Raw genomic sequence first — 139,870 nt, 5'->3', positions numbered from 1 at the left:
ACTTGGCAGGATGGGGGTGAAGAACTTACATACTGATTGGTGGGTCAAGGTGGTGCCAGCTTCCACGAGGGACGTGACTACCCAAACTCAGATATGTGTGGGGGTCTGTTAGCCTGAATCCTTGTCTCACTCCAGACCCTGTTTGTTCCTCTTGTTGTAAAACAGGGACATGACAGGAGGCAGTTAAAGTTGGGGCAGTCGCCCGAAGTTATTTACAGGCTCTTTCTGTAAACATTATGGGATCCCTAATAAAACAGATGATGACCAGAGGTAGGCAATTAACCAAAAATTTCTGTGGGCTTTTTATTTGGGCGCTGTGGACCCCCTCCCACCCACCAACCAGACCTTGTAATTAACACAGTTTCAAAGGCTTTCTTTCCCAGACAGTGGAAACGATACATAGAACTTCAAGGTCTCTCTCTTCCTGTGCTACCACGGTGTTTTTTGTGATGTTCCGAACACCTGGCACTATTATCAGATCAGGCTCAGGACGGCTGAGTCCGTGGGAGAGACATGTCTCCCTCCTCCTCCTGGTCTGGGTTTGCTCTCTATCCTACCCAACAGGACAAGGCTCCAACCAACTAAGACACATTGGCCAGGGCTCAGCAAAAATTTTTAAAGTAAAACAAGCTCAATTTAAGTTTATCCGTGAAAATAAGGAAGAATTAAAAGGTGTGTTGTATTATGAAGCTGCAGTAAGTACAACAGTGGATTTATGCTTTATGAATAGACAGATGGATGGAAAAGAATACAGGGTCCATTAATACATACAGATCCACATAGAAATTGTGTTTTGTTTAGTTTTTTAAATTTATTGATTTATTTTTCACTCGGAACATCTATCCTTTGCCTCTCACAGGCTCCCAACTGGCAACCTGGCCCACAACCTGTCACAGGTGGGCACAGGTAACCAGGTTCTTAATGATCACAAACAAAGAATTGAGCAGAACACAGAGAGTTTATAGCAGACAGACAGACAGAAGATTTATTAAGTGATAGTACACTCCACAGACCATGGGAGCAGGCTGACTCTGAGCAGAGATTGATCTCAGGGGCTGGAGGGATTCTATACTTACAGGGCAATATTTCTTGACTAGTTTTGGCAGGGTTTTATTGCTCATGTACAAGTAGTTCTATTACTTTAAAGCTACTGTGCATGTGGTTTCACATGATCTTCCTTAATTGACCACCAGGGAAGGGGGTCCCACAAGGCTGATTTATTATAATGCTATTATAATGAAGCAGAGGTCATGTAGCATCTTCTGTGCAGGTGCAGTCATGATTCACCACGATTCAGTGCTTTTCCAGAAAGCAGGAACAACTGGTCTTAGAACAGGGTCTCTGTCCTGTATGGATGTCCTTTCTCTTAGCCCTGGAGCACCTCCATAGTTTCCTCCTGACTGTCTGCTGCCTCAAACTCAGGCATGTGCTCTGACTGGGAATGGAACTGGTGACCTTTCGGTTGCAGGCAGATGTCCAGCCCCAGTCGGAGCCACACTAGTCAGAGCCATTGCTTGAGTCTTGCATGTGGCTTGACCAGGGGTCAACCTGCAGCCTTGTTTACCCCCACCCGTCCCCCCAAAACCCTGTAGAGATCCAAAAAACTTCGCATGAGTGGATCAACAGACTGATCACAGACTTGCCAACCAAACGGTCGTGGTTGGATTCCCAGTCAGGGCACATGCCTGGGTTGCAGGCCAGATTCTCAGTTTGGGGTGTGTGAGAGGCAACCAATCCATGTATCTCTTACACACATCAACACATTAATGTTTTTCTTCCTCTCTTTCTCCCTCTCCTAATCCCCTCTGTAAAAATAAATAAATAAAATCTTTAAAAAATAAACTTAGCATGAGCAGCAAAATTGGATTCAACATTTAGGGATGACCCACTCTACCCAACGTTGCCTCCTGATCTGCACCAAGGTGTTTTCCCAACGTGAACACCAGATGGCAGAAGAGAGGTGCACTGGGAACATTTTTTCAGTGATCATACTGTACTGTAAAGCAAGTTTCAACAAACTTCAAAAAGTTGAAATTATGTAAAGCATATTGCTGACACTAACTGTGGACAATCTAGAAATCAGTGACAAAAGGCTACTAAAATGTCCTCATTTTAAAAACTGGTGAAATGCACGTCTAAAAAACATTGGATTCTACCTTCCTAGATTATATACTATACCCACTTTTCCTGCGTACCAGCAATAAGTTGTCATTCCCAAAAATTACCACGAGATGGCAGCAGAGACTGACAGATGCAACACATATCCTACTAAGGGCCTAAAAGGTTCCTTCACTTTTCACCCTGAGATGCAATGACAGGCACACTTTTCATTGACCCCCCCATTCCCCTATAACTGCATAATGCCCTCACCAGTTTCTTATTAATGTAACCAGGCTGGTGCACATGATTTTTAAAGCCTGATTAAGATACTTTGAACATGTTGCCTGTCTCCCGCCTGCCATGATCAGTCCTTGGTGAACATCTGCCCTCGAGGGCTCTCCGCTGCCCCTGGTCTGCCTTCCTGTGGGAGAAATCTCCAGCATCAAACTTCGCAATCCGCTTCTGACACATTCAGTCAGTCACAGCATCGTCTCCACACACACCACAGATCTTTTCTTGCCTTACAGTTGCCCTTGTACCTTTCCTGAAATGACAAAGCCAAAGAGACCGAAAATGCTGCTTATGTTCATGCATCTTCACTGTGAATATGGCCAAACATACACTCACCACTTTTGGTGAGATTTTTTTATCATGCGCTGATAGTACACCTGTCACAATACAGTCTAACACAATGGTTTCAAATGAAGTTAAAGACAAGTCATGGCATCAGCCACAACTGCAACCCCTAATCCTAACCCCGAACCATGCCACGCACCAGACACCGGACTGGGTGTCCAAAGCCTGTCCCTGACTCCAGATGCCTGACTCTGGACATCATACCACAGAGAACAGTCTTTCCTCCTATCTAAACATGTAAATCCTTGAAATGTAATCATCTCATGTCTAAAACCATAAAGCAGGTTTCTGTGAAACAAGTCATATTAAATCAAGCAAATTAAATAATGCAATGATGACATACATAGTATGGGTTACATAAGACCTGAAATGCATGAGGCTACTGCTTCTATATCAAGGCATACCCTTCCAAAGCAAAACTGATTGAAGTAAATGAGTAAATGTGGTGTCCTCCTGATTAAAAAATTCTGGGCAGCAGGAGAAGCTATTCACGGCATAAGAAGATCACCCACGGAATTGAAGAAAATGGTTGCACATCATACTTTCGATCAGACTCTTTCTTCCACAACAAAGAACTTTATGACTCATCCATGAAGAGACAGCTATATTATTTTAAACATTGTATTTATTTATTTTTGTAAAGGGGGAGGGAGAAAGACAGGGATAGAAACATCAGTGTGTGGTTGCCTCCCACTCATCGCCTACCGGGGCATAGCCGGCAAACCAGGCATGTGCCCTGATTGGGAATTGAACCAGAGACCCCTTTGGTTTACAGGCCAGTGCTCAATCCACTGAGCCACACCACTCAGGCAGACATCTATATTTTTTAAAAACTTGAATAGTCCCTTCTAGTGAGAAGACATTCATAGAGGTGGTAAAAAAAAAAAACAGAGATGTTCAATGGGTACATCCCAGCACAATACCCCTTCTCAAACACTACAAGAGCTATAATGAGAAAGCAAACCTGAGAAATGTTTATGATCACAAACAAAAATTAGAACAATTGACCATTTCTTTCATAAATGTAAAATATTGCAGATGTTGTATAAAATGGTTTGACAGTTCCTCAAAAAAATTTCCCTACTGTGTTCAATAACTCCACTTTGAAGTACAAACCTGAGAAATTAAAAACAGATGTTTTAACACACTTACACATGATTATTTATAACAGCACTGTTAACAACAACTGAAAGGTAGAAAGTATTCAAATATCCATCCATAGGTAAACGAATACACAAAATTTGGTTCTTCTGTCACTGAAAAGGGACTGGACCCAAGGCAGGTTTGCCCTGGCAAGGACTCATGTGTGTAGATTCTTGACTTCGTGCAGTAGAAAGTTCACAACACTAAGCTAGGAAATTCTGAGAGTTTGTACATGACATGTAAGGGCAGTGAAACACAGAAATGGCTTCACAGAGAAGAGGGGAAATCTCAGCAACAAGAGTGAGCACAGGCGGAGCTGCTTCTGGGGCACACCTGTGCAGAACACTCAGCTCTCCAGGGGGGTCGCTGATGTGCTGATGCAACAAAGCGAGCACACAGAGCGCTCAGGGTCCTGCTCTGGGGACCTTCTCCTTCAGAAAAGTCACAGAGAAGGGCTGGGACTGAGGGGGGTCGTCCCCTGCGTGGACTGGAATGTCTCAACCATTTGCTCTCCAACGTCCTTGGTCAGGGAAGATGAGATCAGACTTTTATGGGCTGTACGTCGTTGTCCCAATGGAGCTATCAAGCTCACTTTTCCCATTCGACTTGCCAAGGAATTTTCTTAATTTTTTTTTTTACTAATCTGCCTCAACTCCATACACTTGGGGACTCACATTGGCACTGAATTTAACCCAATGATCATCTGTTGACAGACACCGGAGCCAAACTCAGGATCCTGGACACAGACCTTTGACTCTAAAAGCTAAACCCTGAAGTGGACCCAAACCAAAACCGGGACTGCAGGCCCAAAGCCGCAAACCCAAAGCCATGTGCTCTCACCCGAGCCAGACCATGCGGTCCAAAGGCCAAACACCAGATGCCAGGACTGACATCAGACTTTTATAATGCCAGATTCCATTCACCAGAACCAAAAGCTTCATCTGCACGTGGACCTCGCATGAGAACCCAGGACACAAAGCCACATCCTAAGAGGTGCAGGACTGCAGACACACAACCGAATACATTTTGACTCTGAAGCACAGGCCCTGGACACAGGACGCAGATCCTTAACCAGGAGGCCATGGCGAGAATTTGGAGTGGGGGCCAGACACTGAGCCCCTATTGCCAGAGGCCAGAGGCAGGAGCTGAACCGAATCCTCCCATTGTAAACAAACCTGGGATCCAATAAGATAAAACCCTTGTCTCTCCAAATGCAAACTTCAAAATTTTACCAAATCCAGCAGAAATAGGCCAAAAGACAGAGTTAAGAAAAAGGATGCTGCCCTGGCTGGTGTAGTTCAGTGGATTGAGCATGGGCCTGCGAACCACACGATCCTGGTTCGATTCCCAGTCAGGGCACATGCCTGGGTTTCAGGCCAGTTCCCAGTGGGGGACAAGTGAAAGGCAACCACACATTGATATTTCACCCCCTCTCTCCTTCCCTTCCCTTCTCTCTGAAATAAATAAATAAAATATTTTAAAAAACAAAAAGAAAAAGGGTGCTGACCGTGAAGGGCAGACGTCCATGATCTCTCAGCTGCAACAGGCTCAGGAGTTGGCACTGTCTCACCATTCATTCCACACTGCTGGTTTTTCAAAACTGTGGAGAACTAAAAAGGGATTATTTTCTTTTTTAAAAATATTTTAATGATTATGCCATTACAGTTGTTCTATTCCCCCCTTCACTCCCCTCCACCCTGCACACCCCCTCACCCACCATTCCCCCCCCTTTAGTTCATGTCCACGTGTCTCAAGTTCTTTAGATTCTATATTTTCCCCACTATTCTTGCCCTCCCCCCGTCTATTTTCTACCTACCGTCTATGCTACTTATTTTCTGTACCTTCTCCCCCCTTCTCCTCCTCCCACTCCCCTGTTGCTAACCCTCCATGTGTTCTTCATTTCTATGGTTCCACTCCTGATCTAGCTGTCCTCTTGGTTTGCTTTTGTTTTAGGTGTGGTTGTTAATAACTGTGAGTTTGCTGTCCTTTCACTGTTCATATTTTTCATCTTCTTTTTCTTATATAAGTCCCTTTAGCATTTCATATAATAAGGGCTTGGTGATGATGAACTCCTTGAACTTGACCTTATCTGAGAAGCACTTTATCTGTCCTTCCATTCTAAATGAAAGTTTTGCTGGATAAAGCAATCTTGGCTGTAGGTCTTTGGATTTCATGACTTGGAATACTTCTTTCCAGCCCCTTCTTGCCTGTAAGGTCTCTTTTGAGAAATCCGCTGACAGTCTGATGGGTACTCCTTTGTAGGTGACTGTCCCCTTATCTCTTGCTGCTTCTAGGATTCTCTCCTTCATTTTAGTCTTGGCTAATGTAATTATGATGTGCCTTGGTGTGTTCCTTCTTGGGTCCAACTTCTTTGGGACTCTCTGAGCTTCCTGGATTTCCTGGAAGTCTATTTCCTTTGCCAGACTGGGGAAGTTCTCCTTTATTATTTGTTCAAATAAGTTTTCCACCCATGGCTGTTTCTTTCCCCCTTCTGGTACCCCTATAATTCGGATTATAATTTGGAATGTTTAAAGATGTCCTGGAGGTTCCTAAGCCTCTCCTCATTTTTTGAATTCTTGTTTCTTCCTTCTTTTCCGTTTGGTTGTTTCTTTCTTCCTTCTGGTCTACTCCCTTGATTTGAGTCCCAGTTTCCTTTCCATCACTATTGGTTTCCTGTGCATTTTCCTTCATTTTAATCAGTTTAGCCTCCATATATGTTCCTCTAATTTATGACTATAATCAACCAATTCTGTGAGCATCCTGACCACCAGTATTTTGAACTGTGCATCTGAAAGGCTGGCTATTTCTTGGTCACTTAGAATTATAGGCTCTGGGGCTTTGAGCTGTTCTTGAGTCATAACATTTGGTCTATTCGCACCTGTTATGTTTGAGGGGTGGAGCCCTAGGTGTTCACCAGAGCAGGGCAACTCAGGCACTGGGTTGTGACGCTGTGTGTGGGGGCGGGGTCAGAGAGGGAAAAAAATGGCGCTCTGCTCCGCTCCGCTCTCTCTCAGATTTCTGTCCCCTCTGCAGCTTCCCACAAGGAAATTGGGCCCCTCTGGTGCTGGTTCCTGGGTGTGTGGGCCCCATGTGGGCCCGTGTACTCTCCAGGACCCTGTGGGTCTCCCCAACGAACTCTCTGTGGGCCTGGGAGCCTCTCCCGGCCCCTTGTCCCCGAGAAAGTCTTTCCGGTTGGTGCTTTCAGGCTCTAATTCCCGTCACTGGGGCCCTAGCCTGCAGGGTCTATCTCACTGTTCGCTGCTTCGCTTGGTTTTTCTGCGCACGAATATGTGACCACAGTCAGCCAGCCACCCTGTGCCCTCACTGGGTCCGCCCGTTGCCACCCCACGCCTGGGATCCACCAATGGCCTCTGCCTCCCCTCCTGGGTTGGTTGGACCAAATGATCTTTCCAGCCCGACCCTGCTCCGCCGCTGACTCCGCCCCTCTTACTGGTCTGGCAGAGTGGATGGTTGTTGTCGGACTTCCCTACAGTTCAATTTTCACCGTTTTGGCTGCATCTTTGTTTCTCAAACTTAGCTGTCTTTAAATTTAGTTGTGGGAGGGGGCACAGTGTTTCCACCTATGCCTCCATCTTGGCCGGAAGCCTAGGGATTATTTTCCACAAACTTTGTCGGTTCTAACACCTGTGGGATAAAAATTACAATAACATTATCAGATCAATACAAGATATTCAACATCTAACGTATGCATGAGTACAGATGAATATGAGACAATGAGGTGAATCAGGTGTACAGGACCTTTGGGAGTGTGGGGACACAGGGTTCTATACCAGTGAAATGGGTGGTGGGACAATTTATGAAAAGTGTGGCCTTCCTGGAAAGTTACTTGTAGGTAGGCAATCCCACAAACTACAGGACACAACTAATCAACTCTTCCAAATTTCATTAACATAATCACTCAGTTGAAAATAGGTTGCTTTGCTAAAATTGTTAAATCTTGGGGCAACACTTCCGCCAAGATGGAGGCGTAGGTGGAAACACTGTGCCTTCTCCCACAACCAAGTTTAAACACAACAAAGGTTTGGAGAACAAAGACACAGCCAAAGAACAGAAAATTTAATTATATGGAAGTCCGACTACATCTAACCGTGCAACCGGGACGGTAAGAGGGGCGGAGCCAGCAGGGGAGCAGGGTCGGGCAGGACAGATCCCCCGACCTAGGTGCGCAAGTGGCCCAGACCCAGTCAGGGTGTGGGGCAGACTGACCGTGGTCACACATTCGCACACAGTGAGACAGACCACGCAGGCTCCAGGGGGCGAGGGCTGACGGCGGTGGCACACTCGCATGCAGTGGGATGAAACGCATGGGCCCGGTGACGGTGGCAGCTGTGGCATCTGTAGCTGTGGCAGTGGGAGGCAGCAGGCGGCAGCCGGGACACCATTGTTCCTCTTTGACCCCGCCCCCACATACAGTGTCACAACCCAGTGACTTAGTTGCCCTGCTCTGGTGAACACCTAGGGCTCCGATCCTGCTATGTAACAGGCACAAACAGCCCAAAAGATGGCACAAGAAGAACTCAAAGTCCCAGAGCCAATAACTCTCAGTGACCGAGAAATTGCCAGCCTCTCAGAAGCATAGTTCAAGACACTGTTTATCAGGATGCTCACAGAACTGGTTGATTTTAGTCACAAGTTAGAGGAACATATGAAGGCTTAACTAATTGAAATGAAGGGAGATGTCCAGGAAACCAATAGTGATGGAAAGGAAACTGGGACTCAAATCAATGGAATGGACCAGAAGGAAGAACAAAACATCCAACCAGAAAAGAATGAAGAAATGAGAATTCAAAAAAATGAGGAGAGGCTTAGGAACCTCCAGGACATCTTTAAACATTCCAACAGCCGAATTATAGGGGTACCAGAAGGGGGAAAGAAACAGCCATGGGTGGAAAACTTATTTGAACAAATAATAAAGGAGAACTTCCCCAGTCTGGCAAAGGAAATAGACTTCCAGGAAATCCAGGAAGCTCAGAGAGTCCCAAAGAAGTTGGACCCAAGAAGGAACACACCAAGGCACATCATAATTACATTAGCCAAGATTAAAATGAAGGAGAGAATTCTAGAAGCAGCAAGAGATAAGGGGACAGTCACCTACAAAGGAGTACCCATCAGACTGTCAGCGGATTTCTCCAAAGAGACCTTACAGGCAAGAAGGGGCTGGAAAGAAGTATTCCAAGTCATGAAATCCAAAGACCTACAGCCAAGATTGCTTTATCCAGCAAAACCATCATTTAGAATGGAAGGACAGATAAGTGCTTCTCAGATAAGGTCAAGTTCAAGGAGTTCATCATTACCAAGCCCTTATTATATGAAATGCTAAAGGGACTTATATAAGAAAAAGAAGATAAAAAATATGAACAGTGAAAGGAGAGCAAACTCACAGTTATTAACACCACACCTAAAACAAAAGCAAACCAAGAGGACAGCTAGATCAGGAGTGGAACCATAGAAATGAAGAACACATGGAGGGTTAGCAACAGGGGAGTGGGAGGAGGAGAAGGGGGGAGAAGGCACAGAAAATAACATAGACAGTAGGTAGAAAATAGATAGGGGGGAGGGCAAGAATAGTGGGGGAAATATAGAATCTAAAGAACTTGAGACACGTGGTTATAAACTAAGGGGGGAGAATGGTGGGGGAGGGAGTGTGCGGGTGGAGGGGAATGAAGGGGGGTGAATAGAACAACTGTAATGGTATAATCAATAAAATATATTTTAAAAAATCTTGGGGCAACAGCAGCAGACACAGCCTGGGAGAGCGACCAGCTGCCAGGATGTCCCTGCATTGCTCCCAGGGGGTCAAAGGTCTGAGCATCGCTGTCCAGTGCAGAGTGGAGACATAATACATAATTCACTAGAGCCAATGACTTTTCCTGCTGGCCTGCACGAAGCTGTTATTCCCAAGTGACACAGGACATGGCAGCAGAGGCCACACTTGGGACATTTCTCTAAGGGACCATCCTCTGCTAAGGCAAGTTTGAACAAATTTCAAAGGACTGAAATTATATACACTATGTTTCTTTCTGTCATTGCTGTTAATATAGAAATCAAGAACAAAAGGTAACTAGTAAGTCCTGATATCTAAAACTTACTAAACGCACGTCTAAATGACGTTGCAATCAATAGTCTTTGATATTCTACTGCATTCAACCACTTTTCCTGGTGACCGGCCACTAACATGTTATTCCCAAAAGGCCCATGAAATGGCAGCAGAGATGCACACCTGGAACATTTTATCATCTGGCCAAAAGGTTCATTTGGTTTTTAGGTAAAGACACAATAAAAGAGATGTTATTCATTTTCACCATTAATTTCACTGAAGAACACCTTCATTTTGTCCCACTGCTCTCTTCTGTCTTTCAGGCATCTTCATAACTCCATCTTCCCAAAAGTTCTTATCTTTTGGCCAAGCCAACAAAAAGATTGCAGCATTGAAATCATATACATTTCTCTAAGTGCACCTACTGCACTGAAGCTAAAATTCACTGAGTGACGGGACAGTCCTTACATTTGGTAGTTATGTAATACACTTCTAAATAACCTCAAGAATAAAACAGTTTGAATTATAAAATAAAATGGTGATAAAAATACTACATACCAAAACTTATGAAAAACATTTTCACCCTTAAATTCACAGTATCAAAAATAAAAGCTGAAGATATACAAGTTTTGTGCCCATACTTATAACCTAAAATAGTAGATGAAATCCAGAGAAAGTAGACAGAAACATGCACACTGACATATCTCCATGTGTATATACATAAAATGACAGCAGTTCTTTTCAACTCTTGGGGTAGAATTTTGAGTAACTGTTTTCTCATTGTTTAAGTAAGCAGCAACAAAGTAAATTAAAATGCTTTTCAAGCACACTTGGAACTTTTAAAAAAATGACTATATTTAGCTAAAAACAGGTTTCCACAAATGTCTCAAAAATTATGTTTGTTGCTCTCTTTGCCATTAATCTCAAAACCAATCACAAGGTGACTAGAAAGTCCCTATATTTAGATGTTTTAAAATACACTTCTAAATACCTTCCCAAAATAAATCAGTCAGAGTGGAAAGTAATTTACATAGAAAAATAATAAAAACACTGCATGCCAGACCAAGATCCTTCTGACTTCAAAAATGAAAGAAGCCTCAAACTGTTTCTCAACCAACGGTGAGTTTTGCCCCCAAGGGAACTTCAGGCAATGTACTGAGCCATTTCAGATTGTCCTGAGGAGGAAAGGAAGTGAGGGTGTTGGCGGTGAATAGAGGTATTGGATGCTAACAGGCACCTACAATGCAGAGGACAATCCCCCAGGAGAATGAATTCTCTGGCCCCAAATGCCCTGGTGCTGAGAATAAAAACCCCTGCTCTGTATCATGAAGACTCCATTAAAATACAAATAGCATGTCCCTTCGCATCCTAGATCTGAAATGCTGCCTTTCTTGGAACAGGAAGCCTGAAGCTGAAACTTAAAGAACAAAAAATGCCAGCCATCCTGCCAACATTGGGGAGAAGTGTCCTGGGCAATAGGTCAGGAGGCAAAGGAAGATCTGTCCACTCAGGAGACCAGATCACACTGTGATTACACAGAGTAGTCATCTGAGGATCCCTGCTTCTTTCCATTGCTCATACATCACTTTAGTAACTGATTCATGGTGTCACTTAGAACAAAGAATCTTACTCTGTTAGAATCCACACTTGACCATCTGAAGTTTTCCTCTTTGAAATTGTGGACATTTGTTACCTTCTGGGTTCCTCAGATGAACTACCTGGGGCACACTGCCTGTTCCAAAATACTTCTGATTTCTGGAACGCCATGCTTCCAGGCCCTAAACTCATTTAAAATGCTAAGAAGGATGTTACTTTTTTTATTTACTCATTAATATAGTCATGACTAGCAAAGAATTTTTCTAGATTACTTCACTTCTTCCTGTTTTCATTCAAGCTTTAACTATTTCTAGGTCACCTACAGCTACAATCATATAATGATCATTATTGCATGAGAGCATATTTACCCTTGTAACTCATGAGAATCAAAGGAAAAGTGTCACAAACAGAATTTAGTGCCGCAGCCCGCTGCAGCAAGCGTGGTCACGAGGTGAGGCGAGGGACTTGAAAAATGGAGAGGACCATAAGCTCTGATGGCATTATGGCGAATTTATTCAAGCAACAGCTGTCTTAAATACAAACTGTTAATGCCCAAAGCAAGACTGCAGGGAACTAGAAACAATGTTGTTTTTCAAAGTTCGTGCACTCCCTTAAGCTATCAAAAGGGCAAGAAGTTCTCATAACCATCTGGGAACATGACACCTGCGCCAGAGTCTTGTTGTGTCCTTCAAGGCTGGGAACTAGAAGGTTAGGAAAGTGTCAAGGTACCCGCCGGCTCCAGGGACCAGAAACCAAGTTCATCCACCATTCTCACAGTGGAGAACTCTGTCCTTGGTCCCATTATGGCCTGGCGGGCCCCCACAATTTAGTACAATGACAGGGAAGTAACATGCAAAAATAAATATTTAGAAATAGTAATTGAAGGCCCTGGCTGGTGTAGCTCAGTGGATTGAGCCCGCGAACCAGAGGATCGCGGTTTGATTCCCAGTCAGGGCACATGCCTGGGTTGCAGGCAGGCCAACTCCCAGCAGGGGACGCACGAAAGGCAACCATACACTGATGTTTCTCTCGCTCTCTCCTTCCCCTCTAAAGGTAAATAAATAAAATCTTTTTTTAAAAAAGAAAGAAATAGTAAATTAAATATATATATTTTAAAAACTCTGCCCTGAGCTGGTGTAGCTCAGTGGATTGAGTGCAGGCTATGAACCAAAGGGTCGTCAGTTTGATTCCCGGTCAGGGCACATGCCTGGGTTGCAGGCCAGGTCCCCCAGTGGGGGCCACGTGAGAGGCAACCACATATTGATGTTTCTCTACCTCTTTTTCTCCCTCCCTTCCTCTCTCTCTAAAAAATAAATTAATTAAATTAAAATAAAATAAACTCAAGAGCAACACAACAGGTAACAAAACAAACACAAAACCTAGGAATATGGGCCTGTGAACCAGAAGATCTCAGTTTGATTCCCCGTCAGGGCACATGCCTGGGTTGCAGGCCAGTTCCCAGCAGGGGCTGCACCAAAAAGCAACCATACATTGATATTTCTCTCCTTCCCTTCCCTTCTAAAGATAAATAAATTTTAAAAATTTAAAAAAACATTTAAAAAAATCTAGGAAGAAACTTAACAATGTACAGGATCTGTATGAACAAAATTCGAAATTCTGCTACACAATAACAGAAACTTGAACAAATGAAAAAATATCCTGCTTTGGTGTTAAAATGGCTCTTTGTGTATCCATTTATCAAAGTGATCTGTACCTGAAATAGCTAGATAAATATAGAAAAGTGGTCCCACAGGAAGTAGTCAGTTAAATTGGGATGGGAGACATGTGCCCCAGAAACAGTCTGGGCCCCCTTTTCTGCTCCCCACAGGGTGGCTGTATCTGCTCCCCCACACACACCTCCTGCCCCTGGATTGCTCTGCTCACATCATGTTAGGCTACGAGCATCCCCTCGTGACCACGGAGCCCGGCAGCGGGCAGCACCCAGCCTCCAGTCCGCCTCACCTCTGTTTGCCTCTCGCCCAGCCTCACCCACGTCTGCAGCCCTCTCTCACCTCCAGCCTATTCCTGCACCTGACAGGAAGCCCCGCCCCTCACTTGTAGGTTTGATTTTTACTGGTCCATCTACACAAACCACACAGCAGGAATCAGGTATATTTGTGGACATGCAGTCTAATGAAGAAATACATGAATAACATACACTTAATAAAATGGAAGAATGGGAGAAGACACACAGGATGGTGCAATGGTAGCTTTACAGTTGTTCAAATGGAATAATATCATAATTATTAAATAATCAGACAACAATAAACTTTTTCTCATATTCACAACTCTAAACCTACTTTTGCCTCACCCTATATTGTGCAAACAGAAACCAAATGGAAATTACATACTAACATGCAGTGGACTTCAAGGTAACAAGCATGACTAGAGATGAACAGCACTTCATGTCAATGAGTTTAATTTACCAGGAAGATCGATATTCACCATGTACTTAATGTCATAAACTTAAATTATATAGAACAGAGACAGAAAAATATTTATAATCATAATAGATTCAACAAACCTCTCTCATCAGGAACAGCTCTTTCAGAAACAAACCTCTCTCATTCAACACCTCTTTCAGAAACAAGAATCCACGTTAAAAAAATTCAGTGAGGATATAAGAAACACCATGAGCAGCAAATTGGTTTCAACATTCACAGATGTAACCGACTATGCACAACTTTTCCTGCTGACCGGCCCCGAGGTGTTATCCCAAAAATGACCACGAGATGGCAGCAGAGATGCATGCTTGGAACTTTTTTTACATTGACCGGTATCCTGAAGCAAGTTTCAAAAAAATTCAAAGGATTCAAATTCTATAAAGTATGTTTCCTCCTCTCATTGTAGGAGGAAATCTAGAAATCAGTCATAAAAGTTAACAAGAGGCTGGCTGCTGTAGCTCGGTGGATTGAGCATGGGCCTGTGAACCAAAGGGTCATAGTTCAATTCCCAGTCAGGGCACAGGCCTGGGTTGCAGGTCAAGGCCCCAGCAGGGAGCACATGAGAGGCAACCACACACTGATGTTTCTTTCCCTCTCTTTCTCCTTCCCTTCCCCATCTCTAAAAATAAATACATAAAATATTTTTTTAAAATAAAATAAAATCACACGTTAGTAATATCCTTTTAAAAAGCTAACAAGAAAGTTTACATGAAAGGGTTATGAAATATACTTCTAAATAACAATCAAAATAAATTACAATTGGAGTTAAAAATAATAGGAACTAAGTAATAATAAAAATAATACATCAAAAACCTATGGGAAAATATAGTGACAAATCTGCATATTAGGGGAAAACAGTTGAAAATTCACATGTTTTGCATTCATGTTACAAGCCCAGAAAAATAAGTTAAATCCTGGAAAGTATAAAAATGGAAATAGGCAAGGAAAGATGTCTGGAAGGGTATATATTTAAAGCAATAGCAGCTATTACCTGTTTGGGTGGGATTTTGATTTGATTTTCATTTTTCTGTATAATTTAAGTAAACTACCACACAAAAAAGCATTCTCAGTTTGGGTAATAAAACAGTACCAGAGGAAAACATGGCATCATTTAAGAACAATAATAACTGGACTGTTGTGGTAACAACACCAGAGGATTTTTCTCTGCCCACCCATCCTGATCTCCTCAATCAGACGGGCCCCTTTTCCAAAGTGCACTTCTTTGCATGCAAATGCCACAGTGCACAGAGGAAATGACAGGGCCAGACCAGAATGAGCACAGCGGTGCTGAACAGCACAGCCTGAGGGGGAACGTGCCCCAGGGCTGCCTCACTTCTGGGCCCCCTCACAGCCAAGACTCTTCAGAACTAAGCAGCAGCACTGGGCTGACCCACACAGGTGCTGCTTCATGATTCACCTAGAACAACACGGGGCTTCCTAACAGCCACGCTGCACTCACACCCATTAGTACCAAAACACAGCTATTTGCACTAAACACAGTTTCTTTCTTCCCCACACCCCAACTCTGGAACTCCTCCTGGCATTGACTTGGACCCAATGACCATCAGTTCACAGACACCAGATGCCACAGACAGACTCAGGACCAGACACAGGCCCTAGATTCCAGAACCTGGGCCTCAGAGCAGACCCAGAACCAAAAGCTGAACCCTAGACCCCAGCCCCAATCCCAAAACTGTCCCCACAACCTAGGTCAGACCATCAACCCTGAATGCCAGACACTCAACACCCAAGACTGACAGAGAACCCTGGAAACCAGGTTCTGTACATCAGACAGCCAGGGCTGTACATGAACCCTACACACCCACCCAGGAAACAAAGCTGCACCCAAAGAGACTCCAGATCCCAGACACACAGACACAGATTGAACCCCAGACCACAGACCCAGGAGACAGAACCCAGATCTGGAACCAGGACCCCACAGCCAGACTCCACAGCTGCAGCTGGACAATGGAGCCTAGTTGCCACCTGCAGGAGTGGAACCGAGTCCTCACGATGCAAACAGAGCCAGGAGCTGATAAAGTCCAAGCAGCTGGCCTCAGAAATAGTTCTTCATCCCAATGAAAATGTACAGGGAAGAAAATAACTTCCAGCAGTACTCAATTACACCAAGCCCTGCAGAGAGAGACCAAAAAGGCTGACAGAGCAAAAAATAATAATAATGCTTACTCTTGCCGGGAGAAGTCCATGATCTCTCAGAGGCTGTACTTTCCATAAGTTAGTGTCCCGGCCATGAACTTCACACGGCCAGTCCACCAACACTATAGGGTGTCTTACCTTCTAAATTCTAACAGCTGGGATAACAATCAAATTTATATAATCTGATTAACAGGAGGAATTCAACATCTACTACATGGGCAAGGGGAATTCATGTTAAAATTAATACCAAACATAATGAGGTAATATTGAGTACATGTGGTATTTTGGTAAACTGAACAACAGATTCTCAGATTTCAACAGTGAAATGGGGAACATGCAGGTAATTTAGATAAAAGGTAGCTTACCTGGCACATTAAATTCTGTTGGGCAACTCCCACAACTTTAAGACACAGGAAGTAAGGTAAAAGGGTCAACAAGCTCTTGCTAGGGGTATTACTGTCTGAAGCTGTGCTGAAGCTCTTCCTAAACCCTGGCAACTACATCTCTCAGGAATACATGAGACGACAATCCTCAGTAATTTCCCAGTCTTCCTTTTCCTAACAGCCAGTTTAAAGTAACGTGCCAAGTGCAAAATATTGGCTCTCTTCATTACCACCTCTGAAACTACATAGAAGTTCTATATCAGCAAGCTAAATTACTACATTGCTCCATATTTCATTGAGATAGTCATTCAGTTTTGAGAATAAGTTACTTCAGTTAAATTATTAAACCTTACTTAAGTAAATGGTACAAACATGTACTCCCCACATCCACCTCCTATTAAATATCTGACTGTTTGCTTATGTGGTGGAGAAACAATCCTTCCTGCAACCTCAAGAATCTGTGGGCTGGTCTAATAATGCCACAGGTATGACACAGATTACCAAATGAAAACCACTAAGTTTGAAAAGTCCATAAGCATGGGAACCTCACTCACATGACAGAGGCAGGAACCCCACATGCAGAAGAGCGTCAGGGATAGAATGGAAACAGGGCCACACAAAATGTACTGAGGCCGTGATGGTGGGAGGTGCCATGGGGCTTCAAAGGGACCTTTGCAAAAGGATAGGAGCAGCTGCACAGCCACTCAAGGCGGGTGGTGAGCAGGGCGCCCCAGGGAGGTTCGGGGTCGGAGCTCATTCCCGCCTCCCGGCTCGCCAGCCGGGATCTTGCAGTCCGCAATGACCAGTCCCAAGGGAGCAAGCGGAGGGCTCCGCCAGCCTCTGTGCAGCTGGCATCTGTGGGTCTGAAGAGCCTGTCTGCGCCTCCTGGCCTTCGGGAGAGACCCCCTGGCACCCAAGGCCGGCGTCTTAATGCCCGCGCCGCCTGCGCGGTCCCCAGGAGCCAGTGAATGACCCTGAGGGACCCCACCGTCCACCACTGCAGCGCCTTACGGTGGGGGGTGGGGGGGCGGCCCCAGGTAACATCCTCTTCCGCTCCCAGGTGCGGAGAGCTGGGCACAGCCGGTGGGGAAGGGCAGCCTCTCTGCAAAGCCGGGGACTCGTCTCCCAGGTGGTGGGGCAGGCCAGCCCTGGGCTGCGGCGATACCCTCCTCCTGACGCCCCACGTGTGCGAGCGGGCACTGGAGAAACGCTGCGCTCGCGGTTCTGCGTCAGGTTTGCGAGTCCGAGTCCGCTGTGGTGTTACGCTCCCTCGCGTCTCCATCTCCCCAGGAAGAAGCCCCCTCCTCCAGGCGCTAGGTAAGTGGTGGGCCGTTCACCCTGTCCCAGGATTCCGCTCCTGCACCGTCTAGGCGCTGTCTCCGCAGAACGCGGCGACCACGTCCCAGGGGCCTGGAAGACGCTGAGGCAGGGGCCCCAGGAGGCGGTCACACGGGCAGACAGAGCGCAGGACGGCGGGTCCCACGGGGTCCGGGTGGTCGGAGCGGAGGGGCAAGGCCGCAGCTCGCCGCAGACACTGGACTCTGGCCACCTTGTTTGGTTTGGGGGTTGGGGCGGAAAAAGACTACTCGGAGCATCACAGGTTGATTTCTTGGGTGCCAGTGGGTGGTCCTGGTCCCGTGGGCGGGACTTTGGAAGCTCAGGAGACGGAAGAGTTAAAGAGTCCACGGAGGGGCCAAACGTGTTCTCCCAGATTCCCCCTTCGGTGCTGGTTTTCAGATCGCACAAGGAGCAGACGCTCAATATAAAAACTTCACAATAGGCTAAACAAGGAGAAAGGACTGCTGACCACCTTGCTGTCTCCCGGGACCGTAACCGACGCACTGTTTGCGGACCTTCGCTGCTGAAACCCTCACAAACCCGTTGAAGTCAAGGTGGGTGGGTGCGCGCTGCTTTTTAAAAACCTTCTCAGACCAGACGATCGCGGTTCGATTCCCAGTCAGGGCACATGCCTGGGTTGCAGGCCAGTTCCCAGCAGGGGACGCTCGAAAGGCAACCATACATTGATGTTTCTCTTCCTCTCTCCTTCCCTTCCCCTCTAAAGATAAATAAATAAAATATTTAAACTAAATAAATAAATAAAAACCATCTCAGACGCGGAGGTTTCTGGGATCAGCCACCAGGAGGAGGCGTCCCTGTCCCTGTCTGTAACGCAGTCTTGTGGAGCCAGCCGAACACGCGACACCCGCTGAGCTGCCCTCCCCACGTCCGGATGTGGAGCGGAGGGATGCGCGCCCGCAAGACGTGCCTGCCGGGCCGACCGTCTCCGGGCCATGCGGGGCGGAAGGCGGGTCTTCGTTCCCAGCACCGAAATGACGCCCAGCCATTTCGTGCCGCAGCTGGGCACCAAACCCATAGAAGAGAGAGCGGCAAGAGTCACCTGGGCACGCCCCCCTCCAGTCGCACCGCAGGACGCCACCCCCAGAGGGTCCCCAGTTTGGCTGAGAAGCGACTGAAAAGCATGCTCTGTCCGAGGGGAATGTGACTTTGCTGATGACTCTTCCCACCCAGATTTCTGATGAAAAGGCCTCGGTGAGAAGCGGGCGACAGTCGCCCGTCCACCTGCCTTCAGGTGTCTTCTTGCTGGGCCTCCGCTAGCTCTCCACTCCACTTAGCTGCTGTTTCTCACCGGGGAGTGCCGGGGGCTGCGCGGGGGCTGCTGGTCTTGGCTTTGTTTCTGCTCGGTTTCAATGATCATCTTCTTTTGGGAGGTTTCTGCCCAGACGCCCACCAAGGGCGGGGCCACGTCCACCTTTGGCGTCGGTGCTCAGCGGGGCCTTGGTTTAACGGACTTCAGGCTGCGGCAGACCATAGGCACCGCCTTCATTCGGAGAACCCGGGGCCTCACGCTCCGGACAATGGTACCTGGTCCTCCGGGTGCCTCTTCCAAGGGCGCAGAGCGCATCTGTGCAGGCCTGGGGCAGGATCTGGGGCGGGTGCACACGGGACCGAAGAGGTGCAGACCGCGGCCCCAGGGCGCCCACTGCGGCGTTATGGGGACAAGGTACTGCAAAAGGTGGGTGGGAGCGGCTCCTTAGTCACAGCCGGCCTCGTCCCCAGGTCTGTGCTGGGAGACCACTGGTGCCTGATCGCAAGGTCCTTTCTGTGTCGGGGAACTGGCTGGACGCGAATCCCTGTCCACCTCACTTCACCACATTCTGCCAAACGTGCGGCTGAGGGTTCAGCGAGCCCGACACAGCCCAGCGTTCGGGGCTGAGCCGGCGCCCTTACTGTCAAGTGCTGGCGCTCCTGCATTCTCAGAACGCAGCACGAACACCTGCGTCCTGGTCGATTTTCCCTCTCCCAGGAGGTGAGTGCACGCTGCACTGTGCAGCGCACAGGACGAGTGGCCCCCAAGGCGGAAGGGCTGACGGTGTTCTGGGGGAAGGAGGTCGAGCCGCACACACGCGCAGCAACTGCGGTGCGAGGACTGGGAACGCCCGGGACAGGCGGGCACGCGGGCGGCGGCTGCGGGGCTACCACGGTTGACCCCGCGCGGCTCGGTCGGTGCTCAGGCAATCAGCCCCCTGCCCCCTAACAAAAATGGGTCATGCCCAGACTTCATGTCCCAGGAGGAGACCCCCCACTGGAAAAACAGCCCACGTAAACTTAGGGTCTAATCCCAGCACTAAGTAAATGGAGAGAGGAACACCCCAGGGTGTCCTGCCCTCGGGCAGGCGGGTAGGGCAGAGTGGGGTGGACGGGCCTCAGGCCGTCCGCCCACCCCAGTCTGAGGAGACCCCAGGCTGGAGATTCTCCCACCAGCGCGGCTCCAGGCCTTCCCCGGTGGCAGTAGGGTTGCCGCGGCCGTGACCGCCGCTCTCCTCGGCACAAACTTTTCTTGGGCAGTGGCTTCATGGGCCCATCATGCTGTGTGGTTTTGTCTTCTTAACTTTAATCTATTGGGGCGTGATGCATACAAGCGCCTGGACACGCGGGGACACCTGGGGAACGACCGCAGGGGGCCGTCCTGGGACCACTGCAGGGTCAGGTGAACAGAGAGGCACAGCCCGGGCTGGTGGCTCAGTGGGTGAGGCATCACCGCGTGGAGCTGGGGGTCGCCAGCTCCATCCCCGCCGGCGCAGACCCGTGATGAGGCTGGTCGCTGTGAGGGGCACGGTCCCTGGTTGGGGCTCGTATGAGAGGCAGCTGACCCCGGCTTCTCTCACACATCTCCCCCACTTTCTCCGTCACTTCCCCACGCTCTAAAAACAAATAAAATTCTTTTTTTAACTGTTACATAAATTAACCCATTCATTATTGGCTAGGAATGTTTCAAATTGTGGAGTTTCTACTGATCTTTTGGTTCCTTCGGTCTTCGACGGCGGACTTGACTGTGACGCGGACGGGGCGCTGGGCGTCCAGGCGCTCCCGGCGACCGTTCTCATACGGGAGCCACGGAGCCGATCCCCGCCGCTCGCCTCTTCATCTTGGTTTTGCCACAGAAGGAGCAAGTGTACTCGATGCGCTGGCTGATCTCAATGTTCTTGGCCATTTTCTTGAGGGAGGAGCCATAATGGGTGCCGTATTCACCGACGTTTCCGACTTTCTCGGGCATTTAGCCATTTTGCCACAAAGGAGGTCGGACCCCAAGAGCCAAATAAATAAATCTCGTACGGAGCGCAAACACAGAAGTAAGAGGCTCAGGCAGCTGCTGGGCAGCACCGGGAGACTTCAGCTTGGGGGCGGGCGGCGCTTTGCTCGGTGCCCCGGCAGCCCTGCGGGACCGAGGGGTGCGGTGAGGACCCCGAAGGGAACACGCGCAGACGGGGGCTGTCGGGCCGGACGTGCGCAGGCGCATTAATCGTCCAGAGGATGCGGCAGTCCGGGACCGCCCAGATCCGGGCCTCTTCGTGGGGTTAAGAACGTGATCAGCGCCAGGTGTCTTCCTCCTCCTCCGAGAGGTCCTCCTCCTGGTGGGACGGAAGCCTCGGCGCCCACCGCACACGCCCCGGGTCTCGCTATGCTGAAGACGGAGAGGGTAGTAGACGCACCTGGCTCACGGAGGCAGGGCCGCCGGTCGTTACTGCCCTCTGCCCACCCTTGCTGGTTGTGGACCAAAGGGAAGGTCGTGAGCCGAGGTCCGGGAAGGAGTCTGGTCCTGGATGGCGTTGGCGAAGGTTGAGCGGGAGCCAGTGGAGCCCTCACCCCTGTGCGTGAGGCCCCAGATGCAGGACCTGGGCGGGAATGGCCTCTCCCGTGGGCCGCAGCTGCTCGCCCAAAGCTGAAGGGACAGCTCTGGGCTCAGCACAAAGGAGACACTTAAACCCAGGCCGCTTGCAAGGTAGTGAGCTCCCCATCACCAGAGCAGGGAGGAGCCTCTAACAGCCTAGCCCCACATTTTGTAAGTGAGATGGGGCAGATACTGAGACACAGACAGGTGCTTGAGATGCCCACCCCTCCCTGGGCGCATCTGGAGGCATGTCCGGAACAGCCTACCTACGGAGAGCCTGAGCAGAGGCACTGCCGGGTTCCGCTGGGGGCCTGCCACTCCCTAGCTGTGTGACCTTCTGAGCCCCTGGTAGCAGCGCTCCACCAAGGACAGAAGGACACTGGGGGACAACACCCTGACTCTCCAGCGTTGCAGAGGCGCCTCCAGGCCCGTGCTGTGAGTGGGTTTCCAGAGCTCCATGGGATTCCGCAGATGTTGTCCACACTGGCTCTCAGCTTGAGAACAGGCTCTCCCCAGTTGCATCCCAAACCCACCACCTACACTTGAATCCCTACCTGCAGAGAGACAGCAAGTTACTTCTTGGGTTTCAGCCCGTCTGGATGGGAGAATTCAGAGTTCACAGAAAATGCTCACAAGGAACTATACCCGCAGTATCTTTGTTTAATGAAAACCAGGGAGATAGAGAACCTATATTCATAGAAAACCACCTGCTCAGCAAACACAAACACCAGGTCAAAAACGATCTCTGCAGCACAAAGCAGTGTCACTTCCCTGAGGTCCAAGCCAGTGTTCGGGCTCAGTGTGCCCATGTCAGTGTCCACCACCTCCACTCGGCTGGATCACAGAAGTGAGCAGGTCCCTCTGGGGCTGCGTGCAACGTTGTCCAGATGAGGCAGGCTTCATACCACTGCGGAGACGGCCGAGCCCCACACACTGGAGGGCTGTTCCTGTTGCGTCCACCACCCGCAAGAACAAACATTGGAGACTTTCAGGGTTTATGACCTTACGTTATTGGCCAAGTTTAACCTGCACAGGGGTGAACTCTCAAGATGTCCAAGGATGTAATACCCACAAGGGCTACAAACGAGAGTCGTGCCTAGCGCTTACAGCTAAGTCCTTATATAGGGGCGAGCAAGCAAGCGTTACATAGAAGCAGACATGGCAGTTAGCTGTTGGCTTACAGAGCCCGGGCGCGGGAAGAGGGTGAGGTCTAAGTGGAAAATTATAAAATAAGTCCTTCTATACATTATAATTGACCTAGTTTGCCCAAGGGAGAACATTTGCACTGTGCCGGTGGTTGTTCAACTCCATCCTGTTCTCAGTGTTCTTCTCTAGTTCCCCGTGGCCTCAGCACACTACTAGTTCTCAATTTCCTTGTTCCCAACATTCCCCCATTTTCCTTGTGGGTATGTCAAACCCTTGACTCTCCCATCATTTGGGATGATGGTATAAGGTTGGGAGAGTACCATTAACTTGACTACTTCTACCCTCTCTTTGATAAAGGCAAGGACTCTATTTAGGATGATAGGCCCTATGGTGACCGCTAGCAGGAGCAGTAGAAGGGGACCAGCAATAGCAGATATAAGGGTAGTTAACCAAGGCGATGTTTTGAACATGGAGGCATACCAACTGGAACTTTCCTCCTCTTTATCTCTACCCTTTAATCTTTTGGTGAGGGTCCTGATATTTTCTCTAATTACTCCAGAGTGGTTAGCATAAAAACAACATTCCTCCCCTAATGTAGCACATAACCCACCTTGCTGGAGGAAGAGGAGCTCTAATCCTCTCCTATTTTGTAAGGCTACTCCAGCAAGGGAGTCTACTTGGCGCTCTAAATGCATTACCTGATCTTGGAGGAGGGAGATATCTTTTGAAAAGGTTTGAGATAGCTGCCTAAGGTTGGCCTCCCCTTGAATGAGTGATGCCGCTCCTACAGTGGCACAACCTACATTCCTATGGTAGCCAGGATAGGGATGAGGAGTGGGGTCCACTTAGCCTGCATGAGGAAGCAACTAGGAATTCAGGGTTTCCTCCATACAAATATACTTGAGGAATGATACAAGCGCTCCCTCAAAGCTCAGGATGGGTGGGGACTATGCACTTAGAAATGCCCTGAGTGCATGCAAACCATAGTCCCTCAGGAGCCTGTGTTACTGCTGGGCTCTCTAGGGTGTCTGTCAGGCAGGGTTTCCTGGTTAAGGCAATAATCACTATAATTGGATGTATCCAAGGTGACGTTTGCTAGAAGGTAGCAAGTTCCCTTCCCCGGAACTCTGCTGGGGTGAGGGATCCTTCAGAAATACAATTGTTTATCTGATTCTGATCTTGGTTTTGAATACCCGTGAGGGTGACTGTGGTGGGAGCCAGTTCCCCTCCTCTCGAGGTGTTGGCCCCCAGCCCTACATAGAAAGGAGGTCTGGGACTTAGGCACAGCAGGACTCTGTAATACCTGCCTGTGTGCTATTAAAGAATGGAAATACCTTATCTAGTAATTCTAGGGCATAAATCCCTTGGTGGTGTGGCCTTTCTAGTAAAAGGGTAATTTATGGTTTTGCTCTTCTGGCTCCAACGGGAATGAGTCAGCAGTGGGAGTTGCAGTGGCTCCGCTCTGGTCTGGGTCTGTCTCATTGCCCAGGCGCTTAGGCGATGCCGGGGAGCTGACAGGGGGCCTAGGTGGCCTGGGTGGCAGCCCGCTTCCCACTCCTCTAAGGAGTGGCCTGTTTTTAGTAGGAAGTTTTCTGACGGTGAAGAAGGTTCCAGGGTCAGTCCCGGACACGTAAAGTCTAACCCCCCATGTACGACCTTTGATCCATTCGGGGTCTCCTGGGTTTAGGACTGTTACCGTGGTTGGATTGCATTTGTCTAACATACAGTCTTTATTACTTGGTTTTCCGCTGCGATCGCGGAAAAGGGATATATGTTTATCGTTCCTACCTCCGGGGTTCCAGTCTATGGCCAGGGTCTCACAACCCCATTGCCTACAGTAGAAATCCTTGTAGGTTCCACAAGGGTAAACCTTTTCCTGAGGTGGTTCCGGGCATCCATAATGAGCAGCGTACCTAAGGGCGTAGTTCTTGACCGTGTTATCACATGGAGTGAATGGGATTGAGAGGCGTTGCCAATCAGAAAGGGAGTTTACAACATCTACGGCTGCGGGAGACTCGCAAAATTTATCACCAAAGAATTTAGAGAAGTCAGCCTTTAGGGTTATTGGAGTATTTCCCCCCCAAGTATAGTTGGAAGCAATTACTGTGCCACCAGCAGTTCTAATTAAGACCCATTCTTGCTGTTCTAACCCGCTACTAGGCAAACAGCAGGAAGCTATCAGTCCTAAGCAGTGGAGAAAGTAAGCTTTAGGGGTTCCTCTGGTTTCCGTTTGACTTGCCATTTTCGAGGTAGGTCGTCTGGTGGCTGGGCCGGTTTCACGTGGGAGAGGTGGATCCAGTAGGGTTTCTCAGCTACCCTAACAGCCGTGGGTGTGCTTATTAGGAGCACCTGGAACGGTCCATTCCATCGTGGCTCCAGGCTGCCCCGCCTGTGATTGAGAATCCATACCCACTGTCCAGGTTCTGGTGCTTCTGGTACTTTGGTGCCGTCAACCTCATCCGACTGGATTGACCGTTGGAGGGCCCGTACTTCACTCCGAATGTGTTGCAAACCCTGTAGGGACTTGAGGAAATTGTGGTTAGAAATCTCTAATTCCTCGGTGGTCAACCCGGGTATAAGGGGTATTGGTCGCCCAAATAGAATTTCATAGGGAGCCCATTTCTTAAGGTAAGGAGTACATCTTGTCCTAAAAAGGGCAAAAGGGAGTAGCTCAACCCAGTTTTCTCCGGTCTACTAAAGTTGGTAGGTTTTCTCACAGCTGCCTTGAGCCCCCTCAGCAGAGCCTGGCGATACTGGAGGAGCGAGTCCCTTCCCCTGGTAGTATTAGTCGCAGGCCGGGGGCTGAGAAGGGAGAATGTCTTCTACCTCCCTCCTCCCGGCCATAGTCTCTCCCTCCTCCCCCAATACCGCCTTTGCGGCTTCCTGCATTATCCTCTCTCTCTCCTCAGAAGTGAAGAGAGTTTGCAGAATCTGTTGACAGTCATTCCAGGTGGGCTGGTGAGTTCTGAATATGGTTTCCAGGAGGGAGATTAGCCCTTGGGGTTTCTCAGAGAACGGGGGATTCTGAGGTTTCCAATTATATGAGTCACTGGTGGAAAAGGGCACATAAACTATACGGGAAGGCGCCTGCGGAGGAGCATCTGGAGCCGGTGGCGCCTCCCGCCGGCGGCAAAATTCCCTCCCGGTAAAGTACTGCTCCCTGGGTGTGTGACGGGCTCACAAACCCGCCGATGTCCCGGCGTGAGGAATCCGGTTCCTCTCTATGCGGGTGTGGAGGGGGTGCATTTACAGGGTCTAGACGATCCTCCGGCGGTTCTGGCAAAACTGGGTAGAGCATGGGCTGATTTCGGGGTGCCTTTGGGGCAGTGACCCTGCTACTGCATCCCTTTTCTCTTGCCTTATTTTTGCCCGTGGCTAGGCAGATCGCCCGTTTGCCTCGCTGGTTCCCTTTTAGACATTTCCTAATGTACCCAGGCCTCTCTGTTGCAATATCTACCCAGATATCTCTGTACAGATATTGGTCGGGGTGGGGGACCCTGTATACCGTGGCTCGCACTGAGAACAAAGTGGAGAGGTCAAAAGTGCCCTCTGTGGGCCACCCTACATTAAAGGTGGGCCACTCTAATTGGCTCAAGGTTCGTAGGAACTCAGGGTCCAGTGGCGGCCCGCCGTAGTCTCAGGCCCACCGCTGGAAATCAGAAAAGTTCTTTAAGAGACAGTCAAGTGGGGAACCGGGCACCGATTCCTGTTGTCCCATCTTGAAAAGACTGGGGATTTCGAAGGAAAAGAAACAGACCACACAGACAAACAACCAAACAAATGACACGGTTCCACGAAAACACGAATTGTCTGACGTGCCTGGCATACAAATGGGAAATATCCGCAGCTCGACACGGCGTGCGGGGGAGGAAAACCTAACGTGACCGGTCACAACCCAAACTACCAAAACCAAATTCCAGAGGGTGGCATCCCGCCTCTGAAAGTCCCTGGGTAGGTCACAGGCAGCATCCCACCTACTACCTCAGGGTTATTTGCTCCGGAGCACAGAAATCAAAAGAGGATCCTCGGTAAATACTTACTCAGCTCGAGCTGCCCACTCGGTCTCCGAACCGAAACTCCTCCGAGGGAGATCTCGCTGGGGCCTCCAAATGTTGCATCCACCACCTGCAAGAACAAATGTCAGAGACTTTCAGGGTTTATGATCTTACTCTATTGGCCAAGTTTAACCTGCACAGGGGTGAACTCTCAAGATGTCCAAGGACGTAATACCCACAAGGGCTGCAAACGTGAGTCGCGCTCAGTGCTTACAGCTAAGTCCTTATATAGGGGCGAGCAAGCAAGTGTCACACAGAAGCAGATGTGGCAGTTAGCTGTTTGCTTACAGAGCCCGGGCGCGGGAACAGGGTGGGGTCTGAGTGGAAAATTATAAAATAAGTCCTTCTACAGATTATAATCGACCTAGTTTGCCGAAGGGAGAACATTTGCACTGTGCCGGGTGGTTGCTCAAGTCCACCCTGTTCTCAGTGTTCTTCTCTAGTTCCCCATGGCCTCAGCACACCACTAGTTCTCAATTTCCTTGTTCCCGACATTGCACGTCACGCTGGGCTCCCTGGGCATCGGCAGCTGAAGGCTCCGCCCTGCTGGACCCAGGACTTCACCAGCCCTGCCGCCCACCTTGCTCCGGACTCCCTTGCCCAGCGTGCTGTCTCCCGGACCCACAGACTGAGACTCTGGGACTCGGTTCCTTATCCCCCACTGCTGTGTGCGCGTGTTCTTAGACGGTTACAGCGCGAGCACGATATTCATGGGTGCGGGATGTCTACTTGAAGGGAACCCGCATTCGGTAACAGCTAAGTGAGCGTTAACCCGTGTGACTCTCATCTAGTCCGTGGTGCTCCGCAGGAAGCGCGCCCAGCCGTTTCCCCGCTGACTTACAGGAAAGCCCGTACCCGGAGTACACGCGCTACACGCCCCTAGCTCTAAACCCTAACCTTTACCCTTTAACCCTAGGCCCTGTTCCTTAACACCCTCCGTAACCCTCCCCTAGCATCCGCAAGCTTTCGCTCCTACCCAGCTCGAACCGCGCAAAGGAGCGCGGCCCAGAGCGGGAGGAATGTGTGCGTGAACCCCACAGCTCTCAGAGCCGGCCCGCGACTCTAACGACTCGAACCGCCCACCGCAGGCCGCGCCCCGCCCCGCCCAGTCACGAGACCAGCAGTTCGTCCAATCGCTTCAGGTCCTCACGCGCCGAAGACTTCCGCCTTCCGGCCGGGGGTGGGGGTGGGGACAGCGTCCGGTCGGCACTCCGCGTGCAATGGCCGCAGAGCTGGGCTTCGTGGAGGAGGCGCCGGCGTGGCGGCTGCGTAGCGAGCAGTTCCCCAGCAAGGTGGGCGGGCGGCCGGCGTGGCTGGGCGAAGCCGGGCTGCCCGGGCCCGCGGAGCTGGCGTGCGCACGCTGCGGCCGCCCGCTGGCCTTCCTGATGCAGCTGTACGCGCCCCTGCCCGGCCGCGCGGACGCCTTCCACCGCGGCCTGTTCCTCTTCTGCTGCCGCGCGCCGCCCTGCTGCGCAGGCCTGCGGGGTGAGCGCGGGGGCGGGGCGCGCCCCGGGCGGCGGGTGGGAGGGGCTTCCGGGGCGGCTTCGCGGGCGTCCGCGTCCCCGCCCCCGCGCGTTCCTGCCCCGGCCTTTTTAAAGCTGGCGCTCAGGTCGCGTGGCCGTCAGTGTTCAGAATGCTGGGTTCCCTTAGCTTTTCCGGAGTTTTACCATCTGTTATTCTCCCTATGAACGTAACTTGAGCAAGCTTCAGAGACTTGAAGACTTTCTTGTTCTTTTCCACCTTTTTTTTGTCTTCTCTCCTTTCAGAAAATAAGCTCCCGGAAGGCAAAACTGCCTTCTGTTTGTAAGAGACGAGTGTCTTGTCTGAGTGGAATGGGGGTTCATGTATTTGAATTGACATATTGTTTATTTAAAATATTATGTTTTCCCCAGTTTTTAGAAATCAGCTACCCCGGGAAAATGACTTTTACTCACAAGAGCCACCTGTTGAGCAACCCCCGCCAGAGACCGGAGAACCCGTGCGCCTCCAGCTCAGGTCTGGGCCGCGGCTCTGCAGGGTGTGCGGCTGCTTGGGCCCCAAGACCTGCTCCGGATGCCACCGCGCGCACTACTGTGGCAGGGACCACCAGACGCTAGACTGGAAAGCCGGGCACAGGCAGGCCTGTGGACAGGCAGGTGAGCCCCGCTTCGGATGCCTGAACTTTAGCTTGGTTTCATGCCATCTCTCCACCTAGACTTCTGCATCTCGTGGAGACAAGTTAAAATTAGAGAAGCTCTAACACTTTTCCCCAAGTCTGGTAGCGACACCTGTGTGATAGAAGAGCCGGGACGTCTGGGACCCAGTTTTAACCTGTAACCTGGACCGCTGGCGCCGGGGCATCAGTTACTAGGGAAACTGTTACTATGTGAAATGTGCTGTAGACGTAGGACAGTCAACCATCTTCAAAACCGAATCACCTGTAATAGCGCCGGTTACCTGTTGTGTTTCAGGTAATTCGGACAATACAGTTCCAGACCACAACTTCCTTTTTCCTGAATTTGAAATCGTCATAGAAACAGAAGATGAGATTACACCTGAAGTTTTGGAGAGGGAAGATGAGTTGGAGGTTGCAGGGACCATGGGTAAGATTGAGAACTTGATGTAGCAGGTGATTAAACATGATGCTAGAAACAGAGGGTTCAGTGTGTCAAGAAGAGGTACTAAGAGGAAAAGTCAGCTCATTTTAGAGGCTGCAATGTAGAATTCTCAGATATCGTCTCTTTTGACAGCACCTCCCTGTGCCTCCTACCTTGGTGCATGTCAGGTGCGTTGTGGTTTCATGAAAACAGGAGTGAGTGGCCTGCTGGTCCCTGGGTGGGACTGCACGAGATGCCGGAAAATCAGTGAGGTCATTGGGCCCCAGATCTGCTCCTCGGGTTGAAGTGCTGGTGGCAGGGTGCTTCCAAACTGAGTTTCTTTCTTTTCTTAATTTTTTAAAAAATACTTTATTTTTTTTTTTACGGGAGAGAGAGAGGGAGAAGAACACTGATGTGCTTCTTCCACCCCCACCCCCACCCCCGCCAACCAGGGACCTGGCCCACAGCCCAGCCATGAGTCCTCACAGGAATTAAACCAGCAACCTTTTAGTTCACAGGCTGATGCTCAATCCAGTGAGCCACACCAGCCAGGGCCGAAGTGGGTTTCTCTTTTATCTGGCCAGTTTTAGACACTCGATTTGGTCAGTTCTCTAGAGCTGATCATACCCGAGTGCCTCTGCTGATCACATACCCAAGAGACCGATTGGCAGCCAGCATTTACTTCTTCACTGTGCACCAAGGACTTTCGTGCAGGGTCCCATGAAAATCACAATAAATTAGCAGCTGCTCCCCATGTGTGTGGCCATGTAACTGACCCCAGTTGTTCAGTTTCACAGCTGGAGTTTGAGCTCATGTCTCACTGACCATAGAACTCGCACTCTTAACTGCTACAAGCTTAGACTTCAGAGTAGAGTGTCAACTTACAGGTCTGTAGTTCATATTAAAGACATCAGAAATGTGCTTCAGTAATTGTCACAAAAACTGACTCCTGCTGAGGCAGCAGTGGTACAGGGACCTGGGTCCCAGGAGCTGAGAGTGCAGAGGAAGCAGCTGGCAGGTCCCCAGTTAGTGTGACAGGTGAGTGTGTAGACTAGCTGGGGCGAGAAATGCGAGAAGATTGGAAGGAAGAGTCCAGGTGGCTTAAGGGCAGCAGCGATGATAAGGACTCACAGTTGCTGAGTGTCCTGTCATGGGCTAGGCCCAGCCATCCTGAGCCCAGGACTTGGGTCTGTTGTTTCTTTATTTTCTTGTTTTTAAATTGTATTTTATTGTTTATGCTCACAGTTATTCCAAGTTTTCCCCTTAGTCACCCTCCCACACCTCAGGCCCCACACCATTGTTCTTGGGTCATGCGTGTAAGTTCTTTCATTATTTTTTCAAATGAGTTTTCAATTTTTTGCTCTTTCTTTTTCTCCTGGTACACCTATGATGCGAGTATTGGAAAACTTGAAGTTGTCTCACGGGCTGCTTACACTATCCTCTCTTTTTTTTCTTTTTCTTTTTTCTTCTTGTTCTGATGGATTGTTTTTTGCTTCCTATGTTCCAAGTCATTGATTTGATTCTTGGCTTCATCCACTCTACCATTACTTCCCTGTAAATTGTTCTTTATTTCAATTTAGTGTCTTCTTCATTTCTGACTGGGTCTCTTTTATGCTGCTGAGGTCTTCACTAATAAGTTCCTTGAGCATCCTTGTAACCAGTGTTTTGAACTCTGCCTCTGATAGATTGCTTATCCCCATTTCATTTGGCTCTTTTTCTGGAATTGTGATCTGTTCTTTCATTTGGGCCGTGTTTCTTTGTCTCCTTGTTTTGGCAGCCTCCCTGTGTTTGCTTTCTATGTATTAGGTAGAGCTGCTTTGACTCTGTGTCTTGGTAGTGTGGCCTAATGCAGTGGGTGTCCTCTAGGGTCCAGTGGCACAGCCTCCCCATCACCCAAGCTGGGCCCTTGAGGTATGGGCTGAGTATTCTCCTGTTGTACTTGAGCCTTGATTTCTGATGGCAAGTCCAGGGTCAGCTGCCGCCTGTGTTCTGTCCAGGGTAACACAGCAAAAGCTACAAAGTGATCTGCAGGGGCTGCTACTTGTGCTGGGCTTGCAGATACCCAAATGAGGCCACATTGTGAACCAAGGCCACTGCTCCTGCTGCTGGGCCTGGGGTAACTGAAGGAGAGGAGTGGGGTACACTAAAGCCAGTTGCCGCTTGAGAGAATTTAGGAAAATCTGAAGCAGGGGCCAAGACAAGCCATTCATCTGGAAAAGCCACTGGAAACAGCTTGGGTGGGCCTGAAACTTGGGTGGTGCCCACAGTGTGAGCTGGGTTGATGGAGTCTCATCTCTAGCCCCTGCCTGCTGGCCCTGTGGCTCCGTGTGGCTCAGAAAAGGAACGGCAGCCTCTGACAGCACCTATGTCTAGGAGAAAGCTGCCCCCCTCCCCGCAGGGCAGCTCAGTTCCACCCTGTGTGTCCCTGATACCTTTCCATTTGCTACCCCAGTGCTGGAGCTCAGAGGGCATGAGTCCGAGTAAGTCCATGTGTGGGTTCTTTCAGGGAAACTGCTTGGGACTCCAGAGATTTCTGTCTTCCACAGCCTCAATCCCTGCTGGGTTTTGCAGTCAGAAGTTAGGGAGATTTCTCTTCCTGGCACTAGAACCCTGGGCTGTGGCGGGGCCTGGTGTGGGGCCAGGACCCCCTGCTCCCGAGATAGCCTCGATTTTTATCCCCAGTTTACCAGCCCATTCCAGGCCTGCGCCCCTCCTGCCAGTCACAGCACGGTTTCTTCTCTAGTTCGGTAGCTGTAGCCTTCTGTCAGTTTCTGACAGTTTCGAATGATGGTTTTTGGTAGTTCAGCTGCAGTTGTGATGTGGTCGTGCAAGGAGGCAAGCCATGTTTACCTACGCCACCATCTCAACTGGACTTAGATCTGCTTTTAAATCTGAAGCTTTACTGAAGAGCAGCGCTCACTAGGAGCCTGCACAGTAGTGACTCACGGTTCACAGAGACCTGGAGATTCAGCCGGTCTCGCAGCTCCGACAGGAAGAAGTCCCACCTGTCTGGTTCAGCCCTTGGCTGGTAGTTTGACACTTGGCCTGTTTGGGCAGTCAGGGCATGGGGTGGTGTCTGTTGGCCTAACAGTCATGCTGGCGGTTTTTCAGCTGAAGCCCTGGAGGAAGAACTGGATTCCATGGCAAAACACGAATCCACGGAAGATAAGATTTTCCAGAAGTTTAAAACTAAAATAGCCCTGGAACCAGAACAGGTGAAGTGGAGCACCTTGCTCGCCCTTGTGTTCTTGGGAGGGGTTCTCTCAGGCGCAGTCCCCAGAGCGGTCCCATCACCACAGCCTCTGGCGTGGAGGGCAGATGTCTGCTGGGCTGCTTTCGTCCCGGGTGCCGAGTAAGTGGCCGTCAGGCCGTGTGCCACACAGGGTGGGGTGTTGCGTGCGACATGGTTTAGGCACCGAAAACAGGAGGTAAAGGTACTCTTCCCAGTTTCCCATCAGGCCCTTTGGCTTGTGAAACCAGCATGAGACATGAACACTGAGACACTGGTTTTGTGGACAGAGCCCCGGATCCTGGTGTCACATTGTGACCTGCTGCTGAGGTCACAGCGACAGAGAGAGGAACCGGGGTGGCGGTGGGTTCAGGGAGGTGCACGTTCCCCTTGCTCATCTCTGTGGTTCCCCTTCCTGCCCTCCCTGGGAACAGTAGTCATGGCAGGACACTTGGCCAGATTCCCATAAGCCAGTCGCTGGGTCCAGCCCCCACACGGGGGTCTGAGAAGAGTGGCTCTGGGCCGGGGACACTGACGAGGTGATCTGGAATGCTGGGAGCTCGTGGCAGAGTTCGGGCCCCACTTGGGCCATTGTGTGAGATCTACTGTAATGTTTCCTGAAACACCACCTTTCATGTGATATTGGTCCCTTTGACAGTGTTGGCTGGAGTTCCGTGTATCTGTGTGACCACAGACTGCGTTTGGATTCAGAACCTGTTAATGGGCACACACAAAATAGTTGTAGGTTGATATTCGAACCCTGTCATCAGCCAAGAAATGTACTTCTCTGCCCTGCATTACATAAGCTGAAATGCTGCCTCTGGTGACGAGGAGGAGGCGTTCACTTTGACAAGGGGCTGGGTGGGGCAGGGGAGAGTACCCCACCTTTCAGAGGAGTGTCCACCAAATGTGGGAGCAAATGGGGTGTCTCAGGCGAGAGGTGGGAGGTTGGAACATGACCCTAATCGGTTCCAGGTTCTCAGATACGGCAGGGGGATCGCCCCCATCTGGATCTCCGGTGACAGGATCCCCCGAGAAGAGGATATTCCCAATTGCCCCTGTGGTGCCAAGAGAATATTTGAGTTCCAGGTATGACTTTCAACAGGGGCTGTTTTACTCTGTAGACATTGCTGTGTGGTTTTACCATTGCAGAATTTGTCCAAAGTCACCTGTGCGTGGAATCTGTATGCTGTTATGGAAGTTGTCTTGCTGTGAAATTCAGTAGTTTCCTGCCCTCCTCAGGGCTTAAAATTGGTCTTTTACTGCTTTATCTGGTAATTATTTCCATCCCTAAATGATAGTGTTTCTGGTATTTGTCAGGGTACTCGTTTTCAGACACCACGGCCTTCCACAGTAGTGAGGGTCCTTTACCAGGCCTCTGGCCCCGCCCACCTCCCAGTGCAGGCTCAGAGCTATTTTTAATGCCTCTGTTGTTAGCTTTGTGGTTTCAAACAGTACACCTCCTTCCATCAGTCAGGGTCTGTCTAGTTCTGTGCTTTGGGAGAGGAGTGTTTTAGAACCTAACTCTGTTTAGTCTTGTTTGTGGATTCATTAAGAAAACAAATGGATGTGAGCATAATTGTTTTGTCTAAAGAAATTGTTAGCATCACAGTCATTTTGCTGTTGGGTGGAAGCCTTTAAATGTGGACTCACTAACCCTACAGAGTACACAGGTGATATGTGTTCTTTGGGGTGAAAAAGGGAAACCGAGCGCCAACAGGTTCTTAGTCCCGAAGCCTGTGATGCAAGGAGAGGGCCAGTGCTTGTGCGCAGGGTTTCACATCGTGGGCAGCTCCTCGCCATTGTGTCTGGGAAGTGACAGCCCAGGGTCCTACAGGGGCCAGGGGGCCTGGGAGACCAATGGCGCTGCTCACCCGAGGCAGCTCCCTGACTGTGTCGTCCCTCGCAGGTCATGCCTCAGCTGCTCAACCACCTCAAGGCCGACAGGCTGGGCAGGAGCGTGGACTGGGGCGTCCTGGCCGTCTTCACCTGTGCTGAGAGCTGCAGCCTGGGCGTGGGCTACACGGAGGAGTTTGTGTGGAGGCAAGACCTGACAGCTGCGCCCTGAAACTAGGTCACAGCCTTCAGGACGCACATGACCTTTCAGACCCTGCATGTCCACTCTTAGGACCGCATCCCAAGGAAGTGTCGTGAGCCAGAGAGATGAAAAGAGGTTTTAGGGATTGTTGACCAAGTCTAAACATTAGTGACATGAAGACGTCCAGTGACGGGGTGACCCGAAGTTTTGGTGGGTCATCCCAGGGGAGGCTGTGTGGTTTCGCTGATGCAGACCTGTGTGCACAGCACATGAGGTGCAGGTCACACGGGCACCTCGAATCGAGGTGCTGGTACGGATGGCGTTCCTGGTAGGGCTTTTAGAAAATGTTTAAGAAAATGCTTGTGTGTGTGTGTGTGTGTGCATGGAAGTAAATCTGGAAAGGTACACAGTAGGTGTGAAGGTTACCAGAATGGTGCACTGTGAGGTGGACTGTTTACTTGTATGTATTTTTCTTCAATAAAAGTGGGTTGTATGCCTAGTTAAGTCAAAACATCACTCAGATTATTTTCCCCTAGAATTTAGAATAAAAGAGAAAAATACTTGAGTAAACTTCAAAAGGCATGTCTGATGATCAGGCGGTTGTCACAGGCTCTCGTGCACACGGAAGCCCAGAGCGTGAGGGAACACTTGGGCCTGTGAGCACAGTGGGTGGGATGCCCAGTGTTCTCAGGTGGCGGCAGAGGTGGCAGGTGAAGGAATGGCTCTGTAATCAGACGGCCCGACTGGAGAGAAGCCCTGCCTCGACCTCGCTCAGCCAGCGGCCCTGCGCGCACACGAGACCAGCAGGCAGGGCACTAGTTGGCCTTGCATGTCCCCCACCACTGTGCTGGGGAAGGAACCAGGTGGGGATGCAGGCAGTGCCATGGACGTGGCCCTGGGTCAGCCCCAGGGTGGTCCCATCGAGCTCAGGAGGTCGCCTTTCAGGTGCATCTGTTCACACAGGCCTCTGCTGAGCCTGTGCTGTCAACCACTCCAAGGCTCCTGCCAGCCCCGAGTGGTTTACAAGGATCCTGTGCTCCCTCGCAGCCCTGAGGCAAACCTGGAGGCACTGCCCCGGCTGATGCTTGCAAACCAGCAGTGACTGCCTCCTCTCATGGTCACTTCAGTTTGCCCTGGGTCGCGTTCTCCCACACTTGGCCTTGCTGGGCCTCAGGTGCACTGACGGCCTCCAGAAATGAGTCCTTGTGGAGCCGCACCATCTGCTCCTGATGCCACTAGGCTGTTTCACTATATTTATGTCGGAAAGTCCACATCCTGTGTGAAAGTGCATGTAACTCACGGAAGTGTGTGCCTAAACACGGTCAAACAGCACCATGTGGAAAGCTAGTATGGACTTCCCACAGGGAGACTGTCCAACACAATTTTGAAAGAGGGGCAAAGGTTTTGAGGCTGGGGGAGGGGCACTAAATCTGAGAGTCACTCCCAAGTGGTGGGAGAGACCATGGATACAGGAGGACACACTGAAAGTTCTCATCAACTGGTGACAAGAGTCACACACATGGTAAAAATCTCAGTGGCTTCTGGAACACGGGATGAGTGGGGCCTCATACCCCAAAATTAAGATAATTCTTAGAGTCATGACAGCATCCTGACTGCTAAGGGTTTTTTCAGCAAATTCATCAAGGTCTGCCTATGTGGACAGCCCTGGCTGGAGTGGCTCAGTGGCCTGCAAACCGAAGAGTCACGGGTTCAATTTCCAGTTGGCACATGCCTGGGTTACAGGCTGGGTCCCCAGTAGGGGGCGCTTGAGAGGCAACCACACATCGATGTTTCCCTCTTTCTCGCCCTTCCCTTCTAAAATCAAATAAATACAATCTTAAAAAAAAAAGATGGGGACATTCTCAAAGGCACATTGGTAGGAACCAGCCAGGCTGTGTGTTAGTTGTGTATCCCCACCACAGTGGAGGTGACAGCGAGCACACACAGGGCATTCACAGGGTCTCCCACTGGGGGGCAGACTAGTCCGAGTCTAGACTAGACCAGAAATAAAACACACTGACCTCCAACCATGTTCAAAGGTAGCAACTGTCAACAAATTTCCTGAAAAGGAAATAAATCGGTCACATTTATAATAGAATGAAAAACAAAACACTCAGGGATAAGTATAACTGAGAGGAAAGATCTCCGAAAACTGTAAGACACTGATGAAGTAAAGAAGACACAAACAAATGAAAAAACAAACATTGTGTTCATGGATTTTGAAAGAATACTGTTAAAGTGTTGCTACCCACCTCGACCAGCGTGGATCAGTGCTGGGTGTCGTTCTGCAAACCAAGAGGTCGCCAGTTGATTCCTGGTCGGGGTATAGGCCTGGGTCGGGTGCTCCTGCAAGAGGCAACCAGTCAGTGTTTTTGTCTTGCACATGAAAGTTTCTCTCCCTCTCTTTTTCTCTCCCTTGCCCCAACTCTAAAAATAAAATCTTAAAAAAGGTTACCACCCAAAGCCATCTATAGCTTCAGTGCCATCCCTAGCAATATTCCAATGGCATTTTTTTACAGGAGAAAAACTCCTCAAATTTATGTGGGTCCACAAAAGACCCTCAATAGCCAAAGCAATCCTGAGAAAGAACGGCGCAGGGCTATCTCACTTTGCTTTCAAGCTGCGCTCCAGATTAACTGCCATCAAACAGCATGGCCTTGGCATAAAAACAGACACTGAGTTCAATGGCACAGAAGTGAAAGCCCAGAAATGAACCCGAACATACATGGTCAAGTACGTGGCAAGGGCTCCAGGGAGACTCGATAGACAAAACAGTCTTTTCAACACGTGGTGCTGGGAGCACTGGATGTTCAGGCGTGAACGACTGAAACCACCACAAACATGAACTCCCAGTAGGTTACAGGCTTGCATGTACCACCTGAAACCATGTAACTCCTAGCGGAAAAAGGGATAAAGGCTCCTTGAAGTGGGTGCTGGTGATGCATTTTCTGACAAGACCCCTGAAGCACAAGCAACAAAATAAAAAAAAAAACAAGTGAGATTACACAAAACTAAAAAGCTCTGTACAGAAAAAAAAAAAGGCAACCTATAGAACAGGAAAATTACTTGCAAACCAAGTGTCTGATAAGGGGTTAATACCCCACTATATAAAAGACTCATACAACACAGTAGCAAAAAAACAGTATTAGCACTGTTGAAAATTGATGAACTCAATCAAGATCATCCTCAAAGACAACGCAAAAACGTGTCTGACAGCTTGTGGAGGTCATCGGGCGCTGGGCAGCCAGAGGCAGATGGAGAGACCGTTTCCTGCAAATTATTATTATTTTTTAATTAATTAATTAATTTATTTATCTTTAGATGGGAAGGAGAGGGAGAGAAACATCAATGTATGGTTGCCTCTCGTGTGTCCCCTGCTGGGAGTTGGCCTGCAACCCAGGCATGTGCCCTGACTGGGAATCGAACTGCGATCCTCTGGTTCGCAGGCCTGCGCTCAATCCACTGAGCTACACCAGCCAGGGCTGCAAATTATTAATTCCACACAAAAGGGACACCTGGTTATAACCCCACGTGGAGAATCCTTCCTGTCACTTGCAGAGTTTTGAAATATCTTTTCCAAATTCACTCCAAGACCATGTTTCCATTTTGAGGGTTTGAGGGTATTACTTGCCCTTTAGAACCTATTTTTGAAGCAAAGGAACTTTTACAGAGATGCCCTGTGGGGGCCCTTTAGAGGCACCGGTTCTGGCGTGGGGACGGTCTGTTTGCAAACGGAAGCACTGGGCGGTGCAGGCGCAGACGCTCCCCTGCGACTAGCACATCGGGGCTGCAGTGCAGAGAGGAGGGGCGTCGCCGGTGTCCCGCGAGTGCTCGGTCACAAGGCCTCCAGTCAGGCGAGTGGAGGGCAGGACGCAGAAGACACGGCGTTTGTCCTCCCCGCGTGTGTGTGCACACGCACACTTCCCTGCTCAGCCTCTCCCTCCAGCTGGTGTCAAAAACCCAGTTGTCCTGAGGCCAGATACCCTGAATGCACCGACCCTGCCTCACGAAGCTGCTGCTTCACAAGTGAGCCCAGCTGCCCTCGGGTGGCTCTGCCCGTCCAAGGACGAAACCCTAACCCGTCATCCAAGTGCTAGCGAGATCACACAACTCGTGCCATCCGCCTGGTATGGCTGCCGTCTGGGGGTTCCTCCCAGGTCTGAGAAAAGTTTTGGATGGGGTTCAGAGCCGAATTTGCGGTGCCTCATTGAAGACACAGGCATTCTAAACAACTCAACTTACATGGCGACACACGTTTCAAACAGCCGTGGCCACCCCTCCCCGCCAGCCCCGCAGCAGCGTGGGCTGTGAACACACAGAGGGCTGCAAGCTGTTCCCCTCCCGCTGCAGCGAGGTGAATGCAGGGGCTGCGAGTGATTGTTACCCGGAAGGGTGACTTCATGTCGGCATAATCTCAGAGTTAAAAAGTCAACTAGTGTGGTGCGCATGCTTATTTCCTTTGTATAATTGTTTGTTTAACTGGCTTCACAAGTGTACTGGCCTGGGATGGCATAAAAATTAGAAAAGACAAACGGGTCTTTTGTGAGGTTTGACAGGTGCTGATCCACAGGATCACCTGCAAGGTGAGCCATGTCCCGACCCCATCACCCCCTGGTGCTCCCCTGCCCCCCAGGACACCGTGGGCTTTCAAAACTGTGGGCGCTGTTCTCCCCAACACTGCCCCTCCTGCCTGCACATCCATCCAGCCCAGCCTGATTCAGGACCCTTGGCTGCAAATGACACAACTCTAATCTAGTCACTTAAGCAGCAAGGGACTGAGACACGAGGAGCTGGCTCGGACTCCGCAGGCTCCAGGGACTGGGTGACGCTGGAGCGTGCTCCCTCTGCACCCTGCACCCCTCCTTTCTCTGGTCAGACTCACGTACTGCTTCGGCCACCTCCACACAGCTGCCCAGCCAGCCGAACACAAGACAGACGCCTCCCTCAGCTTCCAGAGGGAATTGCCCCAGAAAGGGGTCTCCTCGTTCTCAGTTGGACCAATTATGAGGCCTCTGCTGCCCACCTCCCTCCCTTCCCCTCGGTAAAGTCTGAAGTGAAACCTCCGTGCCCGTCTCCTGGTCTTTAGGACCCCACCTTCCCTTCCAACCTGCAGGAAAAGAAGTCCCTCAGCAGGCCCAGCATGGCCACTACTTCACTGCTGGAGGGAGAGGCGAGCCCGTTCCCTGCAGGGCCTTTTTCAGTTGAGCTTCCCGGGCGGCACTGGTTAATAAGGTTACACAGGTGTGCAATTCTACACACTGTCTATGCTGAATTGTGTGTTCACCAGCCTAAGCCACGTTTCCTTCCGTCACCATTCATCCATCCCCCGTCACCTCCCCTGCTTCCCCCACCCCCTCTCCCTGGTCACCACCACACTGCAGTCTGTGTCTATGAGGGTTTTTTCTTTAATCCCGTTACCTCTTCGCCCAGGCCCTGATCTTCCCCTCTGACACCTGTCAGTCTGGGCTCCAGTCCCTGCAGGTTGGAGGGCCCCTCCTTCCAACAGCCTGGGAGTGACTCCCTGAGCATCTCCTATAATAAACTGAGGTTTAAAAATAGCAACTACATCAAAAATATATAATGTGAAATACTACCTCATGCAACTTAGTTACCTCTAGGCACGGCAAGACATTTAGAAACACTGTAACTGTTCCTCCTCCAGTTCCTGCTTCTGAGACCTTTGCTTGGCGGCTCCGCCCAGACAGCACAGCCACTCACTGCGCTCCAGCTGGCCCTGGGTTCTGGTCTCAGCACCTTCCGACAGTTTAGAAAGCACAGCAAGAAAAATACATTGTAACACTTTTGATCATCAGTTGGTGGTAGCATTGTTACTCTATGAATGCTGTGTGTGTAACATGAGAAAATATATTATGGAACATTTTAACTCAGTGACTGTTTTTTTAAATTAATAATTCCTGTGTAAAAGATAGCACTTAACATGGAATTGGTTAAACAGAACCCCCGTAGTCCTCGATTTGAATTGGGTGGTATGAACTCAGGGGGTTTTTTATCTTGCAAACTTTTGAAGTGTATCACTTTATAAAATTATTCCAATGAATGTAAGAAAAAGTGAAATGATTAGACTTTCATCACTTGCAACCCCCTAACAAATTAGTGATTGGTCAAAGGGAAGAAAGTCAACTGAACGTTTGATTCCCAACGAAAGGTCACACCATTGAGTCGTGACAAAGGGACGGGGATCTCTGTGGGAGGGGCAGACATTACGCCGGCTGCTGGGTCCGGCCAGTCACAGGCCATGTCTCTGGGGATAGGAGGAGCTCAGTACGTGGAACACGATCAACACACGAGGTCTGAAGAGCAGCCTCCCGTTTTCAGATGGTTCTTCCACTTTCATTGCAACGTACAATGAAATGTTGATCGAAACAAAACACAGGCACACACAGAAGTGATTTCAGGCATTATATCTAAAATACAACTTTTCAACAGTGTGATCACAGAAATCTTACAAGGCATCATCTGTAACGTCAACCCAACACTCTTACAGACAGCATGTACTGCACAGAGCGCTGAGAGGAGGGTGTGCACAGGCACTCACCCCCGTCAGCCCACCTGCTCTGCCCGAAACACTGGAGGGCGGAATGTGTCTGGCACTAAAGAAACCCTAGGCGTTACAAATTAGAAAACAACACTTTTAAAAAACATTTTTACTTTCTGGTAGAAATATAAAAACTGTGGTTCATGGGGAAGAAAGTGAACAAAATGAAAAGCCCAGTCAACTGCAGAGGAGGCTTCCACACTGAAGTTTTCTCCCTCAAACCCACTTGTCGGCAGCAGGAAGTGTTTAAAACTCTAAATCCAGGTTATGAGGGTGCATGGCACCACCATGACAGTGCCGCCCGGCGCGAGTGCAGGCCACCACCCACACCACCACCACCGAAATGTACCAGAACGGGTTTGTTTTCAAAACCAAGCGGGCGGGGAGGGCGGGAGGGCCGCAGCTGTTACGTGGTCTTCCTGAAGCCCTTGAGGATCGGGTAGATGTTTTCAAAGGCTTCGTAAATCTCTGCTCTGACCTTAGCACCTGTGAAGGCAAGCGGAGGGAGCAGCTGTGAGGGTCTGAGACGGCACTGTCCCGCCTGTGAAGAGGCAGAATCACATCACAACAAAACCACTGGCACAATCCTCTCCTTACAGCTAGACCAGCAGACACAGGCATTAAAACATGAGTGATGGACCCCTTGTCATCATCCTGTTTTTGTCTTAAAGCAGTATTTTCGTAAGAGGGCTTTCCGACCAGGTGACTCAGCCCCCCTCTCTACAGCTGTGGCCGAGCTGGCCCCTGCGCCAGGTTGCAGGCACAGGTGCAGCGACAGTGGCTGAATCATCCTCTCTGGTTGCCACCTCCCACCAAGCACCTCCAAATCTCCCTTTGTTGTCTTGAAATGACGCAGGGCGAATGTGAAGGCTTTATTGGCAATTTCCCACCCAAAACTGCATCTCACAGCTAACGTCAGGCTCAGCTTCTGCCTTCCCCACCAGGCCAAGCCTGGGCTGGAGCCCCAGCAGGGATGGGGTCCGGTTTCCCTCAAGGTGGGAGGGGGTTGCTGCTGGCCAGCATCTTGGGATGGGAGGACAAGAAAAAGCCTCTTTACCAGTCATTACCAGCTGTCCCGAGTCCACATCATTACTCCTCGGCATTGAGAGAGCGCCATTCTGAAATTTTCAAACCTTCAGATATGACTCCCTATTACAACTTACCTGTTAGTACAACTTTTCCAGAAACAAAAATAAGGAGAACAATTCTGGGTTTGATCATTCTGTAGATTAAACCGGGAAACAATTCTGGCTCATAACTAAAAAAAATGGCAAAAACAATGTGTAGGTTAAAAGTTGCCCATACTTTCAGAGAGAATACCTGTGTGAGCAAGAATGGACAAACGGCCCACTGTGAGGAGGCAAAGCTCCCCAAGTCCCACCCCTGGGAGAGGGAACAGAAGGCCTGTGCAGCCAGCCAGCACTGGCACGGGAGGACTCGGCGCCTCTGCTCTTAATGAACCCGGATTCTGGGTGGAGCGGGAGAGCTCCGCGCTAATGCTCCGCAGGCTCTCCGACTTGACCTGGTCCCATTCCGGACCAGTTTGGGGATAACACTTCTTTCTCAGATCTGGCCGTAGCAGTATTTTCTAATCACCCCCACCTCGTCTCCTTAAATTGAAATATTCTCTGGCTACCGTGCCAGTCAGGCGATCTAACCCAGGCGACAGGAAACAGGCTGGGTGGAGAATGGACCTGCCCTCGCTCCACCAACCAAACGCTCTGCTTCGGTGCCTCACTCTGGCCCTGCAACATCGTGTCATCACTCAGAGGTCGGACACAGTTAGGGGGTATGTGTAACCTAGCGGGAAGTTCAGGGAGATGTCTCTGAGGAAGAGATGCTCAGTTGGGTATGAGAGGCCTGGGCACCCTGAAGCCATGGCGAACCCGAGGGGCCTCACACTGAAAAAGGCTGCAGAGGGGCTGCCCACCAGGGGGTCTCAGCGGGAATAAGCAGAAAGGGCACTAGTGCTGCTGACGGATCTGGTAACGCTGAGCACACCGGAGACCGAAACAACGGGGGGAGAAGTCGATGCCCAAGGTGGTGGGTTTAATTCACGCGTTTGAAACGTATTCGCTAAGGAACTAATGGTGGAGTACAGAAAGGGAATCGACTCCACCCATAAAGGGGGGTTCACACCACCGCGTGCAGCGGAAAGGAGGCCGGCAAGAACCAGACGCCCCACAGCTGTCGGAGACACTCCACAGCGAATGCAGCGGAGCGCGAGTTTGTTCCTACGAGCTGATCGCTCTCAAAGACGGGTTACCACGCACGTCTGAACCGAGCTGCGAGGTGCAGCCCCGCCCACGCGGGACTCACCTGCTGAACTGCTGGTGGGTCAGCACAAGGCCTTCCAGCCGGATGGGGAACTTCACATCGCAGCTGCCCACCATGTTCTGGATCTTGAAGTCCAGAAACTTGGCTGGGAAGCCCAGCTTCTGCACGACTCGGGCGTACTTCCTTGCTGCGAGGCGGGACTGCTCTTCACTAGAGAGAGGGGAGAGGGCGCTGTGTGCCACGAGGCCCGCTCAAGGGCTCACCCCTTCCCAACAGGAGTGAAGATCAGCAGACACGAACAACTTGACTGCGAAGTCATCCTACGTCCTTGGCAGGAAACCAGGCTACCGAAACGGCCACCCTTCCAATGCACAAAACCCCAGACAGCCCATAACTTACAGGTGTGAGACATGTGGCCGTCACCATTAGCACGGCTGTTACTGTGTCAACCCACAAACCCTCTGGAGCCCTGTGACTGGGGACGTGCACCCTGGTTCTGCCCAGTCCTGAGACCCTTCTGGGACCCATGTGCGGGACACGACTGTGACGGGGAATGTGAAACACAGTGAGAGAACACCCAGGCCGCCATAAACAACAGGCTCTCAGGTGTAGGTCAGGGATGAAAACACCACACACAGTGCTTTTTTCCAGGAGAGTAAGTTCATTTTCGGTTTCTTTTAAAACAAACTGTTCACCCAAACAGGTACACACTGTTCAGTCTGAGCAAGCGCTCTGGGCAGCGGTGGCAAAGTCAACACAAATTGCCTCCTGGGAAGGGAGCAGCGCAGAGCCACCCCAGCAAGCCCCAGGCTCCTGGAGCTGTACCCGAGGCCAGCACACAGCAGGCCCCTGAGGAAGAGGGGCATGAAGCCAGGGCAGACCCTGTCCTGCCTCCTGAAAACACTCTGAGACCAGAGCCAGAAAGTCCACACCAACGGCCTTCGCTTGGTCAAAAGATAAATTCAAAGTTCAGAATAAGCAAAGGCATCCACAGCCTGCTCTAGGGCTCAACACCTCCAAGTGCATTTTAATCATCTCTTATTCTAAGCGTTTAATGTACTTCACTTGTGACTAGTCTCCTGCCAAGTCTGGGGCTGTGAGACCAGGTAGCCTAGTTAAGCCCCTGAATGCTGTGTGACCTTGACAGACAGCAGCATCTGACCTGGCGCACAACTCAGACCCTTGGGGCGAATGCCACTCAGCAAAAGGGCAGCAGCACCTGTGGCCCTGTGACCTCACGCCCCACTGCCAGAGCCAAGGAGGCCTGTGGCACGCTCCTTATTCCTAACCATTTTTCTCCTTGCAGAGGAATCTGTGTTATGTATACAATTTTTTATGTAAAGGGAACCTTCTTAGTTGTTCTGATGTAACGTATTATCAAACACACATAAAACGCAACTGAACTGCACGGACACGAGCAACAATAACATATGTCCAAAACTCCTGGCTTCTTTGGAGAAAACAAAATTACTGCTAACTGCAGTGATCAGAACCAACCACATTTCATCACAGTGCCGGCCTTCCCGAGAACCCCCGCCACACAGACAGCGGCCGCCCGCACCCACCTCTTGGCGCCCGTGCACACCATCTTCCCGGAACTGAAGATCAGGGCCGTCGTCCGGGGCTCCCGGATCCTCATGATCACAGCAGCGAAGCGCTGCAGTGGCCGGAGAGGGGGGGGGTTAGGGAGCCCCACAGCGACCGAGAAGGGCACCTGAGCCCAGCACCCTCCCCAGACCCCTGCCCACGCTGGCCCCACCCCGTGAACGGTGCACAGGGAGCAGCCCCGTGAGGACTGAGCTGGACCGCAGCCGGTGAGTTCTTCCCTACACCCCTGTGAGATCAGCGGCGTCTGCAGCTTTCCCCTCAACTCACTGCACCCTCAGTAAACTCCAGGGCCTCTGCCCTCCTTGCGTGTGCTGCTCCTCGTGACTGGCTTCTGCAGCTGTCACCTCCTGCTGGACAAAACCTTCCCCTCCTAAGGGGACGGACACTTCGACTCCAAGCACATCCATGCGCACTGAAGTGACCCCCGTTCCCCACTGGCTTTTGGAAAGAGTAGGGATGTCCTGCCACAGCGTAGCCTCTTTCATCCTGGAGCCTCCAGAAGTAATTCCTGTCGTCTGGTGTGAAACACATTAAACTGGTCTCACCTTGGGATTATATTCAGCATTTCGGGCACGAAGTGCGATGGTCTTCAGGTCAAGTTTACAACCAAGATTCACGGTGGACACAATATTTCTGTGAAAAAAATTGAAAGGAAAACACAATTTACTCACTTTTACAGGATGAGTTGTTAGATGATTGTCTAGAAACCTATTTCTTCCACAAGAACTAATTTAACTTCATTAAATTCTTTTAACTTTAAGATAACTTTTTAAAATTCTAGTAAGTTGTTGACATTTATGAAGTGTTTCACAGGTACCAAATACCATGGTGAGCACTGTACTGTACGTGTTACTGCTTCACACTCACTTTGCATTGTGGAGTCATAACTATTTCAGATGAAGATGCTGAGGCTTAAACAGGGTGACCTACTCAGAACACACTGGCCCCTCAGTGCCAGGGCACGGGTCACCTGCCCAGAGCCCCAGCCTCCCACTGAAGCTGGCACAGCTCTGCCCTGCGCTCTGAACTACCACCATTTCCAACCCTGAAACTGCTCTTTGCAAAGAAAGATGCAGGATGACTTTCTCCATCCTCTCAAAGTAAGTATCTTTTGGAAGAACAGGAACTTGATATCTTGGCCCTGGCTGGTGTGGCTTGGTGGACTGAGCACCAGCCTGCAAACCATAAGATCACCAGTTGGATTCCCAGTCATTTGGATTTCTTCTGATTAACCCTTGGGTATTATCAATGAATGCCCCCATTTTTAGTATCCTTATATATTTTATAAATTGCTTACAAAAGAATATGTAGTGAAAAACAACTTTATCAGAAGTTTTAATAAAATTTCAACCCTAAAAGCAAAAGTAAGTTCTTCTGCACTTTCCTGCTTTGACAGCACAGATCCCTGTGTGCAAAGGAGCACCTGTGACTGAAGCTGTCTGTCCTGTGAACCTCAAGGCCAGACCGCGGATCCATGGCCCATGGGTTCCCACTCACTGCCCCTTCTGGTTCCTTTTGTCAGAACGCCACACTTTTGCAGACTTGGTGGCTCACACTCCGCCTGTCTGCATGAGGGCACAACTGGAAGACCACCATGGGTGACCCGGGTGGCGAGTGCCTTCATCTCCATGTCACCCGTGTCCTTCCAGTCAGCCCCCCACGCACGTGCCTACAGCATTGGCCCACTGACGAAGGGCACCTAGTCACCTCTGGGGCACCTCTCACAAACTTAGCAAGCAGCTGACACTCACACCCTTATTCTTCTCTCTAAAGAGCTGTCTCTGACTACAAGACAAAGCACAGCTTCTTCCCCCGTCTCAGGCGCACAGTGCAGTGGCGGTCACAGGCTCCCAGGACTGTGTAGCCGTCACCACCATCCACCCCTGCGACTCTGCAACCACTGAATACTCTGTCCCCACCCCCCTGACTCTGCCACACACAGGCCCCGCCTCACTGAGGCAGGAAAGTCCATTCAGGGCAAGAACAACCGTCCTTAGCTGGTGAGAAAGCCACAGCTCAGCAAACATGTGTGGGCAGCCCTCCTGACACTTGATGCCGAAAAATGAGGACCGCTGTGAACTGGGCTGCTCTACGCGTGAGGAACGGTCTCCCGGGAGAACACCCCAGGGGAAGGGGACTGCGTCTGGCTCGGCGGAGTGTGTTGGCTCCAAGGAAGGGCTGGAGTAATCACGATGAAGTGCAGCTGGGGTTTCCCTGGTCCAAGTGTGCAAACACGGGCTAGTGATCTCTAAACACGTCAAGAGTGCTTCCTACTGAGGTGGCTTTGCATCCCTTGTCCCATAAGACAGCGAGCCAGCGGGGTCCAGGACACCACCAGCACCACACCGTTGAACCTGCAAGGCCCCTGAAAACAAGATGGGCGGCACAGCCCCCAGGGACCCCCAGGGCAGCCAGAGACACAATGCCAGTACTCACTGCAGCTGTGGCACGATCCCAGAGCTCTCCGAGGCCGGCGTGGCAGGCGTGATGGGGGTCATGGGGGTCATGGGCGAGGGGTACAGGGGTGTGGTGCCCGGCAAGGGTGCCGTCGTAAGAGTCTGTGAGTGGTAGAGCTGTGGTGTCTGTCCTGAGGGCCCCTGAGTCGCCTGCTGGGTCGCTGACTGCTGAACCGTGGCCGTCACTGTGGTCACTGTTGCTGGCTGAGGAGGTGGCTGTGGCGGCGGCGGCTGCTGCTGCTGCTGCTGCTGCTGCTGCCTCTGCTGCTCCTCCAGGATGGACAGACTGTTGCTGTTCTGAATGGGCTGTGGAGTCAGCCCTGTGCCGTACGGCATCATCGGACTGAAGATGGGGATCCCGGGAGTCATGGCGCCCTGTGGAAAGTCAAGGAAATGGAGGATTGGGCTGGCTGGCGCCGAGCGTGTGCGGGACCTGCCTGGTGACAGAACAGATGAGGTGTGGGAAGATGGGCACCTTTTGGAATAAATGGGTCATCAGGCACAAGGAGGGAGGAACTTACTGTTCTTAAACACATCCCTTTCTTTGTTGCCAGCACACAGTAGGTAAGAGCTCAGAGTTTGGAATTGAACTTGGGTGTGAAATCCCACTCTTTCACTACCACGCGAGTCTAAGGAAGTTGCTTAACTTCAGGCCTATCTGGGGGATAATAATGCCCTAAGATTATGAGAGAGAATCGGGGAGTGCACCGGAGTGACCACACGTCCTTGTTCACACTCTGATCCTACATACTGTGTGGGGAGCACCCCACCTCTAGCTGGGATAAATTTCTTGGTTCCCAGAGAGATCTGCACACAGTGCCTGACACAGTGACAGGCATGCAGGAAACACTGAAGCGTTAGTGCTGATTATCTGAATACTATCCAAAAGGTCAACCACTGCTCCCCAAATCCAATGCGTTTATGAAAACAGCACCGCTTTACTTGTCTACACTGCTTCTAAACGGTGCAGACAGGGGGACACTCACTAACCCCCGAGTCTCACCGAAGCCCTCTGGGAAAGGGAGAGGACACCGGCCTCTCCCTGCGAGCAGCCCAGAAGCGCCGACCTGGAGGACAGGCGGCTGCACTGCCCATCTCAGTCAAGGTCGCCAGCCCAGTCCTCCCCAGACACTGAGACCCACAGGGACAGCGGGGGCTGCAGTTTGTTACAGCTGTGAGCCTCCTAATGTCAAACCCAAACAGGCGCAAGATGTATATGTCTCACTGTCTCCCTGGCACCGTGGCAGAAAGGAGAGGAAGGACACCTCATGCACTGTGGCCCTGGTCTGGGCATCACTCCACTGCCCCTCCCTCTAACTTCTGCAAAAGTCCTGGCTAGAAAAAAACATAGGTTACACCAAGTGCCTTTCTTGATGCTGTACGTGACAACGAATGACAGACACACCGAAAAGCTAGGACTATGAGGAGCAACACCTACGACTTCAAGTGGGTGAAGATTTCCTGACAGGACACAGAAACACAAACCATGAAGCAACAGTGACAGCAGAAGAGATGAACTTCTACTCTCCAAAAGGCACCATCGAGATGATTAAACAGTAAGCCACAGATGGGCAGAACGCCTGCAGGACGCGTCCTGGGGGGAGGGGAGGGGGGAATTCAGCACTGCTGTCCCTGGACCCCCACTTCTGCTTCCTGTGGGTTCAGTTCCCCAGGGCCCAAACATATTCATGGGAAACTCAAGAAACCAACAACCCAGGTTACGCTGCGCAGCTCTGAGGAGCGTGATGGGAGCTCGCACCCTGCTCCATCCCAGACAGGGGCGGGGGCGGCCAACAGGAGTCCTCTGCCCAGCCTCTCCATGCGGAAGGGCAGCACAATGAGAATTGTTCTGTGGTCTGAGAACAACCAGAATCTCATAACTTCTCTTACAGCACTCGGTCACAATCATTCCATTTCATTATTAGTTACTGTTGTTCATCTCTTCCTGTACCTAATTTATAAGCTTATATGCAGGGGGTTACACATACACTTAAAATGGGTGTTTTTACTGAGAATAAATTACATCTCAACAGAGATCGTTTAAAACTTTAAAAGTTAGAGAAGTTATCTGGGACTTTACACATAAAAGGGAAAAGATGAAACTACAAAATAATTGGTGAGAGTCACTTTCGAAATCAAAGAGCCTATCATTCACGTGAACACCATTGTGTCTGGCAAAAATCTCTTACACACAAACACCTATTTCCGCCTCCAAGTGCACTCCCCAACTCCCCACCATCAGACCCACTCAAAGCCTGGTGGCCCTTCTCAACAACACACTGGAGGCTTGACACACACAGAGCAGCGTTCACCAGCAGGCGCTCCTTACCTGGGGGGAGGCCAGGCCCTGCGCGTAGGGCGGCAGGCTGCTGTTCTGATCCATGGCGCCGCGCACTTCCCGGCAAATCAGGCTTCGCTAAGGAGCCGCTCAGCACCCAGTCTTCCCCCGGGGCATCCCCACGGGACTCCACGCCACTTCCTCAGCCTTCCGGTCGTCCTCTGCCAGGAAAGAGATGCTGCTCTGAAGTCTGCAGTTTAATGTGAGAATACGACAGCCACGCAGTCTGATAACTAGAGTCATGGCTACACGCACCCCCCAAACCCAAGAACAGCGCTGCAGCGGACACGCTCCCTTTTTTTTTTTGTCTGCGCTGCCGGAATCGCATTCATTCCGCGTGTCCTGTGACGGCGCAAACTGCAACTGGACCAGCTTGTTTTGGTACGCATTCCATTTAAATTCTCGGGATGTTCCAAATGCAGGTGCCACAGTCAGCACTGAAGACTCAGGGGGAAAAGTTCCCAGAGAAGACAAACCCCCGAGTGAACTTCATGCCTGAGCAGAAACAGTACGTGCGGCACGCACGGCGCTACGAGGCGGGCTTCGGGCTCCAGCTAGGCGGATCCGTGCTGCACCCGCTGCACCCGCGCCGGTCTCGGGCGTTCCGTTCAACAAGCGTTCCAGTGGCTCCCATCCACTTCCATGTGCTCGTTTGTGGAGCTGCCGTTTAGTAAGACGCTGGGAGAAAAGCTGTCTGGACACCAGGTTTTCACTCCCGGGACAGCTTCGCCTTCTCAGAGCACGGAAACACCACGAGACCGCGCCCCTGGCTTTCCTGAAGTCACTGCTTCCATCTCGGCCACTCGTCCCAAATAACTGTCAGACAGAAGAACCAAGCGCCTCCGCGAGAAGAGCGTGTGTCCAGTCGGAGCCGCGCACTGGAGGTGCCGGGAACATCGCGTGGGCACCCGCAGTCACACAGGACGCGGAGCGCTGCTCCCACCCGACTTCGGCGTAGACACCGCCCCCCACCCGGACGGTCTCCCTCGGCCTTGCCGGTGTTAGTCACAAGTTAAAAGTCGAAACCCGCGCGCGCTTCCAACTTCGATCCCGCGGCGCGGGACACTGCCTAAGGAACGAGGGCGCCGACCCCCGCCTAGAGGACAAAGGGCTGCAGAGGCGACACATCACGGCACACACCGCCGCAACACCGGCGACAGAGAAAAATGAGAGCGCTGCTCCAGGAAGGGTCGAAAGTGTGTGGAAAGTTACTTTTGGAACGTTGCTGCACTCAAACCACAGAAGTGCTGCAAATGCAAGACCGCCGAGAAGGAGACGGCGGTAGGACGGGGGTCCTGGCCTCGGGCACGCGGCCGCCCGGCCCGGCCCCCGCGGCCCCTAGCCTGACGGTCGGGATTCGCTTCCAGCGCAACGGAGGCCGGGCGGGGCGGCTGGGACGGCGGAGAGCGTCTGCGCGCGGCCTGCCCTTCCCCGGCCTCCACCCATCCTTTCCCCCGACCTCGCCGCTCAGAGAAGAAAAAAAGCAACAACGGCTGTTACCTGGAGCCACGGCCGCCGGCGATTCCCACCCGCGAAAAACAACTCAAACGGCAGGCAGCCCCGGCGCCCGCCACCGCGACCCTCCGCGACCCCTCTTGAACTCCTGGCGCGCGTTTATAGTGTCACTTCCGCCAGTGCGGAGCTCGGCTTCAGGGAGGGTCCAGGCTGCAGCGGCGACCGTGATAAGTGCGCGCATCCGTCACTTCCTGTGTTGCCTCGGGTAATCCGTGTAGGGGAACGCGGAGTTTGGCGGGGCGATTCAGGAGTTCCGGGGCGGGGCCGCCTGGTGAGAGAGTTTCTGATTGGCCGTTTCCGGGTAGGCCAGATTTTGTTGTCTAAAGCAACAATCTTTGTGACCTTTGCAAGTTACCTGTTTTTCCGCCTGAGTTTCTTCGTCCGTATTAAAAATAACTTTAAAAAAATTTTAAAATATGATATTCACGTAAGGAAATTCATACAGACATGTACAGATTAACACATTGTTATAAATCGAGAAACAGGCCTTTCCTACTCAGTCTTCCTAAATTATGCTGTGTGTGTTCTGAGCTAAGACCCATCCATAGCGGACGTCAGCTGATGTTCCTCACTGCGACATATCTCAGCGTATGAATATTTGCTCATTTCCAGATTGGGGTTATTAGGAACAACTTTGTGTAAACATTCTTGGACATGCCTTCCGGTGGAGGGCATACCTGGAGGTTAACTGCTGAGGACTCAGGTGTGCACCTCTTCAACGAAGGCAGGGGATGCCGGTGCTCTTTCCAAATACGGCTGCAACAGTTTACACTCCGATAGACGATTCGACTTTCCCTTGCTCCATAGTGTTGCCAGTTTTTTGTGTGGTTAGATTTAAAAATTCTGTCCATTAAGAGTGGGTTCGAATGTTTTCTTAAGGAAGAAAACCGTGACATCCCCGTCGGCTTTAGAGTAGGGGGGCCGGACCTCTGCCTCGCGGACCTCCGGGAGCCAGGCCTGGGTGCACAGCGGAGTGACGGGAAGGGGCGCCGCCAGGCAGCCGAACGTGGCGCAACTTCCGACTTCCGGTTGGACCGCCATCTCGCCGTGAGACAGCAGTGGAATCGGCGATGTCGTCCTGTGCAGCCGTGTCTTGGGGCCCCGGCCGGAACCCGGTGATGGAGCCGCACAGCGCCGGCCCGGTGCAGCTGCGCTTTTCGCCTTACGCTTTCAACGGAGGGTGAGGTCCCGGCAGCCGCGCCCCGTCCTGTCCCTGCCCACTCCCGCGGGGGTCGCAGCGGCCTCTGTCTCCGCTGGGGCTCGGCCCGCCGCGGTCTTCGGCGGCGCCTTCCTGGCGGGTCGCTGGCATCGCGGTGTGGACAGCCAGGCTTGCGGTGAGGCCGCAGGTGGGCACGGAAGCCCGGCTTCCGCTTCAGCCGCGGCGAGGGCAGGATCCTTTGGGGAGTGAGAGTGGGGGTGGATTGGTCCACGTTGTTAGATGCGAGGTTATGTGTGTACCTAAAAGGCCTAATCAGACAGTCGTTTTTGTTGTTTTAGGTGGAAGGCAGGATTAATTGGCCCGACTTAAGTTCAGGGGGGGAAATACTCAGAAGGGGGCCTTTTAAAATGTTCTTGCATATTACAGTCAAGTTCTTCGTGAAAAAACACCAGCTGTCTCTGAAGTGGTACATTTTCTTGATGTCCACTGAAAGGATTGGTGTTGTAAGGAAACAGGAAGAGCCGGCACTCCTGCTGCCTGTCACCTCCCAGACCCAATAGGCAGAGACAGGGATTGAATCTCGGTGGTCGCTTTCTTCAGATGGCGGTGATCTGAGAAGATGTGGGGTTGGCACCCTAACAGACCTTCTCAACATTCTATCACAAACCCACCCTTTTTATAAGAAGAAAAGTGTGGGTAAGGGGATTGGAATTCAAGGGAAAAGTTAATCAGGTAAAAAACTGTAGCATTCTTTCATCTTTGCCCTGGGTCGTTGTCTTTAGCAGTGTCCTGGGTGTGGGCATTTCACCGTGGAGCACAGTGGCTCAGATACGACCTTAATGCCATGCAGTCCTCCTGAGGCACAAAGGTGGAACTGCTTATGGTCTCCTGGAGTCACGGTGGGTCACACCTTCAGTTCCAGGAACAATAGTTTTGACGTGCATTGATTACTGAGTTTATTAACTATTACTTAAATTAAAACTTTTCAAACATTTGAGTTCCCCATTAATAGGAAGATGACTTTTTATTGGGTTGGCCAAAAAGTCCATTTAGTTTTTTACACATTTTTCATTTTCACTAATAACTTCATTGATTTGGATATTTTGAGTATGTTGGCTCTCTCCCACTATTGGCTGCTGGTGGGCAGAGGCCAGGGTGCTGCTGAACATCTTCCAATGCATTGGACAGCCCCACAGCAAAGGGTTATTTGGCCAGATTGTCAATAGTGCCAATAAATTTCGCAAACCACTTTTGACACGTTCGATCAGTCATAGCACCTTCTCCATACCCTGCATAGATCTTTTTTTGTGTTTCAGTTACGCTTTTACCTTTCTTGGAATAATAAAGCGTAATACACCAAAAATGTTGCATATTTCCGTCCATCTTCAATTTTAAAATGGATGCACAAAAATTCGCCAGTTTGGTTTTTTTTTTTTTAGTGCACATTGATACAGCGTCTGTCACAATACAATCTAAAAAATTGGTTCAGATGGAGTTAGATAACTAAGCACGAGTAGAGCCATCGTCAGAAAAAACGTAACAGACTTTTGCCAAGCCCATAGGAGTCTGGGCAGCTGTACACTGGGGCAGTGGTTACATTTACTGACCGGACTGTGCTGACAATGTCCACGCCTGGCGGGAGCACACTGGTGGTGAACGACCAGGTCGTTCCCTCGACATGAGGGTCTGAAACCCTGATGTCGGTGTTGGAAGCACTGGGAGGAAGGTGGAAGGCTCCGTTTCGGCCACCTCTCTGTGGCCAAGGGCAGACTTTTTGAATGCAGATGCCCTGCTCTTCCTCAGCTCCTGGGGGGGGGGGCGGGGCAGGGAGAATCCAGCATTTGTAAATTTGAGAAGTTACCTTTTTTTCTCTTGGTAACAGTGGAGCACCTGGGGCCCTAGTGTGGGGAGGGCAAGACTCAGACCCTTAGCTCTGTGCCCCTGAGTGGTGCTTTCGCTTTCCCTTTCCCTTCCAGCACTTTCTGTGACAACTAAGACATAGTAATACGAGTCATTAGACCCATTTCGTAGGTCCAGGTGAAGTCTTTATACTGTTGTTCACAGTGTGGGGTCCTTGGATTCATTACTCACTTTCTAACCCCTTGTAATCCAGTTTAAGCCATCACTGCCCTAAAAGTTGCTTAGGACTTTCTGATTATTAAATTAAGTTCGCTTTCCTCAGTTTTTGTTCTTTTTCCACTGTATTTGTTGCTCTTGGGCAGCCTTTGCTTCTACTTCTATATCTTTTTAACACTTTAGCTCTTAAAACGTGATTGGACTCCTAGCCCTCAGCCCCGTGTTGGCCACACATTTCATTCCTGGACGGAAATCCCCAAATCTGCTGCTCCAGTTTCACCTCTCAGAAGACTCTCACTCTGGCTTCTTAGGTAAAACATTCCTGCTGGGAGGCTCTGCTCTCACCATACCTCGGGGCATTAAAACAGACCGCAAGCTCACGATCCCTCAGTCCCTCCTTTGCACTCCCTGTAATCAGGCATCGGGCTGCTCACCCAGGTTTAAAGTCTGGGATCTCGTGAATGGCTCTTCCAGCTTCTAGCACATTTTGGTAGTTACGAAAACTTGTACATTTTGAGTGTTTGTTGGTTTGAATTTACCCACTTCCTCACCACTGCCCTCCTATTGCTTCAGTCCTACCGGAAGTGTTTCTGTCCTGATTCCCAGGTTGTGTGAGTGTCGCAGTAACCTTCTTAAAACTCCACTTTGTAAAGGGGGCCCTTTTTGTTCTTGCTCCTGTAGCCTTGATGGTTTCTCACTGAAATGCTCAAGTCTGGTGTGGCACTCGGGTTGGTTTAGAGTCGGGGCCCTGTGCATCACACACACTCTGCGTCCCTGCACCTGCTCTCACACAAAGGGACACCTCAGTAAGCTGCTGCAGGGTTTACATGAACTTTTACCCATCTCCTTTCATTGACGGTCCAAATTGCCTGGGCTGCCACCTCTTCGTGCCTCACCTGTGTGCACTTCCCGCCTCCTTGGAAACGGTGGCTGGTGTTTCCTGAGCACTTCTGTTCTTAGACACTGTCCCGGGCGCTTGATGTGAGTTGTGTCAGCTCTTGAGGTCACCTTGTGACACAGATACTTGAACTTGAATAATTTGTCCAAGCTCACGGAGCTCTGTGAGGGGCAAGGCCAGCTCTCAGAAAAGTGCAGAGCCCAGGTGCTCGGGCAGCACGGTGCTGCCTCCCCCACCTGTGACCAGAGCTACTCTGGGAACCAGCTCTGTTTTAGGCACCGCGATGATCAACTCCTTCGATCTTGTCACACCCTAAAGGGCAGCTATTGCGTGATCTCTGGTGTACGCGTGAGGACATTAAGGCCCTGAGAAGTCAAGCATCTCAGATCTGCAAACGGGGAGAGTTGAACTGAGATTGTGTACAGTCTGCTTTTGGAGTTCATGCTCTAGGCCTCTTCAGTAAACTGTCATCACAAATTGTACCACCACAAAGCAGAAGCTTCGTTCTTTCTTCATTCATTCTTCAGCAGGTGCTGGGGTGTCTGCTGAGCACTAGACACGCAGCACCCCAACCTCTTCTCTGAGCTTGGGGAGTGGGTGTCGCACCTCTGTCTCCTCTGGGCCCCACAGGCAGGGCCGTGGCCTTTGGCTCTTACGGAAGATCAGTGCCTCACACAAAGTAAGGGTTTACTTTTTTAAAGATCCTATTTTTTGCTTATTTTTTTTTGAGAGAAGAGAAAGGGAGAGAAACATTGATCGATTGTCCCTCGCGCGCCCCCCCCTCTAGAGACCTGGCCCACATCCCAGGCATTCCCTGACTGGAAATTGAGCTGGTGACTTTTTAGTTCGCAGGCCCGCTCTCTATTCACTGAACCATTTTTTTTTTTAAAGATTTTGTGTATCTTTAGAGGGTGAGAGAGAGAGAGAGAGAGAGAAACATCAGTGTATGGTTGCCTCTCGAGCGTCCCCTGCTGGGAACTGGCCTGCAGCCCAGGCATGTGCCCTGACTGGGAATCGAACCGTGATCCTCTGGTTCGAAGGCCTGCACTCAGTCCACTGAGCTACACCAGCCAGGGCCAATTTTCTGATAATAATGATAACTCAGCGGCTTTCCCGTTCCGTCCTGCTAGGGACCCTTCTGTGATGTAGGCAGTGTTTTTGGTGAGCTCTGGATGTGTTCCCAGATGGCATGTGGCCAGGGCCTCTTCCCGACCTTCCTCTCTGTCCGACTCCTGCTCTTCCTCCGTCTGCTGGTTTTGGTGCCAGTGCAGACACACCTCCTGTCATTGTCCTTGCTCTGCTCGCAGACACCCGCTTTTTCTCTTTACAAAGGGAACGCCTGTGGCAACCCTGCCTGGAGCAAGTCAGTGGGGGCTGTTTTTCCCACAGGCTCAGGGGATGGTTAGCGTTTCTAGCAGTGACATTTCTTAATTAACATGGGTATCTTTTTAAGTAGGTAACGTATTGCACACTGACGATAGGAGCGTGTGAACATGACTCTCTGCACTTGCTCCGGATGTTTGCCTCCCTGCCCTGGCTGGGGATGGAGCTGCACTCCCCCGCTGGTGCAGGCTTCTTCACCACCCGGAAGAACTCATTCATTTTCTTTGTTTTTTTCCTCAGTACGATATTGGCAATTGCTGGAGAAGATTTTTCCATTGTTGCTTCTGATACTCGATTGAGTGAGGGCTTTTCCATCCACAGCCGCAACAGCCCCAAATGTTATAAATTGTAAGTAAATATTTCTAATGATACATCTCCCTAGTACCTTGTGATTCTTCAGTGCTCTTAAGATATTTAACTTCTAAACAATGTATTTTCATGAGTTTCTAGTTTGTCTGTTTTGGAGCTTACTTTGCATTTTTGTTAGGAAACAGTCTTCTAGGTTAACATTTCCTAGTAATTGACGATGCTGTCTTCATATTTGCTGTATTTGGGGTTACTAAGTTTTGATAAACTAAATATTTTTATCAACATTTTACCCTGAAAAATTTCAAATATACAACAAAAATAAAACTTGGTAATGAGCTGCCATCAAGATCTTACTCACATTTTACATAATTACTGTGCCACATCTTTTTGTCCTTCTGTCCAAGCATTAACCCATTATAATCTGCCCCAGTTTCTTTTTGACCTGAAACATTTAGCCATGTCCTAAGTGGTCGTACCCATGGCTCACAGTTTTAATGGGCTGGCTACATTTATTTCTAAAACACGAAAGTAAAGTCCTATGTGCAGAAAGAAAATAACTGTTTGCATAAGTCACCTAAATGCATTTCTCAGAGTGGCAGTGGTTTGTGTTTAAGATTCTTGGGAACAGTTAAAGTGGCGGTTAATTCCCAGGCTGGTCCCAAGAGCCTGTTAACCTGGAACTGCAGCAGGGAAGGACCGATGAGGTTCCATCTGCTGGGGCTGCAAGGAGTCGGTAGACAAGGGAGCTCTGTCTGTCCTGGTTCAGGGCTGGCCCCCGTCCTCCCCAAGAGCCCTGGAGTGATAGTGGCATGCTTTTGGACTCTCACTGGACTCTGCCAGGGCCCTTCTCCAAGGCAAGACCAACGTGTCCTTCCCCTGCCCCTGAGACAGCCACTCTCCGCAGGTGGCAGTGTCAGGCGGTGTGATGGGCTGGAAGGCACGAAACCACGTCCTGTTGAGATTTGCCTTTCTCAGTGACATGGAAGCTCTTTTCACATGTTCATGGTGACTTGTGTTTCATTGAACGTGACCTTTACCCCCTTTCACCATCGCAGTGTCCGGGAGCTGTGTCATGACTCCATCGTGTGTGTTGGACACAGTGTGGGACCCCAGCTGATCTGGTGGGAACCTGTCCGTGCACCTGGTTGCACAAGGATTTTTCCTGTGAGAACTTTCAGGGTCTCTCCTAGCATCCTTCACACGTGCAAGCCAGGGCAGCGCCCAGGCTGCTTGTGACAGCCCCATGGGCCCTTGCGATGCTCACGTCTTTCCCAGCAGGGGGCGCCAGTTGCAGACAAAGGCAGAGTCTGACATTGGCTGTGTGGACTACGGATGTGTTTTCTTAGTTTTTCCTTTTAAACTTTGTATTTTTCTCTCTAGCAGTTTTGTTTTTTATGTAGTTAAGTACGTGAACCTTTTCTGTGTGGGCATTGGGTTGTAGCGTATTTAAATCACCTGCCCTCGACCGTGGATTATTGCTCTTTAAAAATCACCCTGGTTTTCCGTAGTCCATTCCTAGTTTCACCATTTCTTTAAGTTTTTGGTTCTTTTGTAATGTATTTGGTGTCAGAAAGTAGGTATCAGATTACAGACTGTCCTCCCTGTCAGTGAATACTGGCAGTAGGAGTTTTAGATTTAAAATTGCCCAGCGGATGTCTGGGCTTTACTATCTAACCATTTCCGTTTCCTGAAATGTGCTCTTCACAGAACAGATAAAACGGTCATTGGATGCAGTGGTTTCCATGGAGACTGTCTTACCCTGACGAAGATTATCGAAGCCAGACTAAAGGTAGGTCCCTTTTATGTGGGTGTTGGAAGTTGGTAACTCATTAGACCCTTGAGCACGCAGCGCAGCTGCCACTCAGAGCAGCCGGAGAAGCACTAGGTGAGTCCCGGACACTGGCCTGTTCCTCCTTCAAGTCCAGGACGAAAACTGGCGAACCCGCAGGTCCAAGTCCCCACTAGAAAGGTTCTGCAGGAAAGGGGTTCTCCTGAAGACTCTCTTCCCTGAAAAACAAACCCACCGATTTCTCTCGAGAAGACAGGTTTCTGACAGGAGCCTGGTAGGGACCCTGTTGGCTGGTGTGCACCCTACAGACAGGACACGTGCTCAGGAATCGGGCCAGCCAGGGCTGTCATTTCCCCTGTCACAGGCTTTGGCTGGCAGGAGGCAGGCAGGCTGGGGGAGAGGGCTGGGTGTCAGAAAGAAGGGACTGAGCAGGAGGTCTGACCCTGGTGCTGCCTGAGGCCCCTGGAGCTGGGGGCCTGCTCTGTGTGAACCTGGGCGAGTCTGACTGGGTTTGTGGCCTCTGTTCAGTAGGCAAGTTTGCTGCTTATGATTCCCAGAGTCAGCCGGGATTGTGTGGACTGTGTGAGGTGTTTGCAGTAACCAGGAAGGACACCCTGGCCCGGGAGGGGTGGGGCCCCAGCCACTGTCATTGGCGTCCAGAGTGGCAGCGTTTCTCCAGCAGTGCAGCCTTGGGGGGCTCGCCAGGGCTGGTGGGGAAACCTGCAGTCCCGGCCCCACGGCCCTCAGTCCTCCTGTGTCGCCTTGTAGGCTGTGTGTCCCAGTTTATGAGTGGTGGGTGAGTCCGTCCAGAACCTGGGAAAAGCACGGCAGTGGCCACGGTGGTTCGCCTGCTGCTGAGGAGCAGGAGCACCTGGAGCGTCCATGCTGGTGCCAGTCACTGGGCTGGGGGGTGGTGCCCTTCCCGACATCTGCTTTATGAACATGTAGAAACAGTTTTGTTCTGTGTTCATCAGCTGTTAATATTTAAAAATTTTACTGACATTGAAAGCATCAGTGACTGACATGTATTGACCTGTGTTTGTGGTTTCTGGTACGTATTTTACAAATGGAACTCAGGCCAAAAATAGACACGGCAGGGAGAGTGTTTGTTAAATCAAACAAGAACTACTCAGTTCGACTTAGTGCCCCATCTTTCCTGGAGGAGGTGTTTGCTGCATCGCTGGCAAAACGGGGAACTGAATTCCCTTTTCTGTTTGCTGTTCCTGGGTGTCCCTTGGTCTGTTAGTGAGTCAGGGGTCCTGATGCAGGGTTAGAAATGGTTGATGAAGGCCCTGGTTTGGAGACTTCTGTCCTCTGCTGCAGGTGTGCCCAGGAGCAAGGCCACCGCCCTGACCTGGAGTCCTTTTGCAGCGTGAGGCTGTGGCCCTGCTCTGCTGTGGGAAGAGAGGCCCTGTCCTGGGTCAGGTCAGGTCGGGTCGGGCCAGCAGACTCCGTGAAGACCCTGACAGGAAATGTGTTTCACTTTGCAGGCTACTTGGTCTCTGTGGCGACCACTCGGCTCTGCTGTTGCCAAAGCAGGCAGGGACATGTGTGATGAGTGAGAGGGGCGGCCCAGCCACACTTGGCATACAGATACAGCCGGTGGGCTGACGGTGGGCTCAGAGCCTCTGCCCCGTGAGCGTGCGTCCGAGCCTGGGGGCAGGGTGGCATGGAAATGGTCTGTAATGCGGGAGGGCAGGCGAAGCGTCCCCCCCACACATCGTCACAGACCCCAGAGTGACAGGGGGCTGAGAATTGTTGCTTTATCTCAGCGATGTCAGTTTGGTCAAGAAGGAAATAGGCACCTTTGTTCCCGACGCATGCACTTCCTCCTCACGGGGCTACCCGTTGCTCTGGCCTGCAGCGCGCTGCGCCTCTCACGCCTGTTTCTGTTGGAAATCGCAGATGTACGAGCACTCCAACAACAAGGCCATGACCACGGGGGCCATCGCCGCGATGCTGTCCACGATCCTCTACTCGCGGCGCTTCTTCCCCTACTACGTCTACAACATCATCGGGGGTCTGGACGAGGAAGGTGGGTGCTCCGTGGGAAGGAGGGGCTGGTGCTTGCGCAAGGCGGGCGTGTCTGTGCAGAGGTCAGAGCCCTGGAGACCGGCCCGCCCAGCTTGCCCTTTCTGGCCAGGACAGGGACTAGGACACTGGAGCTGCAGGGGGGTGGTGGTGTGTGGTGGAGCCCTCGTGGTGGCCGTCAGGCAGCCAGGCAGTCCTCTCTCCTCGGGGTCGTGCGTGAGCTCAGAGGTTGGCAGTCACCGCTTTGATTGCAGACAAACCGACTGCTCAGCCTGATCGCAACAGCTCGTTAACAAACCTCTTTGGTGTCAAAAAGTCTCACACGGTGGCACCTTAGAAGGATTGCATGTGTTTCCACCAGTGTCTTCGGAACATTCTTGAAACTCCCCTGATTTGGGGGCTGAGTCAGAGCAGGAACTTCTCTCCTGCTGCTGTTAGTGCACTGGTTGGTGCTTCTCCCAGGTCAGACTTGTATGGACTTGGTTGCTTCCAAAGACCAGAGGTGACCTCCCAGGACAGGCCTGCTCCACTCTTTCGAGTGGTTGGTAGTAGAGAGGAGTCTCCACAGCGTCTGGGTGAGGATGTCATGAAAAGAGTCTGACCTTGAGGGAACAGTGCAGGGCAGGAGGAGGCCAGGCTCCCTCATTCCCCCTGCTCCAGGCCGGCGTCCTTCTGTCCCTCAGGCATTCTTTCTGCTGCCCCCTTGGGCTCTGGGAGCTCTGCTCTCTTACCTGCCACAGCTCGTGCGTGCAGTGTCTTCGGAGGCTGTCAGCCTCTGGTGAGAACTGAGAGGAAATGCCAGGAGAGAAATCGGCCAGTAGAGATCAGTCACCCTTGACTTGGGTTGTTACACTCAGCCACCTTTTTGACTTAAACTAGGTCTGATTTGAATGCCGGACCAATAAATTCAGGTGTTGGCCACACTGGTGACAGCTGCTGTTGAACTGAGTGGGGCAGGTCAGGGTGGCAGGTCCTGAGAGGCAGGGAGGCTGGGGGCACCCGAGCGCCAGCGCCCCTCTCTGCAGGTCAGCTGGGCTGCAGCCCAGTCAGTGGCGCATTCCGTGTCACACCGCGACTGGGTTGATTTGCGCTGCGTTGTGGGATCCGGGTTGGGGTGCAGCCTCATAGACACTGTTTTCCCCGTTTCCCCTTCCCAGGGAAGGGGGCCGTGTACAGTTTCGACCCAGTGGGGTCCTACCAGAGGGACTCCTTCAAGGCCGGAGGGTCAGCAAGCGCCATGCTGCAGCCCCTGCTTGACAACCAGGTAAGGGCCCCACCCCAGGGGTGGGGATGTCCTACTCACTCTCTCGAGTCCCCTCCATCAGCTGGTGGGGGAGGGGGGCACCGTCTGCTGAGTGGCCCACTCTGACCTCCCGGGCTCTTAGCCTCATTGTGCCTGTGTCGTCAGGGCCATGGGTCTCTGCTATCTCACCTCCTTCACCTGAGTTCTGTGAAAACACCTTTCTCCCGACATCGTTTCTGTGTCGCCTTCTGAAGTCCAACCCCAACAATACTTTTTAACCCACCCCTTGCCCATTTCTGCTGGCCCTGTCAGATCTGCTCAGCATCTGGCAGGGGTGTTGTGTCATGTCTTAAAGTTTACCCTGGGCACCCTCCTGGCCTCTCAGAAATGGGTCACAGCAGGCCCTGCAGTGGTCATGGCACACCTGCCCCCTCTCCTCTTGGCCCTCACGCCACGTCCTGGGAGCACGGTGCCTGTCCCGTCTCTACACCCTAACCTGCCACAGTCTCACCCCATTCACGTGTCTCCTTCAGCCTGACTTGAATGTCCTTCCTTCTGGTGGGTTTGGTCGTGGCCCCCCGGGCCCCCTGGCGCCTCTTCCTCCCCAGCTGCGGCGCACCCTGTAGCCATGCCTCCCCAGGGCGTGTGCTGCTCAGGAGCCAGGGCTCCGTCTCCACAACCCCTGGTCGGGGGAGACTGGGCTCTTCCTGGGCTCTCAGACACCTGGGGGCGTGGGGCTCGGCCGTCTGCCCGCTGTCATGTGATGCCTCGCCTGCACCCCCCACCCCAGGTTGGCTTCAAGAACATGCAGAACGTGGAGCACGTCCCGCTGACCTTGGACAGAGCCATGCGGCTCGTGAAGGACGTCTTCATTTCTGCTGCCGAGAGGGACGTGTACACGGGGGACATGCTCAAGGTCTGCATCGTGACCAAGGACGGCATCCGGGAGGAGACCGTGCCCCTGCGGAGGGACTGATGCCCGAGCAGCCGCACTGCCGCCTGTGGCCCGAAGTGACCCAGCGCCTGTTTTGTTGTGGCTTGGCTTTTCTCAGCAGGCAGAGCCGGGAAGTTGGATTTCTTTCTCCTTTCACGTCCTCATTCTTCCCACAGTTTTCTATCTTTCAGACCATTTTTGCGTTTTTAAGAATGAAATAACCCAGCAGCCCGTGTCTGTTTTTCCGTATGTTTATGAGCAGGAAACTGAAGTGGAAACGCTTCCTTTTCGATCAGTGCAGGTGGCGTGTCTCCGAAGAGGGCGCTCACGCCGTCCGATTTGACCTGTAGTCCGTCTTGGTTGTATTAAGACATTAAATGGACATAAATAAAATACCTTAAGTTTTGCCCTGATTGGTGTGGCCCAGGGGGTTATGTTGTCCTGCAAACCAAAAGGTCACTGGTTCAATTCCTGGTCACAGCACATGCCTGGGTTGTGGGCCAGGTCCCCGGTTGGGGCGTGCGAGGGGCAACTGATTGATCTTTCCCCCTCTCCCTTCCTCCCCTTTCCTCTCTAAAAATAAGTACTTTTTAAAAAAATGTAGAGGCTGTTTTGTAGACACATCTTCAAATCATCAAAATAGAAGCAAATTGTAAAAGCAAACTAGCCCTTCAAATGGTCTTTTGCCAGAAATCTGGGATAATTTTCCCAAACACTTTAGAAATGTTGAAATTGAGACCTAAATATTTTGATAAAGCTAAGGTAGTTTTTTTAGATGTATTACATACATTTTAATTCCACTGCATACAATGTTGGACTAGTTTTCTTGGTGTTGAGCAAGTCATCATATAATGTAACCTAGGGATTAGGATTTGCTTTGTGGCCTAACAGATTTTACTGTTGACCTCATTAAGAACCAATTAAAATTGCCCTGGCTGGGGTGGTTCAGTGGGTTGAGCGCTGGCCTGCGAACCAAGGGTCGCCTGTTCAATTCCCAACCAGGCATGTGCCTGGGTTGTGGGTCAGGTCCCGAGTAGGGGGCCTGTAGGAGGCAACCACACATTGATGTTCCCTTTCTCCTTCCCTTCCCCTCTAAAGAAAACCAATTTGAATTTTTAAAGCCACCAGTGGGCATCTGTTGAAATTTGTTCTACAAACATCTGTTGGGTCCTTAGTCACAGACATTGCACTCAATAGTGAGGCCTCCCCCACGTTGCTCCCGTAAGGTCAGCGGGAGCCGCAGACTGTCCGTGTTCACTGCACCGGTGTTCTCTGGAGCTGCGGAACTGGCAGTACAGACACGTTTGCGCTGAGGAATTGACTCTGGATGGTGAGCTGCCGTCTGCAAGCCGGAGACCAGGGAGCTGCAGGTGGAGTGTGAGGCTGTGACCCGGGGCAGCTGCCATGGGGGGCCCTGTGTCCGAGGACCAGGGGACCGCTGTCCCTGCTCAGATGCTCCCTCCACTCGGGCTCCTCCTGGCCCCCAACGGGTTGGGTGAGGCCCTGCCGCCCTCCACCGGCTCCACTCAGCTTTCGGATCACTGAGTGCGCATGTACAAATCACAAGACACCCAGCGATGACACATGGGAGCCTGGGCCCCTTGTGATCCCGTCAAGCTGACACAAAATTAGCTGTTCCAGCTGTATAAACGAGGAGTACTTTTTCAAAGGCTTTCTTGTTGAATTGGGGATTCAGTTTTCCACTATTTGAAGTGATACAAATTTGTGTGTATCTGGAATTTTCTATGAGGTCCTCACCTCTCAAGTTTCCCAGGGAAGTTCTCCAGATTTGTGATGTCTTTCCCCAGTTTCAGCTATACATTCTTGCACCTGGTTTTCCTCCAGGACTTGAACCCTGTCTCATTTGAAGGCCTGTGTCTGAGGGAGGCTGGCCGGTGGTCCTGCTGCTGCCGACTCGGGCTCTGGTTGCTTGGGCAGCTTTTCTAGGTGACCCAGCCCCCTCTCCTTACCTGGAGAAGCACTTGGACAGATCTGAGGGACACTCACTGCCAGCCAGCCCTTGGTGCTGGTGGGAAAGCTGCAGTTCCGTCCAGAGTTAGTTCCTGCTTCCCGCACAGGATGACAGCATCGAAACGACCCGATGGTCTGAGACGGCTGCAGGGCACAGCTGGCTCTTCCGAGGCTTGGCTGCATCTGGACCCGCACACTGGACTGGAGTGCTGTTGGACCTTTGCCCTCAGGGGAGGCAGTTCTCCGAGTCTGCCGCTCGGGCCACCCAGGGCGGCGCTGGTCCCGCCAGGCCTGTGTGACCTGCAGCCGCCAGTCTGATTTGCAAGCAGAGAAACTGTCCCATGAGACCGATTTTGCAAGCCTGACATCCTTGGGGGACCACTCCGTCTGTTGATGGTCCCCAGTGTCAGGATTATGCAGAGCACTTGTCATAGGCGAGCTCCGGGGCCCATCCCAGACATACACACCGTGTTGAGGGGCTGGGATGTGAAAACCTGCAGTTTAGCCCATCAAACACTCTGATACACAGTAGAAAGCTTGCTTAGCTTCTCTGCAGAGTTTCAATCAGGAACAGGCCTGGGAGACGTGTAAGGGATTAATTATAGGGTTTAACTCTGCACAGTTAAGAGGAGCTAGTTACACAGTCTCTGTGGGCCACACAGAGCCGGATGCTGGGCGGGGAGGGACATGAGGTTGGGAGCTGGGGCTGTGTGTGCGGCCCCGCTGGCCTCTACCCCCAGACCTCCAACTCAGTGCTGGCACACCTACCTCTGGGGAGAGGCTGGGGGGCCTGCAGGGCTGGAGACACAGCCCTGCGACTGCCCCTGCTTCCCCTGCCAGCTGCAGTCCCCTCTGAAGCATGGGAAGGTGCTCCCAGAGGAGGTGGCCGCTCTGTCCTTGGACCAGTCGGGCTGTTGGAGGAGCCAGAAGGCCAGGAGCACAGGGGAGCTACAACGTCACCCTTGGGCTGTGTTGCTTGGACGTCTTCCACCTTGGGAAGAGAGGCATTCCACAGAGGATGCCTGCTGGCCAGCACCTTGGGGTGAGGTTTCTGGGACAGGGGGCTCCCCGTGGCCTGTGCGTGTGCATTGTGAATGTGACTGGACACATCCCACAGAGACAGAGGCCCGGCCCCCTGGCCACGATCCCCGTCTCTCTCCTGAGGTGCTTCTCAGACGCCTACCTTCTGGCCTTCACCCTTGTCTTGGTGGCTCCTGGGAGCTCCTCGTGTCTGGAAAGAGTTTTTCTACGAGGGAGAGACCTGCATTCAGAGCAGCATGTGGTGGGTGGACACCGCCCGCGGTGCTGAGCTGGCTTGGGCAGGCGACCCAGTGCCTGACCTTGCCACAGTGCCCTGCGGCTGCCCTGCGGCTGCACCTTCTCTGCTCCCGGGCGCCACTGGGGAGCGGGGTCTGTGCTGCTGGAGGGGTTAGCCGGGCCCCTGGAAAGGGACAGACTCCTTCACCTGGCAGGTCCGCACTCCGCTGACCAGAGACCACCAGGTGGCAGTGTCGGGCCGCCCAGTGTGGCTGCTCAGTGCAGACCTGTGTCTAAGGAAGCCCATAGCAGGCCGAGGTCCCCAGTGCCTGTGTCGCCCTTGCCATGCTGCCCTAGTTCCCGGAGCCTAACCTGGGAGGAGGGACGCCTGGCTGACTGACACTGTGGGTCTCAGCTCGTGTTGACGTCCTGGTGGAAAGGGCAGGAGACAAATACAGCAAAATCGGTCACTAACCCGACTGCAGGTGGAAAGTGGAAAGTTTGTAGGTAACAGTTTTTGTGGAGGTCCGGGGCGAGGGAGGGGAGGGCGGGGAGAGGAAGAGAGAAGGGATGCAGGAGGGGCTGCTCAGGGCTCCAAAAATCAAAGCAGAACTTGCTTGAAAACAGGACTCACGTGGTTTGGCCGCTGGCAGAACTGAGTTCGACACTCCGAATTCTACAGGCCTCTCTCTCACTCTTCTCTGTTTCCTGCTCCCTGTAGTTTCTTGTACTTGGGTAATTCCTTTCAAATAAACCTTAATGTTCAGATCATCTAAGCACCTGGGTGGAGGGTTTCATGTGGGTACCAGTAGGGGGAGCTACCCCCAGAGTCGTGTGGCCCCGCCTGGGAGGGATGAAAGAAATGCTAAGTCCCAGCAAGCAGGCCCAGCTGCGGCCCGAGGAACAGCGACAGCGGACTAGCTCTCTGCACGTGGCCGATGCCCGAGAGGACGGAGAGGACTTGGTCTGGACCGCTTCTCCTGGCCGCTGAGAGGGGCCCGTGGGTTTCCTTGTGGATCAGAGACAGTGTTGCCTTTTGTCTCTGCACAGACGAAAAATCAAGCAAGTCCAAGGCAGACCTGCTCCAGCTGGAGACAAAAGAAAATTCTGTAGGGACAGTGACCACATTTTTAAGCCAAGGGTTGAAACGTGCTGCGATATTTAATCTGACCAAATATTTGAATTCTAGGCTCTGTGAAATATTAACATTGGTAATAGACAGAAATTCCCTTTATTTTTAAAAATATTTTATTTATTTATTTATTTATTTAGAGAGGGAAAGGGAAGGAGAGAGGGAGAGAAACATCAGTGTGTGGTTGCCTCTCCCATGGCCCCCCACTGGGGATCTGGCCCACAACCCAGGCGTGTGCCCTGACTGGGAATTGAACCAGTGACCCTTTGGTTCACAGCCTGAGCTCAGTCCACTGAGCTACACCAGCCGGGGCCCTTTAATTTATTTTAAAATATTTATTTTTAACTATTTCAAAAGCTGTAGGTTGTCTTTTCTTTTGCATCTTTGCCTCTCCCGTGCAGGAGTTCTCATTCGCTCTCAGAGCTGACCTCGGGGGCCAGTGAGTGGCCTGGATGGCGGGGACGATGCTGCTGCTTCTCTCCGTTTCATATGCTCATCACACTCCTCTCCAGGCTTCTGGGTGCTCGTTAGAGTCTCTTCCCGTGTCCCGGGGTTTGCTGGCACCTTCCCTTGCTCAGGGAATTCCTCCAGAATGTTTCAGGCCCCTGGCATGCCCGTCATGCTTTCGCCGAGAAGCTCTCCACAACGAGCACCCTGAGCAGCGGGTGTGGGTCGAGAGGAGGGGACAGGGGGTGACGGCAAGGGGCCTGGCCAGGAGCCCCTGTGGTTCCTGAGGGTCCCCCTGTGGGCCCCGAAGAGCAGGAGCCGGCACGGCTGCCACGTCACGAGAGGGGGATTTCCAAGAGAGCAGAAGTTGCTTCATGTTGTTTCTTCAGAGGTGAGGTAAAGACGGTCGCTCAGATGCCCATCGTGCTTGACGAACAGTCTTTTTCTCTAAAAATTGTTATTTGCTTATTTTTAGACGGAGGGGAAAAGGAGGGAGAAAGGGAGAGAAACATCCATGTGTGGCTGCCTTTCATGCACCCTCTGCCGGGGACTTGGCCTGCAACCCAGGCGCGTGCCCTGACTGGGCATCGAACTGGCGACCCTTTGGTTCCCAGGCTGGTGTTCAATCCATGGAGACACACCAGCCTGGTCTGTTCTTTCACTATGAGCTTTCCAGGCCCCACTGGGTGCCACACTGGGGCACAGCTGTGAATGGGGAGCACGCCCTGCTCCCCTGAGGAACCCAGACCCGCCAACCAGCCAGCATCGGAGGGTGAGGCGGGAACCCCATGTGGGAAGGAGCGGATTGGGCAGGCGTCTGCTCCAGAGAGGAGGTTACGGAGAAGGTGGCACGGGAGCCAAGACCTGCCGACTGGGAAACGGCAGGGGCTGAGGGACAGAGACTTCCCCCCACTTCCGGCCAGGCCCCACCGTCCCTGCTGCCCTGGGCTGCGGCTGAACAGAAGGAGCCCTTCATCTCCGAGGAGCTTGTGCTCCCAGGGTGGGGGCAGCAGGTGGCAGCACCGTTGCAGGTGCTTCCTGGACAGGAGCCAGTAACAGGGATTCTTGCGTCTGAAACGCTGATGCTGCAATTACTTACGGGAGTTTTAACTTCTTGTTTTGCCATTTTCACGGCTCCCTCTGGCAAGTGTGGGGGACATGCTGGGGACGCGTGCCTTAGCCGGAGCCACTGCGGGTGGGGCCCGGTGTGGCCGAGTGCCCAGAGCAGCCTGTCCAGGAGTGGAGCCTCGGGCTCAGTCTCTTTGACGTGCCCAGCTGGGCCGCGGTTCAGCAGTGGACGGAGTACGACCTGGGATGCTGTGCGGCCGTGGTGTCCTGTGGAGTGTGAGTGTCGGGGCCGAACGCGGACCTGTGTGCGTGGCAGATTGGGTGGCAGCGCCTCTGCTCCCTGCTCTGCGCCGCTCACGGGACACCACGCGCTTTCTCAGGTAACAGACTCCGCAGACTGTCTGGTGCACTCACCAGGCGGGGGCAGGGGGCTTGCTCGCAGGCTAACGCCTGTGTGCGCCATTGCTTCTTATGCTGGATTTTGGTTCACACACTTATTTATATACTGTGTCTATCTGTTCCATGTGTCATTGATATGTTTCCTATTATTTATCCCCATTCCTAAGGAAACAGTAACAAATTGCTACCCGTCTCATCGTCCCTGTGCTGTCCCCTTTCCCGTTTCTGGGCTGCAGCTATTTTGGGAGCGTGCCCGGGCGACAGCTGTGGGCCGCATTTAACCTGCCAGCTGGAGTGTCTCACAGGTGCCCTGCCCATCCTGCTCTGCGGACGGCCACAAATGGCCGCGGGGTCAGTGTGGCTGCTACCTCTTCTGGGAGGCTCAGGTAGCCCAGATTCCCTTTTAGAAACTTTCCACAGGGCTGACACCTCACCCCTGAGGCTCAGATGCCTGACAGCAAAGGAGAGGCTGGCGCCCGGGGGCCTGGCCTCAGGGAGCCTGGGACCTGAGCTTCCCGTGACCGCCATGAGCCGTCAGTCTACTGGGAGCCTCTGCAAACCAATTCATCTGCGCCGAGGTGGGCCGACCTGTGTCGGTGCTGTGGGGTGGGGTTCTCTGTCACCGCCCCCTGCAGCTGGTGACACAGGAGGAACCATATAGCCCCCCAGCCGCACCTGTTTCTGGGTGAAACTAAATGTCTTGCCTTTGTGGGCAGAGGGTACCTCACAGACTTGTCCAGAAAACGCAGGCGAGTTCATCAGCTTCTCTGTGACTCTTCCAAGCTGAGCTTCTGCTGGACACGTGGCCACCGCAGTGTGGCCACGGGCCTGGCTGGGCCAGCCAGTCTCGGCCCTGCACGCGGCCAGGAGGGGGAACGAGGAGGCAAAGTTGAGGAGGCTCTCGCAGCAGAGAGGCTGGGTGTGAATGAGCCCTGGTGAGCCCCGGGACAGTGTTCTGGGAATTCTGACACACGTGGGTGTTGGTGTAAAACAAGGCCTGAGGACGAAGGAGCCCCCACTTCTTCCTGCCCCGTGGGGGCCTCTCCAGGCTCCCTGTGGTTGTCTGCCTTTGCCAGCACAGCAGGCAGGGCTCACCTCTCTCCAGAGAGCCCCCAGCTCACCTCGCCCCTACCTGCCTGGAAACTTCCATTTACCCTGTGCGTTCTTCAAATTCTGGCCCAGACCCACTCTGCCCCATCCCCCCATCCCACACATACCCCCCACCGCCTCCCCCACCTCTTCTTCCTCCTCTTCCTCCTCACCCAGGGTCCTCGCTGTTCTTGTACAGATCCCTGCACAGAGGGATTCTTCACTTGTGGCAACTTCCACCTATGACCCCAGTGGGCGGAGACCTGGCTCCACATTCCTGTCGACCATTTTCACTCAATAAATGTTTTTTTTAAGTAATGAATTCAGTGGTTGCCTGAATAAAACGTGGCCTGGCAGCTGTACCTGTCTCTGATTTATGGAGAATTCATTGTTCCTAAATGCAGTTTTGCAGGAAAAACCTCTGCAGCACAGGGTGGGCAGTGGGGGCAGGAGAAGGTTTGTGGAGCCAGAACCCCTGAGCCGGCCCCTCGTCCTGCCCCGGGGGGAGCTCCGTCTCGGCAGATGAAGCGCGTGCTTCCCCAGCTCAGGAGGCACAGCTGCCACAGAGGTTGGGATTCGCGGCTCTGCAGCTGACCAGGCTCCCCCTGCCACGGGCTTTCCCCCGCCTGGCCCGCTGCCCAGGCTGGCCCCCAGCCCTCAGACACTCCCTGAGGTCCCTTTGGGCCACTCTGCTGCAAATAGCCCTGAGATTTGGGACTGACCCCTCAGGCTCCTGCCTCTGTGTTGCCGCAGATTTCGGACAGGGACCATCTAAAGACACAGAACGGGAAATAGGGCTGGAAGTGAAAAGCGTGGAGAGAAACGAGGGCAAGGCTTTGTGAACGGCCCGGCGGACACGGCGGCTTCCCATTCTGGCGCTGAGACCGAGCCCCAGAGCAAGGGCTCATTTCTGACCCACGAGCTGGCTTCTGCGTGACGCCTACGACGTCGCTGGCACTGAGTCGTGTCTCTGATGTGGCACCTGGTTCAGGTTCAGAACTACTTCGGACCATCCAGACACAGTGGCCACACGGAGAAGTCAGGTCTGCGTTTTTCGCCTCGGACTCTCCCACTGGTGAACACGCACAGTTCTTCTGACTGACGACTCCCGATCACTGTGACATTTCAGACGCGAGGTAAAAACAGCATGTCTGGTCTGACTGACTTCCGTAAGAAAATAAAGCCCTCAGAGGCCGGCTGCACACACAGAGAAAACAGACGGGGAAAACGCGGAAAATGTTGAGAGTGGTGGGATTATTTTTTTCCTTTTGCTAATCTGTACTAGTTTCTACACACGGAAATTAACAATAGCAGATTCACCTCACTGTGAATGAAGGGCTGGAGGGGGAGGGAGGTTCCGGACACGCTGGCGTGGTTCCGGCTGGTCCCGCACCTGCGGCAAGGCCACCAGACTCTCGTTTCCTCGAGCCTTTTCCTTCTGGGCTCTCCTCCACGTCCTGCTTCTCGGGACGTTCTCTGTCCACAACCCACTGCACAAGCTGGTGCCTCCCACCTGCCCCTCCAGGTTCTCCTCCTGGGGCTCTGACCGCCTGCCGTCTGCGACCTTGCCTGTGACCTGGCCTGTATGCACCCGGGACACCCGCTTTCAAAAGTTCACTCAATCCTACTCAGCTTTTTCCTGAAATACCTACATTAGGACCTGTTTTCACACACAGGGAGAAGTCAGAAGAGAATCTTCAATTTGAGAAAAGGAGACAAAGAGCAGAAATGGTGTTCAGCGGTTGTCGCCACTGGCCAGTGAGGCCGCGCCGCAGGCCTCGCTCCCGCTCGGGGTCGACCTTGTCTCCCTGCCTGCTACATGGGTGTCAGCTCAGGCTTCGTGGGTGACTGGTGGGTTGTCTTTGGGTCTGGGGACGCTCACTTTTGGGTAGCTGGGAAACCTGCCTTGTTTTGCGGGAGGAACTCCTCCTTGTCACCTGCCTTCCTCCGGAACAGAAGCGGGGACCCTGGGGTGGGACATCCAGGGGATGCCCCTTGCCTGTCTTAGGCCCTGCTCCCCACGCAGATCCCAGTCGGAGCTCCTCTCTGCAGAGCGGACGGAATGGGCAGTGAGGGAGGCTGAGTCCAGCCATCGTTCCCTTTTCCACCCAGCCCCAGTCCCCCACCACTTGAGTTGTCACCAAGGATTCCAATGAAAACACCATTTTAAATTGGTGTTTAGTCTCCTTGCACTGGGACCGAAGTTATGAAACTCTAACCCTAGGTTCTGGCCCCTCGCTGTCATAAAACCAGCCTTCCAAGCACAGGGCTTCCCCGGTGCCATTCACCACCCACCAGGCCAGGGGAGGGGATGCATATGCTCACGCCCTGCGCAGAGAAAACCCGCTTTTGTGGAGACTGTGGAGACGGCACTCATCTCCCCAGGCCCTGCCCTGGCGCAGCGTGAGGATGACCTACTGAAACTGTCCCCACTGCTCCTGGGCTCTGCGTTCAGCCCCGGCCGGCCCACACCCGTCGCTGCCGGCCCTCTGGTCCCAGTCGGCGGTCGCCTGGCCTGCGCACCTTGGCCACCACAGAGCTGTGGCGACCTGCCGGACACGCAGATCTGAAGGCCCACTTCCCTCCTCACCATTTTCATCTTCGTTTGGACAAGCAGTCACACAAGTAGTTACACACACAGAATTAACTCTTTCGGGTGCAATTCTCTGCTGTGGCACGTGCGTTCCGTGGCACCTCCCACGCCGCAGCCCTGACATGGAGCTGTGGCTTCACACCACACGGTCAGGCTGCCTGTCCTGGGCCCCACCCTCTGCCACCTCTTGGCCACCCCCATCTGCTTGCCGGGCCTTTAATTTCGCCTCTTCCAGGACGTCCCGTGAGCAGAGTCGCACAGGGTGCAGCCTGCGAAGGGTGAAACCTGTTCTTTCAGCGGAGAGAATGGCAGATCAGCGCGCACGGCAGCGGACAGAAACGGCGCCGCTCTCCCCCAGCAGGCACACCGCAGCCGGGGCGTCGACGTCCACGGGTGCGGGGCCCACGGGGACGCGAGACTCTTCTCCACAAACCCTGGTGCTCCGTCCCCTCTGCAGCCCAGCCTCCCCCGTGTCCCCTCCCGCTCTCCTCTGGCTGCTCTCCCGCTTCCTTCCGGCTCTGGTGGATTCCGTCCCACAGCGTCCTGGTCCTAGACCCTCCTTTTTCTTTTGGTCGTGTCTTCGCCAAGACCAGGCTTTCAAGGAAAACCGGAGGTCGCCTATACTAGGGCGCTTCCGGCCAAGATGGAGGCGTAGGCAGACACACCGAGCCTCCTCGCACAACCAGAAGGAGGTCAACGACCGGTTTAAAAACAGAAACGACCAGAACTGATAGGAAATTGAACTGTATGGCAACCAAGGAGTTAAAAAGTAACACTCACTCAGACCGATGGGCCGGGAGGAGCGGGCAGCTGGGCAGACGGCACTCACGGCGCCACATTCGCGAGCAGATAAACAGGGAGGGACACCTGGGGAGCGAGACAGGCCCACAACCCAGGGCTCCAGCGGGGAAACAACGCCTCAAACCTCTGACTGGAAACACCTGCACGGGTGGAGGCGGCAGCGGGAGAAACTCCCAGCTTCACAGGAAAGTTCACTGGAGAGACCCACAGGGTCCTAGAACGTACACAAACCCACCCACCCGGGAATCAGCACCAGAAGGGCCCAATTGGATTGTGGGCAGCAGGGAAGTGACTGAAAGCAGCCAAGAGCTAAGCAAGTAGCAACGTTCTTTTTTAGACCCTTCCCCCAAAAGACAGCGTCACAAGGAAGTGATGTGAGTTGCCCCGCCCTGGTGAACACCTAAGGCTCCGCCCCTTACTACTTCACAGGTGAACCCAGAGAAAAAAATGGCCCAAATGAAAGAACAGCTCAAAGCTCCAGAAAAAATACAACTAAGTGATGAAGAGATAGCTAACCTATCAGATGCACAGTTCAAAACACTGGTTATCAGGATGCTCACAGAAATGGTTGAGTATGGTCGCAAATTAGAGGAAAAAGTGAAGGTTATGAAAAGTGAAATGAAGGAAAATGCACAAGGAACCAACGGTGACAGGAAGAAACCGGGACTCAGATCAATGGTGTGGATCAAAAGGAAGAAAGAAACATTCAACCAGAACAGAATGAAGAAACAAGAAGTCAAAACAATGAGGAGAGGCGTAGGAACCTCTGGGACAACTTTGAACGTTCCAACATCTGAATCATAGGGGTGCCAGAAGGAGAAGAACAAGAGCAAGAAACTGAGAAGTTCTTTGAACAAATAATGAAGGAGAGCTTCCCCAATCTGGCCAAGAAAATAGACTTTCAGGAAGTCCAGGAATCTCAGAGAGTCCCAAAGAAGCTGGACCCAGGGAGGAACACACCAAGGCACATCATAATTTCATTATCCAAGATAAAAATGAAGGAGACAATTCTAGAATCAGCAGGAGATAAGGGGACAGTCACCTGCAAAGGAGTTCCCTTCCGACTGTCAGCGGATTTCTCAAAAGAGACCTTACAGGCAAGAAGGGGCTGGAAAGAAGTATTCCAAGTCATGAAAGGCAAGGACCTACATCCAAGATTGCTTTATCCATTTAGGACCTACATTTAGATTGCTCTAAAGCTTTCATTTAGAATGGAAAGACAGATAAAGTGCTTCTCAGAGAAGATCAAGTTAAAGGAGTTCATCATCACCAAGCCCTTATTATATGAAATGTTAAAGGGACTTACCTAGGAAAAAAGAAGATAAAAAATATGAAGAGTAAAATGATAACAAACTTCCAATTATTAACAACCAAACCTAAAAAAAACAAACAAACAAAAATAAACTAGGCAAACAGCTAGAACAGGAACAGAACCACAGAAATGGAGATCACGGGGAGGGTTATCAGTGGGGGCAGGGAGGAGGAGAAGGGGGAAAAAGGTACAGGGAGTAGGAAGCACAGATGGTGGGTAGAAAACAGGGGGAGGGTAAGAATGGTACAGGAAATGGAGACACGAAAGGACTTACATGTAGGACCCATGGACATGAACTAAAGGGAGGAGATGCGGGGGGTGGGGGGTGCAGGGCACAGGGGGGTGAGGGGGGAACGGACAACTGTAATAGCATAATCCATAAAATATATTTAAAAAGAAAACAGAATAAAACGAAACCACATTGTGGGAATAGAACCACACGGCATGCAACCCTTTGGGGCTTTCTCTCCCTCGGCACAGTCCTCTGGGGGCGCCTCCCGGAAGGTGCTCCACGCGGCAGGGCAGGACGGCGCACTCGGCAGGACGGCGCACGCTGCTCTCCCTCCCCCCCCCCCCCGCCCCCGCCCTCATTGCCAGTGAGCAACGGACGATCAGTATCGGCTAATGGCCTCGCCGCGCGGCGGGGGCTCCCGGGCAGAGTGAGTGCGGGTGGGGGGCACGCCTTCACCCGTACACCCTCTGTGCACGCGAGGGGCAAAGCCCTGCCAGGGAGGGGAGCGGGGCTCCAGGTCTTGTAGGGAAGGACAGCAGACAGTGCATGGACAGACCGTGCAGTCCCTGTGCGGGTGTGTCTGAACTCGATGGGCAGAGGCGTGGCCCCCAAAGCCCTCGAGCCATGGCTCCGCGTCCCACGTCTCGTGATGCCAGTGGGCTCGCAGCTCGGTGAGACTTGGCTGCGCGCCAGCTGTGGGGCTTCGGGCTAATGACTGAGCTGCTTTGCGATCCGTCGCCTGGGGACACTGGTGGCTGCCACACTCCCAACCCCAGGGGACACCTGTGCCTGGCCCAGGGACACCAGCTGAATGCCCCTGGGCCATCTCTGAGCTCTGCCCTCCAAGACCCACCACGGCCCCTCCACTTCCTGCTTCCCTGACCTCAGGCCTCAGGACAGATGGACGGGGTTGGCGCCTCACCCACTGCACGGGTGCATTCTTCCGGGACGAGGGTCTCATGCACAGGCAGAGCAGTCCGTGGACGTTCTGACCCTTCACTCCAAGCCCGTGGGGGCTCTGGCCTTAAGACAGCGTGGGGCTGCCTGGGCCTCCCGCTGTGCTGCGCTCTCCCTCCCCCAGAGGCACGCCCTCCAGGAAGGTCCCGCACCTGAGGGTCGGAGGAGCCTGGGAACTGGAGTGAGAAAAGCCCGTCCCTTTGTCCCTCCCCGTGGCTCTTTGTCTGCCTGACAGACGCCTGGTACCCGGCACCCCTGGGTCTGCTCCCAGATCTGCTGCCCTTGCCACGGGCCTCCGAGGCCCGGCCCCCAGGCTTCCCCTGGACGCCCCTCCCTTTCCCCATGAACCCCAAACAGGGAGCTGTGGCTGGAAGACAGTGGGGTTTGCCCTGCCCCTCTGTCCGGGAGAGGGACGGCTCTCTGAGGGTTATTCAGCTCCCCCCTCGGGGACAGGCAGCTGTTCGGCGACCCACGTCACCACAGGTGTGACTCTGAGCAGGGGTGGGCATTCAGAAGCTCCCCTGAGCAAAGACCCAGCGTGATTTCCGAGTGGAGGGAGGGGTGTGGATGATGATATTCTTGCTGCGGACGAGGGGTGAGGGGCTGCTTGATAAACCCTCTCTGGCTTGTTCCAGATGGAAAGCCGAGGAGGAGGGAGTGCTGTGCAGCGGGGTCCGTCTGCCCAACGCTGGTGCCCGCCCTCCCAAGGTGCCTGCACCCCAGCCTCCTTTCTGGAGAGCCCAGGGCTGGCAGGTACCTGGAGGCCCTGGCCGACCGGGCCCCACAGGGTGAGGCCAGGGAAGAGAACAGAAAGCCTGGACGTGGTTCAGGCTGACCTCTCACCTGAGGCTGCTGCGGGTGCGGGGGGGTGGGGGGTGGGGAGGTTCAGAGAGGGATGCAGCGGGGGTGGGGCGGCACCCCCAGCGCCGGGCAGCCACCTCGTGCCGGCACCGAGGCCTGGTGCCACTGCCTGCTCTCTGCAGGCCTTTGGCCCTCGCTGCCGCCAGCTGCTCAGCTCTTTCTGTCTGGCTCGTGTCCCAGCTCCTGCCGGGAAGCTGGCCGTCCCCTTAGTCCCCATCAGCCCCCTGGGCCTTCCACCTCCTGGGCCAAGGGCTCAGTCAAAGGCAGTCTGCCCTTGACCAGGAATGGCTTCAGGGGGCCGTGGGCACCGCAGGGCCATCGCCAGGGCGTGCCTATGCCCCTCTGCCCTGTGCTCCAAACAGAGACAGACGGCGATGGAGACAGGAAGACAGAAGGACAGAGAGAGACCCCCAGCTGGGGGAGGTGGGAAGCAGAGGCCCAGGAAGGAGGGGGTGTTTGCCGGAGGGAACACCCCTGTCAGCCTCGAGGGGTCACTGCCCCCTGAAGTCCAAGCCCCACATCAGTGGACCAGACACGGGCTCAGGGAGTGTCAGGAGCGTGTCTGGTTTGCTCAGTTTGTCTGACTCCAAACCTCCGAATCTCCTCATTCCTGAAACAGTTGTGAGGAAATTTAAAAGGCAGAGGGCGAGCCTGCAAAATCCCCCCCAGGTTTGCGCTGCGACAGAGGTCAGTGCGCTGAGCACGGAGGCCGGGGCCCTCACAGGCAGAGGCAGGGGCTGCAGGTTCAGAGTCAGCGAGAAGTCGGCCCATAAACTGCAGGGGCCTTGAGGCGAGAGAGCCCTCTGCAGGGAGGGGGCAGCAGCCTGGTGGGGAGGGTCGGGGGAGAAGGGGTGTCTGTGCTAAGCAAGTCCTGCTGCAGGGGCTGGGCAGGCTGGCCAGCTCTCGGCTCCTCACTTGTGAGGAAGCCACCCCTGAGCCCTCCGCAGAGGCCGGCTGGGGACCCAGCCCAAGCAGCCTCAGCAGCTGGCTGAGCCAGGGAACTTGAACACGCACTCAGGGAATGGGTGGCCAGGAGGAGGCAGAGATGGAGGCTCAGAAACGGCTCTCGAGGCTCAGCACCTTCCGGGGTCACCCCACCTGATGCCACAGTACCCACCGAGTGGGTCAGGGTCCCCTCCACGCTCCGTGTCTGTGAGTGAGGGTAGGAGTGGAGCGAGAACCGGGGCCCAGGGAGGCACTGGCCAGAGTGCGACCTCTGTGACCAGAGCTGCACGGTGGCCTGAGCTCGGGAGGGAGGATGGCAGACCCAGCAAGCAGCCGGTGGCTGAACCAAGGGGCACACTCAGCGCCTTGTGTGGCTGTGGGGCGTGTGGGGCCGGGTGCCGCGGCTTCCTGTCCCCATCCCCATCCAGGTTCCGGTTCTGCTAAGAGGTGTTCTGTGTGATGGGTCACAGGGCCTGGGAGGCGGGGTGGGAGGGAAGGTGAACTTGGGGTGAAGGCCTCGGGGTCGGCCTCCGTGCTGGGAGCCAGCTGGTGGATCCCCTGTGCCACTGCTGTCCCGACCCCCCCCCCGCCCGCCCCCCAAGGGAGGCTCAGGTCTCTTTCAAAAGGGGCACCAAGGATCACAGGGGTGACACAACTTGTCTGAGGCCACTCCTGCTCATGCCAGGGTCCTCTACGAAGGGCTGGAGCGACGGGGGTGTGAGGAATGGGCAGCAACCTGAGGTCAGAACCCAGGACGCTCATCTCGGCCCTTCTCTCCCGGCTGCAGGGCCGGAACACGCCCCCCTGAACTACTGCCCCTGTCTGGGGCTGACTGGTCAGACGGCTCTGGTGCTGGGTGGGCAGCGGGCGACCTCTTTCTGGCCGTCTGACCAACATCAGCCTCCCCTGGGCTTTCGTGGGAGGACTGGGTACACCAGGCCACGCTCAGGCGGTGCTGGTCTTCCCGCAGGGGAGGAGGCGTGTGTGAAGGGAGGAAGGAGGCAGCTCCCCACCAGAGCGCAGAGCACGGGCCTCCCCAGAGAAGGGAAGGGAAACTGGATAGGGGACTTTTTAACCTGCACAGACCACCTGTTGGAATCTGGTTCGCTGGGCACAGGGACCAAAGGCTCGGCCGCCTGACAGCTGTTGGGGAGGGACACAGGGGAGGAGGAGGGGGGGCCTCGTGTTGGTACGAGGGACAGCTGTGTCTTGGTCAAGGCCCACTCTCTCAGCGGCACCTCTGCTGATGGAATCAGCCCAGGGCCCAGGGCAGCTGCCTCACGCCATTAACCCTTCCCTCACGTGCTGCACGAACAGCCCGCCAGCACCTACTGTGAGCACCCAACGTCTCTTGCCGGGACAGCTTGGCGTGTCCTGGGCTTGGGGCAGGGGCTGTGGGACACGCCAGCCGGCCTGAGGCACAGTAGGTCCAGGCCCGGGCTCACGCCGCAGCAGGGCCATTCTGCACGAGGTGCACATCCCGCTCACGGCAGACGCAGCAGAAAGCTCTGTTGCTGTGGCTGGCGACCCCCTAGGACGGCCCTGACGAGCCGGGTGGACCACGGGGGATGCGGCCCTGAGTCCGGCCGCAGCCCCACTGTTAGGAGCCCGAGTCCTCTGGACACACATCTCGCGCTGGCAGACTCTGGACAGAAAAGTGTGTGTCTCAGGGAAGGTTTCTGTTGACAGCCACCTCGATGTGTCAGCACACTCCCGAGACAGCTCCTGGGGACAAATGTCCAGCTGCTCCTGGAAGGGCATCTTCACAGGACTAGAGCCAAGCAGCCAGGCCCTGACCCATCGAGGGACAGAGGCAGGCGTCTCAAGGGGCTGGAGTCCCAGCCACTCAGCTGTCCCTGCAACATGCTGCCTGAGGTTGGCAGGAGGCACCAGACACTGTCTCAATGGCTTCAGGTGAGTCGCTGTCCCCCACCGAGGCTGCCCCACCCACACCATCCGGCATCTGAGCCCGCCTGTGCGTGGCTGCTGGACCCACCCTGGTGAGCCCAGGCGGCCGGCCCCTTAGGCACTGGGCTCTCGTTTCACTTAGGCCAGGGGCCTCGGGGACATGCAAGGGGACAGTGTCGTTGCTCCAGTTGAAACAAAGCCAGCTGAGCAGGAAGAGTTCAGGAAATGGTCATGCACAGAAGCCCTTGTGTTTACCTGTCCAGGGAGCCTCCTTCCCCACATTCTCCCCACACTTTCATTTTTCCAGTTCTGGCTCCTTCTGGCCTATGCTGAGGCCCTCGGAACCCCCAGAGCAGTCTGCTCCAGCTCCTGGGCCTGTCTGGGGGACCCCTTCAGAGCAGGGGGGGGGCCGTGAAGCAAGGACCTGCTGGGATGCAAATTCCACAAACCTCTGTAGTGCAGGGCGGTGCCACCCCTGGGGGCCACCTTCTGAAAGTTCACACTCAGCCACCTTCACAGGCGGCCTCTCCCCACTCAGTGGCCCACACCTGGAGGGCTGTGAATTCCTGCCCTGGGGTGACTTCAGACTGGTGGGAGGGCCCCGGATGCTTTGATCTCGGCCTCTCGGGGCATTTGTGGCTGAGGGAGGGAGAAGGTGAGAACCTCCTTTTCTCAGCCAAGTGTTGATGGCTCAGCTTATTGCTCGGCTCACGGGGGCAGATGGACCAGCCTGCAGGGCACCTGCGAGCGAGCAGGGACAGATGGCCTCTGGAGACTGCCGCCCCTCAGAAGAGGGCAGACGCGGCAGAGGGGGGCGCGGTGGGGGCGGGGCTCGGCAGAGCTATCAGAGAAGGTCTGCCGGCCTCCTGCAGGGCTCGGAAAGGACCCGTTCACCTTTGAAAGGGGCCTCTTCCCCTCCAGCCCTGAAAACTGACCCCAGAGGTGGCCCAGGAGGGGCTTCCCTGGGGCTATGCCGAGGGTCCTCAGCACACCTGCTGGCTGTCACCTCCCCATTTGTGCTTTCCCGGGAGCCCCTGCAGCTGGCCCTCTCCCTCTGGGGTCACGGGAAAGGGTGGGGGTGGGGGGTGTCTGCACGTAGGCCATGCTGGTCCACTAGGGCCACTGGTCACTGGGGCTGAGTTTGTCCTTCGGCCAGAAAAAGCCCACACGCAGATGTCATCCTGTCAGGAGGCAGGGAAAGCAGGTTGCTGACCCTAAGTGACCCCGTTCGCATCCTCAGAAGCAGCCTGGCTGCCACCTAGACCACGTGGTTTCCGGGCCCAACGTATGGACCCTAGTCCTTCTCCCAGTCCCAGCAGGGAGGGAGCCTGTCCGCCGGCGGCGCGGAGGAGGGAGAGCAGGTCCCTGGCCAGCTGTGGTGCCGTGGTGGGGTGGCCCCTGCCCAGCCGCCCTTCAGGCCTTGGTGAGGATGCGGTCTCGTCACCCCCACCCCCGCCCAGCACCGCGGACACCGACCTCGCACTCACGTAGCGTGGATGCTCACGTGACGTGGGTGCAGAAGCATCAGCCACAGGGACACAGTGGGGTGTCAGGAGGCACGGACCCGGGGGATCTGATTGGGGCACTCCACAGCCTCTCTCAGCCTCTGCACTGGCAGCCAGGGCCACCAGCCAGTGCTGGGCTGGGGGAGCGCTCAGAAGGAGGGGCGGGTGGAAGGGGGTGACGGCACAAGGCAGTCTGGGAGGACACGCTCCTCGGGCGGGGCACCAGAGGACGGGAATCCTCATTCGAAGGGCAGGGGTGGCTTTGGGGTGCACGGAACAGCTCAGAAGTCACCCCTGTAGGGGGTGTTTGAGGGGCTGATCGCTCACATAGTGAATACACCTGAGCCCTGGCTGGTGTGGATTTAGTGCTCGCCTGTGAACCAAAAGGTCACTGGTTTGATTCCTAGTCAGGCAGGGCACAGGCCTGGGCTGCAGGCTGGGTCCTCAGTAGGGGGCATGTGAGAGACAACTAATCAATGTTTATCTCCCTCTCTTTCTCCTTTCCCCTCTCTCTAAAAATAAATAAGTAAAATCTTAAAAAGAAAATACACCTGAGACTGGGAAGTGGACCCAGTGAGCAGCTGCCCAGAGGAGCCTGTTCTAGACCTGACCCCGGAGAGCATCTGTCCTGGGCATCCCTCCCTGCTGGACAGAGGGCCATGTTCTCAGCTCTCCCCATCCCTCCAATACACAGAGCAACAGGCCAGCAGCCACTCAGACCAGGGAAGCCTGGTCTGACCACCGACCACAGGGCAGCCACAGCAGCCACTTCGATCCACCGGAAACGCCAGGGGTTTCCAGGGAGGAACAATGAAGATGCAGAGGCCGGTCTCAGAAATTCTGCAAAGAGAAGAAATCCCAATGGCACATTTAGACGTCACAGAGAATTTTGACACGAGCTTTTAAAACGTTTAGTAACAAGTCCTGGAATTTTAATGTCGTCTGAGGACTGAAGCTGAACCTGCAGCCAGAGCCATAGCAGGACAGGTGTGGCGCAGGGACAACACTCTCACAAAGAAGCCAGAGCCTGAGCTTTGCTCTCAGGGTACTTTGTTGCACCCTTTGAGATGCCCTTCACGGCGGTGTGACCACACGGTCGGGTGCACAGTTCTGCGTGGTTTTCATTTGATGCCAGGGTCCCCGTCTTGGGGACACAGGATGTTTTCGGCACCCCAGGAGCCTGGCCACGATTTTTACAAAATATGTAGAAAACCCTAAATGAGCCAAGAAAGCGCCTCTCCAAGGCATGAGAGTTTCAAATGCCCTACGTGTGCAGTGTCACCAGCAAATCCCATGGGAAGCTGCCGTGGTGCCACCGGAAGGTGGGGAGGCAGACACAGCTCAGAGACTCAGTCACAAACTCCACCTCTGGGGCGTGTGGTCCCAAAGTCCCCCCAGGCAAGACGGACACATGCGCACGCATTTGCATGCACGCACACATGCCCACAGCCACACACTCCGCTTCCCCCGGGGTGGGGGCTGCTCTGGCCGCTGGAGCAGAACGAGCCGGCAGGCACAGCCTGGAAGCAGAGCAGGGGGCCAGGACGCTCAGCCCCTCAGCTGCTGCCCCCGCGCCCTCATCAGCACCCCCCACCCAGCTTGTGCTGCTGAGGGTTGGAACTCCAGGGCGTGGGTTTGTGTGTCAACTGGGCAACTTGCAGAAAGGCAGTGGGCTTGGCACTCCCTGCAGGGGAGTGCCACTCCCATACGAACACGGGCAACTACAGGGGCGACTTCTGAGCTGTTCCGTGCACCCCAAAGCCACCCCTGCCCTTCGAATGAGGATTCCCGTCCTCTGGTGCCCCGCCCGAGGAGCGTGTCCTCCCAGACTGCCTTGTGCCGTCACCCCCTTCCACCCACCCCTCCTTCTGAGCGCGCCCCCAGCCCAGCACTGGCTGGTGGCCCTGGCTGCCAGTGCAGAGGCTGAGAGAGGCTGTGGAGTGCCCCAATCAGATCCCCCGGGTCCGTGCCTCCTGACACCCCACTGTGTCCCTGTGGCTGATGCTTCTGCACCCACGTCACGTGAGCAGGCACTGCTGGATGGGAACAGTGGCAGGAACACAGGGTCAGGAAAGGCCAGGGCCTCTCGAGTTTTGGCTGGTGTCACTGTGAATTCCAGATTTCTGTGATTACATAATGATACAAGTTACCCCAGAATGCAAATGTTCTATCACTAGCCCGATCTTTCAGCACGTGTTCGTTAGGTGCCTTCTGTGTGCCAGGTACTTGCGAATGTTGTGTCATGCATCGTCCCTCAGAACATGACTCAGCATTTCCAGGCTGTGTCTGAACGTGGCTGCTCCTGAGCCGCCAGGCAGGACGCTCACACTTCCGCTTCAGGCCCCGCCCACCTCCCCCCGCCCCCCGCCCCCCCTCCGNCCCCCCCCCCCCCCCCCCCCCCCCCCCCCCCCCCCCCCCCCCCCCCCCGGCATTCGGCAGGCCCAAGCCCGCAGCTCTGGGCCCCTCCCTCACCTGGTTCTCGCAGCTGGATGGCAGCCTCCCATGTGCATGAATTCATGCACGTTTCATAGATTCAATTCTGCAGCAAGTTGTCAGCTTCCCATCATTGCTTGCCATTTGGTAGGAGAGATTTGTATGTATTTAACAGTTTCATAACTTTAATAGCTACTTGGCTAAGAAGCTTAGCATAACAGCACTGCCGGCCACAGGTCCTGGGTGCCTGGGATGAGGAGCAGCTTCTACCCGCCCTGGATCTGCAGACTCTGGATGCCCACCTCTGCCTCTGGGCCCAGCGGGTGGGCTGGACAGTGTTTGGGGTCCCTCAGTCTCTCTATGCTCACACGTTCACTTTTGCAGAAGCAAGAAAGGAGGAAAGGGAACTTCCACAGCAGACTGTCAGCACCCCTGGGGGCAAAGGGAGGGTGGTCTGGGCCGGGCCAGCCCCACGCAGCAGGCAGGGTGGTGCCCGGGCCCCTGTGCACTTGGGGCTCCCGCCATTCGGTCCAGTTGGAGTCAGGATAACAGGAGACACGTGGCCATGGGCTCCTCTGTCTGTCTCCCCTTCTCCCGGCACTGTGTGCCTCAGAACCAGCTCTTCCTCTCCGCCTGCACCGAGGCTCACATTTTCCAGAAGCCGGCCTCCAGCCCTGTCACTCCCAAGGGATACACTGCCTGGGGCTGCTCTCTACCCCGGCCCTCTTGCCACTCCCTCCCCGGCCTCCTGCCTTGGACATGAGACTCCCAGGGGCTGGGACAATCCCCACGCACACAGCTCCAGGCCACCAGCCAGCGCCCTGCTACAGCACGAGGCCCAGAGGGAAACGCGGAGAAGGCTGCCTTCTCCTCTGCTAGTGACACAGGGAGCGGACACCTCTGTCCCCACAGCCGTGCGCAGTGGGTGCTTGGGTGCCCCCCACAGCAGGTCCACAGCCCTCCACAGGGCGGACCTGAGGCAGGAGGAGAGTTTCAAGTCCAGGTCAGAAGCTCTGTGTGCCCTGAGCTCCACACGGCCCTCCTCAGGCCTGACCCAGGGGGCGTGGTGTCCCCGGGGTCCCGTCGGACGTGCGTGTCCCGGTGAGACTCCCATGTCCGCTGGTTTGAAGAGGGGTGAGAGGGGTGGGGCGAGCTCTGGGATAGCTGACCGCAGGTCCAGATTGGCCAGTGATAGGAGTGGCCTCTGGAAGCAACCTTTCCTTCGCCCACTTGTTCAGCTGCTTGTGGTGACTCAAGATCCATGTCCATGTTGTTCGCTTTAGGCACATGGTTCAGACGTGCTCAGTTCAACTCTTTCCGTCCCAGCGTTGTCGCCCACCCGGCTGGCATGGCACCTGGCACCCCATCTCCCCTGCTCCCCGGGTGGATCCACGCAGATCCTATCCACCAAAGGAACGGGCTTGGGTGGGCTCACGGGGGTCGGAGAAAACTGCTCCTCCCCTCTGGACCTTCCTTTGCTGATTCCTCCCAGTGGACGCTTTCACACATCTTTCCCGCTTGGTTTGGGGGGCTCACATGAACGTGTGACTGCTGGGGCTGCTACAGCCATGCTGTGACTGAGAGGACAGATGCTCGCCCACGTCCTATCGCCAGTGAGTGCAGACGTCCCCCGGAGCTCCGTGCCTCACGACTTCCTGTTCTGTGGGGAGACCCGCCCACTTGCTGAGGTCCTCTAGGACCTGGTTACTATGGTTGACGCCGGCAGATCGGGCTGCACCAAGGAGGCCATTCCAGGCACAACAGAGAGGCGGACCAAGGGCCAGACACTACTTTATGTGGGTGGGATGGCGGAAAGACCCACAGGGACGTGTTGGTCATGAAAACAGGAACTGAACTTGTGGCCAAGAGGCAGGAGCTCACCGGTGCTCACCAGGCCCTCCCCACGTGCCAGGCAGCTGGGCCACCCGTCCCTCGTGCAGACGGCAGTTGGACGTCGCCCCCTGCTCTGACGGCCCATCTGTGATGCGGTGATGACCCTCGGGGAGGTGGGCAGGGTGGGCGTGGAGTCTCCTCAGCTGGGAATGGATTTGTGACAGTGACGTGGTGCCGACTGTGCTCCCAGAACCAGAACCAGAACCAGAGCTGGTACCCAGGGACGTGGCAGGTACAGCCTGTGGGAGAATGGGCCCGGCGGCTCCCTTACCTGCCCGTCGGGGGGTTGCCCTGGTGCATCCGGAACAAGTGGCAGCAGCAGGGACAGGAGCAGCACCTCGTGCTCAGGGTGTCTGCAGAGCCCGGCCCCCCTGTCCTGATTTTCACCAATGTGGGAAGGCAGACTCCGGAAGCAGCTTGTTTGCCCAGAGGCCACAGGGCAGGAACAAGCCCCAGAGAGGGTGGGGACCTGAAGGCCACCAAGCAGCTGCTGACGCTGGGCCGGGTCCCTGATCAGGGAGGAAGGGCTTCCGAGGTGTTCAGCTGTGTCGTCCACACACTTGCAAAGGTGGGGACCGAGTGGGCAGGCGCTGGCCTCCGGGACCAGGGCTCCGGGCGAGGCACACTCCTGTGCCCATGGGCACACACGCACACGCACAGGTCTGAGCAGCTGGTCTGCCCTGTGATGTGTGCCTTCTGCCCTCAGGGCTGTCACGGGGCTGAGGTGGCCCTAGATCTTCCACCAGCTCTCAGGTGCCACAGAGCAGCACCCACATATGTCCTGGGTCCCTGGAGCCTGGTCCCCGGCCACAGCACCAGTGACTCCTTGGAACTTGCTGCAAGGCAGATTCTCAGGCCCACCTGCCTGAGGTCTGGGTGGGACCCAGGTCTGCCGTCCTGGGCAGCCTGAGACTGGCTGACGAGGTGCTGAGGGTTGCAGCTGGACCTGACAACAGAGCTTGAGGACATTCGGCCAGAGCGGGCAGAGCGGGGGCTTCGAGAGGCCCTCTGGCCCACGCCGGCCCATCCCAGGCAGAGGACACGGACCGGGTCGGGCTGGAAGGAAGCAAGGCTGCGCAGGGCGGTGAGTGTGGCGTATCCCCGACGTCCCCTGCTCCCCAAGGTGCTGGGCTGCAGGGCCCAAGAGGTCACTGCCTGGGATGGTGCAGTTGGTTTCTAAGTTGCCAGAAGCTTTTTTAGAAACAGAATGGGTGTCGCGTCGTGGACAGCCTGTGGCAGAACCTGTAAGGGTGAGCGTGCCGTTTTTATCTTGTGCTCTGTTAGGTGCAATTTCCACGGACGCACCTACTATCGGGCCATTTCACCATGAACAAAGAAGAACTCGGTCATGGCACACAGCCCTGCGGGCCTGTGTGGGCCCCGCCTGCCGGCGACTGAGGCAGAGTCAGCTAGCAGCTGGTCTGGTGTTGGGTTGGTTGATGGCCTTCTCTCTGCCTGTCTCTGAGTGGCCGTGACATTGGTGCTCTCTGGGGTGACTCCGACACCCCCTTGGGATGGGACGTGAGCAGCAGTTCCCACCCTCCACCCAAGCAGCAGGAGACGCGCTCTTCCAGCGCGCCTGTCGGGAGGAGGGCGCAGACGAGGGCTGGGGAGGGAGCCAGCTGGACCCTCAGCACCCGGCCGGCAGGAGGTTTGCGGTGGGTGAGACCTGGCGTCCGCTCGGTGACCGTGAGCACACACTCGAAGGCGGTCTGGAGGCGGATTTCAGTCTCCCTCACACAGCACTGCCGAAGGACGCAGGGCGCTGTCAGGCCCAAAGCCCCTGCTCCATTATGCTTGGCGTCCTACCAGAGGCAGAGGGGCCTCGGGAGGGTGGAGACTGCCGTGGCGGCACCCCGCGGCCTGGGGAGGCCACTTTCTGAAGCGCAGACGGGCTAGTAAAGTGAATGGGGTGGATTCTGGGGACCGGTGCCCCCCACTAGCGCCGAGCGTGGGCCAGCTGGCCTTCCCTAGGGCCTGCGGGACAGGCTGTGGGCAGTGCGATGTGTTGGGGAGCCAGCAGGGCATGGCCCAGGGACCCCGGCTTCCCAGTGGCTGTGGAACACGGCAGGTGCCCAGGTGGCTGGAGTCGTCCACTCTGCCCAGGCCCGGGCATGGCCTCATGGAGGCTGAAGGGCCCAGGCAGACCCTGGACGCAGGCGTGCCCAGCCCCACAGACAGTGCGCAGCACAGCTGGTGCCCTTCTTTCTGGGAGGGGACCGTCACACCATGTCCCTGTGTACACAGCTCTGGGCCCCACAGGCCTCGGTGTGCAGGGACGAGTCTCCCCAGAGCCATCAGCAGAGCCTCAGACAGCGTCCCTCCCGCAGCCACAGCCCCTCCCCCACCCTGGCTACCAGATGGACAATTAGTGGGATGAACAGAATCCAGACTTTGAGTCACTCAATTTAGGGCTCAACCCCCCCCCGCCCCCAATAACAAAGGCTCAGTTTTGCCCCAGATGCACAGAGGGTCGGCCTCTGCCACCTGTGCCGGCAGCACAGCTCACAGGACTCGCTCTGTCTCCTTTGGGGACAGCTAGGGACACCCCGACGCCCTTCAGGCCCCTCGAGCTGCAGACACAGCCTCCGGGGGCTGCACAGCCAGGGAGCCTCCTGGAGGCCCTGGGATGGGCACCCCTGTCAGGGCCCAGACAGCTCCCACAACAGCATGGGGGCACAGAGGGTCCCAGGACAGAGGCTCAGCCGCAGACACCAGCCTGGAATTCTGGGAGGTTCCCCTGTAGTCATGAGTCGGCAGACAAAAACAAGCGCCCACCCAGTGCTCCGATTTGTCTGAGAGACTCCCTCCTCTGCCTGGTCAGGGAGGCAGAACGGGGAGCGGAAGAGGTGGAAGGAGGCTGCCCCCACCCGTGCCCCTGCCCCACACGCCCCTCCCCCTGCCCCACAGGCCCCTCCCCAGCCCCATTCCAGAGCACAGATAAAAGTGAAACCTGAGGAGGGAATGTTTGTGGTTCTGCCGCCAATCAGGGGCTCTGTCACCACGGTAACAGGGACACTTCATCAGCTCCGAAACAGATGGTCAGTGAGCAACAGGCAGCATATGCTCCGTGAGCCCAGGGTGGGCACAGATGGAGGGTGGGCAGCACGCAGGCCCGCTCAGCGCCTGCCCAGGCAGAATCAGGCCGCTCGGGGCTCTGTGGGACCGAGGGGGACTTGTAGGAGCACAAAGCCAGGCAGAGGGCATTTCCTCAAGGACCCTGACTACCTGGGGGAGAAGTCAGACTTTCCTTAATGAGCCACGGCAGTCCCTGGGCCTCCTCAGTGTCCTGCTGGGGTGGGGCAGAGACGCAGTCCGATGGGCAGGTCCCTGGCGCGCGTGGCCCGACATCCCGCCTCGGGGCTGCAGCCGACTCGTTGTGTGCATTCTCTAAACTGTGCGCAGCCCCTTGAGATAAGGCTCAAACGTGGGCGTCGCAGGGCTGCCCTGGGCCACCTCTGCTCTGTCACTATGGCTGGGCCCCAGGCCCCGATGCCACACCCAGCTCAGGAGGCAGGTGCTGCCACAGCTGGCCGTGTCCTGGGCTTCCCACAGACAGTGCAGCACATGGATGTGCAGTTGTGCCCTGCGGGGCCACGCAGGTGGGCACTGGGAGAGCTGAACACACCCACCCTCAGTCCTCGTCCTCAACCCATTGTCCTGGCTCCCTGGCCCATGAACTCACCAGACCCTGTTCTCACACCGTGCACACCCCACCCCTCTGGGAACTTCCCCGTTCTGCTGGGGCTGCCGGTCCTGAGGGCCTGCCCGGAGCCCAGGAGGTGCCCTGCAGGCCGGACCCACAGCAGTGACCGACCAGGCAGAGGCTCGGTCACGTCTTTTTCACGGGGTACGGGGTGGAGGCACAGAAGGGCAGCGTGCAGGGACTAGAGGAACACATGGGCCAGCTGAGGGGGCCCCAGGGGTCTGTGCTTTCCCTCAGGTTACTCGTGGGCCCACGTCCACCTCATCAGTCTCAGCTGAGCCAGGACCCAGACGCTGTCCCAGCTCCCCGAACCACAGCCGTGCTCAGGGAACAAAGCCAAGCGTCCCCATCCGCCTGCTAGGGTCTCCCGGGAAACGGTGTGCAAGGCTGTGCACCCTCCAGACAGAAGCTGTGGGGAGGGTGGCGGTCCAGGGCCTGCAGTCCACCCTGTGTGTCCCCAATGTTGGCTAGGGCCTGAGTGGGTCAGATCCCAGGGTGCAGAACGAGTGGACAGTGCCTGAGGGAGCCCCTCCTGTGCCGGAGCCCCTCCTGTGCCGTAACCCCGGGGAGGGCTGTCACCCCCGCTGGCTCCTCAGGCACCCATGGCCACACGCATCACTATTGAGCTGGGGTCCCATTGCGCCTGCAAGGCTGCACCCAGGGGGCAAACCAAACTTCTCTGAGCTTTGGAAAACCCAGTGCCCAGACCTTGGTGGTCCCACCTGTGTTTAACCTGGAGTCACCTGTGTTTGGGGCTGATCTGTTTTCTAAGGCTGCGGGAAGAATATGGGAAGATCTAACAATTCCATGATGTGTGTGGACGATGATTTTCTCCCCCCTTTTTTTTTTTTACCAGGCTCTGTCTTCCTGGCCGGGTGGGGCCTGTTGCGTGGAGGGACATGGCCTCATGGGTCATCACAACTACGCTGCTGCGGTTGCTGTGGGGCCTCGGAAAGGCCCTCCACCCCACAGCTGAGCATCCCAAACGCCAAGCGGCCGTAGCCCTGCAAACTGCAACACCTCCACCCGGGAGCCTCCAGCAGGGGAGCACCGGGGCTCAGTCACCCCAGGGGTGACGGGTCGGCCACGCATGCCTCTGCCCGGCCTGGGTCCTGCTCACCCTGCTGATGGCATCTGGCCCGGTGCTGTGAGGACACAGGACCCCGGCGTCTGCTGCTCTACCAGGGAGTGGAGGAGAATGTTGCAGGCCTGCTCCTGCTTGTTAAGGAATGACCCAATGAAGGCAGGAAGTGCCGACCGTCTCCCATCGATGCTGCTGGTGGGCACTGCACGTCGGCTGCTGCTCCGAACCCAATACCTTTGTGTGAGCACCTTTCCTTCCTAGACTTTGGGGCTCCTGGTAACAGTGAGGGCAGACGCTGTCACAGACGTAGGTGTGAGAGGAGGGCACTGCCTGGTGTACACGAGGTGCTCAGTGATCATGGACCGGACAAATGCCCTTGAACGTGACGCGCACAGTAAGACCTGGCTGAAAGCGCTGGCTCCCGCATCTCCTGCCCACTGGGCAACGGCTGACGCGCTGGCCCCCACATGCTTTCGGGCCCACGAGACTCAGCTCTGGGGTGCGTCCTGACTTGGGCCCGGGCCTCTGCATGTTCTGGACACACTGTGCAGAGCGGGGCCGGGCACTGTCATTCCTGGTCACCTCAGCACTTGGCACACACGAGTTGTTTGGTTAACATGAATGAGCCCAGAGAGGACTGAAGAGGTTCCGGACACCATGTAGTGGCTGAAGGTGTTTTTGCTCGAAAAACTGAGCTTTAGGCTGGGTTAAAAAACCGGGGTAAGACTTGTGTGGACACATTAATGAAGGATGACATTAAAATGAAAACAGGCATCACCCAAGAAACGTTGTGTGGCCTCAGCAACGCTCAGAGAGCGGGCATGGGGACAGACAGGCAGGCTTGCTGGGTGCTCCGGTCAGAGCTGCCGAGGTGAGCAGGGGCATGAGCCTCTTCCCGCAGAAAGCGCCCCCTTCGAGTCTGCTGGGGATTGTGAGGGGTCCCCACCAGGGGTCGGCCTGGAGGCAGCCCCATCTGCGGCAGCATGCCGGCACAGGCCCCTTGCACTGGCTCCGCCCGCCTCCTGCCGATGTCCCTGTTGCCCTAGCAGCTCAGTGGCTGGTGCCACCAGAGGGGAGGCCTGAACAGGGCTGGGTCCAGGAACACAGACGCTCCAGGAGGCCTGGTGACCTGGGTCCCCACTGTCCCCTTGGAGCTGAGCCCTGAGTGTCATGGACTCACTGACTCGGGGCTCTTTCCAAATTTCCACAGCTGAGCCAGGTGCGGTGCTGAGTTCTGGGCCTGTCCCCCTCAGGTGATGTCTGAGGAGGGGCCCTGTGAAGAGGGGCCACGGTGCCCCCATCTGCCTTTGGAACATGTGATGTTTACTTGGCAGACGATGGAGGTCCCAGCTGTGGTGTTGCCAGGCCAGCCAGCGTGAGCAGGTGCTGACCAGGGGGCTGCTGCTGTGGGGTCAGATGCAAGGACCTGGGTGCAGGGGGCAGCAGCAGCGAGCTCCGCGCAGGCAGACAGGGAGGGGCCTGGGCCAGGGGCTGCTGAGAGGGTGGCCCGGCCCGAGTGTCCTGCAGCCCACATGCCTCTGGCCATTGGGTGTGCTGCACGGAGGGGGCTGCTGTGGCTGGGAGGCCCTCTCAAGCCCAGCTCTGTCCCGTGGCCAGATGGTTCGAGGTAGACCCGCCGGTGCCCTCACTGCCTTTGGCAGGCCTGGGTGCCACACCCGAGGAGCCACACATAGAACATGCCCCTCACGTGGTGGCTGGGGCGCCAGGCCCCAGGGGGTGTGGATTGGACGTGGAGGCACCCTGCTCCCCACGCGGCTCTGTCCCCACAGAGTCAGGGCCATGTCCAGCCCCTCTGCCACCTCCGCATACACACCATGAGGCCCTGGGCCCATCTTCCCGTCCACACTGATCCAGGACAAGCTGTGGGTGGACAAAACCAGGGTGGCAGCATAGTCTTGCACACCGACGTCCCGTCACTGCACTGTGGCTGACAGGACAGGTGGCCCTCGTTTCCCTGCCTCCTCCGCACAGCTGTGAGGCTCCCGGGCACCTCCGTCCTGCCTTCCCCCACTTCCAGGGTGTCCCCGTGTCCAGTGCTTGGGCCCCACAACTACCTGGGAGGGTAGGGACGGGTCTGCTGTTCACAGGGTGGGCTTGGGGCTGCTGGCTCCCCAGGCCCAGTCACTGTGCTCGAAGTTGCAGGTGAAGAAGAAAGGCCTCGGGGCACATGACACAGACCACGTGGCCTCAGCCGTCACCAGACTGAAGGGATTTGGGTGATGTTTCCAATCATCTAGGAACTGTGAGTGCATCTGGCTCAGCGCAGGGGAAAAGGAGCTGAGATGCCGGCCAGTTGCTGGCTGGTCTTCGTCATCACGACTCACATCCCATGGCCAGGCCTGCAGTGCCCGCCCCGTCTTCGCCCAGCTCCCTCTCCACAAAGAGCCCGTGGGAGGCAATAGCCGAGACAGAGAAGGTGAGCACCAGCGTTCGCTGGAGTAACAGGCGAGCGGCTGGCTTGTGGCAGGCCAGGCCGCAGCGCTCGGCAGGCGGCAGACAGGTCGCACACCGCAGGGCGAGGGGCCCCTCCCACGGGGCTGCAGCTTGCCCAGGGCACTAAGTGCCCCATTTCTGCCAAGGGACGGCCACGCGTTGGCCTGACAACATCACAGTCAGCAGAGCCCACACGACAAGGGGACACGGCAGGCGGACTTGGGCACAGAGTGATGAGGGACAGCACAGGCCCAGCTGTTCCCAGGACAGTGGGAGGGACCACCCCTGAGCTGTGAGTCACAACTATTTCAGCACACAGGCTACACAGGCTCACACACACAGGTTCACACAAAGTCAAGCTCACACATGACGACACACTCACACTTACATGCTCTCTTCCTTTTGTGTCTCGATGCTTCTGTGTGGTGGTCAGGAAACATGGCTGATGACTTACTGTCCTTCCGAAGTGGCAGGTGCTGAGGGAACTTGGAATTTCACACAAAACACAGTTCAGAGGATGAAAAAGAGGAAGTCTAATCTCTCGGGCACTGAGACCTAGACACCGCGTGAGGCACTGAATCCCGGTGACCAGCGCTTCAGAAGCACGCGACTCACGTGAGACTCCACAGCCACCACCGGCCTGCAGTGTCCCCTCCTCCTTCCCTGTGACACAGACCTGAGGTCACTCCTGCTACAAAGGTCCAGGTGGCATAGGCCAGGCGGGGCCCCTGCTGAGCCCAGTCCCCAAGGAAGACGCTGGCATGTGGCAGCGGCGTGCGGGGGCAGGTGCTCTGCTGGCTCAGGGCAGGAGGACCCCCCCCACCCAGGGAGACAGAGACAGGTGGAGGGGTCCTCGATGGGACTGCGGGCTGGAGGCTAGACCAGAAAGGCCCAGGTATGTGGGCTCCACTGCGTGTCCCAGTGACAGCAGCACGCTGACAGGCAGCACCACTTGTGGCCCTTCCAGGGCACACGCGGGCCTGCAGTTGGGAAGCCCTGCTGAGCAAACCCCACCCACCGACGGCAACACCGGAGGTGTCATGTGGGGGACCGGGACGGCCCAGGACCCACGGGCAGCCCAGCCAGACCCTGCCTGGTCCCTAGCACCCCCTGGTGCTTTCCAGGTTTGCAACTTGAACGACAGGTCCAGATGAAAAGCAGAAGGAAAACAGCCACGTGTTCTCATCACTAACAGCAGACAAAGTGTTTGTATTTGGCAACACGTCACAAACAGGCACTCAGACTACCCCCCGCCCCCTTGGAGGGGGCGCCACCCCCAGTCTGTGCAGACAGAGCAGGGGCACCTGCCCCGGGCACCTCGCTGACAGGAGGTGGGGGGCTGTGCACCCGCAGGCAGAGAGGTGACCACAGGCCTGTCATCCCCACAGACCAGCGGGAGACCCAGACCTCGAGACCCAGTGGCACTTCTGACAATTTAAACGAGGAATCCAGCCATCCAAAGCTGTGTCTGCACCAGAAGCCTTGACAAGAGCGCCTGGGGCTGGAGCCTGGGCGGCCACTGGGAGGAAGCAGGGGCTGTGACAGCCCAGGTGGGACAGGTTCAAGGGCAGCTCTTAGGGGGCACTCCCGCCACTGGCTGCAGGCGATTCTCCAGGCACACCGGACGCCCCTGCCTGGTGCAGGAGGGTGACTTCTTGTCTTCGAGGCCCACCCTGTGGGGTCTCCACACGTACAAGCCCCTAATCAAAGGTGGGCCCTCTGAGGGGTGAGGCCACAGGATGCTGGCTGGGGCAACAGCAGCTGCACTCTCATGAGGGTCCCCCCACTCCGGCTGCTCCTGTGGAAAGGAGGGGAACACACACCGTGCAGCTTCTGTCATGGCTGCGCTGCGCCGATGACAGGGACACATGGTGCATCATCACGTCAGTGCCAGCACGTGAGAGAGACGTGCCAACTTCACATCCATGTTCCAGATCAAAGGAACGCCCTCTCCAGCCGTGAGAGGGCGCAGCAGGCGTGGCAGAGGCGTCAGGTGGACCACCTGGAACACAAGCGATGGGCTGTGAGTTGGCCGGACACCTCTGACCAGCCCCGACCCGTGAGGGCCTCCTGCTCCTGCTGCCTGTTAAGGACGCGAGGGGTCTGCTGGCCACGGCTCTGACTGATGGGGTCCCACCGGGGGTGTGAGTGTGCCTGAAGGTGTGAGGTGCATGTCGATCACAAAATACCCAGAGCTGATGGCCCATCTCCACTTCTTCTTCTTCCCCTGTTTCCCACCCAAGCCAACGGGAACACCCAGGGGTGGAAACCTCAACAACACCCATTAGAAACTGGGGGTCATCCTGGGCTTTTCTCCAGCCTCCCATGGTCCCATGGGGCTGCACCCGCCCGTCTTAATTCTGCCACCCCTCCATGTCGCTCCTTCTCTGGGACACCGTCCCCTGGGGTGAAGCACAGGGTCCAGTGCCGTGACTCCCCAGGGACCTGGCTCCACGCCCACCGGGCACACATGCTCAGCCACCTTTTTGAGGCCTCTTTGAAATGAGAAGACACTCAGAGTCACCAGGCACTTGAGAAAGTAGAAACACAGACCAGAACAAACACATACAGAGAGAGAGAAACCTGGAGGAACTGTCTACGAAGGCGGGACCCCAGACGCTGCCTGTGTAATCAGCCTCCGCCCCTGGAGGAAGCGCCCGTGATGGAGCCGGACGACTGCACTTTTGTCTGTCTAAAAACAAAACCTTGTAGGTGCTCAGAACTTAAAAACAGCACAACGAAAGAACAGACAGAAAAGATAAGAGGACACTTCACGCAACGTGGAGCGAAACACCAGAGAGCGAGTGTGTCTGGCCCCCAGACACATAGCAGAGCAGAGAGGAGGGAGAAAGGAAACTGTTGCCACGCCGCTGCGGAGGCCTCGGTCAGGAGGCCGTGTGTGAGCTCCGAGCCACCTCCCTGGGCAGACGTGCGTCTCAGAGGGCGCCAGGCTGTGGGGTGCCCTGAGCCAGGCTCCAGGCTCTCCTGCTGGGCCTCTCCTGGAAGCTCTGGCTTGGGAGCCCCCTGGGATGGCAACACCTGCCCACATGGGCTTCCTTCCCCCTTACAGGCCGGAGCCCAGACGCAGTCTGCAGATGTTGCTGAACAAGGATTTCTGACACATGAGCAGCGAAAAGGTGGCTGAGGGGCTCTGCCTTTAAGGAGCCACCTCCCTTGAGCCGTCCTGAAGACCCCCATCTCGGTCTCTGGTCCTCGAGGACTGGGTTACAGTGTGTCCTGTGGGCTGAGCTCATCGTAGCTGGAGCTGGTTGAGCTTCTTGGATCTGTAGGTTCATGTCTTTAATCAAATTTGGGAAACTTGTCAGGCATTATTTAAAATACTCTCTACCCTCCCTTCTCGCTTCAGGACGTCGGTGAGGCCGTGCGTTCTGCTGCGATGACAGGCCGGTCCTGCTGGAGCCTGTTTTCTTCTGGAAGGGTCTGCAGGCCGAAGTTTCCTGACTCCTGAAAACGTGTCACCTTTTCCTCCTGCACTGGAATGCTACTCTGGCTGTAGGACTCTGGTCTCAATACCGTTTTCTGCGATGAAAGCAAAGAAGTGTGAGTGCTGAAGGGCCCTGCAGGCCACAGAGGGCTCCACGCTGCAGCAGTGTCACCGAGCGGGTGGCAGGATGCACATTCTTCCCGAGCACATGTGGAATGCCCTGGACAGGGAGCGTGTGGGGCAGCACACGAGCCGTAAAGAGTTAAGACGACTGAAACAGTATCAAGGGTATTTTCCTATCACAGAGCTATGAAACTAGAGGAGGAGAACTGGAGATTTCACAAATCTGTGGGAATAAAACAACACGCTCTTAACTAATGGGTCAAGGAAGAAATAAAAAAGGAAATTAAAAAGGATGTCTAAAAAAAAAAAGGATGTCTAGAACTCCTGGCCAAGATGGAAGCATAGGTAGAAACACTGTGCCTCCTCGCACAACCAAGTTTAAAGACAACAAAGTTTTAGTAACAAAAACGCAACCAAAACATAGAAAACTGAACTATATGGAAGTTGGACAACAACAAACCATTCAGCCAGACTGGTAAGAGGGGCGGAGCCAGCGGCAGAGCGGGGTCCGGCAGGAAAGATCCGCCGGACCGACCCAGGCGTGCAGGCAGCCGTTGGTGGATCCCAGGTGTGGGGTAGCAACAGGTGGACCCAGTGAGGGCGCAAGGTGGCGGGCTGACCTCCGTCACACATTCGCGCGCAGATAAACCAGTGAAGGAGCGAGCAGTGAGACAGACGGCGCAGGCCCCAGTGGTGGGAAGCGGCAGAGGGGGCCGCCATTGCCCCTCTTTGACCACCCCCGCCCCCACATACAGCGTCACAACCCAGCAGCTGAGTTGTCCCGCCCTGGTGAATACCTAGGGCTCTGCCCCTCATACGTAACAGGCACGAACAGACCAAAACATTATGGCTCAAGAAGAACTCAAAGCCCCAGAGCCAATAAACTCTAAGCGACCAAGAAATAGCCAACCTCTCAGATGCACAGTTCAAAACACTGGCGATCAGGATGCTCACAAAACTGGTTGCCTTTAGTCACAAATTAGAGGAACAAATGAAGGCTAAACTAATTAAAATGAAGGGAAACGCACAGGAAACCAATAGTGATGGAAAGGAAACTGGGACTCAAATCAAGGGAGTGGACCAGAAGGAAGAAAAAAATGACCAGACAGAAAAGTATGAAGAAACAAGAATTCAAAAATATGAGGAGAGGCTTAGGAACCTCCGGGACATCTTTAAACGTTCCAACATCCGAATTATAGGGGTACTAGAAGGGGAAGAGGAAGAGCGACAAGTGGAAAACTTATTTGAACAAATAATAAAGGAGAACTCCCCCAGTCTGGCAAAGGAAATAGACTTCCAAGAAATCCAGGAAGCTCAGAGAGTCCCAAAGAAGTTGCACCCAAGGAGGTAAACACCAAGGCACATCATAATTACATTAGCCAAGATTATATGAAGGAGAGAATTCTAGAAGCAGCAAGAGATAAGGGGACAGTCACCTACAAAGAAGTTCCCATCAGACTGTCAGCTGATTTCTCAAAAGACCTTACAGGTAAGAAGGGGCTGGAAAGAAGTATTCCAAGTCATGAAATCCAAAGACCTGCATCCAAGATTGCTCTATCCAGCAAAGCTTTCATTTAGAATGGAAGGACAGATAAAGTGCTTCTCAGATAAGGTCAAGTTCAAGGAGTTCATCATAACCAAGCCTTTATTATATGAAATGTTAAATTATAAGTCCTGTTAAAGGACTTATCTATGAAAAAGAAGATAAGAAATATGAACAGTGAAAGGACAGCAAACTCACAGTTATTAACTGAAATTAACTCACAGAAATATTAACATCTACATTCAGAGAAAAGGATGATCTCAAACACACAACCTAACTCTGCCCCTCAAAGACCTAGAGAGCCCTGGCTGGTGTAGCTCAGTGGGTTGAGCGCGGGCCTGCAAACCACACAATCGCGGTTTGATTCCCAGTCAGGGCACATGCCTGGGTTGCAGGCCAGTTCCCAGCAGGGGACTCATGAGAGGCAACCATACATTGATCTTTCTCTCCTTCTCTCCTTCCCTTCCCGTCTAAAGATAAATAAATAAAATATTTTTAAAAAAGACGTAGAGAAAGAACAGGTGAAACCAAAAGACAGCATAACGAAGGAAATAATAGAGGTGAGAGCAGGAATTAATAATACACAGACAACAAGGACAACAAAAAAGATCAAGAAAACTAAGTTAGTTTTTTGAAAAGATACGCAAAATTGACAAACCAACCAAGAGAAGAAGAGAGATGACCCAAATAAATAAAATTATGAACAGAAAAGGGGACATCACAACGAGTATCAGAAATACAAAGGATCCTGAGAGACCACTGTGAACAACCACACACCAATCACCAGGCAACCTGGAAGAAACAGGAACATCCCTAGAAACATACAACCTTTCAAGACTGAGTCACAAAGAAACAGAAAGTCTGAACTGACCAGTCAGTGAAAGAGGAGCTTGGACCAGTGATTGAAAACCTCCCAGAAAACAAAAGCTCAGGACCAGATTCTACCAAACATTAAAAAAAAACTGTCATGCCAAACCTTCTCGAAGTTGTCCAAAAAACTCAAGGAGAAGGGACACTTCAAAACTCCTTCTGTCACAAGGCCAGCATCACCCCGATACCTGAGCCAGACAAGGACTCTGCAAAGGAAAGAATGGTGCGGGCCAAGGCCCCTGACAAACAGCCCTCACGCACAAACCCCACGGCACAGGAGAGGGGCACAGGCCATGGTCACTGGTGCTCAGGCCCTGGATGCAGGGGCGCTTAGCACACGCAAACCCAGGGGACAAGCCGCCACCAGAACGGAGGAGTGAGATCCCATGAGCAGCGCAGCAGGTGTGGGAAACACAGGGGACAAAACGCCACATGGTTTTCTTCACAAAGATCTCAACACACTGGAAGGTGATGTGTTGTCTAAACGATCAAAGAACTGTGAAGTTATGTTTAACTTCGAGTGGCAAATACAGTTTTATTTTCACTTAAAAACTGACACAGGGAACTTCCATCAGAAGACTTGACTGCAGAGATGATTCATAAAACAACAGTGCACCACATCGGTCTCTCCAACGTGGAAAAGTGACACCCACTCAGCGGCACAGGTGAGCGTACTGAACACAAATGTCCCACCGACCAGCTGAAACCGGGATGTCATGACAGGGAACAGTTATTGTGGGGGTTGCCGGGTAGTCTAAGGGAGGAGAATCTTACTCAAAAGTTGTGCAAAGAAACAGCAAAGAAATGAAACTTTTAGATGTAGCGGTGGTTTAAAATTAGCAGAAACGAAAGGAACAGAATTTCAAGATTTCGAGAGAAAACAAGAACCCTAAGAGGAACGAGAAGTATTCCCGGACCTCGGAAGCAAGGCTGCAGGCCCTACGAGACGTGTGTGAACAGCAGCTGAGTCTGCCAGCACCCAGCCGGAGGAGCCACGCGAGTGTGAGGCTGCCGCACTCAGAGGACAGGCAGATGAGCGGGGATGTGGGGTACTGGCCCTTCTCCGGGAAGTGCCGACTGGGCCAGCACAGGACGAAGCCTGGGGCTGTGCACACGGAGCTCGAGTCAGGCGGCTCCCCGAACGCACTCACGGACAGAGGATGCACTTAGGGCCATTCTGTTTGGAGGAGGGCTGCCCTGCATGGACACCTCTGAGAGCTGGGGCCGCAGGCAGGGCGTGCGACCCAGATGACACTGGGCAGTCCCCACCCGCTCTCCAGACTCGGGGGTGATGGCTTCGAGGAAAGGCCTGACTTTCAGCTTCTGATCCTTATCAATACTCCAAAGGTTATTGAGCTTACAATTTCAATTCTTGGGTTATCTGGAGATTCTTGGACATAAAGGACCACCCCGAACCTGCCTTTGTTTGAAGTGTTTTAAGGGTTACAGCACCACCGTGAGCACACCCCAGGCCAGCTCCACCCTGACTGAGCTGGCCCTCTGCCACTGACTGCTCCCCAGGCTTCCTGTCTGGTGCCCAGGGTTGTTCTGAGGTCCCGAGTCACCCACACACAGGCAGAGTGAAAACTCTGAGCTGGGGCCACGAGTGGGGACAACACACAGAAGCACAGCCAGGAGCCACCTGAGCCGTGAGCCCCACACGGAGTGCCCCGTGGGGCTAACTCTCCCCCAAGGAAGGGAGAAGGGGTTACTTCTTTTTCTGTGCAAATGCTTCTGGGGACCCAGAGGAGATAAAGCTGGAAGGATGGCCTTTGATTGGAACTGGTGACGAGAGCTGATCCCTGGAGCCCTTCAACGTCATGTCGTCATGTCTGCTGAGACGTTGACCTGGGCAACAGCGCACAGCCCACATGGGCGAGGTCAGCACAAGGCAGGACAATGACACTCCAACTCACTGAAAACACACCTTCCCTCCAGGACAAGGGGTGGGGGGGCGGTGAGGCTGGAAGGAAAATGCTAATGGTTGACTGTTTGCAGCCATAGGGTCAGCCACAACGTCCAAAAATAAGTCAACAAACGCTTTTAAAATAGGGCATGAGGGAGAAGTCACTGAAAAGGATGTTTTTCCTTCTATGGAAAGCCAGTCCAGGTCCCAAGGCCACCCTCCCCTTCCAAGGAGCTGGCAGGTGACTGTTGTGCCACTGACGGAGGGAGACATGGGGTCCCAAGGCCCGACTCCTCATGTGTCCCCTCTACACTGTTTCTGGAGAAAGCAGAGTCTTCCCAAAGCCAAGCGAACTTGGGTGCGTGTCAGCAGGATCTCACAGCGGAGCCCCTGTCCGGTTTGGCACTGGACACGGAGTGTGTGTCGTGCAGGCACCACTCTCACTGCGGGCGAGCTGCCTCGCTCTAGAGACTTACCCGGAAGACGGTGTGTGTCTTCTCCAGGGGTCAGGCTCGTGGTGTCGGCTTCCTGTAACAAACAGACAGGAAAACCAAAGCTCAGGATGAAATCAGCCGAAACTCCGCGCAGCGGACACCGCACCTCTCTGGCTGCACAGACAACCTGCCAAGTTGTGCATCGGGTCCAGCCTCCCCCACCCCAGGGCCGCCTGGCACTGGACTCTGCCCTACAACTGTTCCAATGCAGCAGGAAGCAATTAATCGGGAGCTGAACTGGGAGTGGAAGGGGCCGAGTGAGAACTGCTCCTGACTCCAGCCCTGCTGTCTGCCAAGGACACTTGGGAACGGAGCCTCACAGGCAGATGGCCCATGGGGGACACTGTGCCAAGTATGGAAAAAGCAGCACGGGGCTCCTTCTGCAGCTGGGCCTGGGGTTCCCTGCCGCCCAGTGCAGCTGGCTGACCTCTGCCTTCCCCGGACAGGGCTGCCCTGCAAGTGAAAGAAGTGGTCAGTCTCCATGTCCAACAGTATCCGTCATGCTTCTGCCTGGGGGAGCCGCCCACCCTCTGGACTGTGGGGTCCCTGTTGCTCACACCTCTCCCAGGCCCCAGCTTGTTATCACAGGTGATCAGGGGCAGTTTTACAATAGCCCCGCTGACCCCAGCATTGCCCCAGAAGCAAAACCTGAAGAAATCACAGGCCAATTGGTGGCTGCTGACTGTGGAATTTCTCACCTCATCTCCCCCAGTGCCCTCACCCCAGCTGCAGGGCATCTCAAAGCTGGGGGAGCTGTGATGCCCGCCCCTCCCCTCCGGTCCTAGACCACTGCTCCTCAGGAGGCAGGGTGGGCCCTGGGTTGCCCAGCCCTGGGGCAGGGCTGGAGTGAGCATTCTGAGGTGCTTTAGTTGTCCTCAAACAGAGGGAATTTTGCCTGCTCCCTCTGCCCTGAAAATAGTGACTTTTTATTAGAATATTTTACTATCTCCCAAAATACTAAAATGGGCATTCAAAGGTGGACAAAACCCAAGAGAGAATATGCTGGCCCAATAAAGATGACATAATTCAACTGCAGTAATTGAGAAAGTGGGTTATCTGACCTGAAAAAACGTTCCATTTGCAATAAAAGGTTGGTGTCCGCACACAGAGCATGAGGTCAGAAAACCCATGGGAGCTGCCGGCACTTCTGTGAACACCTCCAAGGCGGCCGGGATCCCGGCAGGCCTGGCACACACTCCACCTGCACCTACATCTCCCCGACCGGATGCGAGGGACATGTGAGGGACACGTGTCTGCCAAGTGGGGATGGCATGTCCCTGGTGTGTTCTGCACAGGAGTGTGCTGGGCCCTTGGATGTGCGCATGCCCCCGGTGCAGGTAATGTGGAGACTGGGACGTGCAGGAAGTGGCAAGGGGCACTGGGAAGGAACGTGGACAGGTCCAAGCCAAGGTCCCCGTTGCCACCACCCCTAGCCAGGTTCTCCTTTCTCCGAGAAACACTTGCACCCTGGTTCACCTGGGGGAGGCGTGTCACCCTCAGAGTTAGAAATCCAGCACTGTCCCCAAGCAATTACACTGACGGCTGTGTGTCCAGGTCTGCAGAACCCTGACCCACCACTAGTCCCTGGGGGACAGGCGTTTCCAGGGCCGCACAGTGACCAGGAAGGACCCCCGCGGCACAGAGGACGTCTGCTCCCCGCCGTGCGCAGCGGTGATGTCACTGGGGGAGCGCACTGCTCCCCTCCTCACTGACAGCGTGCAGGAAGCAGTGGAAGAGGGGGCAGGCTCTTCTCACCACTCTGTGCTCGAGTGTGGGAGTACGATGACCCCGGGGCAAAGTGGAAGCCACCTCCTGCTTGCCCTGCACGGGGCTTCTGAGAGGGTGGGCGGCACTGGACACCATTAGCAAGACCCTCTGGGAGCTCCCTGTTACACTGGGAACAGCTGGTAGGTATTTCACAAATATTCAATGAACTCCCGTCTACACCAAGCCACACGGTGGACTCCCGACATCAGCTCCAAGGCTGATTCTGTGGCAGAGGAAGCAGCCAGGCGCCCCCTCGGTGCCTGCAAATGTCCCTACACCTGGACTGGGGGGCAGCCTGTGATGCTGCTCAGACGCAAAACCAGAAGTGCCCGTGAGTTGCTGTGACTTCGGTGAGACCCTCGGCTTGCAGGGTCTGCAAAAGTGAATGAAATGACGAATCATATTAAAAGTGTTTTCATACTTGAAAGGGTAAAATGGGAACTGTCAGACCACTTAAAAGCCTACAGTTTGGCCCTCAAACATGCACGGAGTGCGCGCGCGTTCATGGAGTGAGGCCAGGTGCCTGTGCACACAGGAAACAAGGCCTGGGCCGGGTCCCCTTCTGGAAGGCGCTCTGCCCAGGACCAGGTCGAGGGAAGTTCCACCGCACCCCTTCCTACAAGGACACCCCTTCTCGGGCTGTGGTTCTGAGAGAGGGAGGAGGTGGCCCTTATGAGGGCCGTGGGCCTTGAACAGATGGGTGACTGCCACTGCACAGCAGTGAGGAGCAGGGAGACGGCTGGGTTCTGCTTCACTGGCCAGATCTTGGTGCACGGGCCGGGTGTTCACATGCGGACACACCACCTGCTGCAGAGGCCAGCAGAGCTGCCGTGGTGATGGCACTTGTGGGCGGTGCCCTCTTACCTGGGCCCTGGTCTCTCCAGTGCTGTCCTTGGCTGGACCGGCTATGCCCGGAGCTCGTCCTGTGGGAGCTGGGTCCCTGTCTTCCCCATCTCCCTGTGGGGACAACATGGTCAACATGTCAGCAAGCCACTCGAGGCCTAACCCCAAGTTATGTGCCATGTGCGAGACTGTCGCGAGTGTTGGCAGTTCCAGACTCTTGGTGCCTTTGCCATCGAAGGGAAAGCCCACAGTGATGACATGCAGGGGCCTCAGGGCCAGCACCAGGCAGTGGGGAGCAGAGACCTGTGTGTGAACACGTGTCCCGGTGCTGGTAACGGGGGCAGACTGAGGACACGGGGCATGCTGGGCGTCCTTCAAAGCAGGGCTCTGTGGTCAGTCCTGGTGGGCCCGCCCCTGGGGCAGGCTTTCTGAGCAGTGCGCCTGCCAGTGGGCAGGACTCTAAGCGCCAGACCTGATTCTGCACAAATGCATCTCACATGTACTTTGAAAACCGCCCCTCAGCACTTACACCCTGACACCCCCATGACATGTCTTTGCTAGAATCTCACACGGGAGGTCTGTGTCCTACTGATGCGTGTCTTCCCAGATCTTCATGTCTCACCATGATGTGCAAAGAGAGAAGATGCCCGCTGCAGTGAGCCAGGCTCGACCCATGCAGGGAGGTTTCCCCTAGCAGTTTGTGCACTCACACCGGGCCGTGGATAGGGAGCTGCCTGCAGCGCGTGGTAGACAGGCCACAGGCACGTGGGGCTCAATTCCCATGAGGAAGAGAAGATGGCAAGACCTGGCCTGCTGGGTGCAGGTGTGCAGATGTGCAGGGTGAATGTATGCAGGTGTGTGGGCATACTGAGGGCAGGAGTGCAGGTGTATGACACCTGGTAGGACCTGGACATGTCCCAGGTGTTATCCTGCTCTCGAAACACAAAGGCTCCCGGAAGCCCCGTTTGCAAGGCTGGCACCAAGCAGAACTCGGAGGGCAGCCCAGCAGGTAAGCAGGTGGGGTGAGCTCACTCCGCCAAGAAAGAAAACAGGGCTGCACAGCTGCAGGCGTGGGTCCTAAGCACTGAGGCTGTGAAATGGCAACTGAAACAAACTCATCAACGAGAAAGCTGATTGACAACAGTCCCATGCCACTGGTACACGCAGGAGCAGTCAAACGAGCAGACAGACTCTTGGACCCATCACATCCATTGAAAACCAACGTCTCGGTGCGGTCCCAGACTCTGTGTCACGGCCAGGGGCACGTGATGTGACCCGAGCGTGTCAGAAAGCAAGCTGGCAGAACGCGTCCCAACCTGGGTCAGGGTCTGAGCCGTGGTTCTGTAAAGTAGCGCACTCTGTTTTAAGGAAACGAGGCACGTAGAAGCTATACGTGCACTGAGAAGAGAGAGCAGCCTGGAGCTCACGGTGGGGACCCTGAAGTTTCTGGAGCCAGCACGTGGGAGCTCTGTCCTGTGGCCCCGACTGGGCTGTCACTTAAGTGCAACCCAGGGCTGTACAGGGAGCAGCAACAGTGGCACCAGAGCCCAGAAAACCCTGCAAGACGCCTTATCTGTCCACGGCTATCTTCACGTTACAGAGCTAAGGGCTGTTTGTTTCCTCTTTCGTCATTTTCTCTGTACCCGCGCTATCTGAACACACACTCACTATGGGGAAAAGTGAGCCCAGATGCGTGGCGAGCGTGCGTTGCCCGGCAGCGCCTGTGCTTCGGGGACCTGGAGGGGCTCTGCCCCGAGCAGCTCTCAGTCACGAGTTACTGCGGAGCCCCCTGGGCCGTGCTGTCCTGACGGAGCCAAAATGGGCCACAGGGCAGTGGCTGGGCATCTCCACAGTGTCCCCGCCCTGGCCTCCCAGCCCCAACCCCGGTGCCCCTGCTGCTCACCTGTGTGGTGTGGCCTCCAGAGCTGCTGGCTGACAATGCGCCGGCCCTCTCCCAGGCAGGCCTTGCACACAATGGACTTCAGCTGGTGGAACCTGGTGAGCCAAGACCTCTGCAAACAGACCAGGTCAGATGCTGAGAAATGACAGCGACCACAGCCACCGACCGTCCTCTCGGACGTGGGGAGCTCAGAGCACGTCTCCCCAGCAGGCTGCGTGCCTGCTGCTCATGTCTGGGGTGACACAACTGCGCGTGTGGCAGAGACCTTGCTTGGACGCCTCCCAGGGATCTCGGGGCCACTGTGCTGAGGAAGCCGGGCAGCCACCCACGTCCCTCACCAAGCGGCCAGCCTCCAGGGGACATTTTCAACTAAGGAGCCATGGCTGTTCCCACTGAACAGGTCCAACATCTACAGAGGCACCTGAGCAGGAAGCATCTGCAATTGATTCTGAAGTGGGAGGGAGGGAGGAAAGGCACGGGGAAAACCAAAACGTGCCGGGCTTGATGGGGCTGCTGCGCCCCCCTCCCCCCGCCCAACCCGGGCAGAGGCCTGGCATCTAGAGCCCGGGGAGGCGGTGCGGCCGAAGCTAGAAGATGTGCTGACCCTGCAGCCTGGGGCCACGACCCTGGGCCTCAGGCTTCTGGAGGAACAGTCCTTTCGGAATGTGAGCAGCAGGCTCAATGCCATCTGAACTGAGTCGGTTTTCCATAGCAAAGCATCCGTGAGGAACACAGCACTTCTGGCTCATTTGACTTCCTGCCAAACACCCTGAGCCTCCACGGTGCCTCTGAGCCACTGCTGCAAGCCCGCCCTCGCTCGGGACTCGAAGCAGCTGCGAACTCACGTTCTGCTCTACCAGGGCCTCCACGGAGAAACCTTTTCCAGACTGCAGGTACTTCTCGTGAAACAGCTTCCCGTCAAACACGTTCCAGGGCATGAGCTCGCTGGTCCTCCAGGGGAAGCCGCAGGCACTGTTGACCAGCACCAGTGTGGTCAGGCCGCGGACCAGCAGGGAGCCCAGCTGCACGGCTCGGGGGTCGACATGATCGAGCTGCGGAGACCAGACACACAGAGAAGGTCAGAGGAGCCCACACCATGGGGACCAAGAGCCCTGTGCCTCTGTGCCAGCCACCTCCACCCACAGCAGACGCTCCACAGCCACTGCGGGGACAGAGGCGGCATGCGGGCCCACACCGGGCCTCCCCGGGCACTGCACACCAGGGTGGCCCCACCCCGCACCAGGCTGGGCCCTCTCGGTCTCTGAGGTGCGTGCTGTCCCCAAAGCTCCTGGTGCGAGGACGCCCAGAGAGCGGTAGTTGTACTGACGAGCTGCTGTACTGCAAGGAGCCCTGGTGAGCTGTTCGTCACTAAGAATACGACCTAAACAGACACTTGTCCTTTAAAGGTGAAATGACTTACCTGATAGGGTTAAGAGGCTGATGATTTTCAGAAATTAAGGCAGCCAATCCAATGTGCAACATTTCTGTACGTTGTGGGATCGACCCAATGTGAAATAGTCTTCCTGCTCTGCGACGGAGAAGCTGCCCGAACATGCCACAGGGGCCCTGCTTGGCAACAACCTTCCCCTCCAGTTGATGTGGACTGCACACAGTCCCTCACACCCTGTGGCACCCGCCCACCAGGTGTGGCCCATGGAGACTGTCATTCCCATTGGTCAGCAGCTACTTGAAGTGTCATCGAGTATCTCGTATAGTTCATAAAACCAAAATAAACCATGAGCGGTGACATCTTGTCTCCTTCACACCATGGGTGGGACTTAACAAGGGACCCAGCAAGCCTGCATCTCGGGACCTTCTTTCTCATGGTGGGGTGGGGTTGAGGGGCCCACTGGGGCCCTGAAGGGCACCAGAGGCTGCTCAGGTGATGCCGAAAGGGCCGTGTGGGCACAGCAGGTGGCCCATGGGCCTCCCTGTAGCAAACGAGCTTCGTCCTAGGACACTTGTACCTGCAGCCACCTGTATCCCCACCTCCAGCCCAGGAATGGCAGACTAAGTGGGGATCCACCCTAGAGTCAAAGGGACACTCGCAGAGAATGAAAGAGGCCAAGGGTGAAACAAAGTGAGAAGCTGGCAAGGATGGCCCACAGCTCAGCAGGGCACTGTGTGTAGGACCTGGGCCTCTACGGCCCCTGGTGTCACCCCCCAAGTACCTGCAGCACCCAGCGCAAAGAGGCATGCCCACACTGAGGGCCCCTGCAAACCAACACAGTCTCCACACTGCCAGAGTCAGAATGGTGTCTCAGGGCCCCGTGTGGCAGGCCTCGGTGTCTCCAGGGGGCTGCCCGCCTGTTGGCATGGCCCCCTGGGGCCCCGAGGAGGCACTCCGAACACCTGTCACTTCTAATCTGATCCTGACCTACAGCTGAGGTTCAGAGCAGATGACTACAGACAACACCCAGGAAAAAGCCTTCTGCCTGCTCTCGGACAGTTCACGGGAAGACCCACGGGCAGCGGAGAGAGTACAGCCTGGTGCAGAGGCACTAGGCACAGCCGTCTTGTTTGCAGGGTGGGCCTGTGCCCACAGGCGTCACCACCATCGCCCTGGCTCCTCTGAGTCTGCTAAGCATCTACACGTCCCTGGGCGTCCCGTCACCAGACGTCCAACATGGACTCAGGGTGACTCCTCGGTATCAAGGCAGCAGCCTGGCAGACTGCTGGGGGCCTGGAAGGCTGGGCCACTCGGAAGAGTGGGCGTCTGGGCGTCAGCGTCTCTGTCTCTCCTAGCGAACGGGAGACCAGAGATGGAGCGCAGTCTCACGTCTGTGTGGCATGTCTGTGCCCTGGAGCACAGGGGCGCATCCACACACGAACCAGGAACGCCAGGCCATGTTGGAGAACAGGGCAGTGGAGGGACTAAACCCAAGTGGGGAAATGGCTGTGGATTCCGATGCTCAGTAGCTGTGCAGACTGACCAGCACCCACCCGGGTGTGCTCCTGCCCTCCCCAAACCCATCTGTCCACCATCCTTGTGGCACCTGCCCGGGGAGAGCCGATGGCTCTAGACGGCAGGGACGGGGAGGCGGGCAGCCTGTGATCTCCCCTGAGAACTTCCCACAAGGGGTCTCCTACTGCCCAAGACCAGCCAGTCCTCCCCGAACAGCTGAGGACAGCCATGGCGCCTGCCTGCTCCCCACCTGCTTCGAGCATCTCCTCCTCAAGGGTCTCCAGGCCCAGACGCACTCCCCACCAAGATGGAGGCCGCAGGTAGGAAGCAGGAGAGGACTGCAGTGAGGTGGGCACCTGGCAGCAGGGAGGCACCAGGTGGCAGGCGGCTCCCCATCCTCACCTCCTGTGATGCTGACTCACATGCCCACCCCGACAAGCCCACCCAGCACAGAGCCTGGGCGGTCTGGGGACTGAGGGGCTCCTGGCTCGCTTCTTCCTGGTCCCACCCCAAGGCTCCACCCACAGAGTGCCTGGCCTGACAGTGCTCCTGGGCAAAGAGCTGGGAGGACTGGGGGAAGCAGGCTCCTCCCATCTGCTCCGCCACCCGTCTGACTTTCTGCTGGGGGACAGCTCACCTCTGTGCTCACGTGTCCATTTAAAAAGTCAGGGAAAACCCCCACCAGACTCTGTTCTGGCTGTGCATCCACTCACCAACTTTCTGAGTGTCTAACAAGGAGCGGGCTTCTCTTTGAACAGCTGGGTACTCAGCCTGGTGGCCACTAAAAAGCCCACCGTGTTTCTGTGGCCACTTTAGTGGTTCAGTGAGTACCATTCTGAGGGCTTCTGCTGTACGACAAAAATGTGACTCGGGCCCTGGCTGGTATAGCTCAGTGGATTGAGCGCGGGCCTGTGAACCACACGATCGCGGTTCGATTCCCAGTCAGGGCACATGCCTGGGTTGCAGGCCAGTTCCCAGCAGGGGACTCACGAGAAGCAACCATACATTGATATTTCTCTCCTTCTATCCTTCCCTTCTCCTCTAAAGATAAATAAATAAAATTTTTAAAAAATGTGACTCGGTATGTCCTCAAAGTGTTCTGAGTTTATCCACAGGCATGTCCGACGAGCATTCAAGTGAGCATTCGCCGCAGGAGCAGCAGGGCGCGACGATGTGTGGACGGAAGGCCCCTAAGTTTGCTGTCACATACGGCGCTCACTCACATGCCCTGTCAGAGGTGCCTGGCCGTTTGGAGATGACACGAAGCGATGAGAACATGCAGTGGGACTCGGAGCCCTGGCTTCCTAGAACGGCTTTGATGCCCAGGGGTGCTTGGCTGGGTTGTCCCTTAGTCCCCAGCCTCCCGTTCCACGGACACGCTGTCACCCCCAGTGAGGCCCACACAGCAGCTAGGGTCTGTACGACCTCGACATGTGACCCAAGGACATGCAGTAAATAAGCCACCACCCTGGACCCTCATACCCGAGTCCAGCTTTGCCCCACCACGTGGGGCTGCCATCTGCACCAGCTCCTCCATAGCGCCGCTGGCCTGGCAGGACTCGGCTCCGCTGCCTGAGAGCAAAGCCCTCCCACCACAGCACGAAGAAAACAACCCAGGACAGAACCAGGGCTGGCAGAGCATGGGCCCGCGGTCCCCAGAACTAGGGCGATGCAGTGTGTCAGTACCTGCAAGTCTGCAAGCTGCCCAGCCGACTTTCCTTGGAGGCACAAGGCCTGAGCAACAAAAGCATGCAGGTCCTCCAGGCACAGCGTGTCCACCTGCAGGGAGAGGGAGAGCTGGCCTTAGCCTGGCGGCCGAGGGTCACAACCACTGAAGTCAGGTGCGCAGGGTGCATCTCAAGCAGCAGAGGAGCTGACGCGGGAGGTAAGAGAAGGGCCTTTCCTTCCCAGAGAGGCCCAGAGCCGACTTGGGCCGAAGAATCTGCTTACTTTCCAGCAGGGCAAATAGTTCTCGAATGCTGGGAAGAACCAGAGTCTTAGAGAACAGTGGTTATTTTTGGCACAGATCTCAGAAGCTGACAACCCAGGGGTATGCAGGCAGAGCACCCACAGCAAAGACCCGGAGTTGCAAGCAGCACCCAGCCTCCACACCCCAGTGGGCCCTGTACCTGCATATCCCAATACAAAGGAAACCAGGGTCCCCAAATAGGAGTCCCCGCAAATTCTTGGTGGAAAAGGTCTAACCAGGGTGTGGCAGAGAAACAAGGAGAGGCAGAGACATGGAGACGGGCAAGGAGATGAGGAGGGGACCCAGGAGCCAGGGCGTCACGGCCAGCAAGCAGGGTGGACACAGATGCCTCAGGCCTCCTCGTTGCAGGGCCCCAGATGGCAAAGTGGCCACGTGGCCACCACTCTTCCTGTCCTCAAGAGGACCTGCAGGGTCTCCTTGTAGGGAAACGCATCCATTGGTGGGGACAGGCTTGGGGACACGATGTGTCTCAGCTCTGACTGTTCCGACCTAACCCACCACCATCTTCGTCCCTTTTTACCCCCAGGCAGTTGCTCTCTCTGCAGCAACAGCAGCTACAGTTGTTTCAGGGAAAACCACCACCTGCAGCCTCAGGACCGTGATCCAGAGCCCACTCTGCAGAAGCAGGTCCAAGCAGAGAAGGTCTTTTGCTAGACGCACACCCCCCACCTCTGCATTTAGACTGAGGTTTGCTGACCTGCTGGGCACTTCCAGCCACCGGTGGCTCTGAGGAAGGCTGGCTTCAAAACACGGACCCACGGGTCAGAGCCGCCATTTTCTGTCTGGGTTTGTTGCAGTCCGTGGGCTTCTGGCCACCAACTTTGCTGCTCGCAAGTCTCGGATGCCAGACTCTTCGCCACGCCGGTCTTTTAGAATTTCACATGATAGGTACTGCTTTTTAAATATCTGCTCTGCTGTGAATATGTCAAATGTGCCCTTTTGGTGATGGGGACTGGCCCTTCCAGACTTCCTTCAGAGGTGCAGGGCGAGTTTCTGGGTATGTCTGCACCCAAACAAGACATGCTTTCATCCCATGTCACACACAGAACTGTACCACGAATGCAGCAGCACGTGGGCCATCACTCCCAAGTGCCCCCCACAGCCTCATGGACCCCAAGGCAGTGACTGCCGTGGACAACAGTCGGGACCTTCCTGGTAGAAGACACCACTGCTGAGTCCCCTCGTTGCTTTTAGGTTTAAAAAGTCCCCATGCACATGTCCTTTAAAGTCAAACTGACACCAACTCTGCCTCATGCTGATATTCACTGAAGAGACTTTTATTTCAAAAGTAATTATGAGAAGAAGAAAGATCCAAGTGGCAATTTTCCTTGGGTGCCCATCTCGCTGCCCTTGAACCGCACATGTGAGTGGAACGCCACCTCCCTGCGCCAGGCCTGGCACTGCTGGGAGTGGACTCGAACACCAGGCCCTGCACAGCGGGCAGTGCAGGCGGAGCTGGGCCGCGTGCCTGCCAGAGGCTTTGGCGAGCCACCTCTGCTGCTGGAAAGACAACTCCAAGTGCACGCCCTGCAAGGGCTGCCACTGGCACCGCAGCGCTGGCAGAAAACACTCGTTTTTCTGGGCGAGGGAGCTCAGCCACCAGCCCCTGGGCACGTCCAAGTCGCCACCACACCCGGCCTGACTGAGCCACCGCAGGTTCACACACCGCACCGTTAGCTTACACAGAGTACACACATGATGCACAGAATCAAAAAAGGTATTTTCACATGTAAACATGACTGAATCCTGCCACCCTGGATTAATGTGCACTTTGCTAAGTGTGGTGCGAATAGAGAAGTGTTCTACTTGAAACAGGAATGCAAAGACTCAAGTTCACACCAGCCCTGTGCCACCAGGGACGGAGTGACACGGCCCCAGCATGACAGTCCACAGCCCAGAGGACACCGAGGGAGGAACCACCGGGCCCCCAGCTCATTGGAAAGGGGCTCAGGTCCAAGGGCAGATCCCCACAGCTTTCTCCTCCAGGCAGAAGAGAGGGAAGGTCGTGCCCCCAGGCCCAGGGTCGGGGCAGAAGATACACAGCTGGGGGTGGAGGAGGCGTGTGAGTCTGCACTGGCTTTGTGCTACTGGGCACCGACCACAGTGAGAGGGACATCATTTTAAAGTTGGCAGTCGGGGAAAAGGCTGGGGACACCCGGGTTCTCAGCTCTTCTTCTACTGGGTGTCCCAACCTTGTTGCGCATGGTGTGTGTGAGTGTGTGTGCAAACTACAAAGGCAGATCTTTTCATTGGCTTCAATACTGTCCACATATAAACTAAGTGTAAAATGAATAAAAAGAAACTGCCTTGCCTGGGGCTGGTTGAGGCAGTAGCCTTACCCCAGTGCAGGAGGCTGAGGAGGACGTTTGCCACAGTGGCCACACCTGCCCTGCAGACCACTCCCACTTCCCCTGGGCTGCCCATTAACCCGGGAGTGGCCACTGCCCGTTCCCAGACTGGAGGCCCCTGTCACAGGAACGGACGTGCATCGCTCAGCAAAGGGGATTCCTCTGCCCCCCCCCCCCCAATGCAGACTGCTGAGGGGCAGCTGGGCTGCAGCCAGGGCAGCTCAAAGGCAGCAACCAGACCCCTCACCTGCTCCCCACATCCCAGGAAGTGAGACCACCACCTAGCAGGAACATGACAGCTGGGAGGGGAACCTGTTGCCCTGTAGCTTTGGAAGCAGAGCCGCCAGGCCCGGTCCTCTTGCATGCATCGCACACCAAAGTTGGTAGCAGATGGCATCTCCTTCATGTGATACACAGAGCTGTCCTTCAGCTCACGAGCTCTGCAGAGAGCTGGTGCTCACAACCAGATGCTGGACAGAGGTGGTGCAGCACCTCGTGTACGACAAGGGCAGGAGGCAGGAGCCCCTGAGCAGAGACAGCTGGGGCCACGGTTACCTGCATGAACAGGTAGATGAGGAGGCAGCACAGCATCCGGAAGGGGCTCTCCAGGGCTTGCAGCTCTTCCCTGGAGGAGGAGAGGTCGAGGCAGGCGAGGAGCACGTCCATGCGCCGGGCTTGGGTCCCGGGGTCCTGGCTCAGCCACAGCTGCTTCAGACTAGGCGTCCCCCCTGAAGAGGAAAGCCCACGAGGCCCACCGGCATTACTCTCTGCACCAGCAAGTTATCATGTTCTTCTTCCAGAACAAAAGACATGAACCTCTGCCCCTGCTGACCTTGCTGGGCTTTACTGCTTAGAGGGACAAGAGGAAAACACCAATAGCGCTCCTGGTGTGAGGGCCAACACCCTCGCCCTTCACCGAAATACTCTGCTTTCTGTGTCCTGCAGAGAGCAAGGGCTTTCTTCCTGCCCGCACTGCACCCTGTGTTGTTAAGAATGCTTTTTGGAGGGTGTCCCCAGGTGCTGTCCTGGGGTGAGCCGGGTCCAGCCACTGTGGCGAGCTGGGCTGAGTGGCTGGCTCCCACCCCTACCTGCAGTCTCCCAACTCCCAGAGCAACAGGCTGACATGGACACCAATGCATGTGCAGGTCTGGGAAGCCTGTCTCCACGGCGCATTCCTGACTGCGCTTGGTGCGCACGAGGGCTGTCAGTACCTGGAATGCTCATCTGCAGAGGCCTGACGAGGTCCGGGTGCCTCAGGGAGTTCCCTGCGTAGACGAACCACTCCCGGACAGGGGGGCAGCTGCCAGCACCACCTGCACAGAGATAGGCCACATCAGCAGGTGCGAGTGAGGGCCACCATCGTCTCCAGGCTGATGGCATGGACCCAGCACTGTTGGGACCCCTCCAGCTGGCAACCCCGGCCTCTTTCCCTGCCCTCCAGGCCTCAGAGGCAGACAGGAGCACCAGGGCTCTGCACCCGGGCAGTGGGGACTGGTGACTTAGACCTGCAACACGCTTGCCTCCTGTCACAAAAGGGAGAAAAGATGGCACAGAGGCCAGACCACGTTGTCGATGTTCCCAGAGCACAGAAGTGGTTGGTGGCATGGGTCCTGTCCTCACCTTGACAGACAGTTGGGCAGCCCCATTTCCACTCTCAGTCCAGGCTGCCCTCCTGCGGACAGTGACAGCCGTGCCCCGCACCCCAATCTGAGCTCCCCCGAAATAGCAGTCAACCTGTTTTCCTGGAAAACCCAAGTTCGGCCTGTTCTCTGGGTGCCGCTTCAGTTCACAGGCTTTAATCTGTGCTCTCTTTGAAATATAGCAGAAATGTCTGCAATAATTTGGTTTGTCTGAATTAAGATGAAATAATCTGAACACCTATATATCAAAAAAAGAAGAACAAGAAGAAGAGGAGGAGGAGGAGGAGGAGGAGGAGGAGGAGGAGGAGGAGGAAATATAGTTGGGCAGTTCCCGAAAGAAAAGGCTGACTTTTCTCCCAGCAGCTTCAGATCAGTTGGGCTCTGCGTTCCAAGAGCGAAGTGGAAACTTAAGGCGCTCTTTGCCAGTCCTACTCTCCCACACACGGGGACGCTGCCCACGCAGACGGAAGCAGGGCCCAGACCTGCTCCTGTGATTCCAGCTCAGGTGACCACCAGCTCTCAGGGTGCCGACCCTGCTCACGACCTGGGTCTGTGGGCACGTGGGCGTGGGGCGGGGGTTGGGGAAGAGGAGAAGCAACGTGGGCTTGGACCTCCCAATTGCTAGGATTTTCCAGTTTGCAACAACCCTCCAGGCTTTTTAGAAGTGCACTCGTCCTGCTGGTTCTGTTGTGTTTTTGTAGTGCTGCTTAGTATGCCAGTGTGTGTGGTCACAGTTTAAAGAACAGGAGAACCGCCCATTCTTTTCTGTGTGCACTTCTTTAAAAAAGTCCCCTTCTGGGTCAACACTGAGGATTTTACTGTGAACAGTCTGTAGGTGCTTCGCAAAGGTGCTGCACTGACTGGACACTGACCATTTGCTGGTGGGGCTGAGTCCCCAGTGCAAGACACACAGCCTGCCCCGTACCCGGGGCCACGGGCTGGCTGAGGAGAGGGTGGCCGGGAGCGTATGGCCAGCCCCACTGCCGGAGGCAGCTATGTGCACAGAGCTCATCTCCGACACTGTCGACCCTGGAGGCGGGAAGGAGTTCCCCCGTTCCCTCACTCTCACAAGGCTTCCCGGTGACTTAAACAAAGACCATTAGGTCAGAGGAGGTGTGAGGCCAGGGATGGGCTGAGGGCTGAGTGATGTTCAGGTTTCCCCCCACTTTTGGCCACAATGCCATCCCGAGGTCCAAACACCCACATTCAACCATAAAACACCTGCAGGCATGGTCTCAGTCAAACGCCAGCACCACTGGACTCAGGGTGTCCGCAGGTCGGTCACCCACACCTTCCCCACAACAGGGGCTCTGAAGTCCTAGGTTCCTGCCCAGTGCCTGAGGCTGCGGCAGACACCCATGGCGGGCAGGGCTGTAAGGTTGAAGAACGTGCCTTACAGTGTCTGTACCGCGGAGCTAAAGGCCCCTCAGTTCCAGGTCCCGCTCGACAGCAGTGAGCGCCCACCTGCCAGCCACACTGGGACTGGGGGTTCGGCGGCTGCCACTCCTGCCCGCCGCGCAGTGCAGCCATCAGAGCTTCCCTTGTCCGTGGGGCGCCTTCCTTGAAGCAGACACTCTTGAAAAAGCAACACTGAAAGCACATGCTCAGCAAACGTGCCCCGGTCATGGGTCTGCCTCGAGACATGCCTTTGACCAGCACCTGTCAGCTCAGCAGCAGCCCAGTGGGAGGCGGGGTGGCAGACAGACACCCCCCAGGCAGGCACCCACCAGCAGGGGCCTGAGGCTGGTGATTTCAGAGAGGGCTCTGCTCCTGACAAGGGGCAGGGGAGGAACTTGGAGGCGTTTACGTGTAAGGACTTCAGGGCGCACAGAAGAGATCAGAAGAACAGCCTGAGCCAGAGAAACGGATGCCGAATGTTGTGCTTCTGACGCAGTTTTCAAAGCAAGGCAGCTGAGGCCGGTGAGGCCAGCTGGGGGTGGGGGGTGGGCACCACAGCTAGGTGCCAGCAGGAATCTGATGGGCAGGGAGGACACAGCAGAGGGGAGAGGCCGTGGGCTCACCCAGCACAAGCACAGCAGCCTTGACGGAGGGAGCAAAGGGAGAAGGGAGCTTTTCCAGAAGATCTGAGAGTGGGGAAATGTTCCTGTGGTGTAGGACACCAGGCCGGGACTTAGAAGATGAAGGAATACGGAATGCCACCCCAGGTGGGCAGACGTCCATCTGTCTGCAGCTCCTTCCACACACAGACATGGAGAAACGTGTGTGGGCATAAACAACAGAGAGAATATTCTAAAACGCTTTAAGAGAAAAGAGCCACCAAGAAAGGAAAAGCTCAGCAACTGGAACCCCAGGGACTGGGGGTGGGCTGCGGGGAGTTGGACTGCTCACCAGCCCTTCCACCACCACGGATTCTCAACCCAGACACGTTGAAACCACTGCGGCCTCACCCTGGTTTTCTGCCCCGAGCACGGTTCAGACCACCGCCCTGGGAGAAAGAGCCCTGGCAAGGGAGAGTCTGAGCCAAGGGCACGGGCCGAGACAGGGCCGAGAGAAGGCTGTCGTGGCAGCTGGACCTGCAGGGCAGCAGGCAGAAAGCAGGTACCATGAGGTGGGGCTTGGACATCTGCAGAGCTGTGCCCTTGGGCCAGAGTTGAGACTGAGCTCTCCATGTCAGGGTGAAACTTAGGGACCTGCCCCCCGACCGCAGGTGGCCTAGGGCTGCGACCACAGAGATTGCAGTGAGCGCCTTGCACTCGGGAAGCCTCAGAGTGAATGTTCCTGTTGACCCACCCTCGCAAGCCTTAGGTGGGCCCTCGAAGATTCGGATGTGAACAAAAGTTAACACTCTTCAGAGCACTCAAATCCTTCTGGCGTGTGACTACAAAATACTGGCCGTGAAAATCAGGAGACACACATGGACCCGTTACAAGGGGAGAAGTCAATAAGCAGACCCAGGCTCAGAGATGACAGCAACGATGGAACACGCAGAGAAGGACTTGAAGGAGATAATGTGAGTTTAGGGTCTAGAGGCCACAGTGAAGACAGGGAAGGGGACAAGGGAGGACTGGAAACACAGCTGAGCCCTGGCGGGGGGGGGGGGGGGTGCGGTTGGTGGCAGCACTGTCCCTGTGCAACAAGCGGTTGGGGTCTGATTCCCAGCCAAGGCACGAACCTGGGTGGGGTTCGTACGGGAGGCAGGTGATCAATGTTTCTTTCTCACATCCATGTTTCTCTCTCCCCACCCCCTGACTCTTCCTCTCTCCCTATAACCAGTAAACACATCCTCAGGTGAGGATGAAAAAGTTGCATGCCTTTAATAAAACCATTGAAAACCATGCATCTAAGATGAGTTTCACTGGGTGGGCAGCAGCAGCCCAGATGTGGTAGAGGTCGCGAGACTCGACCTCAGAGCAACAGTGATGACCGCGCTGAACCACAGAAACAGGCATGAAGGCCGGGCTGGGCAGGTACCTGAGGGACACTGAGGGGTAAACTGTGCAGGAAAGTAGCCAGAGGCCCAGAGCGACAGGTGAGAAAGATGCAGACAGAAAATAGTATCTAACAAACAACACTCGATTTTTTCCAAATTTGACAGGAAATGTAAATGCACAGATCTAAGAGGCTCAGGCATCCCTAGCACAACAGAGAAGCCACTCCAAAGCTCCAGGTGAAGCCGCTGCTGCGACCTGGCCATCAGCAGAACAGCCTAGGAGACACCTCCACTACAGGTGGGGATGTACCACGAGGACCATGTCATTGCACAGGTGACAATGTGAGCAGGCGCAGCACGATGGCTTGTTGGAAACGCCAAACAACACCTGAAATTCTGTTTCTAGCACAGTTATCCAAGCAAGCCCTCTAGATGAGCAGAGATGATGTCAAAGGCAACTTGTATCTGCACGAAGAAGCTGAGGCCACCAGAAACGGGGCACAAACATGACCTTTCCCCGGGTGCTAACTCCTTCAAGGACAAACGGCTGTTTGAAGGAAGAGAGGAAACTACACCCTATGGGCCAAACCTGGCCTGTTGGTTTCCATACAGCCTGAAAGTTCGTAATGCTTCTCACATTGTTTTAAATGACTAAAAAACCACCAAGAGAATATTCTGCAACACTGGAAGATTATATAAAGTTCAGATTTTGTGACACAGGAAAATGAGAGGAAGCTTCACTGGTGCCCAGGCACAAGCCGTCGCTGACAATGGTCATGGCTGCCATCCGTGGCCCTACATAGAGCCGCAGGGCTTGGTGCCAGTCACAGGCACATGGGGGCCTCAAAGCCAGGAATACTCATATCATGCCCTTCATAGAACAAGTCTGCCAACACCTAGTTCAAAGCAAAAATAAGACCCTGTAGTAGGGGGGTTAAAATATATGCACAATCTCATAAAGTGACATACTACATGTCTCCATGAACGTGAACACGTTCAAAATGACCAAAATAGAGATGGAGGTCAGACAAATGGCCGTCAGGGGATGGGGACAGAAGGCAGGGCTCAGAGAGACGCCCACGGGGGCTCCCCTGGGGTGATGGGCCAGCTCTGGATCTTGATGTGGGATGACAATGCCAGAGCTCAACAAGAAGGAGTGGAAAAACGGGGGGAATTAGTAAGGCCTGCCCTGGCCAGTGTGGCTCAGTGGGTGCGGCATCGCCCTGCAAAGCGAAAGGACACCAGTTGGACTCCTGGTCAGGGCACGGGCCTGGGTGGCAGGTTTGGACCCTGGTCAGGATGCCTTTGGAAGGCAACCAATCGATGTTTCTCTCTCACATTGATGTTTCTTTTCCTTTCTCCTTCCCTTCCCCTCTCTCTAAAAAAACCTACAAAATAAAATGCAACTTAAGAAATCTTTAAAAAAATGAACAATGTCTGCAGCCTAGTAAACAGTAGACTGACGTCACTGTCCTGTCTCACGCTGCACTTTATCACACAGGGACGATTGCTGGGAACTGGGCAGAGTCTGAAGGGAGGTCAATTTATTATGTTTGCAACTCCTGAGAGTGGGCCATTCTTTCAAAAGAAAAGAGTTTTAGAAACACACAGAAGACAGAAAGCAACACTAGCAAAACCAGTGGAAACAGTGAAAGGGCACCACTGGGACTTCTGCATCACACGTGACACAGGCTGGCCCTGCGCCAAGGCAGACTGTGAAAATTTAAGGAGGAATATCACAGACCCTGTAGCAACTACTACTAAAAACAACAGGTGAATCCAACAATCCTCAAGAAAATGTAAAACAGAATACTAAAAATTATTCAGTGGATTCAAGATAAGTCGGGAGATGCTGCAACAGGAAGAAGACAAGCCAAGCAGAGAGTGACACAGAAGCCTCGCACTGAACCACACTAGTGCTCACGCCGAAGGGAAGGGGCCTGCACAGCCCGGTTGGAAGACGGAGCCTGTCGGGCCACACACTGCTCCACAGAGGCCACTCTCACTACCGACGCCACCTCGGAGGTCAAAGGGCACAAAAGGAACCTGGCAAACAGGAACCACAGAAGCCTGCAGTCCCACATCAGCATCAAACAGAGACCAGGCACCAACAAAGGAAATCTCATAATGGTGCAAGATTCACTAAGAAACAGCAATCCTCAATATACGTGGACCCAACAACAGAACTTCAAAAATATCTGAAGCAAAAACCAGCAAAACTGAACATATAAAAGAAAATCCACAATAATGTCTGAAGGTTTCAACACCCTTTTCTCAAGAAGTAAGAACAAGTCAACAGAAAGTTGGTACGAGACTTGAGCGTCCGCATTCACGCCTGATACTTACGGAACGTTCAAGCACCTGTGGACTAATGCGCTGCGCCAAGAAGAGAACACGGAGCGCACTTCACTGACGTCACCACAAATAAACCGGCAACAGCAGCATTTCATTTCCACACTCCAGTAATGCCAACTAATAATGCAGAAAGCCAAGACGTTGAGAAAGAAAGGAGGAAAATGAAGGTCAACCAGGAAGACAAAGTCAACCAGACTAACCTCCTGTTATTTCGATCATCCAATGACAGGGCACTGACGAAACGCTGAGGTCAGTGAGCTTTATGCATCTAACTTCACTTAACAAAACACAGCTGGTCCCTGGACAACGGGAGTTTGAGCTGCAGCACCCACCTGCATGCAGGTTTCGGCAGGGGGACGGGCGCAGCCCAAAGCTCCACTGTGCGAGGCTTGGAGCACGCAGAGGGCTGTGTGAGGGTGTGTGTGGGTTTCAGGCCCAGTGTGGGGGTGACGCCCCGAGCCCCCGAACCCACCAGCCCCTGCGCTGGCACAAGGACTCACCTTGGCCGTCCGCCAGCAGGAGGGAGTAGACTCGCCGCCGCACCGGGCGATAGACGGAGGCCTGGCTGGGCAGGGCCTGGTCCAGCGCGTCCTCCAGGGTGTTGCTGCACTCGACCTCCCCACTGGTCACGATGCTGTACACCAGGTAGCTCTCTGCCTGCACATGACGGGCTCTGGCCACCTGTTCAGAATTTAGACACAGTGGGTTTCTCCTTGGAGTGGAGGAACAGCCTCTAAACAGAAAACGTGAGCACCTGTGCCCTGTACCAGTGCTATGAAGACTCAGCAGTGGAACAACTGTCCCCCAAACTCGAGCTGGCACCTGGGCTTCCAGGCCGGAGCTCTCCATGGCTCCCTGCCCTCCAGGCCCCAAGCACCCGCCAGACTCAACTGACTCCACAGCACGGCCCTATGTCCACCAAGGGGAGGCTGCTGGACAAGACTCGTCCCACCATGCACAGACAGAGGTCCACCCACGGCCCTCATCTATGCCTCTGAACAGCTGCCACAAATTCTCCAGCAGCCCAGGTCCCCAGATGAGGCCTCAACCCCATCCCCGCACAGCCCCCTGGGCCTCCCCGAGCCTTCCACCAGCCAGCACGTGCACTCCCGCAGCACTCCCACCTCACCCGCCCTTCTCCCTGGAGGGTCCCCCGGCTCACCCTCCCCGTAAGCCCTCTGCTCCCCTACACATGGGGCTTGACGAACAGCGAGTGACCCTGCAGAGGGTGGTTTTCTGGTCTGATCCCTCCACCGAACCGCAACCTCCTCGGGAGGAGAAACTCCCACTCACCTCTTTGCTCACTAATTTCTTACAGAGGGAAGAGCTGAGCCTGCATCAATTCCTGCCTCGCAATGCCTGGGCATGTGGGAGGTGAGCAGATGTGTGGTCCTCAAGTTCTCATTCAATGAGAACCGAACACCAGAAGGGCTACAATAACCTACATACAGGTTTTACTCTCCCACGAACAATTTTCTTTTTTAAAAAATATTTTATTTATTTATTTTTAGAGGGGAAGGGAAGGAGAGAAGGAGAGAAATATCAATGTATGGTTGCCTCTCGTGAGTCCCCTGCTGGGAACTGGCCTGCAACCCAGGCATGTGCCCTGACTGGGAATCGAACTGCGATCGTGTGGTTCGCAGGCCTGTGCTCAATCCACCGAGCTACACCAGCCAGGGCCATGAACAATGTTCTTAACACTGCAGGAATAAATTCATCTACACCACCATCCAAAATGTAAATCCAGCTTTTCACGAAGATGGCGCCCAAAGTGAAGCAGGAAGCCCCTGTCCCTCCCAAAGCCAAAGCCAAGGCAAAGGCTTTGAAGGCAAAGAAAGCAGTGCTAAAAGGCGTCAACAGCCCAAAAGAAGAACATCCACACGTCACCCACCTTCTGGAGTCCTAAGACACTGCGGCTCCGAAGGCAGCCTAAATATCCTTGGGCAAGCACTCCCAGGAGAAACAAGCTTGACCACCATGCCATCATCAAGTTCCCCCTGACTACTGAGTCGGCCGTGAAGAAGACAGAAGACAATACACTTGCGTTCATTGTGGACGTCAAGGCCAACAAGCACCAGATCAAACAGGCTGTGAAGAAGCTCTATGACATTGATGTGGCCAAGGCCAATACCCTGATCAGGCCTGATGGGGAGAAGAAGGCATCTGTTCAGCTGGCTCCAGACTACGATGCTTTGGGTGTTGCCAACAAAATTGGGATCATTTAAACTGAGTCCAGCTGGCTAACTCTAAATATAAAAATTTTATACTATAAAAAAAAGTAAATCCAAACAGCCTGCAGCTAACAGCATTTTAAATGTGATACGAGGATAACTTGGAATATCAAAAACTGTGAATCAGACCGTCTCATTATTCCTCACTTTCTTTGTAAATGAAATAGGGTTAGCGAAAAGTGCCAGCCTCACCAAGCTACGGTGAGGAATGGACACAGCAACAAGGACTCGTGCTTGGCCTGGCACTTTGCACATGCTCACGAGTGCTGACTCACCGCACGTACAGCTGGAGAGACCACTACGCCGTGTGTCTACAACACGGCGTTGCCAACATCTCTTTAGATCAAGACGGCAGACAGGCTAGCAGCTTTCAGGTCAGTAAGGGTTAAAAGAAGATTTTAAGGAGCTATTGCTGGACACTCCAACCGACTGAAGATTGTCAGAAGGGACCCATTTCTCCATGTGCTCCTTTGGATAGAAAATCTATCAGAAATGTTGGTTATGTAGTTTGTGATCCTTTAAGGCTACAGTTTCTAATTTATTTTTCTACTCTTCCACCATTTCTGATTTTTTAAATCCTAACAAACTGATATTCTGAGAAATTTTTCTAGGAAGTTATAAATCATATTTACCCTATCAAGAAATCTTAAATTTTAGCAACTATGCAGATTTCGAAATATCACATTCTTTTGTGGGTGTCCAAAGAGTTTTCAGTTACAGTCTCTGAATTATAACTTCAGTCTATCCACTAACTCAGTATCATCTAGTGAGTGGCTCTTATCTCTGCCCCTCACTGTGGACACACAGCAGTCTACTCTGGGAAAACCCTTAGCACAATCACATAGCCTAAAGTTCTAAAACTATTAACAGTTCAGTTTATCCAACATCAGGTAAACACATGGGAAGTGCACACGGAGTGCCCGGGGTGAGGAGTGTGCTTAAAATGCATGTGTGCTTGGACTATGGCTGCCTATCTGATAGGGCTGAGAGATGCCATTGAAAAAAAAACTTTAAGGTAAAATGTAAGAGGCACTTAAGAAACTTCATTTCATTTCCAAAGACATAATTAAGTCCAGCAGGTGTGTCGCGGTGTGCCCAACACACAGTGCACCGCCTAGGAGGGCACCGTGCCCTCTGCCCGTAGGCAGCAAACCAGGGTTCTCCCAGCCCTGCCGGTCGAGGCACCACCACTGCCCGCCGTCCTGCCCGCACGGGCCCGGGTCCCTGTCCTCACCCCCTCGTTCCCTCCCAAACCACTGTACTCTCACCTCCACCACAGCCCTGGGCAAGCACAGTGTGCTGAGGCCACCTAAACCTCCCCCTGCCTCTCTCAGTCCTGACCCAGCTTCCCCTCTGCAGCCTGGGACACCCTGGCCTTCTCTCCCCAAGCCTGAAACCCGCCTCCTGGATCTCACGCTGTAGTCATTCTCTGCTCCCCCACCTCCACTGCCTCTCATCTCTCAGGGCCACACTTCTTCAGGTTCCACCCTGGTCTTCTACCAGGATGGCTTCCACTCCCACAGACAAGACAACTCACTGACACCTGTCTCCTGCCCAGAAGTGGACGTTGAGGCCCCCATTTCTTTTTTTTTTTTCTGGAGTAGCAAAGTGTAATTTGTCTCGTCTCAGTTGTTGGGATGAGCTTCTTTGGGTCCAACTTTAGTCTTTTCACAGTTCCAGGTTTTCTTGTCTCACTTGTGGGAATAAAAGGAAGGAAGAAAAGGGGAATAAAAATTGGAAGGAAGGAAGATGGAATAAAAAAGGAAAGGAAGGAAAGAATGAAGAAAGAATAAAAAAAATAAAGCTAAAAAAAAAAAAAGCCTTCTACTGACTCTAAACCAGCCTAGCCAGTTCTGCTGGTCTTCCTTGCTGCAGCAGGCTGAGGAGGGATTGGTTTTGCTTTTCTCCCTTCTTGAGCCACACTCTTCACTGCTGCCCAGTGTCCAGCCCAGTTCCTCAGTTTACTGCTGGGCCCTCAGTGCCCTTCTCTGCCCAGTCTACTCCTTCAGTCCACCAGTTGCACTGTCCTTGAGGTACATCGATTAGGGGCAATTCCCACACTGCCTTCTCACTCTTTGCTGTCCTAGATGCTTGAGACTCTCAGCGCCCCTTCAAGGTGGTTCAGCCCCACCACTTAGTTAAGTCTTTCTGGGAATTGCTGATTCCCTGTGCCCTGCACCTCTCCTCTGTGGGAGTATCTCCGCCTTCCTCTTAGAGAGCCAGTCATTCCTGAGGGTCCTGGTCACAGGGACCAGGTGGGAGGTGTTGAGGCCCCCATTTCTGACTGTCACATGGCTGCCCATGGATCCTCCCCTCCTCCTGCCCTCACAGAAAGGCTGACTTTTTATCAGTTCCATTGCTGAGACCTGTCCATTTCCACCACCCTCTGCCTGGACTCTGCACCAGCCCCTGCAGTCCTGTCTCTGCAATGTAACCAGGGCTTCCAAAGACAGCATGTGATACATTGCATCCTGCTCAGATCTCCAGCACCCTCTCTGGTGAGTATAAAAATTAGGTCCTCAGTGTGCTCAGAAAACTCGGCTGCCCTCTGTGGTCTGACCTCGTCTGTCGGCACTGCACTGGCAGGAAACCGGCTGAGGAGCCAGGATGCCCACTACAGTGGCCAAGGCCGCCGGTAGGGCCTGTCACCGGGGCAGCTGCTGCCCAGGCTCACAGAGAGGGCCAAGCCCAGGGAGGACGCACACAGATGGGGACAGGAGTGTACAGGAAATGGCAGAAGCAGCAGAGAGGGCCCAGGCTGGCACTGCAAATGCTGGCAGGTGGCCAGGTAACATGCCTCAACGGCTTTGCTCGGTGGGTTCCTTGCCTCCACGCCTCTCCCCACTGTCCTTCAGGCTCTGTGGGCCACCTCAGAGGCCACCTCCACTCGCGTGCTTCCAGACTACTACCACAACAGTCTCAGCTCGCTTTCCAGGGGCCAGTGAGCCTCCAGGCCAGCAGGCAAGGAGGGTGTGATCTTGCAGAGTCAAACTTGCAGTCAAAGGCCTGGGTTCACACAGGGGTAGTCTGTGACCACACACAATGCCTGTGTGCACAGGTGAGATTGGAAACAAGTGCACCAGACACAGGGCTGTGTGAGGACTGAGGGAGGTAACACGGGGGTGACAGCCACAACCAACTGCCCACGCACCACTGTTGGAGAGTCCGCTCTGCACGGGCCAGCTGACCAGGGCTCCTCCAGCCCACCTGCAGGGCACAACTGAGAACACCCCAGCCAGGTGCAGACCGAGCTTTTCTCAGTGCGAATCCGATGTTCCTTTCCGTGTTTCCGACTCTGTGCGCTGAGCCAACACCCAACCTCCCGGCCATGCTGATCTTCTCGCTTCCTGCTGTCTGTCAGCACCAGCGAGTGGCAGTCCAAGACTCCATCCCTCCAGCTTTCAGCTCTCATTCTTTGTCCTTCATCAAACCACATAAAAAAGTGCTTCAAGATAGAATAGTTGTCTGAAATCCCTAATACTTTTCCACCTGGAACTCTCCTAGAGCATGCATTATATTCTATTTTTATTATAACTTTCGATTAATAAGTTACTTGTCTGCTAAAATGGATACAACAGAGAAGGACAGAACCTGAAGCTGGAAGATGAAGGACTAAACACCTGGTTCAAGATGTGAGGAGCAGCTGCCCCCCCAGACAGGCACAGGCACGGGGCCCGGTGGTGAGAGAAACGAGACCCTGCCCAGCCGTCACCGCCCTGGCTAGCAGGACGTGTGCCACAGGTGCAATTCCAGTGGGCGTGGGCGGCGCTGTCAGGCGCAGCACAGGCACCAGAGGGGTTCCAGGTTGTCTCTGAGGTTGTGACGGAAGAGACCAAAAGACCAGTGACAGGTAGGAAGGCAGGATGGCCGGAGATAAGAGGATGATGCAAGCCTGAGCTACCACAGGGGTGAGGGCTGGCAGGCCCCAGCCTCGTCCAGCGAGTTTCCACCCTGAGAGCGGGGCTCCACTCTGCATGCAGTGTGACAGGTGGCACTGGACGGGCAGGAGCCACCCTGGAAGAGCCCCGCCGGGACTGGAGCACGGGGGGCTTGGGGCACCACATCTGAAAAGCCGGAGCTGAGTCCTAGGTTTGGGGTGTTGGGATGAGAGACGGCAGAGCTCACCATCCAGGGCCAGGAAAGAGGTCAGTGTTGAACTCAGGTGCCTGTGGGTGGTCCTGTGGGCACGCCCCTTGTCCCTGACAGGCCTGGAGGAGAGAGCACTGCCCTGACACAGAGCCTCACACGCCGGTGCCCGACAAACAGCGGCCCTCCCACCAAAGCCCGGAGGGCTCTGCACTGCTTCCAACCTTCAGTCCAAACCCTGGTGTGGAATCTAGCAGCCTTCACAATCTGGCTGTGGTCCACCTTTTCTGGATTGTTCTCCCGACTTCTGCCCTGAATCCCCACCCTCCAGCCTGCTATTACCGCTGTCCCCAGGCGACCCGGGGTCCACACTCTACACCTCTCTGCCCACCAACCTCTGTCTTTGCCTGTTCAAAGCACACATCGGCCCCGTGAAGGTCTGGCTCCGGCTCCACCTTTCTGGGAGCTTCGCTCTGTGCCTTAACCCACAGTGCCCGGTCTCCTTCAGAGCACCAGAGCTCCCTCTGTGATACTCCTGTGACAGCACCAGACACGGTCCATGGCCCTGGACAATGTAGCTCGGTTGGTTGGGTGTCGTCCTGCAAACTGAAAGGTTGCAGGCTCGAATCCCAGCCAGGGCACATGCCTGGGTCGCAGGTTCGAGTCCCAGTCAGAGTGCATGCAAGAGACAACCAACTGATGTTGCTCTTGTGCATCAATGTTTGTCTCCCTTTCTCCCCCCCTTCCCGTCTAGAATCAATAAAAGGAAAAACATTTCTTTAAAGGATGTGGTTTACAATGTGAGTTTTCATGACTCTCATCATACTTGCTAACTAAACTCCCTGGCTCCTGCTCTGTGTCCCCACAGTGCCTTGACCGCTGTAGGGAGTCAGTACTCGTGAGTCCCCAGTGGGTATGTTTTCAATCACGACATACTAGATTTGGGTGGGCACATCTACATACCTCTAAGATTTCAGTGTCTGAAACCATGGTTACTTGCTGCTTGATTTTGGACTCCAAATTCATGGGAACTTCTTGCTTAGATTCAGGGTCTGAACTCATGGGAACTTCTTGATTGTCCAAAGCTGTTACAGCTCTGGGTGTTTGGGAAATCCATGGAGATTTCTGTCCTGGCAAAAGATATGATGCCATCGCTTTATAGAAAAGAGCTCTGTTTGGTCCCAAAGGTAACATCTCTTCTAGCTTTTTCTCACCTTGGTGTAAGCGAAGAACTTTAGATATGTGGTCTGCCACAGCAAAGACAACACTGCCTTTTTTGTCACAGTTCTCTCTCACAGAGGTATAGGAAGACAAGCACTTGTACCGGAAGGTCTCAAATGTGCCCTCCGGGACGATGTCGTTGCCCAGCAGGCAGGCCAGCAGAGGGAGGTCCGGCAGGCCGAGGTCCAGGCTCGCACAGAGCTTCTGCCTGCACAGCATGATGGTGGTGAGGCTGTCCAGGCAGAGCTCACTGATCGAAAAGTAGGGACAGGTGTCGTAAATCAGGTAGTCGGTGTCTTCTCCGAGAATCCCCAGACAGTTATTCTGGAGCCCGTAAGAGGCCACCTCGTAGTCAGCCTCCTGCAAGGAGCACATTGTGTCCTGACCCAGGGTCTTCAGAGCGAAGCGCGTGAATATGGCCAGCCCCGAGGGGATGAAGAACATGTTCCTGCCAGGCTGCTCCCCGTGTGCCCTGATGTACCGGAAGATCCTCGCTATCTCCCTGTTGTTCTTGAGTCTCCGCCGCACCCACTCGTCTCGCTTGTCTTGCTCCACCATGCCGTCGAAGAAGAACACCAGCTTGATGCCTGCAGAGGTGAATGTCCGCACAAAGTCTTCCAGGACAGAGAGGTATTCTTTCCACTGGCCGCCACAGACCCAGGACTCGGGAGTGTACCAGTACCTGAGGCAGCACATGGCGTCCACGACGATGGTGGGGACGTGGCCTGGGTGCTCGCTGCGGTGCCGCTCAGCCAGCTCCCGGAAGTTCACCTCCATGCTCACATGTGGGCAGCTACTTCCCACAAACCCGTGCAAGCCTCTCACGCCCATGACCAGACTCCTGGCAGGATCTGAAAGGAAAGCGGGCAGCTGTTACAGGTGCCTGGCGTCTCCTAGAGCACACCTGCAGTGACGTGCAAAGGCCACGCCTCCAAGAGGCCTGCAGGGAGCTCCATGACCACATGGGAGGAACGTTACCCAAGTGCAGGTCACCGGAGGTGGACTTTCACAAGGACAGCACAGTGCAGCATCTTTCAAGACTTTAACTAAGACTACAAGTCAAGAGATTTCTCAACTGAACTCAAAAGACGTTAACAGTTTTCAAAGTAATATTCCCCACCTAGCAACCCCAAGAGAAATTAACTTTGAAAACCTAAAACATAAACTGATACTTCTCAAAATGATTCTTTTCTGACTGCAAGAAGCCAGACGAAAACCAAAAGTACACATGGCATGACTCCATTTACATAAAATTCTAGTTCACTGAGATGGAGGGTGGGACTTACGGAGGGGAAACTATAGGGGTGGTGGACCCAATGCTACCTTGGTTGCGGTAGGTTTACAGGTAAACACATGTTAAACCATAAACTCTAAGCATGTGCAGTTTTCTCATGTCAACTACACCTCAATAAAGAGCTAAAGAAGAAAACTAGCCCTGGCTGCTGGGGCTCAGTGGACTGAGCACAGGCCTGGGAACCAAAGGGTCGCTGGTTCGATTCCCAGTCAGGGCACAGGCCTGGGGTGTGGGCTAGGTCCCCAGTAGGGGGCATGTGAGAGGCAACCACACATTGATGGTTCACTCTCTTTCTCCCTCCCTTCCCCTCTCTAAAAATAAATAAATAAAGCCTTAAAAGAAAAAAGACAACTAGGTGACCCCAAATGAGGTATGGTTCAGAGGCGCTGACCACCCGCACAGTGGAAAACCCACATACGACCTAAGTTGGCCTTCCGCACACACAGACCCAAAGCACAGCACAAAAAAGTTCACTGCCACTGAGTTTGTGTTTGCCACATCTGAGACGGTCAACAACTCTGAACAGAAAACTGCCTTTTCTAAAATGTAGTTCAGTTAGAACTCAGAATCTGAAACAAATCTAAGCAGAGCACTTTATAAGAGGTCCTTACGTAATAAGAGCTGTAACAGAAGACATTACCGAGCAGGTAACATCATCCATCAAAGGTCAGAAATAATTCCAGGATGACATCCTTCACCTGAATGGCCTGTGCTTTTCACTTTGGTTTTCAACATTGTCAGGGCTTAGCGTCCTTTAATAAAGCGAAACAAAAAAACCCTCATTTTGCAAAAGGTGGCATAAGAACACGGAGCCTCTCCTCTCCCGGGCTGAGGACTGAGCGCAGACTCGCTGCACTCTGAGGACAAAGATCTGCGTTGCTCAGACGGTGTGGGTGGGCAAACACCTAAAAGCTGTTTCACAAGTGAAGGAACTGTGAACACAGGGCCAGGTTAAGAGGAACCGGCACAGGGTCACCATTTAAGCACTTACTGCCCGTCAGAGGACACTTGGCCCCATTAGGAGAATTTGAAGTTCCCTGTTTAAGAGCCCTTATGGGAAGAAAATACAGAAGTTGAGTGGACACAGGTCAACACTCATGTTGAAATGTAAAGTCTTGCACACTAACTGTTATGGTCTTGAAGTTCAAGTCTTGGCGTTATTAACTGTGGTGGGGTGCGTGGACGCACATGCCCCAGCCCAGTGCAGAGCTCTCCCAGTGTGGTGTTCACCGGGGGAACGTCACAGGGCCTGCGACTTCTGAGGCAGACCAGACTTTACCACACAACCATCTCAACTCTAAGGCTGTCACCTGGACCTCCAGGTGCAGACCCTGCGTTTGGGAAGGTGACATCCTATTTCTGCTGGGGGTTGAGAGGGCTCTTAGGACTGTCCAGTGGTGGGCAGGTGCAGGTCTGCAGAGGGCATCCAAGGACACAAGGGTGGTCACAATGCCTAGACTCCCCAAATCCCAGGCCATTACTTTATGCCTCGCTTTGAGAAAAGCAGGCTCTTGAGGTTTGTTGATGAGCGAAGCAAAAGCAGGAGCGCGACTCAGTGTCGTTTTCTCACTGGGCTCCAGGCGGGGTGCTGTGGGCACCTCCCAAGCTCACCAGCAGGCAGTGGGAATGCAGTCAATTCTGCCTTCACTGCCTCGCCGCCCCCACTCCCCCGCTCCCACGGCCAGGCCCCACTTCGCACAGTGGCCAGGCCACGTGCGAGGTGGCTGCCTTCCCTAGCCAACAAAAAGGGATTTTTGTGTCCAGCACTTTTCTACTGAAACTGCAAGTGACAACACCGAGTTTCCCGAAACACTCTCCTCTTTGTTGTATAAAGAGCAGGACTCGGCTCTGCTTTGATTTTGGTCATCGTATGTTGTTCCTCCTTTCTCATCCCAGTCGGGAAAAGCCCACCATTTTAACTAAACATGCTCTGGTGTTTCCTGTCTTTCACACAGCCAGTCTCTCCCAGTTCAAATCACAAACTCTCTCAGGAATGTCGCCTCACGATGTGTTCTCCCTTGGCACCTGTAGAGACAAATCCAGATGTGCGGAGGTCTGGGAACCTGATGTGAGAGGCCCTTCCATACTCTGGCTCCACACATCCCCACCCACCTGCCACCTACTGTCCGCCAACAGGGGCAGTGCAGTGGGGAGCAAAACACGTCACCATATAATTCTGTGGACATTACCTTTTTAAACAATTTTTTTTTGGTTTTTAAACCTTTGAGTCTACCTGCAAATTATAAGGAAACTTTCATTGTTTAGAAAGAAAACAGGAGTTCTGTCTCATTCGGTAGGAGTTTTATTGCCCAAGACACAGCCTGGGCATCAGCTCCACCACCGAGAGCTTTTCTGGGGCACAGGTCCCATTGTGGAGTCCCTGATACCCGGCACGTTCGCCATGCGCAGGCCCGGGGTGTGTGAGTGAACAGACCAATGGCGGTATCAGGGGGCCAGTGTGTGAACAGAGATCAGGAATCACCAAGTTCATGGGCTCCCAAATATAGGCAAGGGGAGAATCAGAAGCGGAGCCACTTCCCTGGAATGGCATCAGTGCAGGGGACTCCCGGGGGATAGCCAGCAAGCGCACAGGGAGTGGCCCACCCCCGGGCGGCCTCACGCCCCAGGATGGCTCTGTTCTCCTCACAGCCACCCAACCCCAGGTACTGGGTCACCTGTAAACAAGGAAGTGGAGAGAAGACAGACAAGTCCAGAAGCTGCTTTATTCACAGCCTGTCAACGGACAGACAGAGAAATGGAGCGCAGCATGCCTCAGCAACACACCACCATCACCTACCGCCGACAGGAGGGGGTCGGACCGCACATTCAGAGGGCGGGACCACGGACAGCCGTGGGGACACACTCCACATGCAGAGGGCACTGGAGGAGCTAGAGTTGGTTAAAGGAAGCTCTTTTAAGGTGGAGACAGGCTGGCTAGTGTCTTACAGAGCAGCGGTACCATAACCTTGAATTTACCTTTATTGATCAATTTGACCCTCCAAACAAAAATGTACAAATTAACAGGAAACAGCAGTGTCTGGGCTCAGGTCAGGAGTAGAGAGGAAAGTCAAGGGCACTCCTGTGGGAGTTGAGCAGCTCCGGGTGACCAGGACACAGGTGCAAGGCATAAAATAATGGCCTGGGATTTGGGGAGTCTAGACATTGTGACCACCCTTGTGTCCTTGGATGCCCTCTTTTCCCTGTGCACCTGAGTCTCCAACAGTCCCACACTGGCTGCCCACTCCTCAGTGGGGCCCTCCTGGCTCCCATGGAACATCTGAAGCCTGCTCTTCCTTCTCTCCTGTCCTCCTGCCTTACCCACCGAGAGCAATTTATGATGAGCCATTCCACAGAGGGGTAGGATTAGGGGCTGATGGTTCCAAGGGATTCACCCCATGGTAGCCTCTTCTGGGCCCCCGAGGCCCCGACCCTGGGTTTCCATGCTCCTCCGCCCTTGCAGAGCCCTTCCTTAGCAAGACACCTGCTGAATCAGTGTAGAGGGAATGCCAAGCTCGACATCCACTCAGACCCCTTGCTCTGCCTGTGGGCTGTGAACTCCCGGGTACCCTTGCTGTGTGTGAGGTCAAGCCCCATCCAACTCCCTTATGGCAAGTCTTGAACAAAGTCTTCCTTCCTTTTCCACAGGTCAGAAGTAGCTTATTCCAATGAGAAATGGAAGCCTGCAGCTATTGTGATGCACTTCACTGTGCCCAGGTAAACCTGCCCAGAGGCCGATGCCCTAGAGGACCCCTCCCCCGCCCACCGCCACTGGCCTTGAGTCCTGGTGCAGAAGCTCAGTTGCTGGTGGCGCCCTCTGTGCTGCGTCCTAGGGCAAAGTGGCAGAGCCAGGCAGTACTGCTGGCAAACGGGAAGGCTCCAGAACAAATCCACAGAGTCAAACTCTAATTGCCATTCCTTGCAGGGAAGTTCTGAGCAGGTTACCTTACTCTGTAAGCTTCATTTTTCTTATCTGCAAAGTGTTTATAACACTTACCTCATAAATTGTTGTGATGCAATTTCATTTAATTATAAATTTATTCATCAGTTGCCTAAAAGTTTAGTAAAATCTGCCCAACACCAGTCCAAAATTCTTAAATTATCTAAAACGAAGCCATTTAATATTGGTGAGGGTTTACTATACTAACAATTTTTATAATGGTTACTTTTTAATATTGGGAGTATATTTATAAAAATTTTTTTAAAAAGTAGCCATGTTCTTAGCAGAGCATCACAAAGAAAAAACTACTCATAACCTCACCTTTCAGAGACGAGGAGTGTAATAAACACTCGAGTATCTATTCCTAGTGCTTTTCTATAACCTACTGTGAGTCTGCATTTGCTGTGAACACATTCCCAAACCAGCATGTCCACCTCTCGCAGTGCCGTTTTCAATGGGCGCACAACGTGGGTGTCAAATGAGCTGCACAACCCCACTGCAAAGCGTGCAGGCTATTGCCAGTGCTGTAAGCCGCAGGTCATGAATCACACCCACATGTAAAAGTCTGCGGGCACATGTCGGTCACTTCCTTGGGGTGAATCTTAAACGCGAAACTGCTGAGGCAAAGTGAAGGCACCTCTTGGCCATTCTTTTCCGACAGGCTGTCCGTGTGGAGCAGCAACGCATCAGCCTTCAGCTCTTACCACCACCAGGGTAGTTTCACTGGAACAGAAACCTGGCTTAACTCGGTCAGCAGGCAGTTTGCAGCAGACACGGAGCCACGAACGAGACAGACCTCCAGCCCTGCCCTCCGGCAGGAACGTGTCCAACAGGCAACAAGCACTGGGTCATAACTGCAGGACAGAGGGGGGCAGAGACTGTGAATGTGGGGAACACACAGCTGGAAGAGCCAGCCCAGGTCTGGGACCCAGGATGGCCATCCTGAGTGGCCAGATGGAGAAGGGAGGCAAGGCAGACGGGAGGCCTGATGCAAGAGTGAAAAGGCATAAATTTAAGTCTGTGGAGATCAAGTCCATAACCCATTGTATTATTAAGTGGATGTTTCTAAGCTGCTTGACATGTCTGCTTTATCTCGTCTGACCAGCAACATGTGTACGTCTGTGCCTCAGGCGCAGAAAATGGAAAAAGAAACAGCCCCTCTGCTTCGGAAAAGAGAGTTGAGGCTGCAGCCACAGAGCCAGCCGGCAAAGGGACCTGAAAACCACACATGCGCTTACACTTCATCTGAAGGGAAGTCAGGGCACAGTGAAGGCTCCTGAGCACGTGCACTTCAGCAACACTGCCCTACCGCTGTCGTGGAGGAGGGTGAAGGCGGCAAGACCAGAGGTGAAGGGGGCCTCTGTGGACAATGGCTGTTCTGGCTGCCCAAGGGCCCGCACCCCCCCTCTGGGGCTACAGAACCCCACCTCCTACTGCAGACGACTGAGGACAGTCCAGAGACCACATCCTGGTCCCCCAGATAAACCAAAGGACCGAGAGCTACATCCCAACCTGTGCTCGGCTAAGGTTCATGTGCAGCTGACTGCACTCCAGGCCCTGTGCTGGCAGCTGCGGACACAGCAGTGGACAAGACCAAGTCCCTGTCTAAGATCTGGATCTTTGAAGAGGGAGGCAAAGGCCCAGCTGGGTCAGGAAAAAACCTGGTGCGCATATAGGTCAAAACGTGTGAAGTTGTACACTTAAACATGTCTTTGTTCTATCCATTTTCTGCAAAGACCATGGCTACGTTTTTAATCAGAGCGCCCCAGAGCAAACGTCCCTCTAGTCCAGCTGGCACTGGTCGGTTTTGCTCAGGCTCTAGTGCAACAGGCACATTGCTGGCAGAGGCAGGAAGAGCTGGGCAGCGCCAGGGGTGTGAGGTCCCAGGCGGCTGCTGAGAAGCAGGGTTTGGAAGAGCCTTCCGCCCTTTCACTGGGATACACCCCACCCAGCACTCTGCCCTTCAGTCCCAGGTCTGTCCTTCTGGAAAGCTCTCCCAGTCCCAGGGGCCCTAACAGAATGACCAGGACCCCAGGGGCAACCCAGGTGCAGGGCCCTGGGCCTCTCCCACCGCTGCAGCCGGTCAGCCCCGCAGGGACCAATGGAACACAACCTCTGTCACCCCACGGAAGAAAAACAGTGTGTGCAGACCCGTAAAACTTGAAGCCTCATTTATTCAGAACTCAGAATAAGAATCCAACACAAATTTTTAAATTCGTGAGGTAAAGCTAAAACAATCTTTCATCAGAGACTTCCTTCAGCTTCGACTTACCATCTACGGACTATTTTTTTTATTTAACTCTAACAACTAGCTCCTAAGCAGAACGGAGTATGGAAAGGGCACTGGAGGCAGGCACACCAGCGTAGGAGCGCAGAACGCTGACCTGGGGAAAGCAAAAGGATAGAAAAACTGAAAATAAATAAGGAAGTGAGTAAGAAGGAGACAGGGAAGCTGAAAGACAAAAAACTCCAGCCACACAACAGGGCCACGGCTGTGTCACCCCCTGCGGCCTTGGAGTCGCGGGCAGCAGCGGTGCGTCTCCCCCGCCAGGTCTCTCCACCACGTGACCTGACTGCCGCCCCCCCCCCCCCGGGCAGGTGACTCTAGTCCCCCCCCCCCCCCAATGGCCACACACCTAGACCCCTTCTCGGCCGGAAGGAGCGGCTCTGCCCCGCTCCCTCCCCACGCCACTATCCAAACTCGGCGCAAAGCCGTTGGTGAAGTACTGGGCCGGCGGCGAGCCCGTGTCAACCTTCTGTCCCCGAGGGCCCGGGGCTAGGGTGGCGGCTCAGGGTCAGCGCAGAGATGACGGCGGCGCGGGGTGGAGGGCGCGGCAGGCTTGGGGGATGACCTCGACAGCCCGACGGCTAAGGACAACTGAGCTGCCCGGAACCGCCTGAGGGGAGAAGGCGGGGGCACAGGGGCAGGTCCGCAGGTGACGAGACAAGCGAACGTGGGAGGGGAACTGCCGGGTCGAGGGCAGGCAGGGGACCGAGGACCGTCCCTCAGCTCACAGCCGGGCGGCCACGACGCAGACCCACGAGCGCAGCCAGCGGGGCCGAGGCCGTCGGGCAGAGACCGGCGCCAGGACAGCGCTGGCCCCACAGACCCAGCCCTACCTAGAGATGCGCCTGCACAGCCTGCGAAACGCCCGCGCAGATCTCCGTCCAGCAGCAGCCGCTAGTCCACTTCCGCTTCCGCTCAGGGAGCTTCCGCTCCAGGGACCGTCAGCGCGTGGGCGGGAACGAGGTGCGAGAGGAGCAAGGTGCGCAGGCTCCGGGAAAGCCGCCAGCTGCGCTGGCACCACAAGAACGATGTGCGCAGGCGTCGCGCCCGTTGTCTGGGAAACCGCGCCTGGCTGCTGAGGTGATGACCGAGGTCTTGGCTTTCCACAGGCGCTGGTGGGACGTTCTACTTCCCTGCTCAGTGCGCAGTCCGTGCTCCCGCGTGGAACGGCGGGCAGTCGAGTCCCCGACACTGCTTCTGCGGAAGCGTGGCCCGGCGCTGGGCTCCCCCGCGAGTCCCCGCTACTAGAGCTCCCGCGGAGGGTGGGGCTCAGTGATGAGCGCGCACCGAGGTCCTGCCGTGCGTTGTCTCGCGGGACGGAGCGTGGACTCTGAGCCACATCTCGGCCTTTTTGCGTCTCGGGGACGAGATCCCGCGCGCCCAGAGGTCGGGCAGCCCCAGCGCTCGGCACAGCGCACCTCCTCTGCCTGCGACGGCGCCCTATTCTCTAGGGCCAGGAGGACGTGCAGGTAGCAGGCATGATAGCAGGAAAAATAGCCTTGAAACCAATCTCATTTATTTAAAACAAATTACTGACAACGTTATGAACAATGTCAGGTTAGGGTGCGTCTCATTCCCACGCTACCGCACAGCGTGTCTGAGGAGCGTGAGCCCCGGGAGCGGAGGCTGCGGGGCTGCAGGAACCCTGGAAGGTGGATCCTGCAAGGACCAAAGCATTTGGCAGATCAAGCGCTCAAAAGAATAGCAAATGGAAAGGACACCATATGCACTCATTAAACAATTTGGGAAGGACTCTCTTCATTTGGCACACAAAGATTTAATTTCCTGTTGATATATATATATATATATATCATATATATATATATGTATCTATCTATCTATGTAAGAAATATATATATATTTCTTTTTTTCTAAGTAAAAGCACCTGTTCCTGGTTGTGTGCCTACGGTTACATGGAGATGTGTGTGAGATGGTTGTGCTAAGGAGTGCACGTTGTGGTTGGGGAAGCAAACACACATTATGTTTGGAAAACAAGTGAAGCCTGGGGTAAGATTTATCATGTGCAGTGGCAGGGAGGTATGGTGTAAGCTGAGCCTGGAAGGAAGGGTGAGAGCTGAGATGGGATGGGAAGAGAAGGACTTCTAGGCAGGCAGCAAATCTCGGAAAGGGATGGAAGTGGGGATTTAGTGGTGTGAGGCGGGAACCACGAACACCAGACTTCAGGAGCAGCCTGGTGCTCGCAGATGGCAGAGGCTGGCTGCCCAAAGCACTGCCCCCGCCACCACCGCTCCCCACATTGCTTTCATGAGTCCTACCACTGAGCAATCTTTATCGCTGCAGAGCTTCCAGAAAGCCTATTGCCTCCCTCCTAAATATACACAGATGACCAAGGATTAACGTATTTAAGGAAGACAAGAAAATAGTAAAAAAAAACCAACACCCCAGGAACTAGGAGAAGAAAAAAGTGTTATAAAAACTTAGTTATTGACAGTTCTGAAGATAATATTATATCCAAAACAAAAAGGTATATAAAATAGCAATCAAAATAAGGAAGCGCTCTTGAAAATTCAGAAAGTAATAAGTGTAAAATTGATAAAAGACAATAAATTTGATGATATCTATCAGATAATAAAACAAGAAGAAAAAGACATGGAAAAGGAAAGCATAAGAAAAAGAATATTAAGAAGTTCAATGTCTGAAAATAATTATAGGAAAGAACAGAGAAATGAAGAGAAAAAAATTACTCAAGAAATAATTCAAGAAAACTTCCCAAATCTAAAGACATGCTATCATATTGAAAGGGCACAACAAATCTGAAAAGATCCATACCAAGGCACATCATTACAAAATTTCAGTGGTAAGGCCTGGCTGGCATGGTTCAGTGAATTGAGCACCGGCCTGTAAGCCAAAGGGTCACCAGTTTGATTCCCAGTCAGGGCACATGCGTGGGTTGCAGGCCAGGTCCCCAGTGGTGGGCGCATGAGAGACAACCACACACTGATGTTTCTCTCCCTCTCTCCTTCCCTCCCCCCTCTCCAAAAATATATAAATAAATTCTTTTTAAAAACCCACATGTGGCCAACAAGGAGGAACCTAGCAAAATGTGCTGGTCTAACTGCCCTCCGTTCCCCATTGTTTCTGGTGGCCCCGGGAGGATTTGTTTACGGCATGTTTGTTTTTTCTCCTCCACCTGTGAATCACCTGCTTTTCCTCTGAAATTCCAGATCCTGGCCTCCTCTGTCCAAACTACTCAGTGCATCCTTTGGTCTCATCCTAAGGGGGTATTCATCCTAAGAAGTGTATTCTTAGGGTACCCCCTCATGTCATCCATGATAAATTTTGGACACTTTTTTCTGCTAACCTGTCTCATGTTGATTAGACTATTAGCCCAACTAGAAGAACTTAGGTGGGAGAAAAGTTATTTTCCTTTGACTCCCACAGTATCTAGGAAAATGGGGTGGGGGTCGGGGAAGTGGAGAGTTAAATTCACATCCTCTAGGTTAGGAAGTCCACAGAAAATGCACACAACTGAAGAAGAAAGACGTCACATCAGAAACAAGAGTTAAAGGTAAAGGAAGGAATTGGGAGTGGGAATATGTGGTGTGGGAAACTGCTATTTTTCCTTATAAATCTTGAAATTCTATTTGAGTTTTAAAACCTGTAAGTGTTACTCTGATAAAAGGAAAAGGTTTCAAATTTAAGTTTTAAAAACTGCTTAAGTAACTAGTACAAGTGTTTGTAAGTGGAACAATTGTTGCTGAAACTTAAACCCATCTAAATTTCAAAGACTTTTAAATTATTTTTATTGGCTACAATCACTACTGTGAAAGAAGGGAAAAGCTAAAGATTACTTACAGGACTTCCGCCAAGATGGAGGCATAGGTGGAAACACTGTGCCTTCTCCCACAGCCAAGTTTGAATACAACAAAGGTTTGGAGAACTAGGACACACCCAAAGACCAG

At 54.1% G+C, this 139,870-nt stretch overlaps 4 protein-coding genes, 1 long non-coding RNA gene and 1 pseudogene across 9 annotated transcripts; 3 read left to right on the top strand and 3 right to left on the bottom strand.

The window, feature by feature from the left end:
• Nucleotides 1-23,409: 23,409 nt before the first annotated feature.
• LOC119000864 (uncharacterized) lies at nt 23,410-27,956 on the bottom strand. The gene is made up of 3 exons (XR_005069438.1): nt 27,886-27,956; nt 26,895-26,979; nt 23,410-25,377 (listed from the first exon to the last, which is right to left on the bottom strand). It is a non-coding gene; the product is annotated as an uncharacterized LOC119000864 (long non-coding RNA).
• A 96-nt stretch (nt 27,957-28,052) lies between these two features.
• On the top strand, nt 28,053-35,251 carry PDCD2 (programmed cell death 2). The gene is made up of 6 exons (XM_037065942.1): nt 28,053-28,394; nt 28,802-29,044; nt 29,360-29,491; nt 32,597-32,700; nt 33,690-33,803; nt 34,624-35,251. The coding sequence occupies exons 1-6, from the start codon at nt 28,130-28,132 to the stop codon at nt 34,780-34,782; spliced, it is 1,017 nt and encodes a 338-aa protein (XP_036921837.1). The 5' UTR covers nt 28,053-28,129; the 3' UTR covers nt 34,783-35,251.
• A 5,908-nt stretch (nt 35,252-41,159) lies between these two features.
• TBP (TATA-box binding protein) lies at nt 41,160-51,628 on the bottom strand. Of its 2 annotated transcripts, none has more exons than XM_037065690.1 (8): nt 51,488-51,628; nt 49,979-50,170; nt 47,630-48,024; nt 45,739-45,826; nt 45,151-45,242; nt 43,628-43,795; nt 42,472-42,566; nt 41,160-41,794 (listed from the first exon to the last, which is right to left on the bottom strand). In XM_037065690.1, the coding sequence occupies exons 2-8, from the start codon at nt 50,030-50,032 to the stop codon at nt 41,715-41,717; spliced, it is 972 nt and encodes a 323-aa protein (XP_036921585.1). In that variant the 5' UTR covers nt 50,033-50,170; nt 51,488-51,628; the 3' UTR covers nt 41,160-41,714. The 2 variants fall into 2 exon arrangements, with proteins under 2 accessions (XP_036921585.1, XP_036921639.1); XM_037065744.1 differs by having other exon boundaries at nt 49,979-50,148.
• Nucleotides 51,629-52,517: 889 nt separating this feature from the next.
• On the top strand, nt 52,518-63,737 carry PSMB1 (proteasome 20S subunit beta 1). Its single transcript, XM_037065849.1, has 6 exons — nt 52,518-52,682; nt 57,259-57,366; nt 59,035-59,116; nt 61,022-61,151; nt 62,305-62,411; nt 63,181-63,737. Exons 1-6 carry the CDS (start codon nt 52,573-52,575, stop codon nt 63,364-63,366), a joined length of 723 nt encoding a protein of 240 aa, XP_036921744.1. The 5' UTR covers nt 52,518-52,572; the 3' UTR covers nt 63,367-63,737.
• Nucleotides 63,738-94,549: 30,812 nt separating this feature from the next.
• FAM120B (family with sequence similarity 120 member B) lies at nt 94,550-137,409 on the bottom strand. 4 transcript variants are annotated; one of them, XM_037065375.1, is made up of 11 exons: nt 136,781-137,407; nt 128,172-129,280; nt 121,392-121,572; nt 114,717-114,818; nt 114,061-114,233; nt 110,854-110,946; nt 107,108-107,314; nt 106,266-106,374; nt 104,384-104,476; nt 101,735-101,786; nt 94,550-95,373 (listed from the first exon to the last, which is right to left on the bottom strand). In XM_037065375.1, exons 2-11 carry the CDS (start codon nt 129,258-129,260, stop codon nt 95,361-95,363), a joined length of 2,112 nt encoding a protein of 703 aa, XP_036921270.1. In that variant the 5' UTR covers nt 129,261-129,280; nt 136,781-137,407; the 3' UTR covers nt 94,550-95,360. The 4 variants fall into 4 exon arrangements, with proteins under 4 accessions (XP_036921270.1, XP_036921352.1, XP_036921207.1 ...); XM_037065457.1 differs by lacking the exon at nt 94,550-95,373 and adding an exon at nt 95,380-96,911; XM_037065312.1 differs by lacking the exon at nt 94,550-95,373 and adding an exon at nt 99,871-100,106 and having other exon boundaries at nt 136,781-137,408.
• Nucleotides 122,636-123,169, top strand: LOC119000507 (60S ribosomal protein L23a-like; annotated as a pseudogene).
• Nucleotides 137,410-139,870: the final 2,461 nt, after the last annotated feature.

The sequence above is a fragment of the Sturnira hondurensis genome, unplaced genomic scaffold, assembly GCF_014824575.4.
Source record: "Sturnira hondurensis isolate 20B ecotype Veracruz unplaced genomic scaffold, ASM1482457v3 Scaffold0000167, whole genome shotgun sequence".
Classification (NCBI taxonomy): Eukaryota; Metazoa; Chordata; class Mammalia; order Chiroptera; family Phyllostomidae; genus Sturnira; species Sturnira hondurensis.
This window is presented reverse-complemented; position numbering and strand designations above follow the sequence as displayed.

Coding starts and splice junctions, on each gene's coding strand:
- FAM120B (XM_037065287.1), bottom strand. CDS start 129,260: ATGGGCGTGAGAGGCTTGCACGGGTTTGTGGGAAGTAGCTGCCCACAT. Junction 121,573..128,171: donor CAGACACTGAAATCTTAGAG/GTATGTAGATGT, acceptor AATTCTGAACAG/GTGGCCAGAGCCCGTCATGT. Junction 114,234..114,716: donor TCTGCAGATGAGCATTCCAG/GTACTGACAGCC, acceptor TTTCCTCTTCAG/GGGGGACGCCTAGTCTGAAG.
- TBP (XM_037065690.1), bottom strand. CDS start 50,032: ATGGATCAGAACAGCAGCCTGCCGCCCTACGCGCAGGGCCTGGCCTCC. Junction 45,243..45,738: donor ATGCTGAATATAATCCCAAG/GTGAGACCAGTT, acceptor CGGCCACTGCAG/CGCTTCGCTGCTGTGATCAT. Junction 41,795..42,471: donor TGGAAAAGTTGTACTAACAG/GTAAGTTGTAAT, acceptor TTGCCTTCACAG/GTGCTAAGGTCAGAGCAGAG.
- PDCD2 (XM_037065942.1), top strand. CDS start 28,130: ATGGCCGCAGAGCTGGGCTTCGTGGAGGAGGCGCCGGCGTGGCGGCTG. Junction 28,395..28,801: donor CTGCTGCGCAGGCCTGCGGG/GTGAGCGCGGGG, acceptor TGTTTTCCCCAG/TTTTTAGAAATCAGCTACCC. Junction 29,045..29,359: donor GCAGGCCTGTGGACAGGCAG/GTGAGCCCCGCT, acceptor GTTGTGTTTCAG/GTAATTCGGACAATACAGTT.
- PSMB1 (XM_037065849.1), top strand. CDS start 52,573: ATGTCGTCCTGTGCAGCCGTGTCTTGGGGCCCCGGCCGGAACCCGGTG. Junction 59,117..61,021: donor TTATCGAAGCCAGACTAAAG/GTAGGTCCCTTT, acceptor TGGAAATCGCAG/ATGTACGAGCACTCCAACAA. Junction 61,152..62,304: donor CGGGGGTCTGGACGAGGAAG/GTGGGTGCTCCG, acceptor TCCCCTTCCCAG/GGAAGGGGGCCGTGTACAGT.